Genomic DNA, 111,162 nt, shown 5'->3' on the forward strand with positions numbered 1-111,162 from the left:
AGTACAAAAAAAATTATATTAATAGGAAGATTATAAGAATGTCTAAATGACATCTTGTGTTTACACTACATTTGATATGCAGAATGTAGTTAGAACATTTGTAATTAAAAGGCATACATTAAAGCATCAGTTGTCAAATCTCTAAATGCATGTACTTTTTATTAATTCTATAAAATGAATTGTTGATTCTTTTATGAATTGCCCATGGAAGATGATCAGAACAAGGGGAAGGGATCATATCAAATGTCTTAACATCCAACACAACATCTGAGATCAACATTCCCCTCTGATGTTCTGATGTGTTTTATTTGTCGCCACAAGGTGGCAGTGTTGCATAATATTCGTCTTCCAGTCAACACTTTCCAAGATGGAATCCAACCAGAAACACCAAACACAAAACACAGGTGAGTGCGTAATGTGAGATGTTTATGTTAGCGTGATTAGTGGCTACAATAGTCAGTAGGGTGGTTGATTTTTTTTTATCCTGAAGAGATTGATGACTTTCGAATACAACTATTTTCGTTTTTTATTTTATTATTTTGATCAGAAATTCATTACGCATATATTAATCGCTCAGAAAAGTTGTATAGGCCTACAGCTAATGAAACTTTTCAGACCATTAACAAACATTGAAAATGTTTAAACATTGGTGGAAATAAATTAAACATAGAGAAATTATGACATTTGGAATGTAGGCTAATGTTGTGTACTTCTGCCCAAGGGGAAATAAAGGAAATATATCCCGTGGACCTCCCAGATGTTGATTACAATTCCTTGTGTTTAACCTCTGAAAACATATTGTCATCCCTGGAGTCAAACACCTATACAGGAGAAAATTGGTTTATACCTTCAATTGGCTCCAAGGTAGCCTATGTTGTTGTTGTTTTTGTTTTGTTTTTTATCATACTTGTTTCTGCTTTTACGCCTCTAAATACAGATTTAAAAAAGTATGTGTCCAAATGTTGTTGTCGGATCAAACAAACAACCCCTGCACATAAATACCTGATCTGCTTCTCTCTGTCAGGTGGAGGTGACGCTTGACAATGTGGGGAGGCTCGAAGTTTTTGGTGATGATCCACCTTGTACACTACTTGCTCTGCACATGCCTGCAGACGAAACTCAAGGTTGGTGGTCTAAAAAGAATGCATTTCAGATCACTTGTTTCGTTTATGTCGTACAGGCTACGTTACTACGGCTGAAATAGTAGCCCTATTCATTTTAGATCCAGGTACAGCTTATTTGACGGTGCAGGAGCTCCCACAATAATTGAAGTAATTAGTCTATAAGAGGAACACATGATAGCAGAAAGGTGTGCCGATTTTACTAAATTATATTTCATATACGGGATCAGTAAACTGAAATAACTGTTTAATAATATATTTCAGGTCATGAAACGTGGGATCAGAAACGTTTGTACAGAATAGGCTATAGTACAGCTTCTGGTGAGCGCTTGTCTGTTCAAAAGTGACATAATCAGGCCTGAAGCGTTTGTTCTTCTGTCAAATGTATTTTTGTAATAGTCCCTGGCATTGCCGTAGGAGGTAAGGGTGCTGGGGTGCGGCAGAACCCCCTGGTTCAGTCACAGCAGAGATTCCAAAATATATATATATATTTTTGAGTTTGACCAATCTACGCACGTTGGTAATTCTTCTTCTCACGGCCTTGGTCCCACGTCTTCTAAGCCAATTCCAAAAGTAGATTTAATTGTATTGTCTGATGAGTTTGCATATCCGTGCGCGTATCTTCGCGAAGATGTTATTCTGGCGTTAAGAAGAAGACACGACAGCCAACAAGTGCTACGTTTTCAACGCCCGGGTGTCTTGCAAGCCTGGTGACGTCCCTGATGTTGTAAACTGTTTTCACAGTGGTTGCCCTGAATCTGCACGGAAAGTGGTGGCCTTTAAATGATGTTTTGAAGACATCCTGCAAATCCAGATCTGGTCTTGTTACGGTACGCTTTATTCATATGTACGAAATCTCCTAGTCAAGAAAGTAACTGGCAACACTTCAAAAGTAGGCCTTCTGATTGGCTTCCCTTAACCCTTTAACTGCATGTTTATACCTGCAAATAAATGAAGCATTACAGTAAATTAAGGCAATAATGGTTTTCAGCTTGATCTTAAACTTAAAATATGAGAGAAATCGAAAATTGAATATGGGTCAAATTATTCAAAGAAAAATAGACATAAATAGACATAAATAGACATAAATAGACATATATATTTATAAAAATCACAATTTTCAACCCTGAATTGAATACTGTGTGCACCCTTCCTTTGCCAAGATAACACCACTGACTCTTGTGCCATAATGTTTGTGAAGTGTGAGAAAGTGTTGTATGGGATCTTAGACCGTTCAATGCAGAATCTTTCTAGGTCATGCAGATTCCTTTGTCCTCACTTGTGGACTCTCTTCTTCCACTTAAGGCACAGGTTTTCCTGTTTTTGTGTAGATCTGGAGGAATACTTTGGATCCTTCTCCTTGACAGAAAGATCCAACAACAACCCATTTTTCACCTCCTTGCAGAGGCAGATCTTGTTTTGTCTCATCTGATCGTAGAAACCCGATTTTAATCAAAGTATCAATGCCAGTTAGCAAACTCTAGGCACTGAGATTTTGTTGTAATGAGTGTAGGTTCTTCATTTATAATTATTTAGTTCTTTATTGCAAAATAATTTATTTTAGTTTTTTTCACATCAATTAAAGATTAGATTTCTCTCATTTTAAGTACAACATCAAGCTGATATCACTGACATTTATAGCCTTTTTTGGTAGTCTTTTACCATTGGGGCCAGTAATTGTGGAGGTAATTTTATATGCAGGGTGTACTGTATGCAAAGTCATCTCCATATATTTTTTTTAAATCTCCATATCTTGATAGAAATCCAATTCTACTAGTCCCGCAAAATACAACCAGTTACCCACTGAATGTGTCTTTTGTGCCCGCTGAATGTATTTACGATGAGACTTAGGTGTGTAGGTCATTCACAGGTTCTGTCTGTTATGGAGAGACTGATACTATTCCTGCTCAGTCAAATTATTTTTGGAGTTTTGGAGAGGCCTTTTATGGAAGATATGTACTTTTCACCTCACCCTATGAGGGAATTTGGCAAAATTCTATGGCTTAATGGAGAAGCAGTTGGCTTTTACACTATCAAAAAGAAAGGTAAGGAATTCTCCCTTTGTGATTTCCATATTGTGCCAGGTGACAAATGTGGCTTACAAAAGTTTTCACATCTTCTATTGCTAGGTCATCACAGTGTAAAATTCTACTCTATATTGAATAATTATACAGAATCTAGTAAGGGTACACAGACGGCTTTGTTTGTAGACCCACACATTGAATTTGGGTTATTCAGAAATAGAAGGAACATTTTACATTCCGTCATCCCATTTCTGTTCAAGTCACTAATAGATCAAAGCTATTCAGTGCGTGAAGTAATACATTTTATTTTGATTGTTGCATACTGTGTAACTTTGGTAAAAGCAACATGGCGTATAATTCTCTCAGGAAGTCTGTGTGATGGATGCACTAGTCAAAGCTATCAACTTCCGGTCCTTGACACTGTGTTTGTGAGGACTCAGTGGAGGAGGAGAGGTCTGGGACTGCAGATTCTGGCAGACTTCTGCACATCACTCCCCAATGAGAAGGTGATAGGACTCAGCTGTCCCATATCCCCAAGCATGATTAAAGGTGGGTTTGAATTTGATACAGTAGTTATTAAAAGTCTACACATGGTCACTGAACATTTTGATATCTTCATGTAAAGACTGAAATCTAGACATTTTGTATTGAATACACTGCCGTTTTGCAGGTTTTCCTAGTTACAAAGCATGTAGAGGTCTGTCATTTTTATCACAGGTACACTTCAATTGTGAGTGATGGAATCTAAAACAAAAATCCAGAAAATCACATTGTATGATTCTTTAAATAATTTATTTGCATTTTATTGCATGACATAAGTATTTGATCACCTACCAACCAGTAAGAATTCCGGCTCTCACAGACCTGTTAGTTTTTATTTAAGAACCCCTCCTGTTATCCACTCATTACCTGTATTTACTGCACCTGTTTGAACACATTACTTGTATAAAAGACCTGTCCACACACTCAATCAAACAGACTCCAACCTCTCCACAATGGCAAAGTCCAGAGAGCTGTGTAAGGTGTAAGCTGTGTAAGCTGTGTATAAAATTGTAGACCTACACAAGGCTGGGGTGGACTACTGGACAATAGGCAAGCAGCTTGGTGAGAAGGCAACAACTGTTGGTGCAATTATTAGAAAATGGAAGAAGTTCAAGATGACGGTCAATCTCCCTCGGTCTGGGGCTCCATGCAAAATCACACCTCGTGGGGCATCAATGATCATGAGGAATGTGAGGGATCAGTCCAGAACTACACAGCAGGACCTGGTCAATGACCTGAAGAGAGCTGGGACCACAGTCTCAAAGAAAACCATTAGTAACACACTATGCCGTCATGGATTAAAATCCTGCAGCGCACGCAAGGTCCCCCTGCTCAAGCCAGCGCATGTCAAGGCCCGTCTGAAGTTTGCCAATGACCATCTGGATGATCCAGAGGAGGAATGGGAGAAGGTCTGATGAGACAAAAATAGAGCTTTTTGGTCTAAACTCCACTATTCGTGTTTCGAGGAAGAAGAAGGATGAGTACAACCCCAAGAACACCATTCCAACCGTGAAGCATGGAGGTGGAAACATCATTCTTTGAGGATGCTTTTCTGCAAAGGGGACAGGACAACTGCACCGTATTGAGGGGAGGATGGATGGGGCCATGTACCGCGAGATCTTGGCCAACAACGACCCGAAACACACAGCCAGGGCAACTAAGGAGTGGCTCTGTAAGAAGCATCTCAGGGTCCTGGAGTGGCCTAGCCAGTCTCCAGACCTGAACCCAATAGAAAATCTTTGGAGGGAGCTGAAAGTCCGTATTGCCGAAACCTGAAGGATCTGGAGAAGGTCTGTATGGAGGTGTGGGCCAAAATCCCTGCTGCAGTGTGTGCAAACCTGGTCAAGATCTACAGGAAACGTATGATCTCTGTAATTGCAAACAAAGGTTTCGGTATAAAATATTAAGTTCTGCTTTTCTGATGTATCAAATACTTATGTCATGCAATAAAATGCAAATTAATTATTTAAAAATCATACAATGTGATTTTCAGGATTTTTGAGTAGGAAAACCTGCAAAATCGGCAGTGTATCAAAAACTTGTTCTCCCCACTGTATGTGCCCCAGAGGCATCAGCTTAGACTGCTGGACCAACTTTTCTCTGCCCATGTCAACATTTTTACAAATTCCGAAAATATAAGAAATCAACTTGTTTCTTTTTGTCCTCAAGACAGGGGCCACTAAAATATTTTTCTGATAAGTTAGGGGAACAACCAATCAAATCTCCCCTAGGTTCCCAGAAAAGCAAAGGCTGGCCTTGAGCATGTGTAGCCAAAACAAAAAAAACAAAAACATGAAATGCAGGGTAGGATCCAGTAGGACACCGTTGTATATTGTGAGCAGCCATGTCCTCGGGTTGTGGTTGGATGTAATACTTTTTTTTTTTGTTAGCACGTCCCAGTTGTTAAGACGTTGTATGTCGAGTATGCCAAGCCTAACCATCCTTCCTAAATGGCTTCCTTATGTAGACATGTATAATTAACAAGTGAATGATCTAATATTTACTTTCTCCCAAAAAGTCACACCTGTGTAAAAAAAAAGGTCTCTCTGTGAAATGCAGTGTGTACCAAATCTGCCAACAGAGCAAGATCAGCAGCAGTATTGTAGTATTATAACAATATTGTTTCATGTCAATGACTGAATTATTTTGTAACAAGTGCTTTGATTTTGTCAATAGTATGATCTAGCCTGACAATGTATGTTGGATAAATTAATAATAGATATACAAGGAAATCAAACTATTATCCCAATTTCCCCCAAACATTTTAACATACATATTTTCCCATTCACTAATATACGATTGACAAGCAGTCCTATTGTTCCACTGTTTGGCCCTGTATATATGCATTTTCATGACTGTGTACAAATTAATAATCAATAACCAAGCATTAAGACAGATCAAATCTCTTGTCCTGACATTTTTTAAATGTCCTTACCCTTTTCTTCCACATGATATCAGGACCAAATGGACTGATATAAAATGTCCTTACCCTTTTCTTCCACATGCTGTCGGGACCAAATGGACTGATATAAAATGTCCTTACCCTTTTCTTCCACATGCTGTCGGGACCAAATGGACTGATATAAAATGTCCTTACCCTTTTCTTCCACATGATATCAGGACCAAATGGACTGATATAAAATGCTAGTCGAATCATGGGGTGGGGGCTTTACAGTGAGTTGGTTCGGAAGCTGGTGACACCAAATTTGAAGGTTATATATTAAGTAGAAATTTGTCCTTAATGGCTCATTAGACCTTAGACCCACACTTTAAGATCACAATACATTTGAAGAGTGTGCATAGTATGTCTTTAACCTCAGTCTTTTCCAGTCTTTTACTGAACTGTACATGTTATGTGTACACACCCTTTCCAGTATGCAGGAAGTTTCTCCTGACAAACCAGGACCAAAGGGATCGGCTCTATGAGGTGGTGGCTCCAGGGGCCTGGGACCAGAGACGTAACATATGGCTGAACATACAGCTCAACTACAGTGCAAACAGTGAGGCCCTGCCTGGTTTGGAATCAGGGTGCACCAAGGCAAAGGTTGTGTGATAATGAGAGACAGTCAGACATCACGGTAAACATCATAAAAAGGGCTGTCAGATAGAACACAAGAAAACACATCTTTCAAGTATTCCACTTGTGTATAGAATATTGTTTGATTTGATGATGCATATGAAACTGTTTTATATAGAGTGAACAGTAAATAAGGAATCCTATCACCTGGTCAGCAGTAGTTAGGACTGACGGTTTATTACCTTGTTTTAGCTTTGTGATGAAAGAACTCTGAATTTCATGGACTTAGATTTTGTGACCTCAACATTAAATTACTTGTAGAGTCCATGACAACAAATGTTGTCATCGCTGAATCTTGTATGTAAGACAATTAAGGGAATTTATAATTTAGAGGAAAAACAAGTAATGGGTTGGGGAAATTAATGTGCAGTCAAATGTATTAAATCTGATTTAGCCTTCTCGTGTTTTGTGAGTAAAATTTTTAATTGTGATCACCACAAACAAGGCTGAGGAGAGTGGTGATTCCAAATAAGATGGAATATTAGACTATACCATGGAGCACAAATGGATCATGGTCCTCAGAAGTTTGAGTTTAGATTTTTACTACTGGCAGAATGTAGAATGTCAATGATGTCACATTTAATGGTCATTAGCTGCAAGAAATAATGGAATTTTAAAACCAAGAATATACATGTGACATGAATTATGCATAGTAAGTTACATTACTGTCTGTTGCTGTGTGTTTACTTTGTAATCATTCTGTCCTTCCATCTGAAAGCTAACTGTATGTTAAACTATAGCTTGGCAAGGCAACCTTAAAACATACACAAGCAAACATTTTGTGTTAGCAACAGCAAGAAAGAAAAATACACAGTATAGGCAGAATGCTTAGCACTGAACAACTTCCACCAGAAAGCATTGGTAGAGTCCTAGAGAAAGGAGGCAGTAGGCTCATGTCCATTTATGTTATGATTGGGCATCCTTGGTAGGGTTGGGAGCACGAGAAAGATGATGGGGCTGAGAAATTATTGCTGATTTTAATGTTTGCTGTAATTACACCCATTTCGCCCTGAGGGGGCTGTTTTTTATTTTGGAAATGAGTAGTTTCATGCAAATAAAAAAAAATATTGCCATGTGTTGGAAGGAAAATGGGCAGTGTAAAAGCTTATCTAATGCTATTCTTCACATTTTGCAATGTAAGGTGAAAATAAATGTTTGCATTCTCAGCGATATCTGAGTGACAGTCAATGGGCTGACATATTAAGACTAATTGAGTTACGGATCTAATCATGTTAATAGGGATTTACATAATTGGCCTGTTTATGGGTCAGACTATTATCGACATATCGGAGACAGATTTCTATCAAGTTGTAATTTCATTCCACGTTCGTGTTCCCACTTCCCACTGACATGCCTTCAATTCATGTGGTGTGACGTTAACGTAACTTCTGAGCACGCCGACGTTCTGAACAAGCGCCAATTCGTTTTCAATCTGTTCCCGTTTCACGTAGATTCAGGAAGTTCCTGTTTTGCTTGGGTTTTTCGATTATGAAAGAAGTGTGGCTTTATCTACGTTGAACAATGAGCCGAATCTATCACAATACTTCCTTGCAAAATAAACCTGTTCATAATGAGAAGATCGGAAAAGCCTGGTCACCGTCCTCTTATCAGAGGTAGGACTATGGTTGATTATTATCTAATAAGTAGTGCTTCTGATAGCCCACAGGAGACGATTTTTTGTTGGAATGCCTGTGGTCGCTTCAAATGTGTAACAGAATATACTCAACTCCACAAGCGTAGGGACAGATGCTTTGACCTAGTAAAAAACAACAAAAGTAAAACCACGAGTACATGCTGTCAATCTTTTTGGTGCAGAAATGTAAATGTATTTTAAGAAATATGTGACGTCGGAGCAGCGTACTATCGGGACTGGAGTTGAGTATACTCGACTAAAAGACAAGAGCTCGTGCATGCTACAATCCTACAACATGCAGTATATAGTCAACAAATGTTTTTCTCTTACAGTGGTCTAGGTGTAATATTAGAGGGAAGGTTGGTGGATGTCTCACGCCATGTTATCACTGATGTCAACAATCAGAAGGTAATAAGCTGACATGGAGGACTGTAGCCAGAAATTGTTTACTTACGCTGTTAACAGTAGTCCTGGTGGATGATAGTTGAAATTAAAGTGATAATTGTTCGAGAATCAAAACATGCCTACGTGGGGCTTTAGAGTTTTCTCGGACTCCTAATTATGGGCAATTCCCAGGTAGAGTGATACTGAGACGTCGCTTGAAATTGTTTGTGAAACAAAATGGCTGCACATTAAACATCTGCACAAAGGCCACTTTTAACAATTACCCTTTTGTTTATTTCCCTTTTTCATATACTTAAATAATGCATGAAACAATGTATTTAATTTTTTAAATGTCTCAGACATTTTCTGTTTTGGCAGGAGCGATTCTATGTTTTATACATCAAACCCAGTCGAATCCATCAGAGGAAATTTGATGCTAAAGGGATTGAGATTGAACCAAACTTCAGTGACACCAAAAAAGTCAACACAGGTTATCTCATGTCATCATTCAGTGAGTATTCTTATTTAATAGATGGGGTAAACTATGAATTGGCTTACACTGCTTTGGGAAATTATTTGCTCCTTTTCTGATTCTGAATGCATATGTTTTTTTTTTTACACTGAATCAAACATAGTAAAACATTCCTTTGTGTAGAATGTGGATGTCTTATGTCTGTTTTCTGTAGTTTTATAGTGTACATCAACTGCTAATACTGAAAATACTTTAAACTACTATTCAATAAATGTAGAGATGCATCTTAAACTGTTTTAATATATGCTTTGCCTTATAATCCAGGGACATATTTGCTATTGACTTTATCTGCAGGACACAAAAAGTTTTGGAAATATTTTTTTTCCAGTTTTCGCAAAGATATAGTTACAGAGTCAAAGTCAAGCACCCTCAATACCTGCACATGCGTTGAACATGACTATGTAAAGCTGCTAATTGAAAGATGTTCCCACATAAAGCTTCTCTCTGACAGATTTTGACATCAAATACAAGCAATTCATGTTTTGTGGAGGCCAAAATTAAATTTTTGTGTCAACGCTGAAATGAACTGCTCCGTGAGCAAGTGGGATTTGAATCTAATCACATACTGATAGATTAGAAAATGTAACATTGCATTTAGACAAACAATACAAACCGTTCAATTCAGTATGACTCCTGAGGTAAAAAGTAGCCTAAGCATATGCTAAAATCAAGACCTACATTGCCCCAAATGTGGCAAGCTTGAGAATAATAATATGGCTCAGTAACTGCCTACAGACATGTATAATCTAACGGATGTGATATGCTGTACTGTTAGCCAAGACATGACAGCTTTATCATTCATTTAAGATGGACTGATTTGATGAAGTTGCAAAATACATATTGTTTCCAACCATGATTGCCAGTTTGGGAATAATATATTTGTCTCTGTGTCTTTTTCAGATGTTTGTGAACTGCTGAGACTATAGTTTAAGATGCACCTGTTTCTTTAGTGTGAGTTCAGGTAGCCCAAACAGGAATATTACTTTTTATTCATTCAACAAAACACACAAATACTAAGTACACAGTGGCTACTTTAGTGGCTGCTCAATAAAAAATTGGACCATAGTAAACACACCTCTCAGAATTCCCATCTACCGCCATGTCTGTATACAATGTATGTGATGTAAACAATGCAGTAAACATTTCTATGCCCCAGTAATGATTATATAAAAAAAAAAATTTAAAACAAACCCCCAGTCTGAAAGTGGTATCAAATAATAGGCATTGAGCGCAGCCAGCAATAATCATTATTTACAACCAGTGTTTTTGGTTTTGAAATACGATTTAATTGTTCAACATCCTCAATAATGCAAAGAGCAGCTCAGTCTATGAGATAAAAATGCATTTTTGTAAAATTTAATTTTCCTAACAGATATTGTAGTTGACTTTCATTTGATATTAGGTATCCAGTGAAAAGAGAGAAAAAGAGATTAATGTCACCAAATGATTTATTTAGTGTTGAATATTTAAAAACCTGCTGGCTGCTATTCTGGGCCAGTATCTCTTAATTTTGATGCTCACTATGCAGGGTTCTTTGGGTAGGGATGGATTAAAATGTTTTCCTAAATGGTTTTACCTAATCTTAAACATCCTAGGAATTGTTTTTTGTTTTTGGAATTTCTTGTGAATAATACATTTAAAAAAAATTATTCCCTGAGGTGTAAATCAGCTGTCCCTGTAGGATATATATTTTTGTAATTTTTTTGATTCAAGGTAAAACCTGGATCCTACGTTGGAAAAAAGAACACACGGAAAAAGCTTCACCCTTTTGGAACAGTTTTTGTGTGTCTGTAGGAAGGCAAGAGGGATTATGCATTAGCCAATATATAATATTTCCCAGCATGCTCTATTGCTGGTTGATTTTCAGAATTTACTTTTTATTGCATATGCATAGAAGTAAGTAGATACGTTTAAGCCACATGAAGATGGTGGCGCCCTCTGTCAGCCGTGTTGCATGGGGTTCAGTCTTGTGTCTCTAGTTTTTGTGTTTCCCCAGAGTGGTACATTAGTAAAGGGGCCGCTCCCTGTCTGTCCATGGCATTCGCTGCTCACTTTGCCCCATGTTTGATTATTACTTGATGTTTTGTGTTCTGTAGTCCACTTGCCCGTATAGGGTTCTTGGTAATTAATTTGTGCCTCTTATGAAACACGCAACAAGCCATTTGTCTCCTGCTCAATATTTAATTCATAATGAATTTTTACTGGTGCATGGGTACTGTATGGTGCAGTGCAACATGTTCAATATGCACGTTGTCGTCTTGACAAATTTGCAACTGTACCAGATTTCTGAAACTTTTGGATTAAATACTGACTGTGAATAGTGGTATTTTCTAATGTTCATTTATTTTTTAAAATCTTTACCTAATCTGAGTAGATCAACAACCCTCTGTCTTCTTTCAACTGAAAGCTCTTTGGTTTTACCTACGGTGAAATATGACAAAGGAATTTTACAATCTCATAGAATATCAATAGACACCACTTGGTTTGGTTTTATTGTAAACAAAGAGCTCCGGCAAAATAGACCACTGCACCTTTTTCTTTCCTTTCCAAAAAAGTGGAAAAGGAAGGTTTTGAGTGAGGAACAGAAGGGTTAAAATTAAGAGACCACTGCAAATTGAACACTTCTGTTCCTCACTCAAAACATTCCTTTTCAACTTTTTTGGAAAGGAAAGAAAAAGGTGCAGTGGTCTCATATTGTTTTCCGGAGCTGTATTTTAGGGTGCCAATTTACCTTTGAAATGTTTTGCAGAAAAAAATCATAGTACTTATTAAAATATAAAACTAATAAAACATTTTGTTTGAAAATGTAACTGGTTTTGTTAATTTTTGTCATTAAATTTCATTAAGGGTACCAATATTTCTTCAGTTTCTTCAGTATGAAATCAATTCTGAAGTCTACAACAAATTTGCCACCAAACTTTATTTTTTCTAAAAACAACTGTTTTTGTTACACCCATGCAGAGGTGGAGGCTAAAGGAGAGACTGATCGTCTCACTGAGGTACAGCTGGAACAACTAGTGACCAAGGAGGATCTGGTGAAAGTGACAGGGAAACACTGTCCCAGTGGGACCATAGCTTTCTGGTACCCAGAGAGTGAGATGAACAATATTGAACTACAAATAGGCCAGGACATTCGACTGAAAACCAAAGGCAGTGGGCCATTCATTTGTAAGTTTGGTGTTCAGCAGTCCTTTGGAAGTAACCCAAACTGAAGCTCAACTACACGTTTTTTGTAGTGTAGAATTGTTTACATTGTTTCTTGTTGCTTTTTCAGTTTCCTTGGCCAAAATTGATGGAGGCACTGTGACTAAATGCAATTTTGCTGGAGACGTAAATGCAGGAGCATCCTGGACAGACAAAATAATGGCAAACAGCTCAAGTACCGACTGTGTGAAAAAGCCTGATGGCCCAGGAGAGGGAGCAGATGAGGAAGAATGGGTAAGAGGAATAATGTGGCCACTTGAGGCCTAATTACATTTTATTTGCACATAGTTATTTTTACAGTATAACCACAAGGAATAATTTGTAATAGTCCATGTGTATTATTTCCTTTGTTATCTTGGGGAAAGCCTAACCATTGAACAAACATCTTCTCTGTTCTGTATTAATTTCAGGATTTTAATGTTGGATCACTATCTCTGTTTTAGGTTGATTGAGGAAATGAATGGAATTGAACAGTAAAATCTCTTATTCCTGAACGGTTTGACCTGCACAGTTCCAGCCTCCATTGTGTTGTTGTCGCAGCATATGCAAGCTGAGGAGGAAGAGGGTGGTTTCATTTTCCTCTTTTTATTTGTTGAAAAATGTTTATTTTATTTCTTTAAGCACTTGTATCTTTTGGATTTATTTAGATCATCCAACAGGAAATATGAACAATGTAATAAACCCAATGGAAATGTATTTGATGTTGAGTCATGCAAGTAAGTCATCACTTCAGTGTGAGTGCATAAGCATTTATAACTTTAAATATTACAGTTGTTTTCAAACATGGAATTTCATTGCTAACTGAGCTGATAGTGATTCTATTTATATATTATGTACATAAAAAACAACATATTACACATTCATCCCACAATGGGGTGTGGCGGGGGGGTTAAAGAAACTAATACACTTGGATACAAATGTTTGTATTTATTGGAGAGTAGTAATTTCATTCACCCTGAAACAATTGCCCAGATTTAATCTAGTCCTAGAAATAACATTTTCAAATAGGAAATCTACGTACAATATCCTGGCACATAATACATATTTGTACAAATACATTCTATTAGGAGTCTTAACTAAATCATTTCTGTTGTTAGTTAACCAGAGAAAGTGCAATATTTGGATATGACTTTGCTAGTGTAAACCACAGGGCTTGACATTGTCACCCGCCAAATGCAGGTGGTATTCGGCTGTGGCGGGTAACGCAACGTAACTCTTACTAGCCACTTTGACGGGTGGCATTCTATATCTATACTCAGGGTTTTTCCAGCTTTCAAAACTCAAACCAAAATCTCGCAACGCCTATGTGTGTTGGCATGGTTAAACATGATTTTGTGTGGGAGAATAGCCATACTGTCAATGAAATCTGGCAACATTGCATACAGGACCACACCTGTCCTGACATTGCAGAGATGAGTAACGTCAGAAATACAAGTGGATCTTAGTTTTCTTTTACATCCAAGCATGTCAAAATATTTCAATAAAATGTAATAACCTCAAACTTCATCCAAGCCGCATAATTTTTAAAAAACTTTTCAGGTGACTTCTAGTATAGCCTACAATTACAGATTTATTTAAAGACAGATCGCGAGACAAATGAAGATGACTGGTGAAAAGATAATCAGATTAGGCTGTGTACTGTCACCAAAAACATTGGGCTATATATGCAGTATACAGTGAAAAAAAATATACAATTAACTTATTTAAGTCACTAAGAATATAAATATATTAACGTGAAGAAGACTTTGGATCAGCGACAGCAGCAGAGCCTAGTACAGATGAAGGAGGTCGAGAGAGGGAGATTAACGATAAGGCATCAAGGCAAGGATGGAGGAAAGAATAACGTGACATGGCTGTAATATATACAGCTCTGTTTCGTTTTGGCGTTATTGGCTGATGAGTGATTTCATATTTCTTTTTAAATAACATGCTAATAGGTCTATGTTAATAATAAATATATTGCTTATATATTTTGGTTGATATTAGGGAGGTCATTGTAGCCTGACATGGACATGGACAACAGGGCAGATTTAATAGTTGTCTTTTTCAAGTGTGTAATCACATTATATGAAGTATTTCGGTAGAGTGGGAGGGTTGGGGTACCGCCTTTGCCTAATTTTGAGCCAGGAAAACCCCCGTGTGTGTGTGTATATGTGTATATATATATATATATATATATATATATATATATATATATATACACACACACACACACACGTTTTCTAAAACTGTAGTCTTATTGCAATGAGAGTGACATTACAACCTACGACCCTACCACTCCCATGAGCACTACCTACATACAATGTTTGATTCTGGTCCATTTGTGTTAGCCCTATTCCCTTGCACGCCAGTGACCAACAGTGTGAACAAGACAGGCTACGATGTACCACTGATAAACAAATAAAACATAATTTCCCAACAAGAAAATGGTGGCTAGTGAAAATGCTAAGTGGCTAGTAACTTTGGAAAACCACTAGCCACAATGGCTGGTGAGCCAAAAAGTGAATGTCAAGTGCTGGTAAACCATATAAAAACCATATCAAACAACATGATGGAACTTAACTAGTTTAAATAAAATAAATTAGAATGTTTTTTAATATTGTCTAATAACTCATTTAAAAACATTGAAATGCATATTTATTTTAGATTACTGTTATTATGGATTATAATGAAATCGAGGTTAAGTCAAATCCAGGGTGTGGTTACAATCATGGTACTCTGGTCCATCTGTTTTTTATCCTATCACCTCAGCTCAGCTGCTTTCGCTTGTTTCTCTTCTGAACCACTCCAGAACAGTCTGCTTGTTTTCTTTCACCCATTTAATGTTGGCCTGGGTTCTCTCTATGGCTTGCTCTAGGGCCCTGCTTGCAGAACCCAGTTCTTCATTATAGTTGCTCTGGAACTCCCTCAGCTACACAATAGCAATAAGGAAAAGTTTGAATTAGGGTGGAAATCAGTTATATTGCCATTCCTCAACAATCAACTCCCACCAGCTGGAACTAGTCTGTCATCCCCAGACACTAAAACTGAATCACTGCATTCTATTCAGTTATCAAGGCGGAACTGTGGGTGCGCCTGTTCCGAATAGAGAGAAGCTCACCTCATGGAGCTCAAAGTCTGTGGAAAATCTCTGCGTCACTCCCTCGATCAGTCCGCCCAATGACATGATCCCTCCGCCATAGCTGACAAGTTAAGCAAAGGGGAAAGGTAAGATGAGCATGTATGCTCACAGCCAGTGATTGAAGGCAATTTAGATGACAGCATAGCAACTCCAAACAAAGAGATGATACATTACAGAGGTAATTGCTGAAGTTGACCTTCGCACCTGACAGTATATCAGTCTATGCCTTCCTTTTGGTATATTGCTTTATAACCTTGTGTTTCTTTGGCTGATTTTATGAGAAACCATGAAACATTTTTAAACTAATACCACCTCATCAGGTTTATAATTGCGGGTAGATTACAACTTCATTATTTTGGTCTGAAAGGAACACTATCCTCTGGCTTGTTTCTATCAACTTCAGGTCTACATATCAACAGAAAAAAACCTACTCCAAGCTGATGCTCTTCCAGTTTGCACGTACAAAATTCCAGGCTATTGCTTGCCCTGCCACATTTCTAGCAATGTAGTTGATGGTGGAAACAGCATCCATTTTTCTGATCTTGTCAGGGTCCAAAGTGTACTCCAGGTATCTGGAATGTAGGAAGGAAATATCTGGTAAATGTTTGTTCAACTGTAAAGTACAGTTGGATGTGCCCAAAGGGTGTGGTAAACGGAAAATAATCAAACCTGTTCAGGAGCCAGATCTTCTTGGTGCATGAGAGGGCATATCTTAATTTGTCTTTCTCTGTGGCCGTGGTGGCATTCTGAAATTGACCCCAAGCGAATTCCCACTCCTTCTCTCCCCCAGCTGCTATAGCTTGACAGTAGATGATGGCCTTCAGGTTAGGGTGTATACTGTGGTAGGGGAGAAACAGTATAAGTAAGTTTAATGATTCTTTAAACTTTTTTATCAAAGTTATGCAAAACTACCAGTTATAATAGTGTTATATGTTATGAATGGAAACCCATTTCAACTGTGAAATACAGTGCAACAGGAACAGTAAGTTGACTTGATTCAACTGAATTCCGTACTTATTGCCAGTTTTGTTTGTCATCCAGTCATCAAAGAATGTTGTTACCATTTTTTGGCAGTCTTGAATTTCATTGCTGCATGCGACTAAGATGGAGTTAATATGATTGTACCTGGGAATGAATAAAACATGTTAATACTTATGTAGCAGACAGAGGTGTGTGAAACATACTCCTCCACCTTGCCTCCACATGCACTGTTCAAGAGATGTTTGCATTTCTTACTGTTCAGAATGGCTCAGTTGGTCTATGGCTGTCGAATTCATAGTGACATTTTCAAAATGTTGATAAAGGCCACGAACTTGCTTTCGCAAGTATGCCTGGACATAGGATATAAAAAAATATGAATCAGAGTCAGGTTTGTCATTTCAATGTGTATCAGTTCAGTTTGCGTTAATAAAAGGACACTAATGAAAACCATCATATTTGATGACTGACCTGGATTGGGCCATAGACCTCGGAGCGATCAAACATAAGAATGAAATAGTCCAGGTTTCTCAGCGCAGATTCCCATGGTATGTACTCGGTGTCATTCCGGAGGTACTTAGTAGTTCTCAAAGCCAGTGTCACATTGATTTGTTTGGCCCTTAATTAATACAATTCATGATATAGTAGCTGCTCAACAAGGATATGAATGACATCATGAAAGCATGATTTATGGAAGGTTTCAAACCAAGGAAATGCAATCACTGTAATGTATAAAACATGGTTTTAGATTACCTTGCCAAGTTGAATGCGTCATCAATTAACTGTCCACGGTTGATGATTGGGATTTTCTTAAGAATAAATCAAAATAATTGTATTATTAAAGTAAACTAATCAAGGTAGCTAGCAACACTTTTTTACTACTATGCTCTATGGTCTGTGATGTTGCAAGAAGTTCAAATTACTTGAAGTAAAGTGTCTGAAATGTTTCAATATAGCCTACTCACAAGAACGTACAACATCCTTGTTCAGCACTCCAAATATTGCTTCCATACAAACAATTACCTAGTCTCCTTAGAATATTGTTATTTCTGTTAAATCAACAGGCAGTTTTGAAGGAGGATGTGCAACCTTCTAAGCACCAAAATATGCTCTGTTTCACATGTAATAATACAATTTTCTTCACAAGTGAGGAAGACTTACATGAATATTTCTTTCCAGCTGAGAGAGCAATCTATCCCAATTCGCTGGATCATAGTTGACTCTGAAATATCCTTTGCAGTCTACATTAGCAAGCACCCACTTGTCATTTTCAGACTGGAGCTTTGGATGTGGGTCTGTTGAGACAATTCAGAACTTAAGAATTATATTCTGCAATACTGGATTTGATTTTTTTACGATTTCACCATTTAACAATCTTTATGTGAAGTTACCAGGGCTTGTTTTAATACATTTAAAATAAGATATTTTTCAATGATAAAGGTTTTTAAAAACTGTGCACATGTTCAAAATACATTTAAGCATTAAGTTGGTATAGCCAAAATATAGAAAATTATGTAGCATACATTTTCTAAGAGAAAGACATTGTTAGTTTCCAATGAAGTAAATGAAGGAATTCCATTCAAGTCAAGGGACGTTTATAAAAAAAAAGTATAAAAGACATAAAATGTTCATTAGAAGTGACTCTATCCTGATAGGTCTACACATTTTATAGTTTGAACTGCTTTTTCTAGCTCAAACTGTGTAAGAGGAGAAGCGTTGCAAATAATAATAAGTAGCAATTCTATATGTCAAACTTTGAGCCTGGGGCTTGTTACTACCCAAGCCCTAGTAAAAAAAAAGTATACAAAAATATTTAACCTGTGGCCTTGTGCAAGCCCAAGTAATTACAACCCTGTTTCCAAAAAAGTTGGGACGCTGTGTAAAATGCTTATGTCTCAAAATTGCTTATGTCTCAAAAGTATAGAAAATGGCTATTATTCCCCACAAACTTTGCTTTTGTGACCAGGACAGTGATATTTTTTAATGTACCTATTTTCCAGAACATTCCAGAAAGATGCAGTGCTTCTAGAACTTTCCAGTAATATAAATAGTAGTATAAATACAGGGTCCTTAAGCATACCAGTTCAATTTAAGTTTCAGCTGCCAAAGTGGACACATAATGAGTACGGCTGGGAGGTCATAGGAGACTTCAAAATGGTGGCATCCCAGATGGGTCTCCAAGGCGGGTTTACCAAGTTTCCCTGCTATCTTTGCATTTGGGATAGCAGGGAGACCAAGGCGCACTACCACAGGCAGGACTGGCCACAGCGGACCAAGTTCCCTGTAGGGAGGAACAATGTCAGGTGGGAGCCACAGGTGGAGCCCTGGAAAGTGCTGATGCCATATGAAACAATTTGTCAGAGATCTATTTAAGGAGATGGCAGCCTTCAAGTACCTTCAAGACTTATTCCCTAAGCTGTCTGAGGCAAAGGTCAAAGCTGGTGTCTTTGTCGGACCACAAATAAAGAATGTCCTGGAGTGCAATTAATTCTCCAAGAACCTCACTATTAAGGAGAAAGTGGCTTGGAACAGCTTTGTCGCAGTGGTCCGGGGTTTCCTGGGCAATCGCAAGGCCGAAAATTATGTGGAGCTGGTTGAGACTTGTGAAAAACTACGGCACAGTGGGCTGTAGGATGTCCCTCAAAGTCTATATCCTTGATGCTCATCTTGACAAATTCAAGAACAACATGGGAGCATACTCGGAGGAGCAAGGCGAGCGCTTCCACCAGGATATACTGGATTTGAACAGCGCTACCAAGGAACATGTTGGGAGACTACATTTGGGGGCTGATTTGTGAAAGTGATTTACAGTATAATCATTAATCTTGAAATATGACTCACATCTAAATCTTTTGTAGTAATTTTTGTATTACTTTAGTATAAATACAGGTTAATTTGGATTAATTTGTTGTTTTTTCTGACTTTATTTTTAACAGAAAGACACAAATTTGCCCATTGTCTCATTGGAAATAGGTTGATTTAAAAATATCACTGTCCTGGTCACAAAAGCAAAGTTTGTGGGGAATAATAGCGATTTTCTATACAGTTTAGGCATTAGCAATTACGAAATACTACCCAGGAACAAAAATGGTGTTACATAGTGTGCTTTGCACATCATTGCATTGTTTTTATTAGCATTTTACGCAGTGTCCCAACTTTTTTGTAAACACTAACGTATTTCTTTCTCAAATGTTTCTACTAAGTGTAACTCAAAGTTAGATAAATGTTCCCAATAACTTAAAATGTTTATGTTTTACTGACGTTTACAAAAATTTTATGAGTTTAAAATGAAAATGTTCCCAGCATGCTCTGCTTCAAATTGATATGTTGGAAACATTTTATTATCCTTTTTTTGCATGTACTTTGACTGATTAATTCATTTTAGTTACACAAACATCAAACACATACATTTGTCTAAAGTAATCCAATCATTTAGTCAAACATATACTACTGAAATGATTGTAACAATTATATAAAATATCCATCTTTGTGTCAGATGTGCATTCCTTTGCAAGCCAATGTCTTGTGGGTAGCTTTGCAAAACTCTGCTGAAGTTCCCAGGATTTCCAGAAATCTTTGCAGAAGGGTTGATTTTTATTTTGAGAATCTGGGAATATCCTTAAAGTTATGTATGTTTTTTAAACATGTCTTTCTAGCCACTGTGCTACGATTTCAATATGACATTTCACCATGTATTTTGAAAGCATCTGAAATTAACAGTCCATGAGCTCATGGTGGGGGGCTTTCAAGACTTCAAAATAAGTATGTATAAATATGTTAAGTATTCACCGTTTAATATTTTCTAACTGCTGGCAAGGAATTAACAAAAGGAATACATGTGTTCAATAACCATGTCTCAGGCATTAACAAATACAGTCATGGGTGGTAACTCTAGAGTTCATTTAACAGGCAATGCATACTGGAAAATACATTTCTTCTATATTTTTATGTACAGTTAACTTGATATATATATGTTTAAAAAATCAAAACTATTAAGTTATTAATAGTTATTAATAGTTATTAATTAATTACTTAACAAAATTAAGTTAGTTGACTTAAATATTTTGATCTAATCAGTATCCACAAAAGTTTTGAGTATTCTGAACTTATTAGGTATTACAGTGCAGGGTTGTAGTTTAATATGCTGTTATCATCATGGGTATACCGTTTATTTGGCATGTGCAGTCTCTATATATAAATGGATAATTACTACATGATATGGCTCATCAAATAAGCTCCTCAATCAATCACATTTATTTTGTAAAGCCATTTTTAACCCCATCTTAAACTCCAAGGAGAAAACAACAGTAGTGTTGAATTTCAGCATGCAATTAACACCCATGTTATTAACCAGAGGTAGAGGATGCTTATTTAGAGATACAAAGATTACCATGAACACAGTGCATTATGTGAAATAGTCCTTACCTGTTTCTTTTGGTTTCAGCATATCTAAATCTAAGCGTTTTCCTTCCTTCATCACTCTGATTGGTACATGCCATTCAAAACTAATGAAAGAGATGAATAAAATTAATAAAAATCAATGGCATTATATGACCTTTAAATATTCTTATTCACACTACACATATAATATGTGTCAGTATGGTGTAATCCGATTGAAAAATATCTCAAGATTTCTGTCTAAAATATGCATTTGAAAACAGTGATCATAAACATGTAATAACTTAATATCAAGTCAATTGTTATTTTGCAGTAATGAGAGGTATTCAGACATTTCAAAACATTTTTGCAAATGTAAACTGTTATGTCAAGTAGCTGGAATTCCATTGCTTCGTTTTAACTGGGGATACAGTTGTGCTCAAAAGTTTGCATACCCTCGAAGAACGGGTAATATACATTATGTACCATTTGTAAAGAAAACATGAGTGAGCAGGCAAAACACTTGTCTTTTATTACTTATGGGATTCATATTCACCTGTAGGTCATAACAGAATGGCACAATCATAAAACAAAACATGGCGGCAAAGATTTTTTTTTTACTGATCCCTGTTTAAAAGTCTGTAGACCCTTAGTTCCTAATGATTGTGCCATTCAGTTTTTTCCAACAATTGTTTACAGATTGTTTCAGTTATAATTCACCTAGTTCTGCTGGCCCGAGATTAGAAGGGATGAATGTTGTTGACCTGGCGGAATTCAATCCAGGGTTTCCTTTGTGACAGACTGTCTTTAGCCACTATGCCACTAAGCAATACGTGTTTAGAGATGTGGTGTTGGAATAGTTGTGCATTGTTAAACCAATTAGTCGAAACTCCACAGTTCTCAAAACTAGTTTCCTACATTACCTAACTTCCTAACTGGAGAGCGAATTATACTGTGTACAGTGCAGGCGGGTGCAGGCGCATGCTTCAGGGATCTGAAGTTTTACAATCCTTACAGTGTCTTGCATGTTTAACGTAATGTCTGCAGTGTGTAGACGATGAAAAACATAAAACTGGCAGCAAGTCAGGCCAACACACACTGGCTACAAACTTCAGTAGCTACGTTATAAGAAGCCTAAAATAAAACTGTTCAAATTGCAACTATTTTTGGATTTTCGAAGTATACATCCCTGCATGATTTTTGGGGTAATATAGGCTAGATCAAAACCCCTTGAGCAGTATAAAAGTAAGGGTTTCCACGATTCTCTCGTCTTTTCACTTGAAAAAGTCTGTTATTGTCCCCTATATTGATAGTTATTGTATCAATGTCATTCACGAATGAAAGAAAAACAACGTTTTTGTGCCATGAAATTAATTAGCTTTAGGTTCATATTCAGTTTCGCTAGAAATTGTTCAATTCTTAGGACTATTCCAAGTAGTAAGTTAGATACTAGTAAGCCTATTACTGGCTAATAGGCTGCGGTAAGCGGTCAGTGGCCAAAGCCATACATTTCATAGATGCAGTTAGTGGTTGAGGTAAACTTAATAAGAAATGTTAGTCAGTTAAACACAATGCTTAATGCTATCTAGCGAAATATTGGTGTGATGTTAATGCGTGACAAAATGGTCTTATGTTGAGATGCTAAACCAACACCAACATAGCACCGCGGTGTAGTGGTTAAAGACATAGCTATTCATGTGGGAAAACTGGGTTTGAATCCAATGGGGGCTACAACATTTATCACTTTCAATTGCAGGCCGGCTGAACTAGGCTTGCCTGTTTCCTTTTCGGTTTGTAAAAAGAATTATCCATTGCTGCAAGAACAAACTCAGAACTATGATTTTAAATTGTAGTGTCTTAAAGCAAGGCCTAACCTAATAGCTTACATTATGTTATTAAATGACTTTTAAACTTTTAAATCAGATCATTTAGGGATTGTTTTGTGTTGACTGTTACAGAAGCTGTCCACAATATTTCAATGAATGTTAAGATAATATTACAAGGACATTTCATCTAAAACATTTTCTGAAAAATATTAAACGATTATTTGTTATATAAAATGCCTATCTTATGTTATGGTAATATCACAGGTTTACTGGGGATATCCGTGTCATCTGATTTAATTCTGTATATGATGATATTATGGCACATAGTTCAATTGAAATGTGTGGTGTGTTTGTCAGAGTAACAACATTCCATTGCTTAATGAAAAAAAAACTGCCTACCTGCTGTGGAGGACAAAGCACAGGATTTCACAAGATGATCCATATGGGCATCACATTTGACATGGATTAGCCATATGGGCATCACATTTGACATGGATTAGCCATATGGGCATCACATTTGACATGGATTAGCCATATGGGCATCACATTTGACATGGATTAGCCATATGGGCATCACATTTGACATAGATTAGCCATGTGCGCATCACATTTGACATGGATTAGCCATATGGACATCATATTTGACATAGATTAGCCATGTGCACATCACATTTGTCATGGATTAGCCATATGGGCATCACCTTTGACATGGATTAGCCATATGGGCATCACATTTGACATGGATCAGTGGTTTCTTTTTCTACAGTGCAGAACTTACTTGTAGTCAGATGTTTGATTTAGGAGGAAATGTCTTTGGAAAACTGCCCCAGTGGTTGTGTTGATAGTAATGACTGGGTAGCCCATTTGATTTGTCCAAGTGTCCATAAGTTCAGCAATGATGTATTCGTCACCGTTAGCATCCACTGCCTAGAAAGGTTTTGTCGTTCGCATTTAATTAATACTATGTATTGATGCTCCTTAAGCATTATGAACATTTAACATGTGTGAAAGCATAGAATAAATATTTGTAAATATTGTGTTAACTGGCCTAAAATAAAAATCAGATTTTACCTTTTGTAAATAATCCCACAAGTCATTCTGTACAGTATTATTGTACATGAAAGCCTGAAGATAGTTCTGAAACAAAAGTATTTGCGCACACTTAAGAATTTGATGAAAATGTAAATTATTACTGATTCCAAAAAAAGAAATATACTGTAGAACAGGGGAATTCAAATCTTACCCTACGAGGGCCAGAGCCTGCTGATTTTCTGTTCTACCTAATCATTAATTTGACCCACCTGGTGTCTTAAGGCTGAATAAGTCCCTGATTTGAGGGTTGCAATGAAAAAATGGAGTGGAACTGGCTTGGAAGGCCAGATTTGAATACCCCTGCTGTAGAACATCTAAGGACCACACACTGAGAATAAGATATATCCTACCAATTAATGGGCATTTTTACTTACTCTCAGACCAGTCAGAAACAACCTCTCACTCAGTAGATCTTCCAGCATTCTCAGGACAGCTGCCCCCTGCAGATTGAAAATATTTTTTTATTGACATAGATTAGATGAATAATTCTTTCACTAAAACAATGCAGTAGCATATTAAAAAGCGACATAACAAAATCCTCTGCCACATCCAGACCTTGCTGTAGGTAATGACATCGAAAAGTTCAGTGATGTCATTAGAAGTTTGAATATCGTCCTCTTTAGAGCTCAGAGGATGTGATGAAGCCAACGAATCCACTTGGAATGCTGGCTGGATGTCATTTAAAACAATCAGATCTTTCTGAAAAAATACAGAACAATCAGAGACCAATTGAAAGGAAGCCTCATCATAATGTGACTACAATTTGCAATCAATGAATATGTTGAAAGGGACTGACCATGTGCCACTCTGGCTTTATGTTATCCACTCCCATATAGGAGATATATGTTGCAAATCCTTCATTCAGCCACAGGTCATTCCACCATTTCATTGTCACCATGTTTCCAAACCACTAAAAACCACAAATTTAAGTGGAAATGCACAGTTAATCATACAAAAGAAGATCATTTTTTATTTTATGTATTTTTAGTTTCCATACCTGATGGGCAAGCTCATGTGCAATAACTGTGGCAATCCACTCTTTGTTAGCTGTGGAAGACACCCCATCTTCATATAGCAGAGCTGTCTCCCGGTATGTTACCAAACCCCAATTCTCCATGGCACCTGCACTGAAGTCTGGTAGAGCAATCTGATCTAAAACAGTAAGAGGTTATTTTGTACTGAATGTTTTTGCCAAGCCTTAGTTGTTGCTATTTGATTCCATGTCCTCAATGAATCATTGTTGAACACTGGCAATGCAACTATTAAGCAGTACAAATTTTATATTCTTATGGTGTTGTCATGTACACACTTACCTAGTTTACTCAATGGAAAACTCATGTCAAAACATTTAGGACTCTCATAGAAGTCCAGTATTTTTCCAGTGATACTTGCTGCAAAATTTGCATGTCCAGCTTTGATGGCCTCCGGTCTAGCATAGGTCTTTATAAACCAAATGGAGAAGACAAATGTGAGGTTTAGTATGATTTCAATATCACTTGGTGAGTACAAATATCACATGAAAATCAGCAGTGTAATGTTAACTGAATACATACTTTATATATTGAATAGTGGTTTTTCTCTAGAGAGAAATGCATTTACCAAGGTGTAGTTTAGATTTTTTATGAAAATTGTAATAGGGCTGTCACGATATCAGATTTTCACTACACGATTTTCATGGCCAAAATAATGAACGGTAATGATATTATTGCGGTATTTATAGAAAATAAAAAAAGCTATCAGTCCAATTCATCTTCAACATCAACTGTTTTTTTCCCTCTTTTTTGGCAAATGAATTACAATCAATATACGAGTGTATGAAGGTGTATGAGTGTAGTAACCATAACTGTAAAAAAATTTGTACAAACCCGATTCCAAAAAAGTTGGGACACTGTACAATTGTGAATAAAAACAAAATGCAATGATGTGGAAGTTTCAAATTTCTCTATTTTATTCAGAATACAACATAGATGACATATCAAATGTTTAAACTGAGAAAATGTATCACTTCAAGGGAAAAATAAGTTGATTTTAAATTTCATGGCATCAACACATCTCAAACATCTCAAAAAAGTTGGGACAAGGCCATGTTTACCACTGTGTGGCATCTCCTCTTCTTTATATAACAGACTGCAAACGTCTGGGGACTGAGGAGACAAGTTGCTCAAGTTTATGAATAGGAATGTTGTCCCATTCTTGTCTAATACAGGCTTCTAGTAGCTCAACTGTCTTAGGTCTTCTTTGTCGCACCTTCCTCTTTATGATGCGCCAAATGTTTTCTATGGGTGAAAGATCTGGACTGCAGGCTGGCCATTTCAGTACCCAGATCCTTCTTCTATGCAGCCATGACATTGTAATTGATGCAGTATGTGGTCTGGCATTGTCATGTTGGAAAATGCAAGGTCTTCCTTGAAAGAGACGATGTCTGGGTGGGAGCATATGTTGTTCTAGAACTTGGATATAACTGTCAGCATTTATGGTGCCTTTCCAGATGTGTAGGCTGCCCATGCCACATGCACTCATGCAACCCCATACCATCAGAGATGCAGGCTTCTGAACTGAGCGCTGATAACAACTTGGGTTGTCCTTGTCCTCTTTAGTCCGGATGACATGGTGTCCCAGTTTTCCAAAATGAACTTCAAATTTTGATTAGTCTGACCACAGAACACTTTTCCACTTTGCTACAGTCCATTGTAAATGATCCTTGGCCCAGAGAAAATGCCTGCGCTTCTGGATCCTGTTTAGATACGGCTTCTTTTTTGACCTATAGAGTTTTAGCCAGCAATGGCGAATGGCACGGTGGATTGTGTTCACTGACAATGTTTTCTGGAAGTATTCCTGAGCCCATGTTGTGATTTCCATTACAGTATCATTTCTGTATGTGATGCAGTGCCGTCTGAGGGCCTGAATATCACGGGCATCCAGTAAGGTTTTCCAGCCTTGACCCTTACGCACAGAGATTGTTCCAGATTCTCTGAATCTTTGGATGATATTATGCACTGTAGATGATGATAACTTCAAACTCTTTGCAATTTTTCTCTGAGAAACTCCTTTTTGATATTGCTCCACTATTTTTCGCCGCAGCATTGGGGGAATTGGTGATCCTCTGCCCATCTTGACTTCTGAGAGACACTGCCACTCTGAGAGGCTCTTTTTATACCCAATCATGTTGTCAATTGACATAATAAGTTGCAAATTGGTCCTCCAACTTTTCCTAATCTGTACATTTAACTTTTCCGGACTCTTATTGGTACCTGTCCCAACTTTTTTTGAATGTTTAGCTCTCCTGAATTCCAAAATGAGCCAATATTTGGCATGACATTACAAAATGTCTTTTACGGGGGTTTTAGTGGGGCTAACGAGTTGATTTCAACGCCAGTGCATAGGTCCAGTCTTCTTGTTTAAGCACATGCATTGTTTGTCTATAACTGACATGAATAAGGTATAAAAAAACTGAGATTTTTTTTGGAAAAATACAAGTGCATACGATATTATCACGTGTATTATTAACATGATAACACGGTTATCGTCAATACCGATATATCGTGACACCCCTATATTGTAAAAATTGTATTCCTTGTTATACCTACATGTACTGACGAAAACATAGAAAACACTAATATGTGGTGTTAATAGGGTGGCATGCATCCCCAGCCACCAGAACAGCTTCAACCTGCCTTGGCATAGAGTCTACGTGTCTAGAACAGCTTCAGTCTGCCTTGGCATAAAGTCTAAATGTTTAGAACAGCTTCAGTCTGCCTTGGCATAAAGTCTAAATGTTTAGAACAGCTTCAGTCTGCCTTGGTATAAAGTCTAAATGTTTAGAGCAGCTTCTGTCTGCCTTGGCATTACGTCTAAATGTTTAGAACAGCTTCAGTCTGCCTTGATATAAAGTCTAAATGTTTAGAACAGCTTCAGTCTGCCTTGGTATAAAGTCTAAATGTTTAGAGCAGCTTCAGTCTGCCTTGGCATAAAGTCTAAATGTTTAGAACAGCTTCAGTCTGCCTTGGTATAAAGTCTAAATGTTTAGAGCAGCTTCTGTCTGCCTTGGCATTACGTCTAAATGTTTAGAACAACTTCAGTCTGCCTTGATATAAAGTCTAAGTGTTTAGAACAGCTTCAGTCTGCCTTGGCATAAAGTCTAAATGTTTAGAACAGCTTCTGTCTGCCTTGGCAAAGTGTCTAGACATTGAAGGATGCAACACCATTCTTCCACAATAAGTTTTTTTATGGTTTTGGAAAAGGTTGTCTCCAGAATATCCCATATGGCTTTTTAATGGTGACAGGCGGTCATGGCATATCGAGAAGCAACAAAATGAGTAATCTTCCTCACTGAAGCTCCTGCCAAATGATTGCCAACAATCACCCCCATTTTTCTCAATCTTTTGGCCACCCAGGGGCATCTGGATCTGCCACAAAATTCAATGCATTACCATAGTAAACATGATATTAACCACTGAGGAAACACCTGTTTTTAATATACATTGAATCCCTAACATCAAGTGTGTCCATTATTTAATCTACCCTTATATGTCACACTTGAAATGCAATTTTGAATATTTAATGCACTATTACAGATGTGATTTAACATCTACAGTATACATACCTTAATTCCAACTCTTTCATGTTCAGATTCAATGAAATCAAAATCAGACACTGCAATAGCTAAGAGGTAAGTTGACATAATCTTGGTCTCTTGAAAGGATGTGACTTGCCAGGTCTCTCCATCAATATCCACATATTTTGTTTCTAAAAAGAATAGTAGAAATCCTTTGATTAGTTTGACTTCTAAATTGCGAAATAAATTAGCTTTGGTATGACATTCATCAGACAGTAAATAACCAAAAGCCAAAATTATTGAAATTTGCATGAATCAAACTGTGAATGATGGTTTACAAAGAAATGTGCATGTAGCATTCATTCAATACATTCATTTTGAAGACATAAGTATGTCTACAGTCAAGTGCGAAATTACTGTCACCTTTGATGAAGATGAGCAAAGAAGTTTAAAATAAACACAGACAATTATCTATATTGTAATTTTACAACACATGGAATATATTGCCTTTCATTAATGATTTACAGTAATAAACAACATTTGCTAAAGATAAGACTGAAAATGTGAGATTCGGACACTTGGTTACAGTGGCATCCCCAGACATTTTTCATAAGAGTGGCCAGATGGGGCCACTGAAAATCTTGGGATGGCACATCAAAACCAAAAGCCATAACTGAATTTCAGGGTTTCCATTACGCTGTTGTAGTATATAAGCTATGTCAGTTTGAGAGTTAAGGAATCACATACTGATATACATTGGTTACTTAATTTACAGTTAATGTTTTTCTCAGAATGTACCAAACTGGTGATTTGGCCACTCCTAATGTTGATGGATTGTGTAAATATTTTTGCAGCCTAAGGATGGCCTGTTTCACTTGGATTGAGAGCTCCTTTGACCACATGTTGGGTCTTCACAGCAACAGCTTCCAAATGTGAATACCACACCTGGAATCAACTCCAGACCTTTTACCTGCTTATTTGATGAGGAAATAAAAAGGAATAGCCCACACCTGTCCATGAAACAGCTTTTGAGTCAATTACTTTTGATCTCTTGAAAAAGGGGATACATAGCACTGTAATTCCTAAACCCTTCCTCCAATTTGGATGTGAATACCCTCAAATTAAAGCTGGGAGACAGCACTTTAAGCCCATATTCATTATTTAACTGTAAATTGAATATATTTTGGTAAACAGACAAAATAAAAAAAATTGTGTCAGTGTCCAAGTATTTCCAGACCTAACTGTATATGCGACTCAGTGGGGGGGCCAGCGATTGTATCAGGTGGCACCAGTGCTTAGATACAACTAAGCTCTGTATTCTGAAACTCTAGCCTTTGGATTTTCCTTTGCCTCCAGAACCATGTTCCTAGATGTTTGTGGGGGCTATATTTATTTGTCTTCTTCCAGTAGCTTTACCACTGTTCCACTTCTAAATGATCTGACCTAACAGATTCATTTAGGTATTTACTATTTTCCGTACCCTGTGAATGATTAATTAAGGTCCACAAACATTCGTCACTTTTTAATGTGTCCCCACTGATGACAAATTCATTTTAAATGTATTTTACAGATGTTTAGGCTAGCTGGTTGGCTTATATTCCAATGAGACAAGGCTGCAACACCCCAGTGAGAAAGGAGGCTATTGTAGGCCACAATGAAGTTCCTTAAGACAGATACACTTTATAAAAGCTGTGTCAGATGGCCAGATGTTCAAATTCTGTTTGACAATTCAACATACCAACAATGCCCAAGGGTCCAGTATAAGGCTGCGCAAGGTGGTCTATTTCAAAAGTTATTTATTTTTTTTAAATGTTTTTGCTATTCATTATCAAGGCAGTCAGACATTTTGGAGATGGCTGTATATTGTTGACTATACAGTAGAGTCTGCATATTCATGTAAGGCATCTTCTAGAATACTTTTTTGCATAGCATGGTTTAGTATTGCAATAGAGCGAAGTCTGACTCTTACCTCTCTCTTTGCCATTTGCTAGTGCTGTCGTGCCAGGCCTATGGATGATAGTGACTTTAAATGTAGCCTTCATGGCTGGCTCATCAAAACAAGGAAACACCTTCCGAGCATCGGTTGGCTGCATTTGGCTAGCTGCAATGTATCTGTGTGGAAATATTAAATAGGAAAAATATTATAGGGTCATGTTGTGGCTGGATAAAACAGAGCACGTGCAGTGTCAGGGTTCTGGGTTGGGGACCAGGAACATATATCCAATGACTAACGCACTTCGGAGGGTTAGGGTCTGCTAAATAATGTAAAAAGTTCTGTCTACTAAAGTTCTGACTTGCATGCAGCTGGAAATCTTGGGTTTGTACATGTAACCTTGGTTCCCTGATGGAGGGAACAATCTACAACACTCACAGGAACACGCACATGCTAGACCTGAACACAGCCTGTGCCCGCTGATTCAGGCCCACTTTTCACCACGACTCGGATGACATGGCATTCCATCTAGGTCGGTCACTCAGTGTAAACACACGGGACAACAGCACAACACCGCATGCCGAAGAAGCCAGACTCTGAATGAGGCAACCTGAGGCACCCTCCCTACAGGAGAGATAGGGCACGCCAGTGAACTCCCAGGGTCACAAGGACTTCACAGACCGCCCTCTTACCCGCTCCCACAGAAGCAATAGAACCTCATGGTCCAGGCTGGGAGCAGTACCACCAAGGTAATAGAGCCTGAGGCACCAGCTAGCCCCAGTAGTGCCCTGAACGCTAATGTATCCTGATTGAAGCGAATACACCCAGATGGGCAACACTTGACCTGTACTGCATGTGCCCAGGAGACAGTCTTTCGAAAGCAAAAGGGACCAAAGGGGAAATCATTAATCTGCCAAAAACCTGCAATTAACGGACACACCTGTAAAACGAATTGCTCAATACCTACACACTAGAGCAGTGAGGTGAACCTTAAAGTCTGCATTTTAATAGTAAAGTTTGCCGATTAAAGTCTTAATCACATAATATCTGGTCCTTTTAGGATTTACAACCCTGTTTAGGTTGGGTCTACACAATATTCAGACTCATGAAGTAAAATATGTACTCTCCCTGTCGTGGTCTGGACATTTACAGGTTCTGAGGTAGTGTTTCCCTTATAATCACAAGGTTGCTATGCAACTATCATGGGCTCATGTACTGTCAACAATATATAACATTGTGTGAAATGATCTAAGCATACAAATGCTGAATTAAACAAATCTTCTAAAAACAGGGCAATGGGGCAGATTTTTGGGAAAAGGTACTAGGTATTGTTTTTGAAAAAGCTCCATCCAACCGGAGCACTGAATGGAGCACTGTATGGTCAATACAGCTATGTTATGCAACATTTTGAAACATATCAGATATAACTCTTACCTTTCATCAAGCTCGACGACGATGGTTTCATTCCCAAACATCCTGTTAATAGGTTTTCATATAAGTCAAATCTTATTTTCTATCTCACAGAAGTCCTTCCATTTTAGTTTGACACTTGTTTTTCAACATTTATCAAAGAAAATGAACATACCTTTCAGTGTCATCTTCTTTGCCTGGCCCTTTTTTATATGAACTTAGGTAAAAACCAGCTAGATCATCAAGGAGCTCTCCCTGAAATTCTGTAACGAGACAGTAATTTCCACCTTCCACTAACAAACCATCCAGTCGGATCTCTAAGAAGTTGCTCTCGTTACCATACAATAAAGTTTCCGTAATTTTGATGCTCTTTATGTTGTCTACATCGGTCACCCCTACAGCATTCACATTCTGTTCTTTACTGTGAAGAATTATAGTTGTGGTGTTTTTCAAACATTTGAAACAGACTGTGGAGTTTCCAGTGAAGATGAGAGATTGGTTGGTAGCGTTGGTCATCACGGTGTACAGGTGAGGCTGTAGGAGGATGTCATAGCTTTTGGGAATCAGGTTTCCAGGGAGTCTCATGTTGGGTGGGGGTCCGGTTGGATACGGAGTCGTGATAATAGGCGTTGGTGGTGGTGTAGGCATTACCTCGATTCTCATGGTCTCATACGCAATCATCATTGCAATTATTCCCCCTATGGATGAGACGGTCAACACCACTGTGGCTATGGCCAAAACCTTGGAGATATACAGTCCTTTGGCCATGTCCAGTGATTCTCGAAGAGCCTCCTGCCTCCGGTTGTACTGGTAAAGCTTGAAACTGTGAACTGAACTTGAAACGGTACTGAAGTCCTCTTAATTGTCTCTGTCTATCTGAACTCCAATAAACATGAACACTGGTATCGGTATGTGCTAACCTGTTATTGCTAGTAGATTAAGCATTAACTTGCCTTTGCAAGCAGAGCAATACTGAAGGAGGTCGATGTTCATTCAAATGAAATCAGACAGATTGTTTTCACACACATCTGGCATTAGTTATCCTCTCATTCCACCAATCCTGAGTTAGGTGAAACTTTTGTCTCCCAACCATCTGTGCTGCTCACAAAAAGGGATGGATATGTTCCTCTCATAAAAAAAAATTTCCTTAAAAGAGCAAGGGGGGAAAAAACAACAAAAAATGTTGGCTCTCTGCTATGTTGATCGTCGCGGTTTTAAGTAATGATTGAACCATGTGGGACAGCAGCAGGAGCTTCAGCCCACTGAGTCCTGAGAAGTTACATACCAGTCTCCCAAACAACCTCTGAGTGTACTGACTGTGTCTCACCAGCACTGAATTACTATGTATTCAGGGTAAATTAAGAGCATGTGTTTGCGTGAGGAGGGTGTGTTATCGGGAAGTGGATCTTAGCACATCCTTATTTGGAATGTCCCCCTTCCCCACACTCAGGAAAAAGGAACCTTCAAGGAAATTGAGTCAGTGAAAAATGTAATTTCATGTATTTGCGTGGTGAACAAAGCTTTTATACAGTTCATACATTATACATAAGATTGAAAGTATATGTAGGCGCTATCCCAATAAAAATCCACTTTTTTGACCTGATGCCCAGAGCCATATAATGTCATACAACAGTTGGTGATTGTTTTAGTTTAGTAAGTATGTTTTTAAATTTCAAACATGATTGTCCCTCTTTAGATATGTCAGTTGAAATGCTGTATCCTGGGTCTGTTTCTTAATTTTTTACAGAAATAATAAACAGAAAAGCTAAAGTAAACATGTCAGTTTTAGCCGGCTGATAAACTTTCAACTATAGTCCCTGTGCTGGGTTTAATTTAGAAAATTACCACCCACCAGAATGACATTGCCATTTAATCAGAAACACCTTCAACGTTCTTCCTCTCTCAGGTTGTGAGCTAAAAATGTTTTTCGGTAGACCATGCTCGTTGCCAACACTCCTCAGTAGGGTCTGCTGAACACACATCTCCTCAGTAGGGTCTGCTGAAAACGTATCTCCTCAGTAAGGTCTACTGAAGACATCTCCTCAGTGGGGTCTATGATAGAGTGTAGTATGGACCATGAGCGTGAAGGTGAACAGCAAGGCACTGGATTTATTGAGAGTTGATTTAGACTGTAGGTGGATCCTGTCAGTTTACACTCTTTTTTTGAAAACGAAGAACCCCGTTCATAGTGCCAAGAGCTTACAGTCCTAACACTATATTACATTCTCTGACATCACGCTTTGAAAGCATGCTCTATTTTAATGGTGTCAACTGAGATGCACTTCCAACTTTATTGGCTGGTCCCTGTTGAATCTGTTACTGAATTTCCTCTTGAAATCCAACCAGGTATCAGGAGGGATCAGCCAATGAATTATACCCAAAGTGAGTACCTCAACACTGAGAGGCTCTCAAAGGCATTGCCCATGCTGGAACATACTTTTAGTATGGATAAAAGTATAACACCTTTTTCCGTCTCAGTGACAGACAAAAACATGAAGGACCTCTCATGGTTAAGGGAGGCACTGCAGCATCAAAAAGTATTCTTGAAGTAATACACATCTGTACAGTACTGTGCAAAGTCTGAAGCACCACTAATAAAAACATGCTACCCAAATAAATGGCTTTTGTTAAAATTTCAGGTGCTTAAGACTTTTGCACAGTACTCCTTGTATTGTACCCGATTAAATACCAACAACAAACACTACCTGACAACATGTCAAGTATACCTGCTATTTTACAACAAAGGACATTTTCCATGGATTGTAAAATGCTGACAAAGTTTGCTAAACATTTTTAACAGTGAAATACTGTTTAATGTATCAAACACGCAATGCAATGCAAATCTCTCTCATGGAAGACCCAAAGGCTCATTAAATGCCTTCATTCAAAGACAGCCCATTAAATATGATATCAGTAGTTTAGCTATATAGCCTGTGTGGATTGTTTTAGTTGTCTATATGGTGTAAATAAAAGACCAGTTAGACATCTGACTGATTCAACATCTTCAGTAAACTAACCCTTTTAAAATGTCAGAGAAAAAAACAATACTTTTTTGCATTGGAATGATTAGAGAATAAAGTGGACCATGATTAAACACTACATTCCTGATAAACTGAAGTAAATTCCAAAAGCTTATGATTCCTTGTTGTTTACCAGAGCCAACTGTCCAGGTGTTGGAGACAGTAACAGGACTGCTGGAGGATAGATGACAGCTCTCTGTTACTCTGCTCTCTCCAGTCAGGAAGTAGTCGCTCATTGTTGAGAGCTTGTAGCCTGGGGGTCCCCTCTCTTAGGACCTGGTAGAGACATGGCCACCTACTCTGTATCCTAAGCCTGGTCCGACGGTCTAAAGTAATGCCACGGACAATCTTTTTGGCCCTTAGCTCTCGTAATGCCGGCAGATTAAGACTGGAGAAGACCAGACCCCGACTAGGTGATACATCCAGGAACTCTAGGGACATGGATTCCAGCGTGTAAGATATGCCAAGGTTTCTGAGTGGCACCAGGATATGCAACGTCAGGGACTTAAGGTTGGGCAGTGATTTGGTCAAAAACTGCAAAGTACTTGGGCTTACCCCTTTGAAGACCCAGAAGTACTTGAGTTCAAGGACACGAAGGTGCTGGAACTGAGTGAGAATTGACACCGATGTCTCAGACCAGTCAAAGTGGAGTCGCATCTTGGTGATCCGAGGGCAGCTCTGGGACAGTTTGCCCAAAAGTACCTGAAAGTTTGTTACCTGGTCTATCTTGATTTTGGTAATGCTGTCATGGTGGGAACTGGAGCCAACTCGCAAGTCCAGTGGCTCCAGTAGTGTGAATGTCCAGTTCAGGTCCAATTGGCTGAGATCTCTACAGTGAACACGTTCAAGAAGGTCAGAAAGAAGCTCCCCCCACTTGTTGCACTGGTCCCCCAAATCAAAGCTGGCTTTTAGGGTAAGAAGGCTTGCCCCGCGGGATATTAGGTGGTGAGTGTAGTGGTGAACCCATGCTTTCCAACGCTCAAACTCTCTGTTAGACACTAGCAGTCCTTCCTGTCCAAGGTGGAGCACCCCCCGGCGAGAAAAATCAGCCACTCTCCAAAGCTTTCCCGATCGCATGAGGCAACTCCAACTGGCACATACAAGTGCGGAATTGCACTTGTCAATCTCACTTAGGAAGGAAAGCACATGGAGCTGGCATTCCACAGGCAGAAGATTGAAAGGGAAGAAGTCAGCTCCTGCTTTAGCCATTTTTCTTCGGCTAACAGGGATTAAAAGCTTCTTCCTTGGGGCCATGATGTTCATTGGAGGAATAAAAAATCCCGAGCCAAAGAAGTCTGATATAACTATGCCATAAACATTTTAGTCCGGGGCTGAAAAAGAGAATAATGTTTTTCAGTAATGACGTACAGTGTATATTAACCAGTCTTCAATGACAAATTGATTGTATAGCTAAAAAGATGTATAATCAAAACCTTCCAGTTTCAAAGATGGGGTACTGTCTGAAACGTAAATAGAGCCTATGCTAGATCAGATTGTAATATTAAGAGAGCTTTCAACGTGCCTACAAAAGCTAGAAAGCCTAAAGACAGACAAAAGACATAATCGTTCGAGAATGTCATTGATGTGGCCACGAAAAACATAATATGTTTAGCTGTTCAACCTTCTTTAAACGTTATCTTCCAACTGGTGTTTTTAGAACATTAGCGAACTAGCTCATCTACGCTACCGTTACGTTAATTATAAATTTCACGTACCTGTCCCTGTGATGATTGTTTGAATAAAAAATAATTACAATGCTAGCAAATGTATTAGCCTTTATAGTTTTTATTGTAGTTGATTATGTTTGATATCACAGTTTAGCGAGAATAATTCAATAATTGCCAGACGAGTTGATGTAAAGAACTATTAGTTAGCTGCATCCCTCTTAGCAAGGCAGAGTTTTTGTTGTCATTGTTGACGGTTACGTCATCAGACCGCGCGACAAGGTTCGACTCCCTGTGACTTCGCAGTATACTCCAAATATGAGGCACTTAGAAAACATCCGTAGTGATTTTTTTTGTTGAAACAGTATAGTATGATTGTACAACAGTTAATTAGCTCAAATGTATATATCTAAAAATTTGCATTAACATTAAACGATGCTAATTATATGTACAGACGAGGAAGATCTTTCTTCCCCATCTTCCCCCTAATTGCCGCCATCTTGAATTTCCTCTGACGTTTAAATTTGTATAGCTAGCTAGGTATATTTGTTGCGATCTCGGCGTGCAAGATGGGTCATTTAATGACACGAAAGCTGGGAAATTAAAGTAAGTATTCTGGACAGTTTATACAATCAAGACCACTTGTATCAGTAGATGGCATTGTTTGGTTGAACATTGTTGGCTAACGTTACCATAGGTAGCATGCTAGCTAGCTCGTTTGTTAGTCATTGTTGTTGTCATGTTATCGTGTCCCAAACAGTATCATTTGCTAACTAATAGTATTTAACTGTAGCTAGTTAAACGGTGAGAAACATACGTTCTGAAAAGTAAAGCAAGTACAGTAACAAAGTATATATTATAGCCACGTTTACTAAATTTCAGGTTTTTGCCAGTTTACAGCTACAGTCAGTAGTCATAGCTGTGGTTTGAATAGGAAGACTCTGCTAGCTAACTACTGTAACGTGAACCAGTAAAACCGTAGCCTCCGCACCAGACCTAATGAATCATGTGCATACCAGCCTAGATTATACATTTGTATGTTGTATTAGTTGAGTCGATTGTTCTGCCGCTGCCACTATGGCTAGAACGACCCGATTTCTGCAGCTGCACAGTTGTGCCCGTCGAGAAAGACTAAATGTATAAGTCACGATTAAATGCTATACCATGGTAACTCTTGAAAGTTAATAACAACCACCAGGTGGCAGCAGTTGATAAGCATTTACAGTTGCCATCATCCATTCAAGACTGTTTTTCTCCTTAATAGTTGATATGCTTGAAGTTTCACCTTAACTAGGTGCCTAAAAGTTTCATACAAGTATTTACTCTAAAGCCTGTTTGTTTCTTTTGTTTAGGTGCAGAATGCATAGTGCTCAATACCTGTCTATATCAACACAAGATTCAACTACGCTTGCTTCCTAGCCCAACCGTATCATCAAACAGCTTCAAGCACAGATTAGGCTAAATAAGCCTGGCTTTGGCATAATGAGTTAGATGGGGGAATCCAAGAACATGGGGTTTAATGGCAGACGACATGGCAGCAGATTCTCTGGTGACCAATCCATAACTTCTGCCCGGTCTCTGAGACAAGGCAAGGGCTCCTTTAGAAGGCGGAGATATAGTCGACGTAAGTGATTACCTATGGCAGGTTACCGAACCATAAATTATCTATTCTAGCTACATAGAATTAATTGCACTTTTCCCACAGTTTTCCTGTTTTTGATGTTCCTCCATCCCCTTCGCCTTAGGTGTCAGCAGTTCTGCCCTGGAGGCAGAGAGACGGCATACCCCATCGTCCGGTATGACTGCAAAAGAGCTGTGTGAGAATGATGACTTGACTACAAGCCTCATTCTTGACCCCTACCTTGGCTTCCAGACCCATAAGATGAATAGCAGGTTTTTATTTTAGACTCGCCCGTTTTATATTTTGTTATATAATGTCATGTGTATAGGTCGGCAGTCAGTATCTCACAACGTCTGCAGAGGCTGTTTAGCGCCAGTCTCTGCAGACATTGTCTGTCAATATGTGCTACTCATTTGTTATTTCTGAAGTAACATTGTCCCCAGGCATTTGGGATAAAAGTGTCTAGGGAATGAGACATAAGACTGCTGTTTCAGCATTGAGTGTTTAGTCTGTTGCTGGATTAACCTGAGAGTTGCTCATTTGTTGTTGTGGGAATAAAATGTTTGCCTGAGGTTGCCCATCACATTAGTCTCTGACTAGGCTGCTGCAGTCAATTTGCTTTGGGAATGGTTTGGAAAGTGGCTATAAATAAACTTTCAATGGTTTGATTTTAGGTTTCGACCCATCAAGGACCGACAAGGACATTTGAAGGAGGTGCTAGAGTGCTTTAAAAAACATGACAACCTCGAGAAGGCTTTCCATGCGTTGATTGCAGGGGACTGGTCAAGACACCACCTTCACCACAAGACGAAGGCTCATGGCAAACTCTTCAAAGAGCATGTAAATTGTCCGATAATATCCATTGTTGATTGAAAATCATGAACCATCAAAACCCAAAAATGTTAAAATGCTTTTGTTGGTATTTTGGCAGGTTTTTGTTTATCTACGAATGTTTGCCACTAATAGTGGGTTTGAAATACTTCCTTGCAATCGTTATTCCTCTGAGCAGAATGGAGCCAAAATAGTAGCAACAAAAGAGTGGTAAGGTCAAAATTAAATTGTAGTTGAATTTTGTTATAACTTCTGTTAGTAATTTTAACAACTGAGTTATTCCTTATGCATATTTTCTCAAGGAAAACTCATGATAAGATAGAATACCTGGTGGGCTGCATTGCTGAGCTTTCACAGCATGAGGAAAGCATGTTACTGCGACATGGTGAAAATGACTTCAGTGTGATGTACTCTACCCGCAAGAACTGTGCTCAACTGTGGCTTGGACCTGCAGCTTTCATAAACCATGGTAAACAGCCAAGGCATCTATCTCATTCAACATACTTTTGATAGAATTAAATACCTTTGGTAAGAGACTTTTGTTTTTTTGTTTTGCAGATTGCAGGCCAAATTGCAAAGTAAGTAATACGTATGCTTGCGAAAAAAAATCCATTGGAAAATGAAGTAAACTGTGGAAAATTCAAAACTGTTTGTGTTATGTTTGTTTCAGTTTGTTTCCACTGGGCGAGATACAGCTTGTGTCAAGGTTCTTAGGGATATTGAACCTGGGGAAGAGATCTCCTGTTACTATGGAGATGGCTTTTTTGGGGAAAATAATGAACTGTGTGAATGTTACACCTGTGAAAGGTATACTATTTTTTATTTACATTTCAAACTTTTAGTTTATATAGAATAATCTGTAATATATTGGCTGGGATTGCAACATTTAACATTTTGGTGATTTCTACTCCCTCCTTCAGAAGAGGCGCTGGTGCTTTCAAATCGAAGACTGGGCAGCGTATGACCACTCCGATTATCAACAGTATGTATGGCCTGAGAGAGACCGACAAACGTCTCAATCGGTTAAAGAAACTAGAAGATCGCAAATGCTCTGACAGTCAGTTGGACAGCTCTCACGTGGATCCAGACTCGCAGGAAAATTGTGACACACCTTCATGTAAGTATATTTATTACGTTGAGCAGGGATTGACTTTAAGGCTTGTGCTATTGCCTAGGCTAGGGCAACTTTGTAGGCACACACCTGCTCTCTGGTAGCCCTGAGAAATTCAGTAATTTGTTACAGATAACAATGAAATGCAAATATATTTTGGGATATTCCCTTAAATGTATAGTGAACATGGGTTAGTAATAGCATTAACTGAACAAATACAACATTTTAAGATGCATAATAATACAATTCTAATACATTGCAGGTTTTGTGATTTTAGTTGTGTTTTTTTAAACATAGTTACTGTTGACAGTTGGCCTTTATATCTTCTTTCTGCATTATAGCAGTAGGGAGGACTGCCCTCTCCAGTGTGACTGGGCTCAGTGAAGCACAAGCCCTAAGCAGGCAAACTCTGTCCAAGATGCCTATTCCTACCTCATCATTCAATCAAAGACACTTAAAAAATTCGGTGCCAAAGAGACTAAAATCAAACTCCACCAAGCCTTTGCACAAGCTAGGAAGAAGGGGTCAGGTAACTGCCCACAAGTTCCCTGTGGAAGTGGAAGATGTTGGTTTGGGCCTTAAAAACCCCACAGAATTTGCCAGTAGCAGGGTCCCACGAAAGAAAGAGATGGATAAGAAAGGGCGCATGCAAATGCTGGGAACAAGGGGTGGTCTTCTGCGCTACATTGCAAAGGAAAACACTCAGACTTCAGTAAAAGATAATAGTAGGTGCCCTGATGGTTTGGCTTGTACTCACAGAACTCGCAGTTCAACCAGAGCATCAGTTGGCAAACAGGGGTCTGACAACATCAAACTGAAACCAAACTTCTCACCCATTCACTGCGGTGTGGTTGGTAAGACCAAGCCTATGGATCTTGGGGAGTATGCCATAGACAGTCGCTGGATGAACAGCCCTAGCCTGAATATCAACCGTCCAAGGGAAGAGACCTGTCCAAGACCGAGGCAAATGATGAAGCAGGAGGATCAGCACTCTTTCAGGCCAGCATCCTTTCTCCAGGAGGTTTCAGGCCTTACCAGAGACATGTCTAGTTGTAGGAAAGAGTACATAGGCCTGACTGATGGTTGTGAGCACTACAACATGTCTAAGACTGACAAGGCTCTCCATGGCAAGCGGAAGAAGAAACAGGAGATAACACACTATGATTCCCAGCTGATCCTAGCCAACAACAGCTCAGGCATTCCCAAGTTGACCCTACGGAGACGGCGGGACAGCCACAGCATTAGGACCGAGCCTGGCGCCGTGGACCCTGTCAGATCCTCCAGCTCCTCAAGGACCAGTAGGAAATTTGACAAGGACTATCACCATACAAAGACCAAAAGGACCTCTTATGCATCCAGCAGGAATAATGGGACCTTCAGCCCAGGGGACCATGTCTGCTCCTCCAAACTGCAGCTTCAGTTGCAGTGTGATCGGGACAATAGAAGGTTCAGCCAGTATCATGATACTGGGCCTTTCAGTGGTTTGATAGAAAGAGAGGCTGGGGAGGTATTTGGGCCCACAGTAGCCACATTTGGGATGCAAGATGACACTGAGGAAGACTCACCAACCTCTGGGGAAGAGGATGAAGAGGATGTTTCAGACCATGATGAGTTTGATGATGATTTCATTCCACTTCCACAAACAAAGCGACTTCGTCTCATTGTTGGTAAAGACTCCATAGATATTGATATTGCATCAAGGCGACGTGAAAATCAGTCACGGACAATAAATGTATGAGCTCAATGGGTCTTTAATTTTACATTTTTTTGTCAATAATATAAAATCCCATGCTGTTGTAAGATTTTATAACTATTTTTGTACATGATGACACTTAATTTGTTATTTGTATTGTAGAGTGTGTAAAAACATTTTTCAAAGCAAACAATGTGTAGGCTTTTATTTTTATATCTTCAGCTTCATTTTGTACAATTATTGATTCTATTTAAAGCCTTTTTTCATGTTTGTTAATATATCCACTGATATTTTGCAAGAATGGGAACTTTTGGGAGAACACTTCATTGCAAACAAAATTGCTTTTCTCCATATGTTAGTGTATACATGTAAAGTAATATGCATTTTATATATTCTCTTGAGAGTTTGAAAGGAACATCATTCTTTCAGAACTGTGAAAATGTGACTTTCTGACCGTGATTTTAATCATTCATTAATCTTGTGGACGGACATGTGACGAACCTCCACACAAATTATACTTTTGGGTAACTGAGTATATTAATGAAAATGTGTTGGTGCTTGCATAAGGATTCTTCGTGTTAACTTGTCTTCAGTTGTGTGCAGAGAACTTTTGTTTTTTATTGTGTACTGTTGTTTTTCTATAAATTTCACTCACGTCACTCAATTCTCAAACTCATCACTTCAGCCTCGATTTAGCGTATAGCAAATACATTTTGTAATTGTTTTATTTTATCAATGTAAATGAATATGAATGTTTCCCCTGGCAAAAAATATATTCTAAAAAGTGTTACAACAACACAGTGAACACTACTTTATTGGTTTCTAGTAGTGAGATCTTAAAATCCTGTTTTCCCCTCAATTTGCTTCTATATTTGATCCATAAAATTGAGTAATTGTAATGAGTGTCTGGTGTGTGTGTGTGTGTGTGTGTGTATATGTGTGTGTATATATATATATATATATATATATATATATATATATATATATATATATATATATATATATATATATATATATAATAGGTATAATTAAAATAGGTATAATTAAAATCTGTTGCACAATTTTGGACCAGTACTGGACTGTACTGCTGTAATACATTGACTACTTTCTTTCAAGCTCCATTTTGAGTAACTTGTATAATATTGAGAATTATAGTTTACTGTTTCATAACTTAAGTTGGTTTTCTTAATATTCATCATAATGTAAAACATTTTTTACATTTGAGATTTTTTTCCTGGAATGTAATTTACAATGCAAATCACAAAAGCTTTTTATTTTTTTTTACAGTTTCAGCGATCTAATGAAATGTTTGGATACACTGTATTTTGAATATCATAATGTCCATCTGTAGCTGTTCTACAAAGTAAGTTGGCAAAATGTACAGTTAGGGTTAGGTTTATAATAAGGGCTACGGTTATTGGACACTTGAAACATTACTAATAGTTCATTTGTAGTGTTACCAGAGGTTAGTCCTGCATATATGGCATTAAATATTAAGCCTACACTTAACTCTAGGCTATGTGTAGTCAAACCAAGGAATATTATGGAACTTTTATTTCCGTTCATATTGCTTCCCAGTGTATTCACAGTATTTTTTTTGAAGGATCAAATCTGCAATACATCATGGGTGAACTGTGACTGACTGATCAACAACGGTAATGAGTGTTTTTTATGCAACTTTCTTAGTAAACTAGTACGTTAGCAGTTGCCTAAACTGTTAGCTGCAGTGTCAAACATTGACTTTCAGATTCAATATTTGTATGTTCACATGGATCAAGTTAGATATTCAAATCAAAATTGGCATGTTTGTATGAAACATATAGTGAAAATACTTAAGTGACAGCTTAAGTACACCCATCTACAAGGCTGCATCTTGCTATAAAAACAGTCTGAATTCTTTAAGGCGTGTGTGAGAAAGCATGTCTTTTTCTGATAATATAGGTGTATTTTGGTTTTAGGTGTAATCTTGTTAAAGAACACCACACAGGAATGTTGCTTTGTTTCCATCTTTTATCAGAGTGGCCCCATACAACCTGTGTAGCCAAGAACTCAAGAGGGGACACGATATCAGGCCCTATAAGGTTAGGATATAGAATACATAATATAATCGGAAGATGGCCAGCTAGTTGAGGGGATGTGCTCAAGGTTTGGTCTAGTATAAATATGCTGTTTAAAAGATCTTTGGAAAGAAAAAGACCAAGAGGGATGGAAAGAAATGCTTAACAACTAGGAAAGACATACTATATTTGGGAATAAACAAAGGATGCTTCTCTCACTGGCTTGGGTCCATTATTACTCTGCAAAAAAGCCAGAATCTGAACGTTAGTGCCGTGATCCGGATCGTTTCTGAGATCCAATTCATCAATATTTATCGTTGATCAAGAGGAGAAGATTGCTGATAGTGCGCGCACATTTGGGAGTTTGTTTCCTCATCTGCAGTGGTTGGCGGGTCAGAATCTACACTCTTTAAAGAACCAAATGTCTGGTAGGATGTTGTGATATGTATCCAAGTATGCCATTTCTAGTGTAAAATGTGTTTACTAGACTGAGTAGTAAGTTTATTAAAAGAAATATAGGCCATTTATATAGTGAGAAATATTTGTAATTCTATTGAAGTCCTTGCTAGGTAGACAGCAAGTTCACACGTGTGTAATTGTAATAATAATTTCATTCAAGTAAGTATAGAAAATTATAGCTTTAATAGAAAAAACTTGACGTTACAATGGACAGAATGGCAAAATAATTTGCTGATGAAAAAAATCATGAGATTATATGATATTGAAAAATATGCTTTTTTTAGTTCCAGGAAAATATAATTTATGGAATATTTCTGATATACAGAAAACATGGTGAAAAATGCTGTTTGTTGATTGTATAATTAGAGATTAGGAAAAGGAATTATACATTTCTTAAAGATCACCATTAAAGAGCTATGAACAAAGAGAAAGAAAATGTTAGGGCTTTGGCTGAACAGAAGCAGAGAAAGGAGGAACTGAACAATCTGAAGGGAGGGAAAGTGGACACAGTGGCTCCTCCCTCAGTTAACATAACCTCCCCATTGTACCCTTATGAGAAAAGCAGCCAAGGCATCAGGTATCTGGGACATAGAATGGCCTCCTGGGTTCTTGACTTGGATAACGATAAATAAATCAGACCTCTAAAAAACAAATAAGTTAGACGAGACAAAGGGGGAAATAAGGTATTAATGAGCTATGAAAACCCTGCTGAACCACAACAACTAATACACCTTGTTTTGATTTGGGAGAGAAGAGAGGCATGTTCACATCCAAGGACACGTCCAACTTTCCGGATGTTGCGTAACAATGTTTCTTGCAATTATTTCACACTTTGATCTTGAAGGGTTTAAGTCGAATTGGTGCATGGCATCAACCAAAACTCTAACCATCTCTCTGCGATCTCCAGGAGGAGGTCTTCTGTGGAAGGCAATAGATGACCGAACACCCACTGGAATACTGCCCCAAGGCTCAGTAAAATTGTTTGCCCATGTGCATTCTCTGGATTGAAAATAGGATGGGGAACTGGTATTGTCTGAAGATATGGAGCAAGGAGGTTCTGGCGAACTGTTTATAGTACTGGCTCGACACTGTGGAGATCCATTAGGAGCATTGGTCCCCAGTTGAACTGAAAATATTGTTTTATAGTTTATAATCAATTTACAAAGATGTGAAAAATTACAATTTCATTAGTTATGTAGTCACGTGCTAGGTCTAAGCTGTTTTGTATTAATAACACAATCTGAACTATATTACAATTATGCTTTTCAAATGTACCTTTCGATATCCAGGCAGTCAATAACTTGCAACACTGAATAGGCCTGACGTGTTCAACAAGGTCCTCTTTAATGTAGCATAGGTCTGCAGTACTCACCACACCAACCAGCAACAGTCTGTCTATTAATAGATTCTAATTTTCTTCTGGTCGACCTGGCACAGCTGATAGTGGCCTCCCTGATATCTTCTACACTTGACATTTCTTACATTTATGGATATTTCTTTGCAAAAGAGAGGTGCAAGAGCAATTAGTGACATCCCAAATCTTTTGTAATCTGGGAGAGAGTAATAGTCCAAAAGATCTTCTTGCTTTTTGCACACAAACCCTCCCTCTGTTGCCACAAGGGAATAAACACCAAGATCATTTAACTTTTCAAACAACAGTTTTTCTCGCTGAGCCATAATTAACGTTAGCCTGTAATCTGTCATCAGCTTTACCAAGTAAAACACACATTCCCTTCTTATACGTTGTCCCTTTCACTGTAATTTCATTGGCTGTTACTGTGTTCTCAGCTCGAAAATCCAAACCTGCAACAGAATCCCTGATACTGTCATTACTGTCATGGGTCGCAATGTAGGGCCCAGTGTCAAAAAGCTGGGTTTGCGTCCTAAGTCGTGTGTCTTCCAGCAGGACAATGACCCAAAACATACTTCAAAAAGCACACAGAAATGGATGACAACAAAGCGCTGGAGAGTTCTGAAGTGGCCAGCAATGAGTCCAGATCTAAATCCCACCTATGGAGAGATCTTAAAATTGCTGTTGGGAAAAGGCGCCCTTCCAATATGAGAGACCTGGAGCAGTTTGCAAAGGAAGAGTGGTCCAAAATTCCAGGTGAGAGTTGTAAGAAGCTTATTGATGGTTATAGGAAGTGATTGATTTCAGTAATTTTTTCCAAAGGGTGTGCAACCAAATATTAAGTTAAGGGTGCCAAGAATTTCTCCCAGCCCATTTATGGGGTTTTGTGTGCAATTATGTCAAAGTATGTTTTTTCCTGTTAATAAATATATATATTCTCTTTATAAGAAGGGGGACCGGAGGGTGTGTTCCAACTATAGGGGGATCACACTTCTCAGCCTCCCCGGGAAAGTCTATGCCAGGGTTCTGGAGAGGAGAATACGGCCGATAGTAGAACCTCGGATTCAGGAGGAACAGTGTGGTTTTCGTCCAGGCCGTGGAACACTGGACCAGCTCTATACCCTCTACAGGGTGATGGAGGGTTCATGGGAGTTTGCCCAACCAGTCCACATGTGTTTTGTGGATTTGGAGAAGGCATTCGACTGTGTCCCTCGCGGCATCCTGTGGAGAGTGCTTCGGGAATATGGGGTCCTGGGTCCTTTGCTAAGGGCTGTCAGGTCCCTGTACGACCGAAGCAGGAGCTTGGTCCGCATTGCCGGCAGTAAGTCAGACTTGTTCCCTGTGCATGTTGGACTCCGGCAGGGCTGCCCTTTGTCACCGGTTCTGTTCGTAATTTTTATGGACAGAATTTCTAGGCGCAGCCAGGGGCCGGAGGGTGTCAGGTTTGGGGAACACACGATTTCGTCTCTGCTCTTTGCGGATGATGTTGTCGTGTTGGCCCCTTCAAGCCAGGACCTTCAGCATGCACTTGGACGGTTTGCAGCCGAGTGTGAAGCGGTGGGGATGAAAATCAGTACCTCCAAATCCGAGGCCATGGTCCTCAGTCGGAAAAGGGTGGCTTGCCCACTTCAGGTTGGTGGAGAGTGCCTGCCTCAAGTGGAGGAGTTTAAGTATCTAGGGGTCCTGTTCACGAGTGAGGGAAGGATGGAACGGGAGATTGACAGACGGATCGGTGCAGCTTCTGCAGTAATGCGGTCGATGTATCGGTCTGTCGTGGTGAAGAAAGAGCTGAGCCGCAAGGCGAAGCTCTCGATTTACCGGTCAATCTACGTTCCTACTCTCACCTATGGTCATGAGCTTTGGGTCATGACCGAAAGGACAAGATCCCGGATACAGGCGGCCGAAATGAGCTTTCTCCGCAGGGTGGCTGGGCGATCCCTTAGAGATAGGGTGAGAAGCTCGGTCACCCGGGAGGAGCTCAGAGTAGAGCCGCTGCTCCTCCACATCGAGAGGGGTCAGCTGAGGTGGCTTGGGCATCTGTTTCGGATGCCTCCGGAACGCCTTCCTGGGAAGGTGTTCCGGTCCCGTCCCACCGGGAAGAGACCTCGGGGAAGACCTAGGACACGCTGGAGGGACTATGTCTCCCGGCTGGCCTGGGAACGCCTCGGTGTCCCCCCGGAAGAGCTGGAGGAAGTGTCTGGGGAGAGGGAAGTCTGGGCATCCCTGCTTAGACTGCTGCCCCCGCGACCCGGCCCCGGATAAGCGGAAGATGATGCTATGCTATGCTATGCTATATTGGTGTATTTTACTTAAATAATCTTGTTAAAGAACACAACACAAAAGAATGTTCCTTTGCTACGAGGGGCCCCATTTTGATTGGTGTAATCCCTCCAAAGACATAAAATCAAACAAAAAAGATCCTAGGGCAAGGGTGAAATAACCAAAGACGCTTGGCGCCGTCACCCGATTAAAAATAAAAGGAGGTCTGATAAATAAAAGGAGGTAAGTGGATCGGGTGATCCCAGAGGTAAAGGCTGCGAAAGTACCCAAGATGTTTCTTGATTTAGCTAATAGAAGTGTAACTTGGTGTGCTCTTCTGCTGAAATAACTAATCCAACACGCCAGCCATTTCTTTCACACTGGAACTGCTGATCATTCCATAACAGTCATACCATGCTTAATGTTGCTTAGTTAACTCGCTTTGCCAATTTCAATGTTCCCGTTTTGATATGCAAACGTAGGACAAACAGGCATGTTCCGACAACATACTGATTGGATTTAAACAATTGATATTTGCAGTTTCAAGAGTAATTATCATTTGGGCATAATTATAGCAAAACGTCAATTCTGGATTGGATTATTAAAGTTTGCTCCTAATGGTTCAGTTATGGGTGAGAGTGCTGAATTGCTTGAAATATAAAAGTGTAATGTAGAGGCACTTTGAATCAGCTAGCGCAAATTTCTAACATACATTTCAACAATTCCAACTTCATTGGCTCTGACTTGCATCTCACAAAGGGAAATGGGATTGGCACAAAAGTAGTTCTGCCACAGTCTGCACAAAATGGTATACAAACATTTGACAAAAAGGTTATACACAGGTTAAATTATATTAACAAAGGAAGACAGACAGACTATTATAGCCCTTAAAACTGTATGTTTTTCCTTTAGAGAAATTGCAAAGAAAGCCAAGGTGTTAGTGCATAGTTTCCTACAGCATCAAAAGGCACTGGAGGAAACTGATGAGAAGAGGTCTAGCAGACCCAAAGCCACAACAGAATCAGAAGACACGTATCTGAGCTTGTGTGATAGGCGGCTCACAGGACATCCTTCAAGCACAGCTTAACACCGGTCAATGTAAGCATATCTCAGTTTGAACTGTGAAGAAAATACTTCAAACTGCAGGGTTTGACAAGTCGAGTGGCATTAAACAAAGCCATTGCCAAAGTAAGAAAAGGTGGCTTGCCTGGGCCATGAAACTGAAAGGTCTTTAGGACCGATCAAAATCTTAAAATCTTCGGTTCATCACGCAGGGTTTTTGTATGCCGTCAAGTAGGCAAAGAAATATTCCTCAGTGTGTGACACCAACTGTCAGGGTGATAGTCTGGGGCTATTTTGCTGGATCCAGAGTCAGCCACTTGCACAGAGTGGCACCCTGAAACAAAAGGAGTGTGTTTGGCTGTTATGTCTGCAAAAGGTGGTTATTAATCAACATTTTGCTTTTAAACAAAACGGTTTCCTGATTTCTTTTTGACAGACATGCGGAACCGGCCAAGAAGATCAAATATCCCTTACTGAGTGACTGACTGACTACCCCTTGTTAAATAGCGTAGTGGTTAGAGAAGTGGACCTGCAAATTGTAGGTTTTGTCTTCGAATCTCCTCACAATCAAAACAAATTATGCATTAGGATTTGTTCCAGATAGACAAAAATGTTGCTGGCTATAACCTTCAGTACCTTTGCCCGCATCACGCAAGACCTGGGTTTGAATCCATTGCAGGCCGGCTAAACTAGGCTTGCCTGGTTTCTTTTCTGGTTAAGTCTCCAATTTCTTTATTTGTTCTATGCTGTAATTTCAGCAGTGTACATTAAGACATTAAACTGTGAGAATTTCAGTAAAGACAGGAAACATTTGTTTCCTGCTAGACTGCTAGTCTAACATCTGTTAAGCCTTTATGAACAGCAACATCTACCAAACCTCCTTTTGCACAGTAGGTGTGTGCCTACTCCCGGATCGCCAGGTTGCACCAGCCTAGACCCCAGAGGGGGTCTCATCAGCTCAGAGAGCTAAGTGTTTTAAATCACATGCTCTTAGTGTTTCATGTGCTTTCCTTGGGTATTGTTTGTCTTAAATTGCAGCCCATGGTCGTAGACAGAATGGAGTGGTTTGGTAATACGGGGAGTCGGGTTGAGTTGTTGCCCCCTCCCTGAGCGTTGGCTCCCTCATTGGCATGTCATGCCATGCTATTCAACTCCAGCCAGCTATTCTGCAGAGGCCTAGCCCTATCTTATAGATGTGTACTCATTTGCAGTGGTGCGTATGTGTGGTACGTGTGGTGCCAGGTACTATGTGTGTAGATAGGTGTGTGTGTGCTCAAGTGTTTGATGCTTTCTGTATGATTCAGAGCTTTAAGTACATTCAGAGTGTGGGTGGTGTCACGGTCCTCTTCAGACTCCCTAATTCTCTCCAACCATGTAGGACACTCTGTGGCTGTCTAGGTTGCCCAATAAATTACTGCAATAAATAATAATTTTCATACACTTCGTGTTGGTGTCTTAGGTGTGTCTGAGCTTGTGACAACTGGACCAGGCGGTTAAACAGTTGTGATGGCAGCATTCACACTACTCGTTCAATCTGGTAACTGCTCCACCTGAGTTGGGGGTTTGAGGTTTATTGACTTTGTTAGCAACAATATTTTGTATTTAAAGGGGCACTGTCTAATGTTTACAAGACAGAATTTAAACAATAAATTGGAGAACGGGAGATAGCTTGGCAGAAAATAGTTGAGACAATGCGTGAGTATCCATTGAAAAAAATGAAAAGTCACATCTCGAGTCTTCCACTCATTAAAATGTTTTGTGTGTGTGTGTGTAATATCAAGTTCAGAGTTTATTTATCAAATACACCAAATTACACAGCGTCATTCTGAACAGTTACATTCTTGTGACATGGCACACATCTACATAGTAAGAATTAAGAAATATATCAAAATTGGGGCCCGGCCAGGCCCAGCCCGAACGAGCGACATGGGGCCGCCCCCCCGTGGGCTCACCACCCACAGGATGGACCATAAGGGGCCGGTGCAGAGAGGATCGGGCGGCAGTTGAAGGCGGGGGCCTAGACAACCCGATCCCTGGACACGGAAACTAGCTCTAGGGACGTGGAACGTCACCTCGCTGGCGGGGAATGAGCCTGAGATCGTGCGTGAGGTTGAGAGGTTACGACTAGAGGTAGTCGGGATCACCTCTACGCACGGCTTGGGCTCTGGAACCACACTCCTTGAGAGAGGATGGACTCTTCACCACTCTGGAGTTGCCCATGGTGAGAGGCGGCGGGCTGGTGTGGGTTTGCTTATAGCTCCCCAGCTCTGCCGCCATGTGTTGGAGTTTACCCCGGTGAACGAGAAGGCCATTTCCCTGCGCCTACGGGTTGGGGATAGGTCTCTCACTGTTGTTTGTGGCTACGGGCCGAACGGCAGTGCAGAGTACCTGACCTTCTTGGAGTCTCTGGGAGGGGTGTTGGAAAGTGCTCCGACTGGGGACTCTATCGTTCTACTGGGGGACTTCAACGCCCACGTGGGCAACGACAGTGACATCTGGAGGGGCGTGATTGGGAGGAACGGCCCCCCTGATCTGAACCCGAGCGGTGTTCAGTTATTGGACTTCTGTGCTAGTCACAGTTTGTCCATAACGAACACCATGTTCAAGCATAAGGGTGTCCATCAGTGCACGTGGCACCAGGACACCCTAGGCCGCAGGTCGATGATCGACTTTGTTGTCGTTTCATCTGACCTGCGGCCGTATGTCTTGGACACTCGGGTGAAGAAAAGGGCGGAGCTGTCAACTGATCACCACCTGGTTGTGAGTTGGATCCGATGGCGGGGGAGGAAGCTGGACAGACTCGGCAGGCCCAAGCGTACTGTAAGGGTCTGCTGGGAACGTCTGGCCGTTCGACTGGATCCCGAGGGAGGCTGGAGATATTGAGTCCAAGTGGACCATGTTCTCCACCGCCATTGTCGAAGCGGCCGCTCGGAGCTGTGGCCGTAAGGTCTCCGGTGCCTGTCGAGGGGGCAATCCCCGAACCCGGTGGTGGACACCGGAAGTAAGGGATGCTGTCAAGCTGAAGAAGGAGTCCTATCAGGCCTGGTTGGCTTGTGGGACTCCTGAGGCAGCTGACGGGTACCGACAGGCCAAGCGGACTGCAGCCGGGTGGTTGTGGAGGCAAAAACTCGGGCCTGGGAGGAGTTCGGTGAGGCCATGGAGAAGGACTATCGGCTGGCCTCGAAGAGATTCTGGCAAACCATCCGGCGCCTCAGAAGAGGGAAACAGTGCCCTACCAACGCTGTTTACAGTAGAGGTGGGCAGCTGTTGACCTCAACTGGGGATGTCGTCGGGCGGTGGAAGGAGTACTTCGAGGATCTCCTCAATCCCGCCGTCACGTCTTCCATTGAGGAAGCAGAGGATGAGGGCTCAGAGGTGGACTCGTCCATCACCCGGGCTGAAGTCACAGAGGTGGTTAAGAAACTCCTCGGTGGCAAGGCACCGGGGGTGGATGAGATCCGCCCTGAGTACCTCAAGTCTCTGGATGTTGTGGGGCTGTCTTGGCTGACACGCCTGTGCAACATCGCGTGGCAGTCGGGGACAGTGCCTCTGGGATGGCAGACCGGGGTGGTGGTCCCTCTTTTTAAGAAGGGGGACCGGAGGGTGTGTTCCAACTATAGGGGGATCACACTTCTCAGCCTCCCCGGGAAAGTCTATGCCAGGGTTCTGGAGAGGAGAATACGGCCGATAGTAGAACCTCGGATTCAGGAGGAACAGTGTGGTTTTCGTCCAGGCCGTGAAACACTGGACCAGCTCTATACCCTCTACAGGGTGATGGATGGTTCATGGGAGTTTGCCCAACCAATCCACATGTGTTTTGTGGATTTGGAGAAGGCATTCGACTGTGTCCCTCGCGGCATCCTGTGGAGGGTGCTTCGGGAATATGGGGTCCTGGGTCCCTTGCTAAGGGCTGTCAGGTCCCTGTACGACCGAAGCAGGAGCTTGGTCCGCATTGCCGGCAGTAAGTCAGACTTGTTCCCTGTGCATGTTGGACTCCGGCAGGGCTGCCCTTTGTCACCGGTTCTGTTCGTAATTTATATACAGGCAGCCGAAATGAGCTTTCTCCGCAGGGTGTCTGGGCGATCCCTTAGAGATAGGGTGAGAAGCTCGGTCACCCGGGAGGAGCTCAGAGTAGAGCCGCTGCTCCTCCACATCGAGAGGGGTCAGCTGAGGTGGCTTGGGCATCTGTTTCGGATGCCTCCGGAACGCCTTCCTGGGAAGGTGTTCCGGTCCCGTCCCACCGGGAGGAGACCCCGGGGAAGACCTTGGACACGCTGGAGGGACTATGTCTCCCGGCTGGCCTGGGAACGCCTCGGTGTCCCCCCGGAAGAGATGGAGGAAGTGTCTGGGGAGAGGGAAGTCTGGGCATCCCTGCTTAGACTGCAGCCCCCGCGACCCGGCCCAGGATAAGCGGAAGAAGATGATGATGATGAGAACGGTAAACTGCACAGTACATTAACAAAGATCTAAGATGGCACATAGAACACGGGGAATCAGAGGAATGTAATCACCATATTACACACACAGTATAGTCAACTATTCATTTTAGTTTTTGATTAACAATACTGTTTTGGCCAAAAATACTACATTGATTATTGACAAATATAGATTGTTATTGACAATTACATATTGTCCACTCTGTAGTGCAAGAGCCTGCAATACATAAATCAGGTAGTCGTCTATTAAGTGCATTGGCGGCTAAGAAAGTTATAAACGTTAAAAAAATAAAAAAATCCCAAACCCACATAGTGTGCAGCATGTTTCAAAGTCGTCAAGGTAACGTAATAAAGTCGCTAAGTGCTGTCCCATTACTATTTATTGCATTTACAGGCCTTGCAGCCTCTTGCACTTGATCACTTACCATGTGACGTCAGTTAAGTCTGTGAGGGTTCAGGGCTTAGAGTTTGGGAGGGATATTGGGATTGGGCCTACGTTTCAGAGTCGCAAAGGTTTCGGAGCGTTTTGATACCTGTTTTGCCCACACATAGCCTGTCACTTGCGGACGCTTGGCATTGCGTATGGTGAGAATTGCATAGGCTACAGCTGCTTCGAAACCCATTTTCTGAAGCACCCAACACACAGTTCTAGTACTGATGTCAAAAATGCCTCTGAAAGTAGGCTGCAAGACCACTTTGTGGTCAGTGATGTAATAGATGATAGTTGGTTTTTTACGCGCTTCAGCACTTTACGGCCCCGATCTGTGAGTTTGTGTGGTCTATCACTTCGTGTTTGGGCAGCTATTGCTCCCAGACGCTTCCGCTTTACAATTATATCACTTACAGGTGACTGGGCAGACCTACTACGTCAGAAATGTCACTGACACTGGCAAAGCTGACAGTGCCACACATTTAAATGCACCTGTAAGCAATGGGTGTGGCTGAAACAAAAAAATACATTGTTTTCATAACGATTTTGTTGTGGGAAGAATATACAACTTAATGTTAGTTTTCATTCTGGAAGGTCATAGCGATTTTTGATAAGGTAAAAGTAGCCTACACAATGTGAAATGTTGCCAAACAACGAGGTACATTAAAAAGTTGAGTTTCTCCAAGTCTCCTGAAAATTACCTTTCCACCCTAAAGGGTGCACTGTGTAAACTCCTACCAAATGCTTACAAGAGTGACAAGAATCGTCTCTTTACCTAGTCGCACTACTCCCGAGACAAACAGGGTTGCCAAATATCTTTGACTGTAAACGGCACAATCACATGTGGACTCCACAAAAAAGCCGCCCAAACGCTATTTTTTCTATACCACCCTTTCTGTCAATCGACACGCCCAAGCCCGTTTTTGCCCGTACACTGTCATAAATATTTGCCCTGTTGGGAAGATTTCTATTGGTCAACAGTCAACGCAAACGGAGACAATGGAGCATATCGGAAGGTTGTGTCTCCTATGCAAGAAGGAATATGCGTAGTTGCATCCTCTACAAATTTAATTGAGAAAAAAAAAACTACATTATTTTTATACTATTGTATTTCAAAAAAATGTGTTCCCTCCCGTATGATCTCCTCCAATAGGTTTTGAGAGGGATTCAAGGAGGGAGAAGAAGAGTATTATAACATTTTAATTCTCTGTTAGAGAAAAAAATTGCCTCAGCACTCTGAGACCTGTCCATAGCATACATTAGACAATGTTGTTTTGGGCAGGTTTTTCATAACAAAAGATATGGTCGGACAGTTTTCTAACCAGCACTCTTGCAAACACGAAACAAATGCGTTTTGAATGGATACGATACCATTAGGATTTGTTTTTGTTTTTAGATCATTTGTGAAATACAAGGAGGTCCTCGTCATGGAAATCAGTAGCTGGGCTAGCTTTGTTTTGCTGCTTAAAGAGGACGTGACTGTGACAACCAATGAGGGAAGATAATGGGTGTGGTAATATGACGTTTGGATGCAACCCCCCCCTAGATTTCAGCCTATTACTTGGCGCAACCAGCCGTGTGTCTTTAGTTAACCCCACCCGTCGCGTAGTCCACGACCAGCAGACGTTCCGGTGGTAATGTTAAATGGAAAGAGAGCCTGCGTAGCGATTTTAGATGTTAAGGCGACAATCCGTCTTAACTCCTCCGCATTTACTACGTTTGAACAGGACAGAAGAGGATATCCCCCGACATTTTCTTCTCGTTAATACCGTTATATGCAGAATCTGGATGTTATTTGTATACTCTTTGACATTGAACGGTTCTGATCACTGAATAAAAGTGATACGAATGTTTTCTAGATTGATCTAGTTGCTTGAAATCCAGTCATAGGTGCGTTTTTTCCCCCGAAAAATTGAATAGCCTCATCTTCTACATTGGTTGTATCTTTAATTCAAGCAGTATTTGGTATTTTAGGACAAAATGAAGACAAAATTTATCAACGGGGTATCATCCTCCCCTTCTATGTCCTTGGGTTTGTTGGTCACTGAAAACGCACTTGAGGTTCAGCCAGACACTGAAGATGAATGCAAGCAGGATATCATCCGACCTGATGAGCCGGAGCTGGACACTAAGCGCAAGGCGTATTCATGGTGCAAAGAATTTCTCCATGGTGCGTGGAAAACGGTGAATGAAGAGGATTTTCAATTCAGCATAATAAGGTACCTACATTGTACCATAATCGGTAGCCTATATATATTTCATATTCGTCATTATTTATACATAATTGTTATATTATGCTAGGCCTACTATAGGTAGCCTATATAATTGCTTGGTTGGCCATCGTTTCGACTTTAATGCTTTTAGCATAATTAATTAACAGATGATACTGTGAAGTTGAAATTAACATTAGAAAAGGATATTTACTCAAGTAAATGTGGTGTGCTTGTTTTTTTTTAGTATGTATGGTTGTATTGGAGTTACATACGGCTGCATGGTAGTAGTAGTGGTATTTGAGTTTTCCTGCATTCAGCCAATTTAATTAATAGGGATAGCCTGCAACACGTTTTATAATTGATGTAGGAATAAAAGCAACAAGAAATCGCATAAGTAATGTATTGACAACTAATCTATGTTTATTCAGTCTGTAGGTAACAAAAGTGTGAAGAGTATTAAAAAGGATATGTATCACTAGTCTGCGTTCTTTGATGTTGTTTTGCTGGTAATAGTTCAAGATCAGTGGCAAATGCAAATATTTCCCATTCAAATTGATGAATCGTTTATGCATGCTTAAAATGGCTTTATTTCAGTAGCAGTAATGGTACCACATTGCTGTATTATATAAGCACACTATTCAAGTCTGGTCTGAGTATTTCGAAGTTTGAATACCATTTCTAACATTTTTGAAGACTATTCCACAATGGTTTTTCAAATGCATTAAGATTGGCATATCAAATGCATTACGTTTTCCCAAATGTAATTGTAGTGTGTATAGTAGTTTTTGGGGGAAACAATTATCAGAACATTGTTTAAATGTTGTTGTGGTCATGGTAGGTTTTACAGTTTTGTCCCTGCAGATGGCAGCGGCAGGTGATAATGAAATGTCTGAAAATTTTCTTAAGTTGTGTTTTGCTTTCAGCAAGCACATCTAGTGATTGCTTTGTCTGTGTGTAATTGTATTGTGTGTTCTTGTTTTAAAGCTTGAACCCTTATTTATGGGCTTTTCATCCTATATATGGACATACTAGACCGCCACATTAATTTTCCTAACCTATAAATGCTGAGGATGGGGAAATGAGCTTCATTTTCTTCTGTTTTTTGTAATGTTGTCACAGGGGTGGTCTCAGCAACAAGCTATTCCTCTGCGCCCTTCCTGACACCCAAACCAGTGTAGGTGATGAACCCAGAAATGTCCTTCTGCGGCTGTATGGGGCCATTCTACAGGTGTGTATGACAAAGAGACAATGGAATGTTGAATGAGTCAGTCAGGACTTACCTAACTCGTAACTGTCACACATCATGTAATGTATAAAACATACATTTTATGTATTTTATGTTTTAATTTATATGACTATGCTGTTTATCATGTCTAACTCAAAACATGTATAGGGTGTAAGTCTGTAACGTACTTTATGCCAACAAAGCGATGGAGCGTCCAACATTTGGACAACTGAAAAGTATTTGGACCTATATGTAAAAATATTACTCTGTTGTTGTGTTAGTGTGAAGTCCATGCCAGTCTTTTGGCTACGTATGTAGCCTACTGAAAGGCATTTTCTTGGACCATTGAAAAGTTACGTTTGATTTACCTGTATTTTCTGTTCATAATATAGAATACAATGGAATAGTATAAAGATTAGGAGAAGACTAAATGTATTCCCTCCCTTCCCAGAGGTTGAATGGGTTTTGGCTTTTTTGCTGGACTTGGTTGGACAGAAGGGAAAGGAGAAATCATCTTCCTCAAACATCTTCTTGTTGAAATGCCTTTTGGGGCAAATACCCACATAATGGCATGGCCTACGGTGGCTCAAGATCTGTGTGTGTGTGTGTGTGCGCGCGCACGTGAGTACGCGAGCGAGCATCTGCGTGTGCATGCATGTGCATGCGTGTGCGCGAGTGTGTGTTTCTGTTGTTGTGGTGTGATGTACCACCATGGCTGTACATGCATATGTTCTTTGCCGTAGGCTTTCCAAAAGGAGCGTGCCTTGAGCACACTTGTTTCCAGGTGATTCCACCATACCATACACGGTACAGTATGAGATCCCTGAAGTCTCAGTATTGTCCACAACAAAGGTTACCCACATTGTTATGGAAGGCAGCTTGTGAATTCATACACTTGTAAATTTATGGGGGGAAATAAATATTGTATTTAGTTTTTATATTTGAAATAAGAAAATAACATAGTGATGCAACATGGTGTTAGGCTATACTAATAAACAAGGGAAATAACCCACATTTCAAGGCAGTAAAGGAAATTGACCTCACAACAGTTATGTAACATGTTGTGCTATAATAACCACAACTAGTGATAAAAACATTTAAACAGTTATTCATCACTTCTTCAAGATGATTCATTTTTTACATAATCTACTGCCAAATGACGTGTCACTGGGTCCACACTACATTACTCATAGATCTCATGATGATATGATCTCATGGGAAAAATCAGATGACATGAGAATCCAGGTCAAGAGTTAGTCAAGCTAGTACACCATCAGGTCAAGAGTCAGTTAAAAACAGGATTCTACTTTAGTTTGGTGGGAATGGCAAAAGCAATTATCTAAAAAAAGGATTTGAAAACAGTTGAATGATCTCTGTAGATGAATTAACTCTGTAGAATGGAAAATGACACAGTTATGAAAAGTCAAATGGCATTTAGAACAAAAAGAATAGGACTCATGAATTATGCATTTACAAAAGATGTAAAACAACACAAATTGGTAAGAATAAAATCGCATAGATTATTAATTATTATCTAGTCATTATTTGCTCATGCAATTTAGATTTTTATGGTTGAAAATGGCAGCACTAGTGATTACCTTTTATTGCCAATGTTCACAATGTAATATTAGCTCACCAGTTGCTAGAGCAACACTGTACTTCACCATGGTCACCGTGCCCATTTGAGTAGGAATTTGCCACAATAAATCTGGCACACACACATTTGAACACATCTACACAGGAATTATAAATGTCTTTCAAGTACCTTATGTGATTAATAACTGCATTTCCTCAGAGGAGAAAATATTTTAAGTGCTGGTTCATAGATAAAGCAACCATGTTTGTTATGCCAAATATAGTTAGTGATTGTGCTTGTGTTAAAAACTGAATGCACCTGCCTTGATCAGGAGATAAGAGATGCCTTTGAAAGCGCATGTCTCTCTTTTTCTACAACTTTACATTTTGAACAAAACATTTAGTTAAAGGCATTAACGGCTTTCTATTTTGGCTGACTTGGGGACTATACTGTACTCTGTTATTGTCTCATTGTGAGGATGCTGTAACATGATGTGTCTTTTGGAAACATATGTACTCATGGTTAGTTTCTTGCTTTTTCTTTCATTGATAGATGTCCTGTAATAAGGGGGAGCCCAGACAGTCAAACAAAGAAAATGTCTTTCAAGTAAGTAAATAATGGCATAGGTGATCTACCCAGACCTTTGGTTAGATTTGCCATCTGATTGTGAAAATGACCACTCATCATGTTACATTTTTCTATTTACTTTGTTCTGTATTCATTTTCTTTGATGAAATACCGAAAGGTTCAGCATGAAACATGAATGCCATTGGAAGTAGGTTTCATTTGAATCCCAAACCTTTCTGCAAGCATGATAGTATCAAACACTATTAAGATATAGCAGCATATGGTAAACACTTTGGGTTGCGATAAACTGTTAGCCTGTTGATGACAGTGGGATTAAAAGGGTAAAAACACATGTTCCCACTGATGTGTTCCTGTCACTGAACTCTCAGTGTAACACCGTGATCCCATTAGTCTAACCCTAGCTTGGATTATCAGGGGGTCAACTCAAGACTTCATAGCTTCTTGGCCTTCATTTTCCTCCACAGTAAGATCATTTAGGAGTATTGATCTGTCTCAGTACATAAATCACCTGCAATATCTCAAATAGCACTAGCCCAATTTTGATTTATGTTTTGGATAAAACAGTGCATTGCGACATGGCGATCCAGTATTTACAAAATGACAGTGAATGGCCAAAGAGAGTGCTGCATCATTATTTGGGGAAGACATGTTTTCTCTTACTTTTTATTTCTTGAAACATGACTATGATTCCCATTGACAACACATTTTTATCATTAGGCTTCTTAAATACAGTTTTAGGGCAATGTGACATATTTTTGTATCAATTTCAATTCCAATAATAGTGAATTCTCCCCTAATGTTTTCACAACTGTAGCTTCTGCCTTCGTCATGTGACTGTAGTACACCAGGGGTGGAGGGAGGGAGAGTGGCAGGGAATGTTCTGGACTAACTGCTAATAGATGGTGTATACAGCACCTGTTATAAATGTCAGTTCAGCTCACAGTGGTCAATTGTTCCTTGTAATTCAATCTGGGAGGAGATGGTGGATCTATCTCTGTGAATACATACCTTTCTGGTTTTCCATATTTTTTGACTGTTCTTGGATCTGCAACCAAAGCCTAGTATTAAATAATGGGAACCTGAGTAAAAATTTAACAAGATTTGTATACCTATTTTAGTTATTCCATTAACACATTTGTTAATATTTGTAGACTTTGGTTGAGTGTCTGAAAACATACAGTGAAATTCTATTGAAATGTGATGACCTTAGTCACTCTCTAACCCCCAGGTGTGAAAACGGTTCCCTGGAGGGCCGAGTATTTGCAAGGTTTTCACTCTCAGCTCACCTTGTACTTGATTCATTAGGTCACTCATTTATTTGTTTCTACCCTCTATTGGTTGTTTAGGCTTGAACTGGGAACCAATTTATAGGAAAAACCAAAAACCTGCAGACACTTGACCCTCCTTGGAACCGGTTTGACACCTCTGCTCTAACCCCCCCCCCCCCACCGGGACACAGAAAGTTCAGGATTTTGTATGTACATGAGGAAAATGGCACGATTTTGCGATCAGAATTATAGATTTATACGCCCGAGCGTAACGACGCCAATGCAATATCTTAGATACCTCTGGCACAACACAGCATCACAGCGTTCATGACATCTACACAAAGTCCATATTACAGAATCATGACATGCACACATAAAAGGCATTTGTTTTTGTACTGGACGCAATTTTCTAGTGAACGTAAAAGGCAGTTTATTGTATGTATATTAAACAACTTCATAATTTCTTTAAACAAATATCTTCAGTTTTTTTGGATATTGATCCTGCATTTACGGTAGCCAGTTTGTCCAAAACCTGCAAGATATTCATTTGGAACACATTTGATCTGGGAATGGATGGTAATACATTTCAGGCTATGTACCGATGGTCTCAGTATAGGCTGCGTGTGAGGTAACAGAAGAATTAACAAGAATTAACGGTACGAGGTTCGCCATAGGAAGACGATTCTGTCCTTCTCACGAAAAAAAGCCATTATACGTGTGCTCGTCACAAATTTCAAATGGACATTTGTGTGGTTCTGTGTTGTTTGGTTTTGGTTTTACATTTGATCTTGATCTTTGACCCTGTTCTGTCCTGTTTTTTTTTTAACGTAGCCTATTCATTTTTCATTATCGTTTGCATCTGTGTCTCGTTTACTTCCCCTAAATGAGGACTGTGTTTGCTGTTGTTCATTGTGAAGTATTGTTTGTGTGTTTGCAACTTTACTGAGACTGTTTTTCTGAGCATTCTCTTTTTGGATAGAAGTATTTTGAAAGTCTGTTTTGGTATCCTGACCCTTGCCTGCCTACCTGACCGCCTCTCTGGCTTCACCCCTACTGTACTCCGCCTTCTAATCGGCATCGATACCCAGCTATCAATCTTCTGCCTTCTGACTTCGTTCCAGCCTGTCCCTTCATATACCTTTTCTACTCCCTAATAAATGTCCTTTGTTCTGTGCTTGGATCCATCCCTCCATCTAACCTGCTCTGTGTGTGTTCATTACAGAAATTAGTGTTTCATAAAAACCTGTGATAATGTGTTAGCTGTAAGGATAACATTTTCAAGCTTCCCTGAGTATGTCTCTACCAACATTGCACAGCTGGATTTGGGCATTTTCTTCCATTCCTCCTTGTAGATCCTTTCGAGCTTTGTTAGATTGGATGGGGAGTGATGGTGTACTGTGATCTCCTGGTTTTTGCACAGATGTTTTATAGGGTTCAAGTCCAGCTAGGCCGCTAGAGGACATTCACAGACTGGTCCCGAAGCCACTCCAGTATGTCTTGGCTGTGTGCTTCGGGTTGTTGTCATGCCGAAATGAATATTCGCACTGGCCTAACGCCCTGTGTGCTCTAGATCAGATTTTTCTTCAACTACCTCTCTGTATGCAGCTCCAGACATCCTTCTCAATCCTGACCAAACTCCCAGTCCCTGCAGCAGAGAATAATCCCCATAGCATGGTGCCCCTACTCCTACCACCAGGCATTAGCCACCTGATGAGCTGTCCCTTTTTTTCAACAGACGTAGCACTTGGCATTGAGGCGGAATAGTTTCATTGTGGTCTCATCAGACCAGAGAATCTTTTTCCACATACTCTCAAAGTTCTGCAGGTATCGTCAAATGCCTTTTAGTCAGGATTGACTTCATTCTAGCAACTCTACCATAAAGGCCTGATTGATGCAGTGCTGTCAAGATGATTGTCTTTCTGGCAGGTTCTTCCATCTCCCAAAGTAACAAGGCTGTTACCTTGCCTAGTTTGCTATACTCTACCCATGAGTACTACCGATTGAGTTAATTATTGCTGTATCGAGTCATCTTATAAAGTAAGAACACCCCATGGGTATTTACATTTTTTGTTTGGACATAAGAATATGTAATCTTCACTTCAGCACTATTGACAGATAATGGTAAACACCTTTAAAAATGAAACTGAAAGATTATACTTTTACATTTATTCATCAAAAATCAGCAGAAACACTATTTCATAGTGCAGATGTTGCTTTCAATAGCTGGTGTTGCCTCCTTTGGCTGAAATAACTTCATGAAGCGGTTTCTTTCAACATCTCTTAAGTTGACTCAGACTAATTATTGCCTCTTGTTCTTTAAAGCACTGCTTCAATTGTTTCCTCTTCAAGCACTTTCTTGTATGTGCAGACTGTTACACACAAGAAACCCCCCACTGTAATTCACAAGCGTTGAGAATTGCCCTTTGACTCAGCCATTTCATAACACTCCATTTTGTCTTTTTGAGCCATTCCATTAATGTTACCCTGGGGTTCCTAGAGAATTCTACAAGCATCTTTTGGTTAGCTGTTGGGCTGAATTTGGTGAGTATAAGATTTGATCATCCAGTTCGGAGTAACATTTCTTAAAAGCAAAACAAGGGTAAGTCAAGTGTAAGACTTAGAAGAGACAATGTTTTGTCAACATAAAATGAGGAAACCGGGATTTTGAGGAAGTGGGAGTTCCTTCCATTTCTGTCAATAGCTGCACACTGACAAAGTAGAATAGGCCACACTCTGTCAGCGTATCCTGCTGAAAGGGACACCACATTTTACCACTTCCTTCCCCACCGAATAGTTTAATAATCTTTTTCACTCAGTTAAAACAGGAACTTCTAAAACCGAGAGTGTATTTTTCCTCCACAATAAGGAACATAGGAACAATGGAAACCTGCAACATTTCATGAGCAATAGTGCAGTATGTGGATTGGTGGAATTTTGTGTAATAATGACTTAATGACTAATGTTTCCTCCCTGACTGTAGTCACATGAGGTCAGTCCAAAGTGCATACAAGAGACCGTAAATCAGCAAAACACTACTATAGTTTGTTTCCAACATATTTAGTTGGGAACAGGAAGCACCAAACCATTCTGAAGTACCCTACTTGGCAAATTCCTTGGTCAACTGTCACAGTCCACAGACTACATGCCAGCAGGTTCCAGTAGATTAGGGTACCTCTTTCCTTGTCAAGGTGGCATTCATTTATAGTCAGATTTTATAATTAATTCGATATCTGAAATATGTTTAGAGCCATCTACTAAATCAACTTTTGTTTTACTCTAACTACTTCTTCAGCTGTTATTGATTGTTATTCAGCTTCCATTCAGCTTGATTAAAACATCTTCCATTTATATCTGAAGCAGGCACACATCATTTCAAGAATTGTATTTGTTGTAGTTCAAGTATTTGCGTCTTTCAAATTTCATAAGTGGTGGGAAGATTTGGCCCAAAGGTTGCTTGCTGGTAATTTTTAAAGAGAGAGGTTAAAGATCTTCTTTAGGTTCCAGTCTCATCTCTTATGGATCCAGAATATCTGACAAATGACACAAGTAGTTCTGGGTTAACTGATAGTACAATGTCTAATAAATTGAATTCCCAAAACAATAGTATCTACAAAACAAGCTTCACAGTCACCTAACCTGAAAGACCTGCAATCCCACAAATCATTTATTCACACAATTTTAATTATGATTGAACCAAATCCCAACTACTAAATTAGCACAGAGAATACCTTTTTTGGTCAAAAAGCTTCATATGAATTCATTCTATTTAAAAAAAAATAATTAGCATAATTTATTTATGACACGCAATATCCTTTAAACAGTAAATCAGCTTTGATAAGCCTAAGCACCATAGTACAGATGGTCACAACTGTATCTCCAATGTAATCTATTTTTCGAAAGACATATTTTTTTTTATTATAGAGCACCGTTTCAGAGCACCATTTCCTCCAAAGTAGATGAGACCTGGTGTCCTCTTTGGTTAAGCAGCCACAATCCCTGATTCATGCTGTTGGCAGGCTCTGCATCTCTCAGTACAATTGACCTCTTGTTTCTCGCCTCTTCATGTGGAACGCAACTCACTATTCCAGTCTGGTCCGAATCTGCTTTTTAAACGTATCACCACCAAGGATGAAATACCTGTCAGAGTACAATAAGGATTGGTAAAGTAATTTGCTTAACTGAAGAAGCACTTTCACAATAGCCATATCATTTGGACCTGTATAAATGTGTCAGCATCATATGCAACGTTTCTGGACCTGTACTCACATCCTGATGGTGCTAGCTGAGGAAAATTACTGACCTCAGTCAGTCATTTCTTGCTCATTCCATTAATTGTCTGTTCATGCATTTTTTAAATAAACATTAACAAATGACTAATTTATCCTTGTCATTTTTTACAAAGTGACTGGCAATCATGAAGTTGAAGACAGAAGAAATTAACAACCTCCAGCTTTTCTCATTCAACAGTCAATTTCTTTTAATGTGCATGTTAATTCTCGTTCTCTGTCCCTCCAGGGTGCCGAAGCCATGGTTCTGGAGAGTGTGATGTTTGCCATTCTGGCAGAACGGGAGCTTGGGCCTAAACTCTATGGCATTTTCCCCCAGGGAAGACTGGAGCAGTTTGTCCCAGTAAGCAACTATGTAGAGTGATAATCATTCATGTGAACAACAACATACATCCACAAGTGTATGTTTATGTGTCAATGTAGATGTCTGCATGTGTTCTGTTTAATGGTGTGTATTTAAATTATGCAAAAAGTGAATACATTAATTATATTAAGTGGCTGAAATAGCTTTAAGTTTTGTAAGAGTGAGAGTACTGTTGGTAGGTTTAAACCACGCCTGGTCCAGACAATGTACAATCCTGTTTCCAAAGAAGTTGGGCTGCTATGTAAAATGCAAATAAAAACAAAATGCAATGATGTGCAAATCATTCATCCCTATATTTAATTGAAAATAGTACAAAGACAGCATATCAAATGTTGAAACTGAGAAATGCTATTGTTTTTTGAAAAATACATGCCCATCTTCTTTAGACAAAACTCTGTGAGCATTTGGGAACTGAGGAGACCAATTGCTGTAATTTTGAAAGTGAAATGTATTCCCATTCTTGATATGATTTCAGCTGCTCAACAGTTCTGGGTCTCCTTTGTCGTATTTCTCATTTCATAATGTGCCAAATGTTTTCAATGGGTGACAGGTCTGCACTGCAGGCAGCCCAGTTTACTGTAGCACCCAGCCTCATCAACTATGGAGCCATGCTGTTGTAATATGTGCAGAATGTGCTTTGGCATTTTCTTGCTGAAATAATCCAGGCCTTTCCTGAAAAAGACGTTGTCTGAATGGCAGCATATGCTGCTCCAAAACCTGTATATATTGTTCAGCAGTAATGGTGCCTTCACAGATGTGCAACTCAACCTTGTTATGTGCACTAAAGCACCCCAATACCATCACGGAAGCTGGCTTTTGAACTGTGTGCTGATAACAAGCCAGATGGTCCCTCTCCTCTTTAACCCGGAGGATGCGGCATCCATGTAATCCAAATAATTCCACATTTTGATTTGTCAGACCACAGGACAGTTTTCCACTTCACCTCAGTCCATTGTAAATGAGCTCGGGCCCAGAGAAGGCAGCAGCATTTCTTGATCTTGTTTATATATGGTTTCTTCTTTGCATGGTAGAGTTTTAACTAGCATTTGTGGATGCAGCGACGTTCTGTGTTCCCAGACAATGGTTTTCTGAAGTGTTCCTGAGCCCATGCATTGATTTCCACTACAGAATAATGTCTGTTTTTAAAGCAGTGCTGCCTGAGGGTCCGAAGATCACTGCCATCCAATATTGGTTTTCGGCCTTGTCTCTTGTGTACAGAAATCTCTCCAGATTCTCTGAATCTTTGAATGATACTATGTACCGTAGATGAGATCCCCAAATTCTATAAATTTACATTGAGAAAACGTTATTCTTAAATTGTTGCACAATTTGGCTGCGCAAAGTCTTTCACAGAGTGGTGAACCCCTCCCCATCTTCTGACAGACTCATCCTCTCTGGGATGCTCTTTTAATACTCCTGTTTGTTTATTTGCCGGACCGCGTAAGCGGAGCCGACCAAGAATAGCGAATGTCTCTTACTGATCGAGTGAGTGAGTGACTGACTACCCCTTGTTAAATAGCGTAGTGGTTAGAGACGTGGCCTTCCACGCAAAGAGACCAGTGTTCATGTTGTGCCCCAGACCTAACAAATTATGCATTAGGATTTGTTCAGGACAGACAAAAACTTAACTGGCTACAACCTTCAGTTGCTAAGTTATAGTTAGCCTAAAATAAAACCATTTACAGTTATATTGCAACTATTTCTGGTGGGTTTTTCAAGTACTCATCCGTGCATGGTTTTTGGGGTAATAGCCTATAAATCACAACCTCTTGCACAGTAAAAGAGGAGGGGTTTCCATGATACTTTCGTTTTTTCACTTGACCAAATAGTCAGTTATATTCACCTATATCGATAGTTATTGCATCAGTGTTATTCATGAATGAAAGAAAGAAAAATGAACGCTGTGCCATGAAATGATATAGCTTTGGCGGTATAAACGTCTTCTTCAGTCTCGCTAACAATTGCTCAATTCTTATTACTATTCCATGTAATAACAGACAGTTGTAGTAGGCCTATAACTGGCTAATAAAAGCTGTACAGTTCATAGATGCTATTTGTGGTGGAAGTAAACTTATTAAGAAACGTTATTCAGTTTGACACAATGATAAATGGTGTCTAGCTAAATATTAAAACTTGTCGTGATGTTAATGCTTGACAAAATTATTTAATGTCGAGATGCAATTTTCTGACGAGGTAGTATGTCCCAATACTGACATACTAGGTTACTATATACAAAACATACTTCAACATCATCTGCGAAGTACGTACTTGAAGTACATAATATGTAGAATGTGATTTGATATTCAGCCAATGATTCCCTTGTAGTTCACATAGCTTAGTGGTTAGCTATTCACCTGTTATTGTATGCACAACCATCTACAGTAATATTTGTACCAAAGTACACTTTAATTCCTTTAATAAACGTTATTTCAGCTAAATGTAATGGGTGGGATAAAATTGGCATTTGGAGACTATACCAAGAAGGGCTATCTATCAGCCCAAGGTGGGCTGTCTATCAGTCTCAAAGATTTCAGTTTGTTTTTCAATTGAATTGTTCACGTTATAGGTCACATTAAAGGTGGAAAAAGTTCTGACATGATTTATCTTTGTCATTTTTTACATCACAAGAACCTGGCATTTTAACAGGGGTGTGTAGACTTTTTATATCCACTGAATATATCCACTCTGTAATACCATAAATCTCATATATTTAGGAGTAATTGTATTACGTGACCTTTTTATATTGTCATCGTTTTCAAAATAAATGAAATATTGTAATTGTTTTCATTATAGGTAGGCTATATAGCTATTAGCTAGCCATCTGCAGTAATCTTTGTACAAGTGTACACTTGAGTTTTGTCAATAAACGTTCTGTTGCCCAAATTATTTCAGCAAAAATGTCATGGCTGTGATAATGTTGCATTTGGAGACTATTATGGAGGTGCACTGATTGGGATTATCCCTGCCTTCCAGTGTTTTGACCCTGGTTCGATTTCCCTCTCAGAAGTTCACATTTTTGTCTCTCAGAAATATGTATTCACTCTGTACCTTTCCCCTGTAGCACAACAATATATATCCACTCTGTAATACCATGAATCTCATATATTTAAAAGAGTAATTGTATTATGTGACCCTTTTATATTTTTATTGCATTACACAACTTTTCCAGTCTTTTGTTGCCCCGTCCCAGTTCTTTGAAATGTGTTGTTGGCATTAAATTCAAAGTGGGCATATAATTTTCAAGAAACAATTACATGTCTCAGTTTCAACATTTGATATGTTGTCTTTGTAGTATTTTCTATTGAAAATAGGGTTTAAATGATTTGCACATCATTGCATTCTATTTTTCCTGACATTTCACACAGCATCTCAACTTTTTTGGAAACGGGATTATAGGTAAAGATTTTCTGACATTCATGTTTTATCGAAAAGGGATAAATATAGTGAGTTTTTGCTGAAAGAGCTGTTAGCCAGGTTTAAACTTAAGCTTCAGCAGTACATGTGCACCAAATGCCGTGGCAGTGTTGGACCCCTTTTGGCTAAACAATTGCTTGTTAAACCTACAAACCATGAGTCCAGGTATGTTCTATCTTTATCTCTTGTTTCACTTTTTAATACATTTTAGTTTTTTAAATCTAGCCTTATTTCAGATTATTTTTAGCTTTCAAGGTGTTATTTTGTAATGTAACCGTAACAAACCCATATAAAAGCTGCTTAATTTGTTTAATTTGATCCTGTATTTTGCATAGGATTTGCAGTTGTGCTCATAAGTTTGCATACCATAGCAGAAATTGTGAAATTCTGGCATTGATATTGAAAATATGACTGATCATCCCAATTTTTAAAAATGTTATTTAAGGATTGTGATCATATGAACCCATTTATTATCACATCGTTTTTTGGCTGCTTTTTAAATCATAATGATAACAGAAATCGTCCAAATGGCCCTGATCAAAAGTTTACATAACCTTGAATGTTTGGACTACATGTTACAGACACACAAGGTGACACACACTGGTGAAAATGGAAATGAACGTTGAATTTATGTGGCTTTTTAAATTGCAATTAGTATCTGTGTATAAATAGTCAATGAGTTTAACTCTCACATGGATGCATTGAGCAGGCTAGATACTGAGCCATGGGGAGCAGAAAAGAACTGTCAAAAGACCTGCGTGACAAGGTAATGGATCTTTATAAAGATGGAAAAGGATATAAAAAGATATCCAAAGCCTTGCAAATGCCAGTCAGTAAAATAAGATTTCAACAAAAAATGCCAGAAGAATTGTTCGGGATACCAAGAAAAAAACACAGTTAACCTGAGGAGAAATACAGGCTGCTATGGAAAAAGACGGTGTGGTTGTTTCAAGGAGCACAATATGACGATACTTAAACAACAATGAGCTGCATGGTCGAGTTGCCAAAAAGAAGCCTTTACTGCACCAATGTCACAAAGAGCCCGGTTCCAATATGCCCGACAACACATTGACATGGGGGGGGGGCTGGGGGGTTGAGCTCTAGAGGCACAGGTAATATTGTCAATATTGATGAATGCAGATGAATGCAGCATGTTATCAGAAAATACTGGCAGACAATTTGCATTCTTCTGCACGAAAGCTGCGCATTGGACGCACTTGGACTTTCTAGCACGACAATGACCCTAAGCACAAGGCCAAGTTGACCCTCCAGTGGTTACAGCAGAAAAAGGTGAAGGTTCTGGAGTGGCCATCACAGTCTCCTTACCTTAATATCATGGAGACACTCAAACGTGCAGTTCATGCAAGACGACCAAAGACTTTGCATGACCTGGAGGCATTTTGCCAAGACGAATGGGCAGTTATACCACCTGCAAGAATTCGGAGCCTCATAGACAACTATTACAAAAGACTCCACGTTTTCATTGATGCCAAAGGGGGCAACAAACAGAATTAAGAACTAAGGGTATGAAGACTTTTGAACAGGGGTAAGTTCATTTTTTTCTTTGTTGCCATGTTTTGTTTTATGATTGTGCCATTCTGTTATGACCTACAGTTGAATGTGAATCCCATAAGAAATAAAAGACATGTGCTTTGCCTGCTCACTCATGTTTTCTTTACAAATGGTATATATATTACACATTTTCCAAGGGTATGCAAACTTTTGAGCACAACTGTAATCTATTCCTTATCTGCATGTATGTTGGTATATGTTGTTGTTTGTTAGGGAGAGTAATACATTCTTCTCATTATAATGTCTGAGTTGTAGGGTAATGTCAGTCTGACATATGCTGTCTGAGGTTTGAAAATGAAAATATTAATGGATTTGGAAACTAATGCGTTTTGTGACCATTCATTGCTCCTTAATAGATTTATATTTCAAAGATAGCTAATGAGTGAATTATGAATTCTCCTTTTTCATTCACGGGCTAAAAAACATCTCAAATCCAATTGGGCTTCTCATTTGCAGACTGGGATGTAGGATGTATAAAGGATTTAGTATTTGAGGTTTGGTTAATAAGAGGGCAAGCTTGAGGCCTCTAAATTGGGAATCATAATTTGAAACAATAGCAAAGTGTACTCCCAGCACACTCTCTAGCCTTCTACCTCGATTGAGTTCACTGGTGCCCAAACCACCTGGAATTGTAAGAGGGCAACAAAGCAAGGCAACCATATTCTACTAACCCCCTCCCAAAAGTGGACAGTGCTGGCCAATCACAACCTTCTGTGGGACACCTTGGCTAATCCAGTACCCTCCTTGCTTTAGATAGCCCTGTCTACAGTCTTTTTGTAATTTTATCTGTTCATTGTTGCATAAGAGGTTTTCAGCGTGAAGTTAATGAAAACAACCTGTTTTCAGTTTGAAAATGCCTGTAAATCTGAATTCCTTGAACTCCTTACCTTAATAGAGTCGCAAACTGAACACAGATGAATTGAGCCTGCCTGGTATATCTGCTGAAATAGCTGAGAAGATGGCCAAGTTCCATGGGATGAGAATGCCATTTAACAAGGAGCCCAAATGGCTTTTTGGAACTATTGACAAGTGAGTTGGTCTTTTATTATACACTTCAGCAATAAGACACAGGCGTGTTGGTGTATGGCAAATATACCACGGCGAAGGTTTTGTTGTGTGTCTAGATATCGTTATTAGCCGTTGTATATTGGCCATCCACCACAAACCTTTGAGTTGCTTTATAACTATTATAGACAGGCACTAATGCACCTTAGTTAACGAAAGCAATTTCTTTGTCAAAGCACTGCTATACAGTCTGATATATCACTGCTCTTAGACAGGATTCAGGATTTGAACCAAACAGTTTGTAAGATACTGTAGAAACTGGAAACCCTCTGTAATTACACTGGCCCAATTAAATAAAGCCACGCATCATACAGATGTCTTTTGATTATTTATTTCCACAGTTTCTTCCTAAGACACCGTGAAAACTACAAAAAGAAAACACACAAAATACAATTAAATATAGTCAAATATACTTCTTTCAGTCATTTTGCAGTCTCTTAAGCACATTTCTTTCCAAGACTGGTCACCCCTCTGAGCCTGGGTCCTCTCTAGGTTTCTTCCTAAAATTCGACCTTCTTAGGGAGTTTTTCCTAGCCACTGAAATTCAACAATACTGTTGTTGTTACAACTGCTGTTGTAAAAAGAGCTTTATAATTAAATACATTTGAATTTGAAATTTCTTAACTAGACGTTCCCCACAATGTTAGCGTCACAACAGTACAGAAAGTGCATTTAATGCAAAGAAATTACAACAAACATGATAAGGCTGAAATACAAAAGCACAATTACTGTGTGCGCCTCTTGGACCGTGCAAAATATTTTTTTGAGGCCGTAAATGTTTTCTCTGCAGCCACGTTGGCTCGCTCAGTATTCCTTTTACCCGCAATGCAACATGTTTGGCCTTCGCTAAGCTCTGGTAATTTCACCTTTGACCTCAACATAAAAAAATTGCATTTGTAATAAAGAACAACAACCTTTAAAAATAAATATTTATAAGGTAAAATATTTTTGTTCAATTTTTGATTAAACACCCCTTTCTAAACTCTTATTACACTGTTTTAATGTTTTTAATTACTGTATGAATTTAAACACTAATGAAATTATCAAAATATTGACATGAACATGAAATCTCAGACAGTTACACCCTCTTTGTCTTAAGTGACCTCTGTGAAAGCCCCCAAAAAACATCAGCTAGCATACATACCAACTATTACAAAAGGTATAGTTTGTTTGCTTTGGTTGGCCAATCCTCATGGCTTGAGGATAACAGAGAGACAAAATAGGCCCTCACATAAAAGATTGCAGTTTTGAAGTTGCAGTAAAAGTGCAGTAACTGCAGACAACAATGGTATGTCACATTGTGAATGCAATCTTTTTTTCGGTTAGAGTGTTTCCCCAAGTTCTTTGTGGAGTACAAAACCCCAACCATATCATTTTTGGTAAATGTTATTTGCCTTCCAGTTGATTAAGTGTTTTTCGTTACCTCAATGTACAGTATTTTGTAATTTGTATAAATGTTGTGTGGTCAAGAAGTGTATCATCAGTACTGTGGTAATTATATATTATGTTTTATCTCTAAACTCTACAATGTCTTTAATCCTAGTATGCCAAATAAGAGTTTATTTCCAAAGTCTACATTAAATGTACACATTTTTCAGGTTTATGCTTTTTCATCAGAAAATAGTGATTGTACCATTGTGTGTGTGAAATATTAAAATTCCTAGACTTGATGTATTTTATGTGTATTATTTTTTTCCGTTGTTTACCTGGAATATTATATTTCTATCCTGTATTCAACCTCTAAATTAACCCATTATATATCAAGATGAGCCAGAAAAATTTGATGTAGAGAAACACATGAATCTCATTCAAAGGTTTCATAGAAATTGTGTTCATGTGTACCCTGACTCCCCATATCTACAGGTATTTACAACAGGTGATGCGACTCACCTTCACCAGGGAGTCCCACACACGCAAGTTTGCCCATCTGATGAGTTTTAACCTGCCGCAGGAGTTGAAGACACTCAGGTAAGACCCTCTTCATGCCAAGTCTGGTTCTTGCATTATGTTTACAACACTATTCAGTTGAATTGTCGATGACCAGATATGTACTGCTGTAATTCAGTTATGTGTTAGTCCTGTGTAGTTTTTCACTAACTTACTAACTTCTTGTGGAATACAGTTGACAACAATATACAAAGAATTCTACAAAAACACTCTGTCTTTGGTTGTGTGCTGGTATTTGGCATCCAGTCGTTTTAGGTAAACAGGGAATCATAAATAGTTTGGCTTGACTTCGAGTTGTTTGTGATAAATTGTGAGTAATGAATGGACCTCAAACTTCTACTAACTACCTCCTGAAATATTGCTTGTTTGTCTCTGTAGGTCTTTGCTGGACTCTACTCATTCCCCTGTTGTTTTCTGCCACAATGACTGTCAAGAAGGTAAGGTTTCCCGTGTAGCTCAGTGGGCAGAGCATGGCGCTTACAACACCAGGGTTGTGGGTTTGATTCCCGCAGGATGAGGGTTTATGCACTGACTTCTGTAAGTTCCACAAATTGTGTCCCAGGCGTAGTATTGCTTTGGTTAAAACTAGTCTAGAGAATGTTAGTACCATGCTAAGGTTTTGTGCCGTGTTATAGTTTTTCCTTCATTTTCTAGGAAATGTCCTGCTCCTCAGTGGCCGTGAGGGCACTGACAAACAGAAGCTCATGCTGATTGACTTTGAATACAGTAGCTACAACTACAGGTATGCAAATGCTCAGGGGGCTGTGTACACTTCAATCCTCCCCTTTTTCTCAGAACCAAAGACTTTGGTCACAAAACTCTGGCTTAATGAACATCTGCTAAATGACTCAAATGTGCATGTAAGAAAATGTCTTTGGTTTTCTCAGATCGTGAGACACATTAATCAGAAGAGGAAATGGATACTGCAGTAAATATTGGCCACATTATATGATGGGGGACTGTTATGTCTGCCCTCTCTGCAAACCGTGAATTGCTTCCCTGGCTGACACGTTGTCAAATTCTTTCGCCTTTGTGTGATTGAGTCTCCAGATTCAAGCCGAGTAAGCCAGCCAAGCCAGATACCCTGTTCAATTTAATCATCCAGCTAGCTTTATACACAGGGCCTAGCAGTGGATTCCCAAAATGGCCGTCTATTCATCCATATTTCTACAGATTCATTACTCAAAGCTTCTGCCTCCCAAAATCTTCATAGGAAAACATGTCTTCTCAGTTTGATTAGTTGGGTAGAAGAAGGATCCATAGGGGGAGATGAAAAGGAAGACTGGGGTATTAATGGGGAGATTTTTAAGCAGTTGGTGAGCTTTGCAGAAGAGGAAGACGGTAAGGAAGTGAAAATAAAATGTAATAAAATAAGCATTAGACACAATAAGAAACTCTCATTGCTCCTGTTACTCTGGAAAAATTTAGTTGCATATATTTGAGATAAATGTGAGTAAATTTCCAATGTTTTTTTCTTATGTAAACCAGCCAGCCTGTGTCTTACTGTATGACTTCATGTAATCAGTTTTGATGACTTTCTGTGAAACATGCTTGAGCGCCTGCTTTCTCAGAAAGGCCCTTCACTGTTCTCTGCCCTGCCTCATAACTGCTGTATTGTATTTTGGAACCGCCGTGAACCTCAGTCTTTCTCATGGTTATTCTACGTCAGCACCAACGCTCCTTACTCAAAGCAGATCAGGTTTCCCCTTTTTCTCCTCTCTTCCCACAAGCTTTGATTGAGTGGGGGCCAATGTTAGGGTTAAACATGGGGCATGTTTAGGAAGCAGTCTCCTTAATTAAAGGAGTGGATAGGTCACATGGATGAACTAATTCAATAAAAAAAAAAACGTCCATGGAAGTTCCATGGAAGCACATGCCAGACTCCCAGTTTGTTTTCCCACTGCTGTCTTACAAGTCGGTTTCCTGGCAGCTAGTTTTGCTCGCTTGAAAGGGATTGGACTGTCTAGGTTTTGAGCACTGATCCGTAATGCCACAGACGGCGTAGGAAAATGTTGAACACTTTGTGTTGTTTCCAATGCAGCTGTGATTCCCTTCATGAGGAGCTACCAGTGTTTACTCCCTTTTTGAGAACTCACTGCATATTTATCTTGATTAGAAAAAAATCTATTATAAAATCAGTGTTTTGGCAAGTAAAAGATCCCAAGCATGAATATTTCTCAATCCATGTGGCAATAAAATGTACATTGCATAGGGAACCAAGAACGTTCAGTGTCTAATGTAATTGACTGTTGTGATATTCAGTATTGTAATTGACCAATGTGATATTGCTAATGTGTATACTCTCCATATTTTGTATTTTCAGGGGATTTGACATAGGAAATCACTTCTGTGAATGGATGTATGACTACACCAATGAGAAGTTCCCCTTTTTCCATGTAAACTCCAAGAATTATCCAAGTAAAGCCCAACAGGTGAGTAGGGATGATAGAATGAAGGCTTTTTGTTAGCTGGTTATGAACCATTGGATTTGTAGGCAATAGCCAGCCAATAACCTATTTAGTTTCTCTTCTCAGCTGCATTTTATTACAAGCTATCTGTCAGAGACTGACAAAGGATTCAACAATCTGAGTGATGAAGACCAGATACAACTCAAAGAGGAGCTGTTTGTGGAAGTCAACAGGTGAGGGAAAATGGAGTAGTCCAAACCTTCCACGGGAATGGAAAACAGATTTTTAAAAGAGATACTTTTAATTGCATATATATCTCAGACACAACTTCCTGTTGAAAATGCAGCAGTAGATAATATTAAATATTAACGATCATAATATTAATGAACTGTAAAATGAAACTCAGGAATCGGTGCAGTAGTGTATTTTCAGTATATCTGGTCGTTGCACCAATGGTTTTCTGAGTGCTTGTCCACTGCCTTATTTTAAGTGCTTGTCCACTGTCTTATTTAAGCATTTCTCTGTTGATTATTTCATAGGTTTGCTCTGGCTTCACACTTCTTCTGGGGTCTGTGGTCGATGATCCAGGCCAGAATATCTACTATTGAATTTGGGTACATGGTGAGTGTTGTTTTATATATTTATATGTGTGATATAAAATCATAGCTATTCTCCCACCAACTTAAGAAAAATGTATGAAAACCAAATAATCAGAAAGTACAGTGGGTGAGCTCTTTGCCATGTTTGAGTTCACAAACTTCTCTGGACTGCACGCAAATATTTGCCGTGGTCTGGACATCCTGATAACTGACAACGTGTCTGAGAGTCACTCTTTGTTATATTTGCTTTTAATTATTTTATATTATATATGCTGCCCATCAAAATTATTTGCCAAATTTGATTAAGATGAGCCAAAAAAGGCTGTAATGAAATGTCCTTAAATACAATTATTGTGGAGGGCACTGTATACATTGTTGGACTGTCCCGCCCCGCTCACTCCCCTGTCTGTTTACAGGAGTATGCCAAGGCCAGGTTTGATGCATACTTTGAGCAGAAGCTGAACCTTGGCATCTAAGCAAGGGCCCACACACAGTGAAACGAAGATAGAGGATCCACAGATTTGCAGCTCTTTGAAAATGATGTGGTAACGCCGTCAGGGTGTATGACCGTGCTTCAATGGGGAACCCCTGCTTTGGGAACCTTTGCTACAATCGGTATCACATGGACCTAAGTGAAAAAATGAAAACCTGGTTTGCTGGTGGATTATGCCCCGTGCGTTGCTGAACAATGTTTACAGGATAAGCTCTAACAAATGTGAACAGGCTCAAGATTGTTCTTGGCTTCTGTGACTAGGACAAAGAAATTCTGAATAAAGATGCAAGTGATCTCCAGGATACTCCATTTCTGTTTGGAAAAGTACTAGGATAGTAAAAGAGTCTTTATGATCCTTTTACAAAACCATCCAAATTGAAATGCCAGCTATCTCTTATATCTGTGACCCAAATTTGATAGTACATTTTCTGTGACATAAGACAAAAGTGAAAACATTTCAACCATGTTGACTCAGCCTCTCAACTTTAAATGACTGTGACATTCTTTACATTCATGCTGTATATGTCAATTTTCATTCATTTTACATTGACAAAAATTCCTCTAAGATGTATAAACAGCCATTGAGATGGGAGCGTCTATGGCCAACAGAATTTTCCAAGTACTGTGAACGTAATGTGCAAGGTGGTAATGGAAACTTAAAACCTTCCTCTCCACATAACATTCCCCTTGAAATGGTTTCAGCTCTGAATATGTCACTGAGTCAGTAATGCTATTCAAACATATGTTCATAATGAGCACATTGAATGATACCTTGGATCAGTAAGAAAATTGCAAGCAGGGAAGCTCTCAGCTTTAACTCAAACAGTAAAACCACAGATGTTTCAGCTGAAGTAAGAATAATTGTTAACAAGATGTTAAAAAATGCACCCTTTCTAGATTGACAATGTTTATAATGATATCTTTGGAATATGTTGACTAGAAATGTTGCTTCCTCTTTTTAGTACCACAAATCAACCTAACTATGATACATATTGCTGTTTTAAATATGAATGTGTATTAACTGTGTCCATGCAAGCATGTTTATTTAATCTTGTTGCAATGTTATTTAGATCATTATGAGCCTTCTCTTTGAAATGTAATTGTTTCACCAGCTACAATGACAGTGGCACTTTAATCTCATTCACTAGACACTTCTTCCCAAAGCTCACAGGCACTTAGCCTGGGGACGAGGTTAGTGGCATTTTCCTAATCACTTGCGTTTGTCGATAAAGCATTTCAATTTTTTCCTCAAATGGAACATGTTTTTCTAATTAAGAAAGTTTACTCTTTTCTTGTTATAATACATATGTTTTACTCCTGTTGTCTCCACCCCATGTATATCCCAATTGTGTAATAGAGTTACATTCCATTTACATTCCATGTTTATTTGTATATACATTACACCTTTTTCATTCCATATCAACATAATACATGTTTCAGGTTTTATAATTTAATAGTAACTGACAGTCACAGTTTTCAGTGTACATTTATATATGTCCTGAGCATTTCATGTTATGTCATTGAATACATTCATCTAATCAAATGTGAAAGAGTTGATTATCACAAAATGTAAGACAGAATGCCTAAATAACACTGAATTATTGATCATGAATATTGTTGTCTTGTGGAATAATTAAATTGAATGTTTAATTTACCGTTACTGTGAAATAACCCAATTATTCTACATGCTGACTGTAAATGTTTCTTTGCTAAACGATACAGGTATGCAGGTATACTCTGAAATAATAAAGGTTCTTTGAAAATATCATACTATTGCAAGTAGAGTATATTCCACTGTTTTACAAAAATAGCCTTCTACAATAAACAGAAGTAACTGAAATATAGGCCTATTTTTGCGTCTCACTGTGGATTCAATGAGAATATTTTTATAATGATCAATGACACTTTCACCAGCAGTGTTTAATGGGTTAAAAGAAAGCGCAATAAGCAGAAAATAACTACGTACCTACTCCAAAGTATATCCATGAAACCTTTTTGAGAAAGCTGTTTTCCTCACAGGGTGACATATTTGAAAGGTAATAAGAGTAGCATATTGTTTGATCAACGGGTTGTTAAACTCTATTTCTCAGAGTAATCTTATTAGTATAAAATACAAACAGTTTATATGACGGATAGTCTTAAAGCACGTAACGGCCCTGTCATAATCATGTCATAACATGTAACAGCTAACATAACTTGTCGTAACCTATAATACTATTGTCATAACACCATCCTGACACGTATGTAGACATTGTTCATTTAGGATGCAATATAAATGTGTCATAACTTACCTTTTTTTTTTATAACCAAGGCCAACCGTTCCATTAAACATCTTAGTTGTAAATTGGATTTAACAGAGTTACAGTTTGTATAGGGCAGTCAGCCAATAGAAATAAAGGAATCAGCTCCTAATCTATGGATCTGAGATGTGTATGGAAAGTTTTTTTAATTTTTTATTTAAGCTCTTGAAACCCAGGACCAACACTGCACATATAAAATTGATATTTTTGTTCATTTTAGTAGATGTTATTGTTATTTATGCACATGTGGAATTCAGACGTGTATCTACCATGAATACTTTTGCTAACGACAGCAGGAGCAGATTTCAGGAGCACTACAGGACACCATCTTTAGGACTGATAGTGATATGATTCTGTGTCATAATTCTTCCTGATATTATCATAAAGTTTTATGTCAGTTGTTATTACATGTTATGACATGTTATCTGTCATATAAAGTGTTACTAATACTTTCCTACTTTTTAACTCCCATACTCTCATCACATTTTTACAAATAACCCTCATCAAATTTTTAAAATCACAATGCTTGTAAACATATTCAAAACTAATCCAATGATATATGGGAGTGTCCATGATGCTTAATTTGAAGGCGGGACATCATTTTATGAAGAGCAACCTTGTGGAGACATGGTTAAATCAACATTTAAAATCAATGTAATGTTTAGCATGTCTAAATTAATATAATATGTAAATAAAAAAATGCATCGGTGTGTGCACAAATCATGCTCTATGTACTGTAGAACATGTAATTCTATGTAATATTCTAGCCTTGTTCATTTTCATCATATCAATGGATCTTCACAGAAAATGGGCATTCCATTATTCGATGGAGGAAGTAAAGATTCTAATCAGGCTGGTAGGGTCATTCTTTCCTTATCTGATATCTACTTTCATGGATTCTGGTTTTATTTTGGTTGTTTTTGTATTAAATGCTGTCATCCGCATGATTATGAACAAGGACATGAAGCTGTATGCCTGCATATCTCACATTGCACAGGGCCTGTGCAAGAGCAGCAAGGATTTGGAGGGGAAAGGAGGCCATCAAATTGGTGGGATCTCCCATGACTACGCGGAGAAGAAGGGACCCCCTGCCTCAATCCTAATCTCAGATGTCCTTTAATGTCTGCTCCGCGTGGCACAGTGGGGGGGGGGAGAAAACCTCCCTTTCCTCTCCGGCGCTCCACCTCGCCGGTTTACTAACCACCGACAGGAGAGTGATGGCAGCAGCGCACCCCGAGGACGCACCTGTTTCCAATCACTGTTCAGTTGTGTTAATATTCTGTTATTCCCCCACTGCACCTCACGGAATTATGTTTGTATGTAGATAACCATGTACCCATTCTGAATATTTTCCAAATAGATTTAATCATTAGCCCATTCATCTAATTAAGTAATTAAAAATATTTATGATGATTAAAAAAAGAAACATGGAACTGAACCGGATCTCCCTTCCTCTGAACAGAATACGTTGCAATATGCTAACTTCAAACCCAAAGAAACATGGATCTGTGAAACATGCAGTTTTGCAACTGTGTTCCGTTGAACTGAAGAATTGAACATAACTGATCTCAATCCCCCTACTGTAATATCAACATATCCAGCAGCAATTTTTAAAAACATCTTGTACCCAGTAATCATATGATCAAGTCATCAATGTTTATGAGGATTATTAGTGACATACAAATGTTAGCAAGCATGGGAAATGTATATCTACTACTATTTCAGTAGTTGGTTAGTATATAAAAAATACTACCCCCTATTATTGGCCACCTTACTATTTTGTTGAATTACATTATAATTGCTTTTTAAGTGCATTACAAATTACAGATCTTATTCTTCTCTGAAATGTCTACTAGCAAGTTTCTTTCCTTACTTTCAGGAAGTTTTCTTTGTGTTTTAGTGCCCTTGTGGCACAGGGAGGCATCCAAATATTTGGGGGGGCTGGGGGGGGGTACATTTAAAAATCACTTATACATGATTAGTGATCCTAGAAAACCCATGAAAATAACTGGAATCATTTTCCCAATCTAAAACCCAGAGGGGCAGTAGAAGGTTAAGTCCTGTAAGTTGCGAGGTGGGGCCTCCATGGACAGGACTTGTTTGTCCAGCACATCCCACAGATTCTCAATTGGATTCAGAATTTGGGGAATTTGGAGGCCAAATCAACACCTTGTGTTCCTTAAACCATTCCTGAACCATGTTTGCTTTGTGGCAGGGCACATGATCCTGATGAAAGAGGCCAATGCCATCAGAGAATATTGTTGCCATAAAAGGGTGCAACAATGCTCAGATAGGTGGTACGTGTCAAAGTAACATACATGTGAATGGCAGGGTTTCCCAACAGAACATTGCCCAAAGCATCACACTGCCTCCGTTGGCTTGCCTCCTTCCCATAATACATCCTGGTGCCATGTGTTCTCCAGGTAAGCAACGCACATGTACCCGGCCATCCATGTGATGTTAAAGAAAAAGTGATTCATCAGACCAGGCCACCTTCTTCCATTGCTTCCATTGCTCCGTGGTCTCACACCTTTCTAGCAGTACCAGCGTTAACTTTTTCTGCAATTTGACGACACGGGCCAGCCTTTGCTCCCCAAGTGCATCAGTGAGCCTTGGCCGCCCATGACACTGTCGCCAGTTCACAGTTTTTCCTTCCTTGGACCACATTTGATACTTTTGGTACTGACCACTGTAGACCGGGAACACCCCACAAGGGCTGCAATTTTGGAGATGCTCTGACCCAGTCGTCTAGCATGCCCACTGACAGGTGCCATGATAACGAGATTATCAGTGTTATTCACTACACCTGTCAGTGGTCATAATGTTGTGGCTGATCGGTGTATTTGTTAATACTGTACAGAAAGATAAAAGACAATCACTTTAGCTCCTATCAAACCTGATGTAATGTGACAGGTGTGCCTTGCACCATAAAAGTCTGGACATGTTGGATGTAAATAAGTACTCAACAAAGTGGGCAGTTAAGGATATGAATGGAGGTCAACAGGATAACTGGTTGGGTTGACTCATCATTCACAACCAGTGTCATTCCTCTAAACTTGGCTTGCTTTTAATAAAGCGATTGTATCCTGACTTCCAATAACACATCTTTTATCTTGATCACATGACCAGATTTATGGCATAGTCCACGTTGTCCTCTGTAATTATGTATCCAAAGATGTCCCAATCTCCTCTCTCTTTCGCTAGCTAATGCAAGTTGATCTCTGACGTGGCAAAAGTATATATGTTCTCCAGGACACAAAGGTCTCACTTTCCTCACAAGAGTGTTGAAGACCTTGATCTACAGTGAACCAGTTTAAACCAATACTATACAAAAAATAGATCTAACAGAGCCGCAAGAATATTTTTGCACGAATGGCAGTGATATTCATCTGGAGTGAATCTACATAATAAATGCTTTGAAAGAAAATTCACTGCCAGCTGACCTTAGCCAACATGTGAGCCCTGGTTACTTGCAGGCAAGACAATTTGGCTGAAAATCTTTTTTAGTTTGTATTTCTCAATGGGGTAACAGCCACAGATTAGCCATTATTGAAAGTGACCCGTATTACTGTGGCTCGCTTAAGTGCAGCTTGACCAACAGAAATTCAAACTAGAAACGTTTCAGTTACAGGTCATCTCACAGCAACTATACTGCCCACCGTCGTCCGGCACTTCATATTATGAAAAGCTGTTGGTTGTGTAGTAATGCTATGTTTCTGACAACTACTTTAATTACAATACAAGTATATCTGATGCTATCAATGTGAATGTTACCAATGTGTTTTTGTGGTAGATCTGGTGCTCAATAAAGGCCTTTTCTGGTAGGCTAATTAAACATATTCAATGTTCTTAAGTCTCAGTGCTGTAATAGCAGAACAGGATAATCAGAGAAAGTGGGAGACTCAGTTGTGAGCCAGACATCTAATCTTGACTAAAGACAGCTTTGGGGGAGGCAGGTCTTTGGCTAATCTATAATTCTGCCTCAAAGATGCTAATTGTGAGATTTAGAAAGTGTTTAACAGAAAGGATAAAGGGAAAATAAAGGGCAATACAGTCAGAATAAAGACGGGACTGATGTATGATGGGTATTCTTCACTGGAACCTTAGAGAAACCTATCCATTCTGCCTGTGAAAATCTCTCTCCAGGGAAAAATGTGGAAAATGCACAAAGGAATGTGGAATTTGTCTCCCGCTAACGAGCCGACAAGACGTCCTCTCTTTGTTTGGATTTTCTGTGCTGTGAAGTCAGATGACCACAACAACTTCACCCGTTCTAATACTGCTCTGTGTACCTACCTAATGCTGACTCTGTTTATATATACATTTAATATATATAGTATAGAGAGTAATATAGAGAGTCATTCTCTCATTTTTTCTGTCAAAAGAGTCATGTCCCATCACAGTTGGGACTCATATTCTTGATATTAGACACCATCTTGAATCATTGTACCAAAACTGTAAATGGATGATCCTGCAATGTAAATTCAAACTTCTACAGGCTTTTCCTGTGTAACCCAGTGTCACCCAACATTCCGCTCTGCTGACATCACACAAGGCCCCTCCACACTGGGAGTATTGTAGACAAAGAGTTATGCCTTATACATATACATTATGCATTATACTGTCAGTATATCTGCACAACAACATGAAATGTACATGTTTATTTCCTTGACCTATCTGAGATTTAAAAAAACGTATTTAATATGAGTCATGTATGAAGAAAAGTTTTGGTTCTGAGATGATTCTCTTCAAATTAAATGCTTTCCTTTTTGCATACCAATATTTGTATAATACAAACCCGATTCCAAAAAAGTTGGGACACTGTACAAATTGTGAGTAAAAAAGGAATGGAATAATTTACAAATCTCATAAACTTATATTTCATTCACAATAGAATATAGATTACATATCGAATGTTGAAAGTGAGACATTCTGTAATGTCATGCCAAATATTGGCTCATTTTGGATTTCATGAGAGCTACACATTCCAAAAAAGTTGGGACAGGTAGCAATAAGAGGCCGGAAAAGTTAAATGTACAGACAAGGAACAGCTGGAGGACCAATTTGCAACTTATTATGTCAATTGGCAACATGATTGGGTATAAAAAGAGCCTATCTGAGTGGCAGTGTCTCTCAGAAGTCAAGATGGGCAGAGGATCACCAATTCCCCCAATGCTGTGGCGAAAAAAAGTGGAGCAATATCAGAAAAGAGTTTCTCAGAGAAAAATTGCAAAGAGTTTGAAGTTGTCATCATCTACAGTGCATAATATCATCCAAAGATTCAGAGAATCTGGAACAATCTCTGTGCGTAAGGGTCAAGGCCGGAAAACCATACTGGATCACACTGCATTGCATCACATACAGGAATGATACTGTAATGGAAATCACAACATGGGCTCAGAAATACTTCCAGAAAACATTGTCGATGAACACAATCCACCGTGCCATTCGCCATTGCCGGCTAAAACTCTATAGGTCAAAAAAGAAGCCGTATCTAAACAGGATCCAGAAGCGCAGGCATTTTTTCTGTGGCCAAGGATCATTTAAAATGGACGGTGGCAAAGTGGAAAAGTGTTCTGTGGTCAGACTAATCAAATTTTGAAGTTAATTTTGGAAAACTGGGACGCCATGTCATCTGGACTAAAGAGGACAAGGACAACCCAAGTTGTTATCAGCGCTCAGTTCAGAAGCCTGCATCTCTGATGGTATGGGGTTGCATGAGTGCGTGTGGCATTGGCAGCCTACACATCTGGAAAGGCACCATCAATGCTGACAGTTATATCCAAGTTCTAGAACAACATATGCTCCCATCCAGAGGTTGTCTATTTCAGGGAAGACCTTGCATTTTCCAACATGACAATGCCAGACCACATACTGCATCAATTACAATGTCATGGCTGCATAGAAGAAGGATCCGGGTACTGAAATGGCCAGCCTGCAGTCCAGATCTTTCACCCATAGAAAACATTTAGCGCATCATAAAGAGGAAGGTGCGACAAAGAAGACCTAAGACAGTTGAACAACTAGAAGCCTGTATAAGACAAGAATGGGACAACATTCCTATTCATAAACTTGAGCCACTTGTCTCCTCAGTCCCCAGACGTTTGCAGTCTGTTATAAAAAGAAGAGGGGATGCCACACAGTGGCATTATCCCAAATTATTTGAAAAGTGTTTATGCCATGAAATTTAAAATCAACTTATTTTTCCCTTAAAGTGATAAATGTTCTCAGTTTAAACATTTGATATGTCATCTATGTTGTATTCTGAATAAAATATTGAAAATTGAAACTTCCACATCATTGCCTTCTGTTTTTATTCACAATTGTACAGTGTCCCAACTTTTTTGGAATCGGGTTTGTAATTAAAATGATGTGTTGCTAGGATTTAGACTAGTTAACACCTCCTACAGGACAATTGATTCATCTACAGCAATTCCTTCGGTCTCCCATTCAATTTGAACCAGGCCCAGCATAGTTTTGATATTCATCAATGACTACTGAAAGTGGTTATTATCACAAAGCTATGGTGAGAATAACACATCTCAGCAATTTCCACTAAATATCGACATAGATTGACTGCTGCTAGCAAAGTTATGTCTCCTTCTCCTCCCTTCCCCCACTCACTACTCCCTTTCCTCTACCTCCTTCTTTACTCCTCCCTTCTACTGTTGTGTTTCTTCTTCACACCTTTCTTTCCCATCCTCCTATCCTCCCCTCTCGTTCACCTTCTTCTTCTGATCCACTAAAATACAAGTTGCAAAATGTTATGACGGAGACCTGGCATATTTGCGGTTGTTTTAAATGTATCGGCGTATGTACATAAAAGTAAAGGTAGCCACACCCCCAGTTGTGTTTTGGGGGTAGAAACCATTTGGTTACATTCCGGAGTCCCAGGAACAGCCTGTCATGGCTGCAACGCTGTAGTACTGATTACGGAATAATTTTGGTGGTTTGGGCACCTGCTAGTTCAGTTGTGGTCATTAACCAGAGAAGCAGTCTTCTACAAGGGTGTGTGTTCTGACCTATTTTTGGCTGAGTGAGCAGTGTGATATGTAGCAGAATGGCTAGGCTGAGATAAGGCCACAGCCAGGGATTGGGGGTTGGACAATTGCTCCTACGGAGAGAAACAATGTCAGCTTTGCTCTACATTGTGAGAGAAGAAAACACTTGACGGACATATCTCGGTTTGCGTTATCATTACCATAGCATTTGAATTAACACTGGCATGTTTGAGGCGTACCACACAGAAACATGATACAGTTCTGACAGAATTGTCTTTGCGCTTAAAAGAAATACTCTGGGTGGCTCTATTGAAAATGTGGCGTAGGTTACCCCGGGGTGTGCCGTCTCGAGCTATAGAAATCTGCAAGTTTACACAGCAGAATAATGTTGTGTCTTAGGACTTCTTTGATATGATGAACAAGCCCATAGGAGCCTGGACAGAGCCCTCCCACTCGACAGGTCACTGACCCTGAATAACAGCTGAATGTCATTAACATTGTGGATAGTAACGTCCTACAGCCCCCCTAACAGCACGGCACTAAACCCCTTCACTCTCAAGGCCTCTAGGTTTATTTTCTCAGGCCCTTGCTTATTCACTGATAGCCACATTAGGAGGTGTGGCAGGGGGTGTCAGTCAACTAGAGCTAGCAGCACATTGGCTGAGAGAAGGGGCGGTTGCAGCCTGGGAATGGCCTTGAGAGGGCGAGATGCAAGCTGCCCACTGATCTCACATCAGCAGCTCACAGTGTTGGGAAGAGCTTTTGTAGTGTTTGACTTTGTGATCGAGGAAGCACATGTTTTGAGGCTGTGGTCTGAACTCAAAGACCTCAGCTCAAATTCTTCTTCTTTGCCCTTCAATTTAGATTGGATTTTGTGACTCAACAACCATGTTTAAGAGGAATGTCACAGCTACATCAAGAACAAAATCAAGGCTAGGAATATTCTGTGATGTCTAACCTTGCAGAGCCATACTTTATATAGATATATACCTGTAGTTTAGGATATTGTCTATCTCTGAAAAAAAGCAGTTAATGTAAAATGTGTTTTTTGCATCACTTAGCTTCCCCTCCACAAATGTCTACTGACATATTTAATCCAGGGTATGGGATAATTTAAGTTACACCCTTTCTCTATTTTATTAGTTATCCCAGAAAATTGTTTAAGGAAAATAAACAGAAAAGTCAAACATAAACACATGAGCATTGCTTTAGATAACAACAAAAATATCATAGTAATCTAAAGAATTACCTAGGTAGTTATGGTGACATTACCTACCTACCTACCATGAAGAAGGCATCTTGATGCCGAAATGTTGGTAAACCACTTGGAGCTGTAATATAGTGTGGAGCTCTGTATTAATGTGAACATTAGAGAACATTAACTAACCTAATGTTGACAGAGCTGAATGTCCTATGGTTCTAATTTAACTTTCCACATTTTTCATTCAAGTCCATAGGTAGAAAGATTCAATGATCTCAATTCTAATAGTAGCAGCTTGTGATTACTTCATGAAAGAAGGACCTGAGGTGGAAAATAGGGCAGATCAGTCTGGGGTTCCATCTTCCCCAAATTGACTAATGGACTTTAACTACTGTTCATGAAGCAGCTGTGCAGAATTGCCTTAATTGCACATTTATAACTGCCACAGTACTTATTACATTTTCTGTTGTTACATAACATCTACCTCAGGGACCTCATTGCTGCTATCCCTGCATTTCAGTTGCACATGCTCCCTTACTCCTTCAATTTGCCTCGATTGCAAAGAATGCCATTGAGAATTGCCACTTGTACAAAGACAACTATTAATCCCACTTGTACATACATTTTCTGTCCTGCTCTATTTGTACTTTTGGTTAGACGCAAACTGCATTTTGTTCTACTGTACTTGTACTTGTTCAATGACAAAAAGTTGAATCTAATTTCCAAATGGATAATCAGATAGGGATGAAAATATTGTTTACTGTAAGCAGACAGTCAGCACAGAGATCCAAAAAAAGCAAATAATGTATCTCAGAATACATATCAGTAGCTCCTAAAGCCCGCATTTATTTCAGTTATCTGCCATCAATGACTGGAACAAATTGCTAAATTTCAACTGTACTGTATACCAATTGTAATTGAAAATTTAAATTAAGTCAATGAAGTGAAATAAATAAAATCCTTCCAGCATGTGTCTGGCTGGCTGCAGGAGAATTTCTCAGTCTTTTTGATAAGTGAAGGAGAATGTGGGACAACATAGCTACAATTTATAAATCTGCTTATTTGATTTCAAATCCTCACAGATATTTAGATTTTGTTGAACAAACAAGACAAACACAGTATGTTCAACACTTGCTTGTTTTCGTGTTTATAACCGAAGAATACTTGTATTACTTTATTTGTGTCAGGTGTAAAACGAAATGTCAGGTGTATTGTTGGCCATGAAACATTTAGCACATGCACGAATGTTAGTTGACTGGCCACAAGTCAAGTGTTATTTGACATTTTATTGACACATGTCAACGCCCAACTAAGTACAACTTATCTCACTAGGTGTTGTCCGGCATCTGAATTAAATGTGTGTAAAGAACAAACTATTCATATGAACTACCTATTATGTTTTATCATTTTGTATTACGAAACACATTAGTTTGCAAACTCAGTAATAGAACATTACACCAGGACGCATGCACATGCGGTCCAAACAACTTACAGCAGGGCACCGCCATGTGGTCAAAACAGGTACAGCTAGACCAGGAATATAAACAAATGAATAACTGAGCATCAGCACACTCTAGTGTTCATTAATGGAGGAGTTGTGATGGAAATTCCATGTATGGACACTCGGAGTAAGGGACACAGAGACAGTTAATAAAACTGTTAGAATGTACAAAGAGAACTTTGTCTCTGTGTCCCTTACTCTGAGTGTCGATACATGGAATTTCCATCACAGAGTCCAGCTCAAAGTTAAATAGGTAGCCCTTAGACTTGTAATCAGGCACTGTTCAGTTATTATCAGTTATATAACAACAAAATATAAATAAATATGCAATAAAATGTCTATATTTCGCAGAGAGCGGCATCTGTTGTGAGAAATAGCATTGTATTTCTGGTACTCAATACTTTTATATTAAATTGTCTGTGCAGGATGTAGGTGGCGTGGCTGGTCTCAGATCAACAGCGGATGCCACTTTGCTACTGGCTGACAAACCGATCGCATCATCAAACTCCAGTGTTCATCCTGTGAGCTCTTGGTCTTTCCAAAGGCAACCTGGCCAACCAGGCGTTTGGATGACTTATTGGCAGCATAGACTTCATAAACAGAGACCACAATTCTGCATTCCCTTATCTGAGGGTCTGGAAGTGTGAACATCATGACTTCATTGAAGGCAGTCACTTTCCATCGGGTCTTGACAGTGGACTTCTGATGCCGCAGCTTAAACTGGTTGCAGAGTACACTGATCCTGGCATATAACGCTATGAGCAGAGTGAACAAAATAAAAACTGTGAAATTGTTGCTTTTTTTTTAAACATTCACCATGTAACCCTACATGTCCACAATGCTGTAGGCTGTGCAATTTCAGCAAAACAATGAGAAAAGTTAACATTACCTTTCTCTTTTTTACTTGACTGCTGCGGTGCCCTGATCTTCAGCAGACCCACCTCTAGTCTCTGGAGGGTGTGAAGGTATTTCAGTGAGAGAAGCACTTCACCAACCAGGTCCTGGAAATGTTAATGACATATTGATAAATACAGACACATAAGATTAATATATATACTAATATAGACAAATGACAAACATAGGGTATCACCCACCTTCTGTGGTGTCTGAAGGTCCTCCAGGAATTCAAGAGGGTATGAGGTCTTCATATCACACAGATGAACTCTGACCTCTCCCAGTATCCCATGTCTGGAGAACTTATCAAAATCTCTGACCTGTGGAAAAAAGGAAATCTGATCAAATAAGCCAGTCAATGTAACACCAAAAAAATTACATTAATTGTCTCCAATGTTTACCTCAAACCTGACTGTGATGTGAGGAACATCTCTCCCCTCCAGGGAGCAGGAGAATTGGTCCCCAAACATAGGGTTGCTGTTGTTCTTCACCATACGGGACTGCCATTCGTGGAGCACACAGCAGAGTGAAGGAGAGGACCCCAACCCCCTCTCCTCCTCTCTCTCATGCCCAGCCCATAACAGCCAAATTCTCACAAAGGGGTCCACACCGTGGCTGAAATCCCTCAGCGGTAGTTCCCGGGCCTCCAGGACAGTGACAACCAGTCTGGACTGCACCTTGTCATAGAACAGGGAGAAGCGCAGGGAGCCCTTCACTTCCTCCTCCTGCTCTTGGTCTTCTAGGCTAGGTAGTTCCAAATGGCTGTCCATAGAAAGGCCACGACTCAACCTTTGTGCCTCTTTAAGGTTTGCTTCAGCCTGAAGAAAAGGTCAATTCAAACGAAACTTTATTTACATTGCAGCATTCGTTTTTTTTTTTTGTTTTTTTTTACCACAAATGCATTTCAAAGCGGTTAACACATACAAATACAACAGGTGAGGGAAATTAAAAGTCAGCTCTGTCCAAAATCCTTTTCTTTCACCCTAGACTGTGCTGAGGCCTTTGTCAGACCCCTGGGAACTGTGTGTATGCCACAATCAGGATTTGAACTCATTCCTGCTTGTCTTTAAGCTGCTTGTCAGCTTAGTGCTACCAAACATTTGCACCTTGTGCCCACATTACTATACTATTGAAATGGGCCTTATTTTTCTACTGTGCCATTGTTGTGCCCAGACATCCTACTGCCTCCCTGTATGCAAATTATTTCACAGACATATAGATGCCACAAGTCCATATTGCCATCTGTCAAGGATTCCATAGGGTTGTACATTGCTGATTTAAATAGTTTCACTGTCTTAAAACTGTCTTACACGATACATAGCTGATCACCTCTGTCAGAAAGATTTGATCACAATCCGATTACAGTATGTCTTTGAAAGCTGACTACACCTGTTTAAAATTGTAGACACAATCAAAATTAGGATAGGATCTGGCCCATCGATGCATGTAAGAACCAGTTTTAAATGGATTTTAGTAGTACTGTTTTTTTAATTCACTGTATTAATTTCTTAAATATTTTTGTACAGTGTGGTGTCAAGCTGATTCACATGACATACCGTAGTTACTATGTAGATATCTCTTACTGTATATTCAAATTGTGAACACAATGGAAGTTTTCCCTATGTTAGCCTTTCCAAATATCAGCTGACTGAGATACACCCTCTGTTTGATTTACGTTCATGCAAGAGGAACATTACTGCAAAGATACACAAAGATTTTCAGTATTATTTGTCATAGTAGAAGCATGATGCTTAATTGTTTTGTAACTGCAATGTCAACTTAAAACAAAATGAAAGATTATTCCTAGTGATGAACTAGAAGATGGTAGAAATAGCTTTTACCATAACATTAGGGTTCTGGGTTTCCTTGTAGAAGACTCCTGTTTTTGCTGGCTGGCTATCAGATGAAATGAACTCATCCACTACATTGAATAGAGAGTAAAACAGCATAACGTGTCTCCTTCTTATAAAAGTTTGCAATACAGAATGTTTAGTACTTAAATTAGTATTCCATCAAAATCTATGCTGCATCATATTTGAAACATACATGGTTTAACTAAAAACCCCACAAAAAACCCAATTTGTTTTAGACAACTTACCAGGTTCCCTTAAAGTCTGTGAGAAGTACCGGAATAACTGCCAAACCATAATGCCCAGAGCAATCAGAAAGAGGATGACAGAAATGCCCAGCATAGAGTACTTGACCTCTTCAGTGAAGGGCATATGTAGATCCCCAATAAACAGATCCATGTTGGCAAGAGAAGATATGCCTTTCTGCCATGGAAAACCCTTTAGAGCAGAAAGCCATTTAATTTCAATAGGTAATATTGTATTAAAATCATATATTTTCTCTGGAGTCCTATACACAAAATCTGGCAAAAACTAAAAAAGATATATTTTATATAAGTCAAAAACGTATTATTACACACAGTTTACAATTACATTTAAAATAAACATTCACCCAGATCCCTTGATTTTTATTCACTGTATTGTCCATACCTTACATTGCCAAATATAAATAGACAGTGAGAAACTCTGGCAAACCTCATCTGAGACTTTTAAAAGAATGATAGAAGAATAAACACAATTGTAGGTGTAAAATAAGAAAATAAGACAAAATACTTTAACATATAATCCAGCGGTATCCGTATTCTGTTCATTGTCATCTGTGTTCCATTACTTCACAATCATCCTCTGGCAAACTGAATTATTGATCAAAACTGTACTACCTGAATATCCGACAGCTGGTAAAACAGGTCTGATTAGTTTCTAATTACGTTCCAAGACCGCCTTACGTATTACTGTACCTCCTACAAAAGCAGCCAAGACATCTATAGCTAAACAGTTCATAATCTTCGCTTGGTCATTGTTTCACCAGCACTATATGGAAAAGACCTTGCTAAGTAAGGTTTATCATATGCCGTACCCAAATAGTTGGCAGATGAATAATTAGATAGTAGGGAAATAAGACAGGCTTGAATTGTGTAAGCTGTCACATGTATCATATAGTTTATATCTTGTATGCTAGTGGTAGCATGTTTATGAGATAGTATATCATATTTTACTTTAACTGTTGTAATGTCTTCGTTGGTTTTATATTGTGTAATTACATGCAGCTTTCTGAGAAAACTAAAGTATTCCTAACATATGAAAGACATTTTTTTTATAGTATACAGGTGCCGGTCATAAAATTTGAAGATCATCAAAAAGTTGATTTATTTCAGTAATTCCATTCAAAAAGTGAAACTTGTATAATGTATACATTCATTCCACACAGACTGATATATTTCAAGTGTTAATTCTTTCAAATTTGATGATAATAACTGACAACTAATGAAAACCCCAAATTCAGTATCTCAGAAAATTTGAATATTGTGAAAAGGTTCAATATTGAAGACACCTGGTGCCACACTCTAATCAGCTAATCAACCCAAAACACCTGCAAAGGCCTTTAAATGGTCTCTCAGTATAGTTCTGTAGGCAACACAATCATGGGGAAGACTGCTGACTTGACAGCTGTCCAAAAGACGACCATTGACACCTTGCACAAGGAGGGCAAGACACAAAAGGACATAGCTAAAGAGGCTGGCTGTTCACAGAGCTCTGTGTCCAAGCACATTAATAGAGAGGCGAAGGGAAGGAAAAGATGTGGTAGAAAAAAGTGTTCAAGCAATTGGGATAACAGCACCCTGGAGAGGACTGTGAAACAAAACCCATTCAAAACTGTGGGGGAGATTCACAAAGAGTGGACTGCAGCTGGAGTCAGTGCTTCAAGAACCACCACGCAGAGACGTATGCAAGACATGGGTTTCAGCTGTCACATTCCTTGTGTCAAGCCACTCTTGAACAAGACACAGCGTCAAAAGCGTCTCGCCTGGGCTAAAGACAAAAAGGACTGGACTGCTGCTGAGTTATTTTCTCTGATGAAAGTACATTTTGCATTTCATTTGGAAATCAAGGTCCCAGAGTCTGGAGGAAGAGAGGAGAGGCACAGAATCCACGTTGCTTGAAGTCCAGTGTAAAGTTTCCACAGTCATTGATGGTTTGGGGTGCCATGTCACCTGCTGGTGTTGGTCCACTGTGTTTTCTGAGGTCCAAGGTCAACGCAGCCATCTACCAGTAAGTTTTAGAGCACTTCTTGCTTCCTGCTGCTGACCAACTTTATGGAGATGCAGATTTCCTTTTCCAACAGGACTTGGCACCTGCACACAGTGCCAAAGCTACCAGTACCTGGTTTAAGGACCATGGTATCCCTGTTCTTAATTGGCCAGCAAACTCGCCTGACCTTAACCCCATAGAAAATCTATTGGGCATTGTGAAGAGGAAGATGCGATACGCCAGACCCAACAATGCAGAAGAGCTGAAGGCCACTATCAGAGCAACCTGGGCTCTCATAACACCTGAGCAGTGCCACAGACTGATTGACTCCATGCCACGCCACATTGCTTCAGTAATTCAGACAAAAGGAGACTGACTAAGTATTGAGTGCTGTACATGCTCATACTTTTCATGTTCATACTTTTCAGTTGGCCAACATTTCTAAAAATATTTTTTTTGTATTGCTTTTAAGTAATATTCGAATTTTCTGAGATACTAAATTTGGGATTATCATTAGTTGTCAGTTATAATCATCACAATTAAAAGAAATAAACATTTGAAATATATCAGTCTGTGTGTAATGAATGAATATAATATACAAGTTTCACTTTTTGAATGGAATTACTGAAATAAATCAACTTTTTGATGATATTCTAATTTTATGACCAGCACATGTACACCAAACTTATCATTTCTCAACACTTTTGAGCACAATTGTTGTTTTAGGTATATGGATTATCAAACACTATACATAATGTATATTTTCCTAAGGAAAATAAATCATGCCCATGACATTATTCCATTATTTTTGTGTTACCACTAACATGCTTTTCATTGGAAATGCATTTTTGAAAAGCGTGAAATATTCCTCTGGTAAGAGCATGAAGTGAGCACTTATGGTTCTCCATTTGGACCCCTGAAATTCTGATTGCAGCTTTATTTCTTCTTCTTATTCTCCCCCTTGAGTCTAAGAGGTCCATAGCTCGGACCCCTCTGGTTCAACAGTGTTTTAACCTTGTATACTTCTAAACGACTTCAAAAAGTCAATACAGAGTCAAAGTAGAATCTCTCTACCAGAGCTTCAATACCAGGAACATGCGGAGTGGTCTGAGAACCATCACTGACTATAAAGGCAATACAGGTAGTATGGGGGAAGTGTCAGCTTCTCTCCCAGAGGAACTGAACTCTTTCTATGCTTGCTTTGAGAACATCATGCCTGGCATGGATACTCAAATGGACCAGGATGGCTGCCCTTTCCAAATGACCCGGTCAGACGTCTGTAAAGCCCTAAAAAGGATTAACACCCACAAGGCTCCTGGACCAGACAACATCTCAGGCCGTGTTCTCAAGGTCTGTGCTGACCAACTGGCTGATGTCTTTACTGATATCCTCAACCTATCGCTACATCAGTCAGTGGTCCCCACCTGCTTCAAAAAGTTCGTAATTGTTCCTGTGTCAAAAAAGCAAAAAGTCCTCTGCATGAATGACTACCGCCCTGTAGCACTCACTCCAATCATCAAGAAGTTAAAACACACATAACAGACTCCATGCTCCCCCCAGGGCTGTGTGCTGAGCCCGCTCCTGTACTCTCTCTTCTCCCACGACTGCCTGGCAACTCACGTCTCCAAGACGATTGTTAAGTTTGCTGACGACACCACCATCATAGGCCTGATCTCTGACAACAACGAGTCAGCCTATAGAGACGAAGTAAGGTCACTGACTTTGTGGTGTCAGGATAACAACCTCCAGCTCAATATCAGCAAAACAAAGGAGATGATTGTTGATCACAGGAAGAAGCGGCGGGGAGACCACGCCCCCATACACATCAATGGGTCTGCAGTAGAGAGAGTTCACAACATCAGGTTTCTCTGGGTCAACATCATTGATGACTTGACCCGGTCTCATCACTCTAACGTCGTGGTGAAGGAGGCCAGGAAACGGCTCTTCTTTCTATGCCGATTAAGGAGATTTGGCATGGATTACAGAATACTCACCATCTTCTACAGATGCACTGTTGAGAGTATCCTGACCGGCTGTGTCACCGCCTGGTATGGCAGCTGCACCGCCCTCAACTGCAAAGCACTTCAGAGGGTGATTAAAACAGCAGAGAGTATCACAAGGTCTGATCTGCCATCCCTGCAGGATCTCTACACAGAGAGGTGTAGGAGGAGGAGCAAACAGATCCTTCCAGATCCCAGCCACCCATGCCACAGACTGTTTACCAAGCTGCCGTCAGGCAGAAGGTACAGGAGTATTCAGTCCAAAACAAACAGGGTATGGGACAGCTTCATTCCACTGGCTGTAAGGCTGCTAAACTTGGGAACCCCGCTTCCCTTCCATCCATAGTCCATGCACACCTGTCACTTTATATCATGCACATCTGTCACTTTATATCATGCACACCTGTCACTTTATATCATGCACACCTGTCACTTTATATCACGCACACATGTCACTTTATATCATGCACATCTGTCACTGTATATAATGCACACTTGTCACTTTATATAATGCACACCTGTCACTATATATAATGCACATCTGTCACTGTATATAATGCACACCTGTCACTTTATATCATGCACACCTGTCACTTTATATCATGCACACCTGTCAATTTATATCATGCACATCTGTCACTGTATATAATGCACATCTGTCACTGTATATAATGAACACCTGTCACTTTATATCATGCACATCTGTCACTGTATATAATGCACACCTGTCACTTTATATCATGCACACCTGTCACTTTATATCATGCACACCTGTCACTTTATATCATGCACACCTGTCACTTTATATCATGCACATCTGTCACTGTATATCATGCACACCTGTCACTTTATATCATGCACACCTGTCACTTTATATCATGCACACCTGTCACTTTATATCATGCACATCTGTCACTGTATATAATGCACATCTGTCACTTTATATCATGCACACCTGTCACTTTATATCATTCACATGTGTCACTTTATATAATGCACACCTGTCACTTAACATTGTACTACGGTTGTATAGTTGCATAGTTATTATTATTGATGTGTTTTTGTATGAGGTTATTATTGTTTGATTATCTTTTTTTTTTAATTATTATAATTACTGTTACTTTTTAACTTTTAACTGCACTGTCGGGAGTAGGAAAACCAAGCATTTAATTGCCGTAACGTGTTATTGCAAATGACAAATAAACCTTTTGAACTTGAACTTGAGATGGCCCAAAGGCCCAAAGGGACCCTAACATAACTCCAACTCTCCAAGGCTTGGGACACTATTTCATCTCAGTCTAATCAAAGCGAAAAGGGCTAAGGCTTGCATCCATGTAACAACAGCACGTAAGGGATGACATCCAAGCATTGTTGGATCACATGCTTCTTCCGAAGCATCTTGTAAAATGCAGGATTCTGCATTGGTCGATGCATGACACTTTCAAACAGTGACCTCTACTGGTCACCCTTTTAATATGTTCGATAAAACAAATGTCTGCATTTTCACTCCAGCGAAGGTGCAACTGGTAGGGAGACCAAACTCATAATTGGTAATAGGTAGTGGTGTGAGAGCTCAAATCAGATGAGTTTAGTGAACTTTGAGTTTAAACGATACTGCTTATTGTCACTCAAATAATTAGTTTATTTAATTTAGTGTAGCCTATCTTATGAGTCTTGCCTTTACAAGAAAAAACATTAGATTGGATGCAAAGTTTTAATGAAGCTAGCTGGAAAGGCAAGAACGTGGGATACGAACCTTGCCCCTTCGCAGTGTGCACACCTTACCATGGTGCCACAAGGTGTCTTTCGGGGAGCACTCACCGATATTTTTGTCACTGACTGGCTGTATTGTTCTTCGTCCTCAACACATGCACTTAATAGAAACATGAGAAGACCAGTAGCGACCATCTGTGATATTTACGGTATGTTCAGGAACTCCCATACAGCCTACCTTTACACCCCCTACTTGTGCACTGGAGTTTTACTCTTCTCGGTTGTGCTCGAGTAGATAACTAATTGTACGGTGTACGTAAAAGTGATGAACTTGCTGAATAATTTAAAAATTCAACTTTTTTGTAGGGTAATATGGGGCAAGACCTCCCATTTTTTTCATTTCATTATTTCCTCTGGCTGCCACTAGTCTTAATAAACTACACATTTCCTGTATATCATCACACCTGCTCAGCCTACTATTAAAAAAAAGCCTTTTTCTTCATCTAATTTTAAAGACTGCTGAGATTTAAATACTGCCTTATTTAAACGACAATGAGTTCAATTTAAATGTATGAAATGGTATGTATGGAAAAGCTAAGTCATGTTAAAAAAGGATGTACAATTCTTTAAAACCCTATGGGTGAACACTGAAAATCTCACTACCAACATTGCATGTGTGCAGGAAAGCATCAGGCCCTGGTGCTGCAAGTTTCATGTTGTTAATGAGAAAATATTGTATTTACATAAATATTACCTAAATGAAATGCTCTCTTAACAATGGTGCATTTTAAACAGGCAGGTAAGTGTCCTTAAGTCATCCATATCTACATTGCATTAATGAGCTGGGAGGACCAGAGCCCAAGGATGTGAGAAGTTTTGATGTTGCACTCCACACCCAAGCTGACATTTCACATCCCTCATAATATTAGATGAACAAATCTAGACCTTTTCTTTTTTTTCTAACCTTGCACAATTTTTGTAATCAGATTATGTAAATCCTGTACATACCACTTAATCAACGAACACATTTGATAGACAGTCATATACATTTCTTCACCATTAGCCTACATATCATTAACATTATGTTGCAAATTAAAATACCCCCATTGTTTCGCCAGGAACCCAGATTTTTTTACCTCATTCCTCACCATTATAAGAGATACTTTCACCACAACAGTTACATTTGTTGGACTACTTAAGAAAAAATTAAGAAAACATTTACAAACTGGGCAACCACCTTTATTTTAAAGTAACAATAACACACTGGTCAAACATAAATTAAGCTGACTTATGATTACAGTGTACATAGATTAATTTATTTCATTAAGTACTGTCAAAATTAAGTTTAGATTTTGTTCTGTGGGTAATAACATGACTGGGCAGAGAAAGATCATTTAAATATGTCTGTTTTGAACAAAAACAATACCTCCCCCAAAAGTGCAAAAAAAAAACTCCTGGAAATTCAGTGTTCAGCAACCTCAAGAAGTAAGGATTCAAGGTCTGCTTTAGAACATCTGGGACCCTCCATTCTAGAATGCGGAACCTGCTTTTCATCTTTCGCTCACAACCACAAAAGAAGATTGCCTCTTAGTTATTGCTTTCTAGACAGCGCTCATCCTCTACAATAAATTACAACAGCAAAATAACATCCATAGCACACATTGTGGCCAATTGATCATCACAATCAGGGACCCCACGGAGCACATCTGTTTCCACATTAAAGGGCCCTGACTCATCACCTAGACAGGTTCTTCTGATATACTTTTGCAGCAGCTGGTATGACTTGTTTTGGAACGAGGTGTTGCAAGTTACTCCTTAATTAAAAGATGCACATTTCAATACAGTTACCCAAAAGACAGCATTCTCCTAACCAGAAATCTCTCAACCATTAGTATGTCTTTGGTGTTTTCATGCCACATCCAATAACTAAGCAGTCCTTATTTGGACACGGTGTGTGTTTAAACTAAGTGAGGACTGCTGTAATATAGAACATGGGTTTTAAGAGAAATCGTGTGCTTTTACTGGAATATGTTATCTATAAGATCCTTTGATAGGGTTGGGGTTCTAAAAGATTCAATAATTCCTAAAATGTTTATCCCCCCCAATGAACCCAGAGTTATAATTTAGTCACTCATGGTCCAACATACAATATCTAGACAATGCCAACAGAAGACGCCAACAAAAATAACTATGGTAACATCTTGAGTCTTTCCCCTACAGAAAAGCAGAGAGAGTTAAATGACGGTACTTTTTGTTTTCTTGTCCAACACTACTGCCCCTCTCGGCCCACTGGTGGTGACTACAGTACAGTGACGTCTGGTGAGCCATCTCACTTGGTTACTGAATGGATGCCTTGTGCAAGGTAACCCACGTTGCCAGAGGTTACTCCAGCCATGGAGATGCGCCCATCTTTTGTCATGTAGACCGAAAACTCTTTCGTAAGACGCTCCACCTGTACAAGTTGAAACACAGTTACACTCATGACTCTTCAAATGCCTGGTAAATGGAAACAGTGACATAATCATCCATATCAAATCTAGTTCATCTGAAAGGTTGCATGTTATACATTTTTTATAGAAGACTAAGTGACAACTGATTCTAGTGTATAGGAAAAGACAGCTCTACAAAGGCCCCGTTGCACACCTGAAGCTTTTTTGGCGGTTAAAATAACTGACAACATCTGACTTGTTCAAATATTAGGGGAAAAGCCATTTGGCCTTTAAGAGGTCACCCAATCTGCAAGGACAAAATGCCAAAGTGCAAAAAGGCCTGGGAACCACTGGTGTAAAATGCTGGAACAGTTACTTCACCTGTTCAGGCTTCAGCCCCGTGAAACAGAACATGCCAATTTGGTCAATGACATGCTGCCAGTTCTTAGTAGAGCCCTCCTTTTTCAGGTTGGCCACCAACAGCTCCCTCATTGTGATGATACGGTTGGCCATGCCATGCACCTCCCCCAGCCTAGGGAGAGAACAGCCATGACTCAGTTTCCCCACATTTAATACATTAGGGATAAGACTGAACCAAAGGACAACACAAGATGAGTCTTACCACTCCTTGTACAGATCTGGTGTATTGAGGATGGTGGCAGCGATACGTGCCCCGTTCATGGGAGGGTTGGAGTAGATGGGCCTAATGAGGATCTTCAGCTGGGACTCCACGCGCTTGGCCTCCTCTGCATCCTTACAAACCACAGTGAAGCCCCCAACTCGTTCACCTGAGGGCACGCCAAGCGGAACGCTTCTTAGCACAAATATTAACCCCGTTCCAACGCGGTTTCCCCAAACAACGTCAACAAACACGACCGTCACTACTCACCATAAAGACCCATGTTCTTAGCAAAGGACTGAGACAGCAAAATGTTGTGGCCCTGCTCAATGAAGTAACGGACGGCCCAGGCATCCCGGTCAATATCCCCGCTGGCAAAGCCCTGATAGGCCATGTCAAAGAACACCAGGAGGTTCCTTTTCTGGAAGAGAAAAGTCCCTTTATACGGACTGGCCTGGTTGGTGTATCACTGCGTTTGAGGGCTACTCCAGAACCATATTCAGCTCCATTTACCTTCACCAGCTCGGCGATCTCCTTCCACTGTTCGGGCCGTGGATCGACCCCTGTGGGGTTGTGGGCGCAGGCATGAAGCATGATGACACTCTTTGCGGGGATTTTCTGAACAAGACAAAATAAGTGTGTGATTAAGCTATACGATCAACTGGACGGCGTGGCATTCTGGCTAATAGCGGTCGGACACTGATTTGGGTGCATGTAGAATTTGTTGTTAAACAGAAGAGATAACGGAAGGCACACAAAGCACGAGGGGTTAAATGTGGACAGCCCAATGGGTGGAGCCACCAGCGGAAAGGGCTGAAGAAGGAAGAGTCAAAAGACATTCACGCGACGATACTAATGATTTTAGAATACAAGGAGGAATAACAGTTCTAAATAGAAGGAATAATAGTTCTGAAGACAAAGAATTCTGTTCTGAATACAAGGAGGAATAATAGTTAGAGTAGTTGCTTGTACTTGAAGCACACACAGACAGGGGGAGATGAAGATTCTATGCCACGTCTTACAGAGATGTCATTCAGGGCTCCCTGGAAATCGAAGCCGCAAGTCTTTGGGTCATAGTAGGTGTAGGCCTTCAGCTGCATCCCTGCATCCCTGAAGATGGGGGTATGGTTCCCCCATGAGGGTGTGGGCAGGTATACTTCCCTGGCCTCCGTATGGAAACGAGACTACAAAAAAGAGACATCCATTAAGCCTTCACAGTGGCAGTTAGAGCTCTAAAAAGGCAAAAGGATCAACGCTCTTACCAGAAAGTTAGCTCCGATTCTTAATGAGCCAGTTCCAGAAATAGTTTGGACAGTGATGTTCTGTAATTAAGGAATAAACAACAAACTCTCAAAATTAGGCCTTTAAATCTGTGCTTTGGAATCAGGATGTCTGACGTTCCAGGAAAGCCTCGACTTACCCTGCCACTCTTGATGACCTCATTGTCGTCTCCCAAAGCCAGCTTGGCACATGCCTTATTAAAGTCCCCTAGACCGCCAATAGCCAGATATTCTTTGTCCAGCTTCTTAGCAGCAATCTGAGCCTCAGCCTAAGGATACAGAGGATCAAGTTCAGGCCAAGGTTGCTCCATCGCCTGTACCTCAAGGTGACTAGAAGGCAGCTAGGCTGTGGCCATTTACCAAGTTTTTATTCGAAAACAAAGTATTGTGTCATGCCGGTCTGTGAGTGGGGAGAACATGATGGATGAGGCCACTAGTTACCATACATATCAGGCACGGACTGAACACACCTTGCGAACACAGCTGAGGACAAATGGTTTGCCCTGATCATCGCGGTAGGCCCCTACACCCAGGTTAATCTTCTTAGGGTTGGTGTCCCGCTTGTAAGCCTCCGACACCCCCAGGATGGGGTCGGGGGGACCCATCTGGACCTCAGACCACCATGAGCTGAAACATGCAGGGAGTGAAATTGAGATGCCTAGACAGAGCCGGTACTTCTCAGACATGTATCAACTCAGTTTACATCCAATTAACTAGTCTGATACCTTTACACTAAGCAAATTATGTGGCGGAATTTCCCTAACAAAGTCGATGTAATTAAGCTAAAGACTAAAGTCTGCCATCACAGAAAGGAACACTGGATTGCCTGCATGACAGCATTAACAACCAACCACCAATATTGCAAGGATGACATACAGGAATACCGCAATATCTATTTACATAGCATGGACCTAAAGAATTGTCTTATGCCTATATTGACTAAAATTACTTTAGTGGTCTGCCATTCACAAGAAGTACAGTAATAAAACATACTAGATAACCCGTCATGTGAAAGCACTAATATGCTTGCTCATAACTTGTAGTTTTATTTTATTGGAGACTTGAAGTTGGTATCTTCCATAGCAAACATGTCAGGCATTCAACCTTGCTAACGTTAATTACATTTCATAGAGTTAATTTAGTAGCTACAGCAAGAATACACCGTGGTACCAGTGATCCTGGTGTAGTGGTTGAATTGGCTATGTTCATTTTTAGAAGTGTATATTAGGCAGTACAGGTGAAGGATGCCTTCTGGGAGAAGACAAATTATGGATTTAACTTTACACTGAAACTATGTGACATGGGTGTTGTATGAAAGGAAGCAGTCCAGCTACATAACAAGCAGTCCGGGTAGATGGATGTCAAAGGCATGTTGGATAATATTAAAACGTTCTTGTTGTGTGGACATGATAGTATTCAGTGAGAGGACAGTTGCATTGTGGATAGGCTACTGTCTACATAAAAGATGGATAAGGAAGTTTCCGGCAGCAAGCACAACATCAATAATATACAGACAGTATTAGGTTGGCCAAAGAACTGAACGTTCAGAATCATTCCAAAACTACTGTCATAGATGTGGATAGCAGGTCTTCAGATTTGACACATTGTTCGTGGTCAGTAAAGCCAGACTAGACAATCCTATAAGAACCCTGGGTTGTGGAGTCTGTTGATGAGGATGTTATAGTTGACAGATTCAAACACTTAAGCCAAATCAATAAAAACAGTAGCACAATACTGCTTGTAGTCTAAAGCTGAACGCATGTTATTTTGGACTTTTAGAGATGCTCTGATACATACGTGGCCAGCTCTGAAGCCTGCCTGAAACACAGAGAGGACACTGCGGGAGTCCAGATGGTGCGGTAACAGTTTGTTGACCAGTCATTTATAAACTTTAGACAGGCAGGGCAGGGTTGAAAGGCAATGTCAGGGTCAAATGTGTCACCCCTTTTAAAATGAGGAATGAAAGCAACAGCTTTCCAATCCAGTTAGATTACAACCGACTGTAATGAAAGGTTTAAAAGGGAAGTGAAAGGCGCTTATCAATGACTTATCAATAAGTAGTTTTCAAGCTGAACAACCCTTGGTGATATGAATGAAACTACACATGATGCCAAGTTGTAGAACAGGTTTGGCTTCTTGCACAAGCTCTGATGATGATGTTACATGACTGATTAAAATTATTCTAAAATGGCATCTGCTAAATTATGATTATTTGTTAAATGACAGCTAGCGTTATTTGCAATGTTATGGTTGGCCGGTGAACTGTGAAAGTGTATTTTACCAGAATATAAATTTGGTTCTACTTGTGGATCAGTGGTTACATTTAATTGTATTTTGACTGGTCAGGTCACTAAATAAAAGGACACTATCCAGGCCTCACTGCATATGTCCAAGCGCTGCAGGAGATCATCTGTAAATGTTACAACAGTACAAAAACATTTGAATTCTAGACCCGGTAAAAACAAAAAATACCACATTTTGTGGCTATGTAATGTCATTTTTATAAATGTTTCACTTAAACACTGCAAAAACTCCACATTATTTAGAGGTTGTTAATGGGAATATAAGCATAGCCTACATTACAGAAAACACGGATCCGTAGCGACTGGCCAAAATTTCAACGCTAACCTTTCTTTTGGGGTCCACTGAATGGGCGCCAAGGGCAAACAGATATTTTTACATCAGTACCCGAACTAAAGGGGCGTAGCAACTGTAAAACGTCACCCTGTGAGGACCCTATTTCCTAGTTAGCTTACAAACGTTAAGTTAGCCATTCCTGTAGTGCACAACCTTGGTTTGCTGGCGAGTTTGCAAATAAACAACCAGTCAGTACAGTGCCTTATGACATCCACAAGGTACATCACTGGATACGTTATAACTGTCAGGACACTGTTGTAAAAAAACAACTTACTAGCTGGTCATGTCTGGAGTTAGCTAAAAGCTAACATTAGCATGTTCCGTCTGGAAAGTCAAAGGGTCGTCTGCGAGCTAGCATGCTAACATGCTTGCAAGGTAGCTCCGCACAAGGTAGATCTTTATGAACGTAAGCTAACATATCTGGAATCGTTCTGTCAATAAAATTACAATAAGATATTTACCTGGCACGAATGGAGAAGGCACCCAAAGGAGGGTACACCCCTACGGTAGAAATGATCTTGCTGGACTTCAACAGGGCCATAGCTGACGAGAAAGAAGACAAGCGCTGGAAACTGTCGTGCACACACTGCAGCTTGGTAGAGAGTACAGAAAACCGAAGTGTCCTCGAAAACACGCCCCCGTTATTTCTGGGCGGAGTTGTTGTATCTGACGTGGATTAGCACTGGATGAAATGAAGACGTTTAATATTCATGTTTTATAGGCCATTCCGCCGAATCTGTGCCATTTGCATGTTGTAAATTCAAAATTAAACTTCATTCTTTACTTTTTTCAGCACTGTATCTAATAACACACACGTTTAACTATTCAAAATGTGTTAAGGTCAATCTCAGGCCATTGTATAAATGTTCCTAATTAGGTTTCCTAATGGAAGATGGTTGCATTTTTGTTTCTCATTCCTGTTACCAAAATTCTTATAACTTTTTAAATATCAATTAAAAGTCATGCCAACTAGTTTCTTTGTTTTCCCTGAATTAAGAGGGTATTTTACAGAAATTATTGGTTACAAGTTACAAATATATCTGCAGCTGACAACATATGCAGCCAAATATATTTTTTTGTTTTTAAGGTAGACCCCAACCTCAATATTTAAAAACATTTATCATGTGATTTATCATACAAATGTTTAAATGATAGACCAAACATAATTGAAAAATAAATAGTTTCTTATAAAAAAAATATTTAAGTAACAGGAATGAACATTGGGTGGCAGGAATGAGTGCTTGTGGATGTCACACAACTTCCTTCAAATAAACAAATATAAAACAGAGGTCATTATATTTGGCAAAAATACCTAATTCAAAATAGCAACATAAAAGCTGTAACAATTGTATGTGCTTTTTGCATAGTGTGTGTATGGACTGTGTGCTTCTGTGACTGCTTCTTCCCTAAATAGTTCTTGCATAGTTTAGAGCTGTGCTTTGGGTAATTGTCCTGTTATAGGAGGAAACAATCAAGCGCCATCCACATGGTATGGTATGGCATTGCAAAATGGAGGGATAGCCTTCCTTCTTTAAGTTCCCTTTCACCCTATACAAAACTTCCACTTTACCACCACCAAAGCACCCACAGACTATCACATTGCCTCCAACATGCTTGACAGATGGCATCAAGCACTCCTCCAGCATCTTTTCATTTGGTCTGCATCTCACAAATGTTGTTCTTTGTGATCCTAACACCTCAAACCCTTGATTTGTCTGCCCATAACACTTTTTACAATCTTCCTCAGTCCAGTCTCTTTGTTCTTTTGTCCATCAAAATTGTAGCTTTTTATTGGCCAGTCTGAGATATGGCTTTTTCTTGTTAACTCTGCCTAGTCCAGCAATCCAGAGTTGCCTCTGCACTGTTGACATTGTGATTGGTGTGTTGAGGGTACTATTTAATGAAGCTGCCAGTTGAGGACTGCAAAGGTGTCAGTTCCTCAAACTAGACACTCTAATGTATTTGTCTGCTTGCTCAGTTGTGCTCCAGGGCATCCCACTCCTCTTTCTATTCTACTTAGAATGTTTGTGCTGTTCTGTGAAGGGAGTTGTACACCGCATTGTACGAGATCTTCAGTTTCTTGGCAATTTTTTGCAGGGAATGGCCTTCATTTCTCAGAGAATAGGCTGATGAGTTTCAATAGAAAGTTATTTGTTTCTGGCCATACTGAGCCTGTAATTGAACCCAAATTGCTCGTTCCCAAGCTAAGGACCCTCAGTGTGTTCATCAAAGATGACCTCACCTGGTCCAGGCAAGCATACTTGGCAGTAAAAACTGCCCAAAATCACATATACTTCCTGAGTAAATTTAAGAAGTTGTGGCATGTCTGCAGAAACTCTCACCAACTTTTACAGGTGCACCACTTATAGCTTCCTCTCAAGCTGCATTACTGCCTGGTACTGCAGCTGCTGTGCTGCTGATCTCAAGTCAGCGGGGCACATCATCGGCTGCTATCTCCCTTCAGTGCAGGGCATTTACCATACAAAATACTTTAGGAATGCACAGAACATCTTAAAAGACTACAGCCATCCAGGCTATGGTCTGTTCACACTGCTGCCGTCTGGTAGATGTCAACAGAGCATCAGGGCATGTACATCCATATTCCCATTTCTACATTCTCTGGAATGTCTGCTAGTTTCTATTGTTGTGTATTTTTGTAATTATTTATGCTTTGTATATTTCTTAATGCTAACTGCGTTGATGCGTGCCATGTCACAAGAATTTCACTGTTCAGAATGACGTTATGTTATTCAGTGCATCTGACAAATAAAAATATTTTGAAATTGATGCTCAAGACGCTGCATAGGAGAGTTTTATTGCATTGTTTAGCAGCACAACAGTTTTCATCTGTACTAACATAATTGCAAAAGGGTTTTCTAATGATCAATTAGCCCTTTAAAATGATAAACTTGGATTAGCAAACAACGTGCCATTGGAACACAGGAGTGATGGTTACTGGTAATTGCCCTCTTTCCACTAGTGTAGATATTGCATAAAAAATCTGCCGTTTGCTCGTACAGTAGTCTGATCAATTTGATGTTATTTTAATGGACAAAAAAAACAAGGACATTTCTAAGTGACCCCAACAAACTTTTGAACATTTGTGTACAGTACATACAGTGGGGAGAACAAGTACTTGATACACTGCTGATTCTGCAGGTTTTCCCACTTACAAAGCATGTAGAAATCTGTCATTTTTATCATAGGTTTTCTTCAACTGTGAGGGACGGAATCTAAAACCAGAATCCAGAAAATCACATTGTAGGATTTAAAAAAAATTAATTTGCCGGACTTCACAGTTGAAGTGTACCTATGATAAAAATGACAGACCTCTACATGCTTTGTATGTAGGAAAACCTGCAAAATCGGCAGTGTATCAAATACTTGTTCTCCCCACTGTAACAGACACATTTAAAATGGCTATTTCATTCAAACTATTCACCCCTGTGATTTTTATTCAGTCCTGTTACCCTTCATGTAAGTAACAGGACTGAAAGTAACAGGACTGAGTTTTTAGCATAGCATTCTCAAATACCTGAAATGTAGCCACATGGCATCAATGATAGTATCATGAGAACAATTAGCACCTTCAAGTGGTTTTGTCATGGTGCGGTGAGCAGCAGCGCCACCGTGCCATATATTCGCTAGTTCCCATATCACACGAACACATCCCGGACTGTCACATGTCTCCAATCTTTCACACCAGGTCCCAATTTGTATCGTTTGTATGTGTTTAAATGTTTCCCCTCTGCTCCCCACATGGTGGATCATTTTTGCTGTTATGTTTGTTCATTTAATTGGTTAGTGTTGTTTAATGTACTGTTTGAATGTCAGCTGTTAAGACGCGTTGTCGCGCACTTTAATTTCTTTCAGTCATTAGTATTGTTGTCTCTTCGTGTTCGGTTTGTTTTGTTTGTTGTCATTAAACCCCACGAACGAGAGAAATGCCTGCGCCTGGTTCCTCCTTCAACACTACACCACAACTAGACCATTACAGGTTTACCAAAACTATCTTTTAAAAAACAGAAAAGGAACCAGGCAAGCCTTGTTCAGCCGGCCCGCAATTAAAAGTAATGAACGTTGTCTCCCATATGGGATACGAACTGGAGTCGTCCTCATGAAAGGCTATGTCTTTAGCCACTACACCACAGAACACACGCCTAGGTAGTGTCAGTACAGCGTCTCGACATTAAACAATTCTGTCACCCATTAACATCACGCAAAGTTTTAATATTTCGCTGGACACCATTAAGCATTGTGTTAAACTGACTAAGGTTTCTTATTAGGTTTACCTCTACCATAAATAGCATCGACAAACTGTATGACTTTTGCCACTGGCCGTTTTAACAGCTTATTAGCCATTTGTGAATGACACTAATACAATAACTATCAATATAGGTGACGATAACTGACTTTTTCTTCAAGTGAACTTATGAGAGAATTGTGTAGACAGCAAAGATTTTGTCTATCCTGGACAAATCCTAATGCATAATTTGAAAATACACCAGAATTGTTTTATTTTAGGCGTCCTATAATGTTTTTTCTGAAGGTTGGAGCCAGCAAAAGTTTTGTTTTACACCGTCCAGCAAAAACATAACATCTAAGAAATAATTTAGGTAACAGAACTGAATGTTGAGATTGACATTGTCAGTCATACTTACAATATGATAATAAAATATAGGAAAAAAAGAGTGTGAGAACGAACTTCCCATGGCCTTCAGGAGACTCAAATGATGCTACTTCCTGTTGCTCATGTGACTTGTGGAATGTCGGGTTAAAGTACGGGAATGTGTCAGGGTAACAGGACTGAGTGAAAACCTGGGGACATGGTAATTTTTTTATTTTAGCTAACATATTATGAATTTTCTGATGAGAAAATTTTAGTTTTTTTCTAAATTGGAAATAGAGTACAACAAAATACAATTTCTGAAGGATTCTAATAATTATATTTCATGGTGCAGTGTTGTGATAGAGAGTGGGGCTAAAATCCTATTTTTTCAGTGTTCTAAGTAGTTTTTATTAAGGTTTTATATGATGTATCATCAAATTGCAATTAGGACAGAGTGCAGTACACTTTACTTGATAATATAATATATTAATCAGATACTTTTCATGCATATTTATGCATGTAATGGCCTGGTGACTGAAAAGGCACCGATTCGGTGGGACAGACCATGTAACTGGATAATTTTGTTTTTCATTTGTTGTGAAAACCACTGCTTCCCAGGCATAAACAGGGTGCCCCGTTCTGGCCAACGGTCTAAAAAAATAATGGAATTAGTACTTAATTAATGAGTTGGATACTGTGTGTGTGGTAAATTTTGTATTCCTGTGGAAATTATTTGGGAAATTCAAATGTATTATATGGGGGAAATTTCTTGCATGTTTTTAGATTATGCTCTACGCTACCTTTTTGACAACATAATTAATTACTGCTGGATTTTTGAAAGACGCTACTCCATCGATCCAGGTTTTCGCCCGATGACATGATAGGACATCGTTTTACCCTCTTGATAACGTTTTTTTTATGTATCTGTGCAACCTTTGGAACCCCCAAACACCTAGAAGAGTCCAGTCTGTTTTAATACACTGCAGGTTTGGAAATTACATTAGCATGTAATACAGAGGTTCCCAAACTAGGGGTCGCAACCCCATGCAGGGTCACCTGATATGAAAATGGGGTCGGGGGGGAGAATGTTTTACAATTGAGTCTCATTATCTCAAATAAAAAAATAACGATTATATAATTTTTTAGATATCAAAATCGGGGTGTTGGCAAAAATTTTTGGGAACCCATGATGTAATACAAGATAATGCCCACTTGGTCGCATTATATCACTACTGTATAACATTGTTTTTCCATTGGTCCCTGTTCATTTCCAGAGTTAAATAGGGATTTATAATTATATTGCTTTAATTAGGTACTTGTATTAATGCAGCTATCCCAAAAGAGCAAAACATTGTTTCTGGTTTATCAATCCGAACATTTTGTCAACTCATCTGGAGTCGGGACAGCGTAAGTTTGGTCACAGCTATCTTCTGTAAGCTTATATTAATGTTTGGGCTATTAGATGCCACTACAGTAGCAACTATGCTTTAGGAGGACGTAAATTCATGGTCTGGGAGGATAATCCCATAGGATTGACTAGGTTGGTCTATGTGGGATTAGCAAAGTGGCTGTGGGATGCTTAAAAATTCCTCAGTCAGGTGGAGTTGGCATGTTGGCAGCCTTAGACACAATTATTTACTTCATTTATAGTCTGTTAGTTCTACTGTCTCGGTTTAGTGTTTTTCACATGTTCCCATTATAAAATGTTCCCATTATAGTTTGGCTTGTATCTGTCTAGCAGCTTGCCCACCCCTCTGCATTTGTAAATATCTTTTACATCATCCTGAGATATAGCATTTCCAACATATTATTGTATTTGCAAGGCCATCCATTTAAGAATATATAGTTTACAGTCTAATTGCTTAGTAAACCAGACTGTTGTATTCATTGGTAGTCACTGTATATACTGTAAGTGATCTAGACAGGGATATCAATTCAATCAATGTTAAATCCACAGGAGCTGTGTTATATTACACATCTGTACATCTTTACAGTGTTTACATGAATAAATAAACAAGCAGTGTACATTTCATACAGGATATGTAACCATAACGAGTTAT

At 39.4% G+C, this 111,162-nt stretch overlaps 8 protein-coding genes across 13 annotated transcripts; 4 read left to right on the forward strand and 4 right to left on the reverse strand.

Annotated features, from left to right (window-relative positions):
• The first annotated feature begins 286 nt into the window (after positions 1-286).
• On the forward strand, positions 287-8,302 carry fam169b (family with sequence similarity 169 member B). 3 transcript variants are annotated; one of them, XM_020056525.2, is made up of 8 exons: positions 287-404; positions 722-864; positions 1,025-1,124; positions 1,866-1,951; positions 2,992-3,166; positions 3,512-3,694; positions 6,562-6,765; positions 8,216-8,302. In XM_020056525.2, exons 1-7 carry the CDS (start codon positions 368-370, stop codon positions 6,738-6,740), a joined length of 903 nt encoding a protein of 300 aa, XP_019912084.2. In that variant the 5' UTR covers positions 287-367; the 3' UTR covers positions 6,741-6,765; positions 8,216-8,302. The 3 variants fall into 3 exon arrangements, with proteins under 3 accessions (XP_019912084.2, XP_019912083.2, XP_034144368.1); XM_020056524.2 differs by lacking the exon at positions 8,216-8,302 and having other exon boundaries at positions 288-404; positions 6,562-7,162; XM_034288477.1 differs by lacking the exons at positions 722-864; positions 8,216-8,302 and having other exon boundaries at positions 352-404; positions 6,562-7,162.
• Positions 8,214-13,948, forward strand: arpin (actin related protein 2/3 complex inhibitor). Its single transcript, XM_010892692.4, has 6 exons — positions 8,214-8,377; positions 8,730-8,805; positions 9,160-9,292; positions 12,275-12,481; positions 12,588-12,751; positions 12,961-13,948. Exons 1-6 carry the CDS (start codon positions 8,286-8,288, stop codon positions 12,967-12,969), a joined length of 681 nt encoding a protein of 226 aa, XP_010890994.1. The 5' UTR covers positions 8,214-8,285; the 3' UTR covers positions 12,970-13,948.
• Positions 13,949-15,089: 1,141 nt separating this feature from the next.
• anpepa (alanyl (membrane) aminopeptidase a) lies at positions 15,090-33,097 on the reverse strand. The gene is made up of 21 exons (XM_010892691.5): positions 31,985-33,097; positions 31,834-31,875; positions 30,436-30,578; positions 28,515-28,657; positions 25,225-25,351; positions 24,909-25,063; positions 24,708-24,821; positions 24,467-24,610; positions 24,286-24,351; positions 23,891-23,956; positions 23,598-23,746; positions 21,042-21,121; positions 17,778-17,911; positions 17,370-17,425; positions 17,088-17,235; positions 16,875-16,969; positions 16,653-16,763; positions 16,308-16,475; positions 16,070-16,210; positions 15,618-15,699; positions 15,090-15,428 (listed from the first exon to the last, which is right to left on the reverse strand). Exons 1-21 carry the CDS (start codon positions 32,575-32,577, stop codon positions 15,270-15,272), a joined length of 2,916 nt encoding a protein of 971 aa, XP_010890993.2. The 5' UTR covers positions 32,578-33,097; the 3' UTR covers positions 15,090-15,269.
• Positions 33,098-33,292: 195 nt separating this feature from the next.
• si:dkey-12e7.1 (uncharacterized protein LOC557553 homolog) lies at positions 33,293-37,605 on the reverse strand. 2 transcript variants are annotated; one of them, XM_010892689.4, is made up of 2 exons: positions 37,510-37,605; positions 33,293-36,160 (listed from the first exon to the last, which is right to left on the reverse strand). In XM_010892689.4, the coding sequence occupies exon 2, from the start codon at positions 36,090-36,092 to the stop codon at positions 34,959-34,961; it is 1,134 nt and encodes a 377-aa protein (XP_010890991.2). In that variant the 5' UTR covers positions 36,093-36,160; positions 37,510-37,605; the 3' UTR covers positions 33,293-34,958. The 2 variants fall into 2 exon arrangements, with proteins under 2 accessions (XP_010890991.2, XP_010890990.2); XM_010892688.3 differs by lacking the exon at positions 37,510-37,605 and adding an exon at positions 36,545-36,683.
• kmt5b (lysine methyltransferase 5B) lies at positions 36,774-42,408 on the forward strand. Its single transcript, XM_010892690.4, has 10 exons — positions 36,774-37,099; positions 37,846-38,117; positions 38,239-38,386; positions 38,789-38,954; positions 39,046-39,155; positions 39,248-39,414; positions 39,504-39,523; positions 39,616-39,752; positions 39,866-40,062; positions 40,398-42,408. The coding sequence occupies exons 2-10, from the start codon at positions 37,985-37,987 to the stop codon at positions 41,792-41,794; spliced, it is 2,475 nt and encodes an 824-aa protein (XP_010890992.2). The 5' UTR covers positions 36,774-37,099; positions 37,846-37,984; the 3' UTR covers positions 41,795-42,408.
• Positions 42,409-55,210: 12,802 nt separating this feature from the next.
• On the forward strand, positions 55,211-78,589 carry chka (choline kinase alpha). Of its 3 annotated transcripts, none has more exons than XM_020040410.3 (12): positions 55,211-56,022; positions 57,136-57,244; positions 59,370-59,423; positions 65,189-65,302; positions 71,205-71,338; positions 73,238-73,342; positions 73,700-73,758; positions 73,976-74,063; positions 75,645-75,753; positions 75,856-75,962; positions 76,269-76,350; positions 76,745-78,589. In XM_020040410.3, the coding sequence occupies exons 1-12, from the start codon at positions 55,784-55,786 to the stop codon at positions 76,802-76,804; spliced, it is 1,260 nt and encodes a 419-aa protein (XP_019895969.1). In that variant the 5' UTR covers positions 55,211-55,783; the 3' UTR covers positions 76,805-78,589. The 3 variants fall into 3 exon arrangements, with proteins under 3 accessions (XP_019895969.1, XP_010890989.1, XP_012994469.1); XM_013139015.4 differs by lacking the exon at positions 55,211-56,022 and adding an exon at positions 57,693-58,025 and having other exon boundaries at positions 57,183-57,244; XM_010892687.5 differs by lacking the exon at positions 59,370-59,423 and having other exon boundaries at positions 55,343-56,022.
• Positions 78,590-89,054: 10,465 nt separating this feature from the next.
• syt19 (synaptotagmin XIX) lies at positions 89,055-97,755 on the reverse strand. Its single transcript, XM_020056782.3, has 7 exons — positions 97,637-97,755; positions 91,817-92,006; positions 91,560-91,639; positions 90,120-90,536; positions 89,919-90,038; positions 89,714-89,825; positions 89,055-89,579 (listed from the first exon to the last, which is right to left on the reverse strand). The coding sequence occupies exons 1-7, from the start codon at positions 97,721-97,723 to the stop codon at positions 89,272-89,274; spliced, it is 1,314 nt and encodes a 437-aa protein (XP_019912341.3). The 5' UTR covers positions 97,724-97,755; the 3' UTR covers positions 89,055-89,271.
• Positions 97,756-98,751: 996 nt separating this feature from the next.
• On the reverse strand, positions 98,752-105,105 carry got2a (glutamic-oxaloacetic transaminase 2a, mitochondrial). Its single transcript, XM_010892684.5, has 10 exons — positions 104,955-105,105; positions 102,327-102,483; positions 101,997-102,125; positions 101,839-101,898; positions 101,599-101,760; positions 101,090-101,194; positions 100,847-100,997; positions 100,580-100,745; positions 100,339-100,489; positions 98,752-99,980 (listed from the first exon to the last, which is right to left on the reverse strand). Exons 1-10 carry the CDS (start codon positions 105,032-105,034, stop codon positions 99,858-99,860), a joined length of 1,284 nt encoding a protein of 427 aa, XP_010890986.1. The 5' UTR covers positions 105,035-105,105; the 3' UTR covers positions 98,752-99,857.
• Positions 105,106-111,162: the final 6,057 nt, after the last annotated feature.

This window comes from Esox lucius, chromosome 19 (genome assembly GCF_011004845.1).
Source record: "Esox lucius isolate fEsoLuc1 chromosome 19, fEsoLuc1.pri, whole genome shotgun sequence".
NCBI classification, from domain to species: Eukaryota; Metazoa; Chordata; class Actinopteri; order Esociformes; family Esocidae; genus Esox; species Esox lucius.

Bases quoted from the DNA above. Each gene is read 5' to 3' on its own strand.
- fam169b (XM_020056525.2), top strand. From the start codon at position 368: ATGGAATCCAACCAGAAACACCAAACACAAAACACAG. The intron at 1,952-2,991 runs GTACGCTTTATT...GGTCATTCACAG, and splicing joins CCAGATCTGGTCTTGTTACG to GTTCTGTCTGTTATGGAGAG. The intron at 3,167-3,511 runs GTAAGGAATTCT...TAATTCTCTCAG, and splicing joins TTACACTATCAAAAAGAAAG to GAAGTCTGTGTGATGGATGC.
- arpin (XM_010892692.4), top strand. From the start codon at position 8,286: ATGAGCCGAATCTATCACAATACTTCCTTGCAAAATAAACCTGTTCAT. The intron at 8,378-8,729 runs GTAGGACTATGG...TTTCTCTTACAG, and splicing joins TCACCGTCCTCTTATCAGAG to TGGTCTAGGTGTAATATTAG. The intron at 12,482-12,587 runs GTAAGTTTGGTG...TTGCTTTTTCAG, and splicing joins AGGCAGTGGGCCATTCATTT to TTTCCTTGGCCAAAATTGAT.
- anpepa (XM_010892691.5), bottom strand. From the start codon at position 32,577: ATGGCCAAAGGACTGTATATCTCCAAGGTTTTGGCCATAGCCACAGTG. The intron at 21,122-23,597 runs GTAAGTTCTGCA...CTCTTTCATTAG, and splicing joins AATCAAACATCTGACTACAA to TTTTGAATGGCATGTACCAA. The intron at 17,912-21,041 runs GTAAGGACTATT...TTGTCTCAACAG, and splicing joins GCTGAAACCAAAAGAAACAG to ACCCACATCCAAAGCTCCAG.
- si:dkey-12e7.1 (XM_010892689.4), bottom strand. From the start codon at position 36,092: ATGAACATCATGGCCCCAAGGAAGAAGCTTTTAATCCCTGTTAGCCGA.
- kmt5b (XM_010892690.4), top strand. From the start codon at position 37,985: ATGGGGGAATCCAAGAACATGGGGTTTAATGGCAGACGACATGGCAGC. The intron at 39,156-39,247 runs GTAAGGTCAAAA...TATTTTCTCAAG, and splicing joins ATAGTAGCAACAAAAGAGTG to GAAAACTCATGATAAGATAG. The intron at 39,753-39,865 runs GTATACTATTTT...TCCCTCCTTCAG, and splicing joins GAATGTTACACCTGTGAAAG to AAGAGGCGCTGGTGCTTTCA.
- chka (XM_020040410.3), top strand. From the start codon at position 55,784: ATGAAGACAAAATTTATCAACGGGGTATCATCCTCCCCTTCTATGTCC. The intron at 56,023-57,135 runs GTACCTACATTG...ATGTTGTCACAG, and splicing joins TTTCAATTCAGCATAATAAG to GGGTGGTCTCAGCAACAAGC. The intron at 74,064-75,644 runs GTATGCAAATGC...TTGTATTTTCAG, and splicing joins TACAGTAGCTACAACTACAG to GGGATTTGACATAGGAAATC.
- syt19 (XM_020056782.3), bottom strand. From the start codon at position 97,723: ATGGTCGCTACTGGTCTTCTCATGTTTCTATTAAGTGCATGTGTTGAG. The intron at 90,537-91,559 runs GTAAAAGCTATT...CCTTTTCTTCAG, and splicing joins CCCAGAACCCTAATGTTATG to GCTGAAGCAAACCTTAAAGA. The intron at 89,826-89,918 runs GTGGGTGATACC...TAACATTTCCAG, and splicing joins ACCTTCAGACACCACAGAAG to GACCTGGTTGGTGAAGTGCT.
- got2a (XM_010892684.5), bottom strand. From the start codon at position 105,034: ATGGCCCTGTTGAAGTCCAGCAAGATCATTTCTACCGTAGGGGTGTAC. The intron at 101,195-101,598 runs GTAAGACGTGGC...TGTCTTGTTCAG, and splicing joins GAGCCCTGAATGACATCTCT to AAAATCCCCGCAAAGAGTGT. The intron at 99,981-100,338 runs GTGAAGTAACTG...CAACTTGTACAG, and splicing joins CGGGGCTGAAGCCTGAACAG to GTGGAGCGTCTTACGAAAGA.